Below are 144179 nucleotides of genomic sequence, written 5' to 3' on the forward strand. Positions count from 1 at the left end.
TTGAAATTCGTAATTGAGGCCTGGCTCCCCGTTTCACTGTGCTCAGAGCTGCGTGGCCATTGCGTAGCCAATCCAGTTACTTCCAGCAGGGCTCTGGCATTTGTGCCTCAGGATACCACTGTGCCTCATTCTTCCCCTCAGTTCATGTTGCCAAAGTCCCCGAATCCTGCACATATCAGCCTGTTAGGCTACACAGATCTCTCTGCAAATGGATTTTAATGCAAACTTTGGCTTGAAATTGCCTTTCTCTGTGGCTAGACCATGTGGATGCCTTCTTAAGATACAGTGCCGTGTTTCCTTAAGGAACTTGATTCACTTGAGGTTCCCTGCTGTACCACACCCTTTCGGAATCAGGCATGCACTGTTTTCTCACGTGCAAAATGCAAATAGTAAATACTGGTGAGAGGTTAAGTGTTGCTAAGAGATAACACATGAGAAAATACTTCCAACTAACTAACTGCAATGCATCCTACACCCACATGACCAATATTTTTACAGCTGCTTGCTACGGGATACCCTTGTGGGATGAAAGAAAAATTATGACCATCGAGATTGGCTTGCTCGCGTCCAAGAGAGTAAAATTTGTTCTTCCTTGATTGTCGATCTTCCCTTCTCTGAAATGAAGGGATTGCGTTGAATGCTTTCCAGCATTAACATGGCTTCTGCGACACTGTTGTGTTTTGCGGATGCTTGAGTATTTCAGCAAGATCAAATAATAGACAGATCTATCCATAAGTGTTTATCACACAAAGAGCAAGTACAAGGAATCATATTGAGCGCTTGGGACAGACAGTGATTTCACACGTGATCATGACCGCTGAGGGACTTTTCTACTTTGGAAGAGAAGCAGCACCTATGGAAACGTAGAAGTGTCAGCATGGAGTTCAATATTCAATAAGTGACACGAGAGACAAAGATACAGCCCCCCAGTTAGGGGACAAGTGAGTCACGGGAATAAAGAGCAGATACTTGGAATACAGTCAATGATATCGTAATAGCCGGGCAATGGGACAGATGGTAACTACACTTGGGGTAAGCATACCATGAAGTATAAACTTGCCAAATCACCAAGCTGTGCACCTGAGGCTAAGGTAACCTTGTCTCAAGTCTACATAACTCAACTTAGAAAAAAATATATTAAATCAGCGATACCAAAAGTATCTGGAAGTCAAGCGTGGGAACAAACTTTTACCGAGAGGCGATGCCCCTTATATTCTTTAATCCTCATGGTAAATGCAGGATGTATTTTGGTATCCCTGTTTTGCAAATGAACGATACGGCGCTGAAATAACTCCCGTAACTGAACCAAACGAAAACAGCTGGCAACAAACCACACGCAAGTTAATTTTATAACAGAATGTAGGTTTTGGCACGAAGCCAGACATTTGAGGCGTGCCCAGACTACAAGCTTCTTACCGCGTCATCCGCTACCCAGACGGAGAAGATGTGAGACCACAAAGCGGCACTGTTGATAACTACCATGGAACAACAAGACAGCAAAGAGAAATGACCTGGGAAAACCAGGATGTGCGGGCATGCTACTTAACCATGTTTTATTTAAAATGTGACAAAAAAAGAAAAGGGTGTGGGAATAAGTTGGAGAAGGATGGCAGGCAAGTGTCCCTATCACCAGCTTGGTGGAAGGGCCATCTCTCTGCTCTCCCACCACCTGCAGCTCTGTTCTCAGACCTCCAGTGCCCAAGTCTAATATTCTTTAGCCCCATAGTCTTGATAGCCCCCAATGATTCTTCTTGCGTAGACCCGACAGTCCTTTGCATGAAACTTGCAGTTAGTTAATATTGTGATCGTGAACTTGGGATCACAGGATGGGTCCCCCAAGGAACCTGTGAGCTTGAATAGTCACCACCATAACTTGTTTCTAGATAGCTGCCTAATACTTGGTACGTCGAACAGAGGGGTGGTGTTTCGGAGTCACCAACAGGCCTAGGTTTGAAGCTCCCTTCTCTTCTTAAGTGCGCGATATTTGGCAAATTACTTAACTTGTCTTCGCCTGACTTTTCTCATTAGTTAAAAGGGATGGGGCGCCTGGGTGGCTCAGTTGGTTAAGCTTCCGACTTCCGCTCAGGTCACGATCTTGCCGTTCGTGAGCTCGAGCCCAATGTCGGGCTCTGGGTTGACAGCTCAGAGCCTGGAGCCTGCTTCAGATTCCACGTGTCTCTCTCTCTCTCTCTCTCTCTCTGTCCCTCCCCCACTCATGCTCTATCTTTCTTTCTCTCAAGAATTGACAAATGTAAAAAAGGAAGGATGATGATGGTGTCTCTGAGATATAGAAAATTCTTTCCAAAAATATTTTTATCTACTTTTGGCATTAGTATCAGATAATTAGAATTTTATTTCTTTCTACCAAGTACAAGATGCAATAAACAGCTCAATAAGCATGATTTCTGGACACTTGACGAAGAGAGTCACTGGTAGCAGAGTTGGATTCGAGGTTACAAGCCTTGGGTGAAGGTCCTAGCTTTCCCATGGGCAAGTTGCATCACCTCTCTGAGTCTCAGTTCCTCCTCTGCATAAGTCAGAGCAATGCTGACCTTCACACAGTAATGTCTACCTCACAGGGTCACTGTAAACATCAGAGTAAAGTATTCTCTATTCCAAAAAACACTACCTAAAAGTAAATGATTATAACTTGTCATCCTAGCATGTTTTATTACAAAGAATTTAATAATTACTCCTAAGAAAATGTGTATGGCACTTGGCACCGGTCAAATATTTTTCGGTAGAAATGTATTCCTCACAGCTCTTGTATCACCTGTAACCGAAAGGTGAATTATTCGCAGGATTGAATTAAGATCTTTAAAAGAACCCAATTACCATCAGTTTTGGGGGACATAAACTCTTGTCCAGAATTTGCTTAAGGGACAAAAGAGTTGCCAGGGAAGCAGTCGGATACAATCTGCTCATCATATCCAGGCGTTTGAAGAACAGACGCCACCCTCTTAATGTACTCCATATGCAAAAATTGAAATAGATCATACCTTAAAAAATACGAGAATGAGAACATTACCGGGATTAGGGCTAGCTCTGATTGGAAGAGATTCGTGGTGCATTGCAGAGAAATAGGAGTAGCAATGATGAATCCAGTTATAGAAGTCAGCTTCAGTTCCCATTTGCAACCTTGGTCAAGCAGCCAAAGAAACCAAGAGGAGGAGAGTTCAGCAACTGGCCAGAGAGAACCCCCTGGGGCAAATTTTTCAGAGAAAGGTGATAAATCAGGTGACGGAGAAAAGCCTCCACACTGCTTTAAGTTACTCTAAAAATCAGATTCGATGCAGAAGTTCCCAAGCGAAAAACCTGTTAAAGCAAGCAATCAAAAGTAATTTTGTGTAAAATTTGTATTTTAAAAGGACATCCTGAGATTAATATCCACTGCCCTTGGAAAACATGTGAGCATCTCAATCATGATTCCCAGGGCATGTTTGATGCCATTAAGGCCATTATCCTGATCATTATTCCCAGCGGGCAGGACCATTTTCCTGTTGGAGAAATGGATTGGGTTAGCTGCCCCAAGCTCACGCCTGGCCATTTTCAGGCTTGTTCTTTCTCGCTGGTAAACCCCGCCATCATTCAAGTATGTCAAGCAGAGAAATTTTATAAAACGCTTTTAAAACTTAAGTGGTTGAAAGAGCTCATGGTTGCCTAGCAACAGAGCTTCCCGAGGTAAGCAATGTGACATACTGAGGAGGTCTCTGGAGAAGAGAGGAAACCTTGCTTCTAGCTGTAGCTTTCTCACCATAGTACGTGGGAAAAGCATTTCAGCACTGAGGCTAACTCGCCAATAAAATGACATGCTTGAGCTAATCATCAGCAGAACTGCATTCGCTATTTTATTGGATGAACCATCAAGTTATAGTCTTAGCCTCTGAGGCACGACACTTGGGTTTAGATCCTGATTTTGTCATTGATTACAGCATCTTTGGTTATTCTCAAATTCCTTAGTCACTTGTCTCTATGTAAGACAAATACACGCTGTCAACATATGGATCTTTCGCATGATTTGCTTAAGGAACAAATTATTTTCAAGCAAGCGCAGTGTGCAAGGCACTGACCTTGTACGAAGGGAGTAAACGTGAGTAAAACACAAGCTCCATCTTTCAGAAGCTTGTGGTTCTGCAGAGGGAAAGCATGCACAAATCTTTTGAAAACTTGGAGACAGTCATGCAATTTGCTGTGACGTTAGAGTTCACCTAACCGACTTTTATTTGGCTCCCAAAGTTCCCTAGAGACCTGGACGCCATTTATTTTATGATGAGGTTTATATTGCCAGGTGTCCTAGGAAGTCTGATGCCTCTCCCACATTTTGACACAAGGGAAAACTGAGGCTCAAGGGAAGTGACTTGCCTCACTATCACTCAGCTGATAGGTGGCGAAGGTCGGATTCAAACTCATAGTTTCTGATTACACGTTTCACATTCTCACGTAAGGTGGGCCCCTGATGTAAGGTGCAAATTGATAGACGCACACAACAGCTATAAAAGTAAATGATGGTCTTTTAAAGGAGGGAAGAATTGCATCAGGAAGGAAATGGGAAAAAAAAATCATGGAAGAAATGGCATTTGACTTGGAGATCGTAGGCCGCGTGGACTTACGTCTCTGGAAATATTAGGAAAGATATTCTTGGCAGAGGGGATATTATGAGCAAAGGAAGCAAAATGCGCATAGCAGGACCACGCAGTTCAGGGGCCTCGATTTCATTCAGCAGGCAATGGAGAGATGATAACCTTTTTAAGCAAAGGAATGGCATCGTTGTACGTATGACCTTGAAGGAATTATATTACGGTGGGTATAAAGTGCCTTTGTAAAGACCAATCAGGTGGCTGCTGCAGTTGCCCAGGAAAAAGCATGAGAGTGTCAAGCAGAATGACAATGGTCAGGGCAGGGATGACAGAATGGACCCACGTGATTGTAGAGGCTCAGAGAATGATATTGTGGGCTGCTGAGGTGGGGGAGTGCTCAAGTGACCACATTGTATCGAGTCTGGTTGACAAGAGGGCAGCCATGTTGGTGCTACAACTATAGATTCTAGCATCATCTGCCCATAGGAAAATACTGCCAGGATGAAGGTGGATAAATGGGTAAGGGAAACATCATGTAGTATTGATATGTCTGTAGTCACCACACTAAGTAGAAGGGACTTTGAGTGCAGGGACTATATTTTTATGTTTTAATGATACCTAATTACGATGTGACATACATTCAGCAAAGTGCACAGATATAAAATGTGGAAATGTCTTTTCACAGAGCAATGGTAAGAAAACATTATCTGCATCCCAAAAGGCACCCGCATGTCCCCTTGGTTTTCCTCTTCTCCCCAGAGATAAACACTAATTCCTTCTTAGTTTTCCCTGGTTCTGTCCTTTATAGAAAGACAACCATCTAATATAAGTTCTCTTGTGTGTGGCTTCTTTTACTGAAAATTATGCCTGAAAACTCATCTCATCTATGATATTGCACGTAGCAGCAAACCATCTTTTTTTCATTCCTGTGTAGCATCCTATTGTATAAATACACCACGATTTACTTACACAATCTGCTATTCAGTGACTTGAAATGAAAAAGACACTCTCACGCGTGTTATTCTTGCACATTTTTGACATTCTTGTGCATCAGCTGTGTGTACGCATGGGCAAAAACCTGGGAGTGTTATTTCTGGGTCTTAAAATGCACACACACATACACACACTTGCGCACGCACTGATACATCTTTAGCATACCACCAAAGAGCTTTGCAAAGTGATTGTACCAATTAACAATCTCACCAGGAATATATATGAGAACTCTGCTCTAGCTCTTTGCCAACACTGTATCAGCCTTTTAATGTTAGCCATTCTGGAGAGTTCGGTGGTATTTCCTTGTGCTTTCAGTTTGTATTTCCCTGATGAAGAAGAAATTAAGTTGAACACATTTGTGTACATTTGTTGTCCTTCGGTAATTTGGTTATTCTCGCTTGTGAATGCCTGTTTAGCATTCTTGCCTAATATTCGATTGAGTTGTCTATTTTATACTTATTGATAAATGGGAGTCCTTTGTATATTTATGTTGCAAACACTCATAAGCTTTATATTTTGCCCATATCTCCTACACTATGGCTTGTGCTTTGACGTACTTGATGGCGTGTTTTGACGACCAGAAATTGCTAATTTTATTCCTCTCATCTGTCTTTTCCTTTACCATTAATGGTTTTTTTTTTTTTTTAATTTTTTTTTTTCAACGTTTTTTATTTTTATTTTTGGGACAGAGAGAGACAGAGCATGAACGGGGGAGGGGCAGAGAGAGAGGGAGACACAGAATCGGAAACAGGCTCCAGGCTCTGAGCCATCAGCCCAGAGCCCGACGCGGGGCTCGAACTCCCGGACCGCGAGATCGTGACCTGGCTGAAGTCGGACGCTTAACCGACTGCGCCACCCAGGCGCCCCTGTCTTTTCCTTTACCATTAATGGTTTTGTGTGTTTGGGCGTGTGCGTGTGTTGAAGACATCTTTCTCTACCTCAATACTGTAAAGAGATTTCTGTACATTTTTTTTATTACTTCAAAGTTAGATCTACAAATCACCTGTAGTTGACTTTTGTACATAGAGTGGGATAGGGGTCAATATTCACCTTTTCTCAAATAGATATCAAAGGGCCCAGCAGTGTTTAATGAAAGACTACTGTTTTCCCTCCTCCCTAGCACCTGTGGCTCTGCTTGTGAACCCTCTGTTCGTCTGTATCACTCTCTTTTTCCATCCTTCCATATTTACAGACTTTCTTTTTTTTTAATGTTTCATTATTTATTTTTGAGAGACAGAGGCAGAGCATGAGTCGGGGAGGGGCAGAGAGAGAGGGAGACACAGAATGTGAAGCAGCTCCAGGCTCTGAGCTGTCAGCACAGAGCCTGACGCGGGGCTCGAACTCACGAACTACGAGATCATGACCTGAGCTGAAGTTGGATGCTTAACTGACTGAGCCACCCAGGCGCCCCTTTACAGACTGGCTTAATTACTTTAGCTTCATAAAAGAATCCTGATGTCAGCTAACACTGTCTTAATTCCTACAGATTAGCAACGTTCGTAATATTGGGAAGCGTTCCGGTCTTCTTAAAGTTTATCTGGGCCATTTTCAGCTCTTCACATTTCCAGGTGCAAAATAGTTTTTAAAATCATATTCCTGGGGCCCCTGGGTGGCCTAGTCAGTTAAGCATCTGACTCTTGGTTTTGGCTCAGGTCGTGATCTCCCAGTTGGAGAGCAGGCTCTGAGCTGATGGCACAGAGATTCTCTCTCTCTCTCTCCTTCTCTTTCTGCCTCTGCCCTTTTTCTGCTCTTGCTCTCTCTCTCTCTCTCAAAAATAAATAAACTTAAAAAAATTTTATCTTCCTATTTTACACACGCACAGACACATACACACACACACACACACACACACACACACAAGCCTTTTACGTTGTATCAAATCAGTTTAGGAAGAACACACATCTTTAAAATATTGAGTCTTCAAAGCCATAAACATGATGTATTTTTTCATTTATCAGACTTTCTATTATTTCCCTCCAAAATGTTTTATAGTTTCCGGTGTAGAGGTTTGTATACGTTTTTGTTAGATTCAGTCTTAATCACACAATTTTGAGTCGTCTCGATAGTTTTTGTTAGTGTCACGAGACGCAATTTCTATCTGTATGTTTATACAGCATCTTGTAGCTTTATTAAATTCACTTAAAGTTGTAACAATCTGGGGGCGCCTGGGTGGCTTAGTTGGTTGGGCAACCGACGTCCGCTCAGGTCATGACCTCATGGTTCGTGGGTTCGAGCCCTGCATCGGGCTCTGTGCTGACGGCTCGGAGCCTGGAGCCTGCTTCGGATTCTGTGTCTCCCCCTCTCTCTGCCCCTCCCCTGCTCAAGCTTTGTGTCTCTCTGTCTCTCAATAATAAATAAATGTTAAAAAAATTTTTAAAAATTGTAACGATCTGTAGCCTTTGTCGTTTATTCAACAAAGCAAAGTCACATTATCAAAGCAAATTACTGCCTCCTCTGGGTCTTTGTATTTCTTTTGCTTTTACTTGCCTTAATATACCAGCTAGGACTGCCGATACAATGTTGCATAGGAGTAGCAGTAGGATTGGTCCTTGCCTCATTTCTCATGTCAGAGCCAAAGCTACATATTTTTAACTATTAAATATGAATTTTGCTTTAGATGGTTGTAGCTGCTTTAATCAGATTAAATAAACATCCTTTTATTACTATTCGACTAAGAATTTTTGTCATAAATGGATGTTCCATATTATCCAATGACATTCCGTCTATATCAAGATGCCTGCATAATTTTTCTTCCTTAGTCTCTTAGTATGGTGCTTTATATTGATTAAATGTTAATGTTAAATGAACCTTTCTTTCTAGAATAAAGCCAACTTGATTGTGATATATTATCCTCTTTATACCTGAATTAATTGTATTTGAACCTATTTTGCTTTTGACATTTGCAACCATATTCTTTTTTTTTTTTTTAACGTTTATTTATTTCCGAGACAGAGAGAGAGAGAGCATGAACAGGGGAGGGGCAGAGAGAGAGGGAGACACAGAATCTGAAACAGGCTCCAGGCTCTGAGATGTCAGCACAGAGCCCGACGCGGGGCGCGAACTCATGAACTGTGAGATCATGACCTGAGCTGAAGTCGGACGCTCAACCGACCAAGCCACTCAGGCGCCCCTGCAACCATATTCTTGATTGGCCTGCAATTTTCCACTTGGAAATATCCTTTTCTGTGTTTGGCATCATGTTTATTCTCATGTCATAAAATAAAATGGGGGAGAGTTTGCATCTTGCTACTTATGGGAAGAGTTAGTGTAGAATTGAAACAGTTAATCGCTTAAACACTTGGTAGAATTCACTGGTTTAGCATCTGGACTTAGGGCTTACTTCGTGGGAAGTTTTACATTTTTGTAAACTCTAGCTTTAATATTTTAAAATTTAGATATTAATATTTTATTTTTATTTTTTTTAAATTTTTTTTTCAACATTTATTTATTTTTGGGACAGAGAGAGACAGAGCATGAACGGGGGAGGGGCAGAGAGAGAGGGAGACACAGAATCGGAAACAGGCTCCAGGCTCTGAGCCATCAGCCCAGAGCCCGATGCGGGGCTCGAACTCACGGACCGCGAGATCGTGACCTGGCTGAAGTCGGACGCTTAACCGACTGCGCCACCCAGGCGCCCCTAGATATTAATATTTTAAAATATTAAAACTATTTTAATATTCAGAATTTCCATTTCTTCTTGTATTGGGCCATGTCTCCTTAATCTTTTATTCTTTCCCTGTTTTCCAATGCCTGGCATGTTGTAATTGCTCTAATACTATTTAATTTGTATTTAATGAGTAAATGAACAAATGATTTAGAAGTGGATTGATCATATGAATACATGAGAAAATACCTCCTAGTAACCCAGATTGTATATTTGTGTACATGCATCTACCCTTATACACACATATAAATGTGTGCATGTGTAATTCTAATTTTTTTAATGTTTATTTATTTTTGAAAGAGAGAGGGAGGGAGACAGAGTATGAGCAGGGAAGGGGCAGAGAGAGAGGGAGGCACAGAATCTGAGGCAGGCTGTCAGCACACAGCCTGATGCAGGGCTCAAACCCATGAACCATGAAATCATGACCTGAGCCCAAGTCAGACTCTCAACTGACTGAGCCACCCAGGTGCCCTTGTAATTCTAATTTTTAAAGTTTATTTATTTTGAGAGAGAGAGAGAGAGAGCAAGAGAGAGAGCACACATGAGCAGGGGAGAGGCAGAGGCAGAGGGAGATAGAGTATCCCAAGCAGGCTCTGAACTGTCAACGCAAAGCCCCATGTGGGGCTCAAACTTACGAACTGTGAGATCATGTCTTAAACTGAAACCAAAAGTCAGATACCTAACCAACTGAGCCACCCAGGCACCCCTGTAGTTCTAACTTTTTTAAATGTTTATTTATTTTTGAGGAAGAGAGAGAGAGTAGGGGAGGGGCAGAGAGAGAGGGAGACAGAGGATCCGAAATGGGCTCTCCACTGACAGCAGAGAGCCCGAAGTGGGGTTCGAACTCACGAACCATGAGATCGTGGCCTGAACGAAATCAGACGCTTGACTGACTGAGCCACCCAGGAGATCCTGTCATTCTACTTTTTAATGAAACATGGCTATAAGAGAGCCTGTTATGGGGCATGTTAAACCATCTTAGCTTCTCACTGAGAGTAAGAGTAAGCAGACATAGGCTGGATCACAACTGACAAACCCGAATCTAGTCCTAATCTCTGAGAACATAAATAAACCTTACTGAGATTATCCACAAGCAACGTTACTTACTTAATTAATTGTTATTGATTTATTTTTTTAACTTCATTTATTCACTTAGAGAGTTCGAGTACAAGTGGGGAGGAGCAGAGACAAGGAGAGACAGAATCCCAAGCAGGCTCCGTGCCATCAGCGACAGCCTGATGCGGGGACTGAACTCACGAAACATGAGTTCACGACCTGAGCCGAGACCGAGAGTTAGATGCTTAACTGACTGTGCCACCCAGGCGCGCCCACATTAATTGTGTCTTCATCCGAGGTGGCATCTATACAGGGAGTCGGATCCCGAATGCTGCAGATAAAGAGAACTTCTAGATCGTGGACAGACACCTCGTCAAACAAAATGAGCAAAATGTTTGCAGGTGGTCTATTCAGTGTAAACAAAACAGAAACCAACAAACGAAGCAGAGAACACAGTTCCAGCCGCCAGCGTAAATACCAATGAAGCGTAAGTCATAGGGCAGAATCCTATCCAGTTCAGTTGGGATTCAGCTCCGATTTCCAATGCCACTGGGGACAGCAGTACCAATCAGGAAATAGAGAGGGAAGCCCAGGCCAAGGTCTGGGGACTGATGGTGGAGGTTAGTGCAGCTGCTCAGCGGACAACTGAATGCGAAAAACGACAGACAGAACGGCCCCTGGGCTTGGTGATGTAAGACTGATCCTTGACCCTCCCTAAGGGAAGCAGCCAGTTTCCTTAGAGGCTTTTTTGGTTTTGTCTAATTTCGTTCAGAGCTGAGTCTTTGCCTGCTAGGCCAAGGGCTACGGCAAAGCCTGACGGGCTAAGGCAGCAGTGGGCTCATCGTCACCATATTGCAAAGTTTTCGAACCCTATGTGTTCAAAGGAGGTCCAATTCTAAGTAGAGTACCTGTTTCAAAGACAAAATTAGGAGTTTTATTGCCTTACTCCTTTGGAAACCATTTTCTCTTCTCAGTGGCATGTGAAATCGAGACAGGTACAATCTCTGAGTTATACATAAGACATGGAATCAGAAATAGTGCTTCCCCAGTGGGACTCTAACTAGCGTACAGGAGGAGGACGTGCCAGTAAATTAATTGCAGTGGGTATACACAGGCAGGAAGTGCCAGAAAATTAATGGCCTCAAAAGCAAAGCTTATAATAACTGTCGTATGATCAGGGCATTCGTTTTTACTCTAGGATGGGAGAGTGACCTGGGGAATCTGGGGATGTGTCAAATATTTATTCCTATATATTTTTTTTAATTCTGAGAGAGAGAGAGAGAGAGAGAGGAAGAGAGAGAGAGAACCAGCAGGGGAGGGGCAGAGAGAAAGAGGGAGACAGAGGATCCGAAGTGGGCTCTGTGCTAACAGCAGTGAGCCAGATGCGGGGCTCGAACTCGCGAACCGTAAGATCATGACCTGAGCCAAAGTCGGACGCTCGACTGACTGAGCCCCCCAGGCACCCCTATTCCTGCTCTTTAATGATTAACTTTTGCTTTCAGGTTTCCCTGTTTTCCACTGGGCCTTTCAGTGTTCATAAATATATTTAATAGAATATTGTGGAAGAGAATAAAAATGGGGAATCATACAGTTCATGAAGCTATTTTTAACATGGTAGTATTTGCTGATATGTACGAATGTTTCCCATATACAGACTCTGTCCTAATGGCCTTACATATATTAACTCACTTAATTATTACAATAACCTTATTGGGTGGGTACATTATTACATTTACATTTGAGGAAAATAAGGCACAGAGAGACATGAGCACTGGACCAGGTTAACATGTGTAAATAGTATAGTTAAAGTTCAAACACAGGCTTTCTGGGTCCAATCTATACACTTAACCACTATATACACCCTGCCTCTTAATGATGCCTGAGTGCTACAGGCAATAAGTAGACCAAATTCAAATTTATTCAAAAGACCTGACTTCACTATCTTCTATGACACTGAGCTGTGCTCTAGGTGTGATAAATATATGTCAGACAAGTTGTTAGTAAGGTATAGAGATATATACCCCAAATTACAGACATGGAAAGGTACCCAAGTCCAGCTTTTGATTCTAAGATTACTCAAAAAAAGTTAGCGCTCAACTAGGAGCAAGTTCGGGTTTTTCTAGCCCCTGGCTTAGACTTTAGTTGTAACCCAGTCGATTTTAGCCACAACGTTTTACAGAAGAATTGGTTTCCGCAAATTTCTCATACCGGCTGGCGGCAGTCTTTTGGCACTGTTCCATGACTTGTTTTGTATTTTGCCCATGATCGAACTAGACTTTTACAGTCCACCTATTTCTATAGCTGGAGGTAGCTGAGGAGACAGACTCCCACATCTTAGTTCAACCTTGCAGCCCCTCAGTACCCTTTAAAGAGACCATTTGCAAGTACTCAGTTCTGCGAACGATGAGACCAGAGTCTCTGGAGAACTGGTGTTGCTAACCAGAGGCACCTGCAGTATAAACCAGACTGACGTCTACGCTGTGTGTGAGTACATTCACACAGCGTAATCAATAGGGCCAAAGGAAAAGGGTGTGAGTGCAGTCAGCGTGTCGGCTACTGCATAGAAATGTTGTAACACTGGGACATCGTCTCCTGTTCTTCCACCCAGTAGGGGTTTATTACATTATGCATTGTTAGGTGGCTTGGGGCTGATGGCTGTTAGGTTGCATAGAATCATTCAGGTTTCCATGGTGGTAATGAGACTTCCACAAATCACAAACATTAGATCCTGTGACTCCCGGATCTCTATCTGTAGCATTTTTCATTCTCTGCTTTAACAGAGAGACCTGGTATTTTAGAGATTAGTTCTCAATGGCCTTGGCAATGCTATACCAATTTTATACTTAAAACTGATGGGCTTATCAACCTAGGATAGTGACAAAACCCCGGGGAACTTTACTTTAAGCACTGTAATGCTTTCCTTGCCTCTGAAGCCATACAATGCCAGAACCATCGCTGCTTAGGGCCCCTCCCTGTGTCTTGCCTTCTCTTTTCTTTTCTTTTCTTTTCTTTTCTTTTCTTTTCTTTTCTTTTGTCTTCTCTTCTCTTCTCTTCTCTTCTCTTCTCTTCTCTTCTCCTTTCCTTTCCTTCCCTTCCCTTCTCTCTTCTCTTCTCTTTCTTTTCTTTTCTTTTCTTTTTAAATCACTATGACTTCCAAAAATTGCTTGTAAAGATTTTCCTCTTCAACCAAGCAATGAAAAAGGAGGCAAAAAAAGGAGGCATTTGGGAAATGCAAAATGCTACATAAATTTAAGCACGCTTCTGTTCATTCTAAAGCCAGAACTATAAACATATGATTACCTTGCATGGAAGCAAGTACTTGTTTTTGCCTAATTTAGGGGAAGAGTTGACGCATTCGAGGAGTAAACTGGTGAAGACCAGAATTTATTTTCAGCGCTGCCACTTACTGGATATAAGACCCGGACAGATTACCTTTCAGAGCCCGTTTTCTAATCTACATAATAAAGGTAATCACACACACACACACACACACACACACTCATACCCCCAGAGACTTGTGACAGCTGAATGAGATAACGCAGGCAAAATGTTTAGCATTAGTTTTCCTAATGTTTGAAATTCTGAATTATTAGAGTGGGCGGTGCTCAGTTTAAGACACAGGCCAACAAGTGGTTCATCCCAGCAAAGTTGTTACAAAAGAAGAGGAAACCCTGTTGGTGTCCTTCTTTCTCTCCCTAGCTGTTCTCCTTGGAATAAGAATCTATGTGGCCCCAGAATAGTGGTGAATGAATACGGGGAACTCGTCTTGACTCTTTTGGATACTGCTCCGTAATGGGTCCTTGGAAGTTCATTCATAACGAGAAAATTCCATTGGATAAGACATCAAAGACACATGGTGCCGTGGAAGTGATACTGGAAAAGCGCCAGGTGCCCGGGGATCTGGTTGCATCTGTTTGCTAGCACATCCTCCAGCCTCTGGGGGTGTCGCTTTCCTCTCCTGAACAACAACAAAAAAAAAAAAACGAGAAAAAACGGCCCAGCGACCTTGATAGCCCTGAACCATTCTTCAAATTTGTGCGATGAAACTCCTTCATGAAAGAGAGATTTTCTGCAGCTCAGAAAAAAGGCCAGTTGCTAAAGAATTGCTATGAGCTTTCAGAGCAGGCGAGACACTGATTTCTGTTATTTCCCGAATGTGAATTCAGCTTAAGCAGGTCTCTGGAGCACTGGCTGTTGGCCAAGCAGGGGCTCCATCACTGAAGAGTAAAGCAAACATGACCTTCCTCCAGATGAAATTGTTGACTGTAGACGCAGCCGCCATGTTTGGCCGTTTCATTAATAGAGTTGTTCTAGACCTTGAGGATTTTACAACAAAGTCATCTGTAGCTAACAGGCATTTCATGTGGAATATTTTTAAGAAACAACCCACGCATTTTGAAAAGCCTATTGTGTATTAAGATCCCGCGATGCGTTTTTGTTCTTTCCCAACACCCTGTGAATCCAAACGCGTTAGACGCCTCCATTGGCATTTCAGCCTCCTCCACATTAATGCACCTTTTCTAGGGCAGGGACCTTGGGTTGCTTTCCTCATTATGCATGGAACGTAGCACGGGTACTCGGTTGTTTATTCAGTCGATATGATAATGAATCAGTGGTCACAAAGATCTTGCGAAACACTGATCTGTGAGTGAAATAAGTGGGCATTCAGTGCAATGACAGTCTACCAAGAGATTTAAATTCAGAAAGAAGTCTAACTCGGACACTATCAGATGCAGGTAAGTAATTTTCACCTCTCTGAATTTGAACATCCTCCTTGACAAATGACAGAGTGGAACAAGGTGTCTAGCAGGATGTCTTATCTTAGTTTCCTATGTTCTAATTCTAAATTCTATGCTTTCATTCTACATATATATTGGAATTTTTGATAATCCCACAATTGTATTTGGAAAGTACACAGATTTAAGGGGTACCAAAAACTATAAAATGACTTCCCAGCATCCCGATAAATTTCAAGTACCTTACACCTGGCCTTCAAATCTTTCACAACATACTATTTATCGCATCAACATGATATATTTTCTAGGTTACTTTCAACATACAATATTCAACGAACATACAATATTAGAGGTCACAATGGTCCATTCCCTATCTTTGTAAAAACTCCTTGAGGGAAGGATTTCTGTTTCAATTTTCTTTGAGTCCTCACTAACACCTTGCACATAAGAGCAAAAATATGTAAAAATAGAAGTGAATAAATGACATTAAATTTTATTTTCTTTTGAACACACACAAATGAAGGAACAAAGGCAAACAAAGAAATAAGCAAACCCCATGAAGGTGTCAGGAAAGGAAAACAGAATGGATCTCCTTCAACCAGAGGTTTGATTTAGATCAGAGAGATAGAGGACTGGTTGCAGGCAGGCAGGAACTTAGCTCTGTAGCACACCCATTGAAAATTCTTGGAAGAAAACGCCGATCTATGGGGTTGCACCTAGACACATCCAGAGAGACTGTTTCTGCACAATTATACCAGTGAGTAGCCTATGAAAGGCATTGATTGTTGATGATGGGGCGTCCTGCTTTAACGCCTTTTGCTGTGTGATCCTGATGCAACCACCTCATACCCCTGTGCGTAATAAAACTGTTATTAAATGAGCACAGCGCTTGGTTTTGCTTAAATGTTCAAAAGTGTATTATTTTTTTCCCTCCCACTAGTTGTGTATTTCTACGAGATAAAAAGAAAAAGTCGTACGCAGATCATTTAGATGACCCCAAAGCTTGGGCCACTTTGTGACCTGTAATCTTTTTTTTTAAATATAATTTATTTTCAAATTGGTTTCCATACAACACCCAGTACTCATATCCCAGCAGGTGCCCTCCTCAATGCCCATCACCCACTTTCCCCCCTCTCCCACCCCCCATCAACCCTCAGTTTGTTCTCACTATTTAAGGGTCTCTTACGGTTTGCCTCCCTCCCTCTCTGTAACTTTTTTTTCCCCCTTCCCCTCCTCCATGGTCTTCTATTAAGTTTCTCATGATCCACATATGAGTGAAAACATAGGGTATCTGTCTTCAGACAGACTGACTTATTTCCTCTGACTGACTTATTTCACTTAGCATAATACCCTCCAGTTCCATCCACATTGCTGCAAATGGCCAGATTTCATTCTTTCTCATTGCCAGGTAGTATTCCTTTGTATATATAAACCACATTTTCTGTATCCATTTGTCAGTTGATGGACATTTAGGCTCTTTCCATATTTGGCTATTGTTGAAAGTGCTCCTATAAACATTGGGGTACAAGTGCCCCTGTGCATCAGCACTCCTGTATCCCTTGGGTAAATTCCAAGCAGTACTATTGCTGGGTCACAGGGTATTTCTATTTTTAATTTTTTTTGAGGAACCTCCACACTGTTTTCCAGAGCGGCTGCACCAGTTTGCATTCCCACCAACAGTGCAAGAGGGTTCCCGTTTCTCCACATCCTCCCAGCATCTGTTGTTTGCTGAGTTGCTAATTTTAGTCACTCCGACCGGCGTGAGGTGGTATCTCAGTGTGGCTTTGATTTTTATTTCCCTGATGATGAGTGATGTTGAGCATCTTTTCATGTGTCTGTTAGCCTTCTGGATGTCTTCTTTGGAAAAGTGTCTATTTATGTCTCCTGCCTATTTCTTCACTGGCTTATTTGTTTTTTTGGGAGGTGTGGAGTTTGGTGAGTTCTTTATAGATTTGGATACTAGCCCTTTATCCCATATATCATTTGCAAATATCTGTTCCATTCCATATGACCTGTAATCTCATCAGAGTCCATGCCAAATGGACATGTTTGTAGCCAATTCTGGTCCTTTTCATCTCTCTGCCCTTTTCTCCATTAGTGGTTCTTCTAGACTGCAAATCAAGCAGTGTGTCCTTAGAGATGAAGCATGGGCCTAAAGAATTATCATTGACCCATTTTTCAAGAAACGGAAATTAAAAAATTGTTCTTCTGTGACAACTGCTTCTGCATCAGTTTCTGAACACTTGGACAGCTTCTCAGTTTCCAAGTGCAGAATTATGTTAAAGACCTATTTATCTGTCATCTCTCTTCTGCTGAACAAAGATTTAGAGAAGCACCATAACTATCTGTAAGATCCCTTAACTAAAGATTTCAGTATTTCCACATGAGCCGTACTGGGAGAATTAGCCTGGCTTCTACTGGTTTCCACACTTTCCTGGAGGTCTGTTGTAGTCATTCTGAGGTGAGCACCAACACAGATCCAAAATCCAGTTAAAGTAGTTGAAATTGCTAACACAGAATTTCTCCTGTGGTCTGGCTACATTTAGCGTATAACTTCAATGTTTTCCTATTGCCATCTATATCAAATTTAAATATTTCCACCTAGATGTTAAGCTCTTCTGTCTAGTGGCTTCGTCCACCCATTCAACCCCAACTTTCGTTGCTCCTCAGTACATGGTGCCCACCGTCTATTAATGTTCTACTTTGTTACCCTTCTGTAAATGTTACATTTCTCTGACGCTAAGGTAGCCTCATTTTCTTTCTCTTATCAAGATAAAATTGGTCTCAGGGTGCCTGGAGGGCTCAGTCGGTTAAGTGTCCAGCTCTTGATTTCGGTTCGGGTCATAATCTCAGGGTCCTGAGATCAAGTTCTGGGTGGGCTTCATGTTGAGTGTGGAGCCTGCTTAGGATTCTCTCTATCTCCCTCTCTCTCCGCCCCTCCTCCACTAGAGTGCGTGCGTTGTCTCTCTCTCTCTCTCTCTCAAAATATATAAATAAACTTTAAGAAATTATTTTTTTAACAGATCAAATTGGTCTCATCTTGTTCATAAAAACTTATTTATTTATTTATTTATTTATTTATTTATTTTTTCAACGTTTATTTATTTTTGGGACAGAGAAAGACAGAGCATGAACGGGGGAGGGGCAGAGATAGAGGGAGACACAGAATCTGAAGCAGCTCCAGGCTCTGAGCTGTCAGCACAGAGCCCGACGTGGGGCTCGAACTCACAAACCGTGAGATCATGACCTGAGCCAAAGTCGGACGCTTAACCGGCTGAGCCACCCAGGTGCCCCCATAAAAACTTTTCTGATCAGTCCAACCTTTGTAATTCTGAGTTTCTTACCCAACCCCTATCCCCCCACCTCCTGCAAACACACCCATTTTTAAAAACATTTTTTTTAGTTTATTTATTTATTTTGAGAGAGAGACAGAGAGAGACCGCACAAGTGCAAGTGGAGGAGGAGCAGAGAGAGAGGGAGCAAGAAAGAATCCCAAATAGGCTCGCGTTGTCAGCGAGAGCCTGACACAGGGCTCATTCCTACCCCCAGGAGATCACGGCCTGAGCCAAAACCAAGAGTCAGATACTCAATGGACTGAGCCATTCAGGCACCCCAAACACACCTACTTTTATGATTGGAACTGAGAATGTTTTGCTCGGATAAGTTAGCGCTCTGTAAGCCGGGCCCCTTCCCTTCTTATGCGCAGTCCAGCCATGCATACAACTTTGCATCCAGGTTTTATGCCCGGAAGGGGAGTTGTGAATGGGAGCAGGGCCTAAAGAGAAGGACAGAGGGGATGCTTTTATTTCTTTATTTATTTTTGCCTGTTTTCCAAGACTGTAGGGAACTGAGTTTCATGGGATGTGTTGTAACTGACTTAACTGGGTATAAGCTGATCTGCTCTAGGGCTCATGTAATTGCACTGGAAAAAGGGGGCCGGGGGGCGGAGGATGAATATTCCCCCTGCGTCTGCATGAAACTAAGCAGAATTAGGACACTGTAGCCATCAGGGTCTGGGCCGATCACAGAAGCCATGCATGGGGTCATTGGTGAGTGTTACTGAAAGGGGACCCGGGGCGAGAAATTGCTGTTTCATAAAGAGGTGTGATTAGGGTTTCAGGAGACTCAAAAAGGATGGTAAAGCATCCCGAGAATGTCAAGAGGAGCTAGGCCTTACCATCTTTAGTCTGAAGGGGCAAAGGAGGCCACTGTTCCTGCGAGGGAGGGAGGGCAGGGGAGGGGAGCCGGGAGAGAGACTGCTGTGGGAGAGGGCTGCATTGCATAGCACCCGCTGCCCTGTACTCCAGTGTGGAAGGATCGGAGACATAAAAGGATTGCTGTGCTGCCCTCTCCCTAAATTCCTGTCTGCTGTCTCCACTTAGACAAATCCAAAGGCAAGGCGAGGGTAGAAAGTGAATCTCAGGGGCCCGCGGAGAGTACCAGGGGCCAGCCGCCTGATGATTGGAAGTCTTGCGAGACCTGCTGGAGAGGAATGGACAGCACAGGTGACAGAGGTGAGACACAATCGAGCATGCCCCCGAGGAAGTGAGTGGGTGTGACTGAAGGCACCCTGGGATTTGTTGACCGCTGGTGAGAAACCCCGGGGGGGCTTCCCAGAAATAACTGGAGGGCATCTCGAGGTCGGATAATGTCTTCAAGGGAAGAGCACAGAGAGGTCCAGTAAGACCCAAAAATATACCACTACCTTGTGTCAGAGCCCAGAGGTCCAACGGGGCAGGGGGCGGGGGGGTGTTGCTGCAGAGCCTGCAGTGTGGGGACTTTACTTTTCTGTCTCTATTTTGTACAGTACAGAGAGACTTGAGACATGTGGGTTGTAGAACACTTCCTATTCTGTGCCCTACAGACCAGGTTTGAATGGCCTACACTTTTGTATTATTTATTGGTAGATATTACTTTCACTATCTAAATCGAAGGGTGAGAACTATTTTTCCCACATTTGTCATATATATGTAATATCTTTAAGGACTGAGCACATGGCAATTATATATTTGCTGATGGCTTAACAGCCTTTGAAAGTAAGATTTTGATAAAATCAGTTGATGATAGATGGAAAGATAGATAGATAGATAGATAGATAGATAGATAGATAGAGACAGATAGATAAAAGCAACTGGCTGCTTCTGGCTATCTTATCCACATAAACTTTCTAGTGAATGACACATAAAGATGCAAATGAGTATCTATAAATGAGTTGCTAGAAGCTGCTTTCTGGGTATCTCTATTCCCAGTTGTTCATGCACTTAACAGGGGAAGAAAGCTATTACATTTCCTTTTTTTTTTTTTTTAACATTTATTTATTTTTGAGACAGAGAGAGACAGAGCATGAACGGGGGAGGGGCAGAGAGAGAGGGAGACACAGAATCCGAAACAGGCTCCAGGCTCTGAGCCATTAACACAGAGCCCGATGTGGGGCTCGAAATCACGGACCGCGAGATCGTGACCTGAGCCGAAGTCGGCCGCTTAACCGACTGAGCCACCCAGGCGCCCCAACATTTTCTATATCTGGTGTGCATTGTCGCTGGTGAGAACAAAGGATGTTAGGATATCAGGAACAGGAATTAGTGAGAATTATTTTGGTACTTTCTATGGAAAATTAAAGAGAAATATCATCCAAAGCTAGAGTCAATGCTTTGCTGTATGAATACATCAGATCAACTGCTGTGTTCTACAAATGACTGTCAGTATGCAGTTCATTGTTATAGCAGGGAGGTGGCTATTCTCACTTAAAATTAAACAATGAAAAACCGAGAGAACAAGACAGGCCAAACATTTCACACCAACTGGATGCAAAACCCTTCCTATTTAGTATACTTAGAGTCCTTCCAAGGTCTTGTGTGTGAGTGTATTTGTTTTACAGTTTATTTTGATTTGTTTTGAGAGAGAGATAGAGAGCAAGAGGGGAGGGGCACAGAGAGAGGGAGACAGAATCCCAAGCAAGCCACTCGCTTCAGCGCAGAGCCTGATGCAGGGCTCGAACTCACAAACCCTGAGATCATGACCTGAACCAAAGCCAAGAGTCGGACGCTTAACCAGCTGAGCCACCCAGGCGCCCACGTTTGCTTGTTTGTTTTTTAACTTTTTTTTTTTTTTTAAGTTTATTTATTTTGAGAGAGACAGAGACAGTGCACGTTGGGGAGGGGCAGAGAGAGAGGGAGACAAAGAATCCCAAGCAGACTCTGAACTGTCAGCGCCGAGCCCTATGCGGGGCTTGAACCCACGCAACCATGAGATCAGGACCGGAGCCGAAACCGAGAGTCGGAGGCTTACCCAACTGAGCCACCCAGGCGTCCCCTGTATGTTTTTTTTTCATTTCTATTTTATTTTATTTTATTTTATTTTATTTTATTTTATTTTATATTATTTCTCTTAAGATGAAATTTATTGTCAAACTGGTTTCAATATAACACCCAGTGCTCATCCCAACAGGTGCCCTCCTCAATGCCCATCACCCACTTTCCCCTCCTTCCCACCCCCCATCAACCCTCAGTTTATTCTCAGTTTTCAAGAGTCTCTTATGGTTTGCCTCCCTCCCTCTCTAACTTTTCTTTCCCTTCCCCTCCCCCATGGTCTTCTGCTAAGTTTCTCAGGATCCACCTAAGAGTGAAAACATATGGTATCTGTCTTTGTCTGTACGGCTTATTTCACTTAGCGTAACACTCTCCAGTTCCATCCCCGTTGCTACAAAGGGCCAGATTTCATTCTTTCTCATTGCCACTTAGTATTCCATTGTATGTTTGTTTTTTAACTAGGATTTCTTTCTCACGTTATTCATTGCGGAAGCCGCATGGAAGGAAACAGGGGCCCAATATCCTCATCCTTAGTGCTTGTTCTCCAAGAACGTGGAGGGCAGGACCCTGAGTGGCTTTCTGCCCAGGAGACAGGGTGGCAGTGGGGCTGAAAATGAGCTTAACGATCTCCCTTCGGCGCTGGCAGAGAACGAGGACGTGATGCCTTTGTTACGGAACAAGGTCATTTGTTCTGGTTCTCACTGTTCTAGGGCCTCAGACAGCCGTTTGCTATGGTGACAATTGGAGGCGAAATTCAGACATCACTCATTTTCCATCTAAAAAACACATTATTTCTTTTTAAATTACAAAAAGTAATCTCCATTTGGCCTTAACTAGTAAATGATGCAAAAGAATACAGAGGAATTTAGTGATCGCCTTGTCTCTTTTATTTTCTCTGGCCCATAATAATTATAAACTTTCGAGCCTGAGAGATAGTCTTTCTCAAGGTCCTTTAGGTTCAGACCCCCATATGCTCACGCATGATGTAGTCTACTCTGTGCTCCTAATCTGTTTAAAGTTAGTGCTTGCCACTTTACACGGGGTTTTTTTCTTTACACGTTAATCTTAAATCCCAAGCTGGTATAAGGGCCTTGAGAACAAGGATGATTTTAAAGGTTTTCTGTGCTTCCTGTCAAATACATTGCCACATCCCAAACCCACCCTAGCCCACACGGCACCAAAATGAGTTGCCGACCCCATCTTGGCCTTTCCAACCATATTCTGGTTACCATTAGAAACACTGAAATTTCTGGGGCGCATGGGTGGCTCAGTCGGTTGAGCATCCAACTTCGGCTCAGGTCATGATCTCGCTGTCTGTGAGTTCGAGCCCCGCGTTGGGCTCTGTGCTGACAGCTCGGAGCCTGGAGCCTGCTTTGGATTCTGTCTCCCTCTCTCTCTGCCCCTCCCCCACTCATGCTGTGTTTCTCTCTTTCTGTCAAAAATAAACAAACATTAAAAAAAAAGAAATACTGAAATTTCCTTGGTTATCGTTGGCTTTATAAAAAATAAACTAACGGGGTACCTGGGTGGCTCAGTCAGTTAAGCGTCTGACTTCAGCTCAGGTCATGATCTCGCAGTTCATGAGTTCAAGCCCCGCATCGGGCTGTGTGCTGACAGCTCAGAGCCTGGAGCCTGCTTCAGACTCTGTGTCTCCCTCTCTCTCTGCTGCTCCCCCACTCACACTCTGTCTCTCTCTCTCTCCCTCAAAAATATATAAACATTAAAAAAATTTTTAAAAATAAGTAAAAAAAATAAAACCTAACTAGCTAAAATAAACGAAACTTGTAATTTCTTATATTTCTAATATCTTGTTAAAATGTACCTGTCCTGAAGGACAACTTTGTACCTCTTGTAACTAAGGGAAGATATCATATACTGAACATATGCATAATAGAAAAATGTGAGTGTAAAAAAGAGAAGGGTTTTAACCACACGATTGCAAATATTAACATCATTAGCTGATTGAATTTGAAATTCTTCCATGTGATACGGCTATTCCTTTTCAGAAAACCATCACGACTGGTCTTACACGTGTGTGCGTTCTCTGAATCCACGAACGCAAATTATTCCTAGTGATAGAAGGAAAATTGCACTGTCATCTTCGAAATATTGTGGAGTAATGCAAAACAGTTCAACCATGAACGCATCCAATTAAAAGAGTAAATCACTTTTAAAAACCCTCACGTTATTATCGAAGATTTGAGCGTAACAGTTCTATATTAGCTGTGCTCCTTAAAGCAAAGAGTTGTGAAACAAGCACATGACCCACAAACACATGACAGCCTCACTGTTTTTGACGAAGAAGCCCAGCCCCATGAACGATGCTGTTTCAGCCCTGCAGCAAAGCAGGGTTCTCGTCTTGATCACTCGACCTGCAGACGGATGATCTCATCTACCTCATTTATTTCGGTGGCTCCCAGAGGCTGTGCATTGCATTTCACGATAAGAGGACAATTTACCCTCGTGTGTGTGTGTGTGTGTATGTGCGTGTGTGTGTGCATGTGCACTTGTTTAATTTTTGAATCCTCCCTTCGTGGTGTTCTTTTACATCCCAGCCCCTTTAATGGGTGAACTCTCAAGTGCCCACGTACGGAGAATGCATCTAGGAGTGGGCGCCCCTCTTTGGAATTATTCTAGACCACCTCCTGTTTCGCTCATTTCAGCCACTTCTCCACGAAGTACTGCAGTCTTCCATTCCAGTTGATTTCAATAGATAGGCATCCTTTGTCACTGAGTGAAGGACCTGCTTTGCACACGTCTCTTTGGATCAGCCTCAGTTTTGTCCCTCAGTTGCGTTTTTACATTGTCCTTGTAGCACCATGTAGGGATGACGATGGGACCATCTTGCTGCTTGCTGAATCAGCCCCTGAACACACTGCCTTCAGCCTGCCTGCCTGGGCTCTCCACTAAGGGAAACCAACTTGAAATAATGAGGAAAGATTACAGTGAAGGTCAGAAAAAAATTGCATTTCTTGGCATATCAATCAGAAAATCAGGATGTTAAAGTTTGATCAAGTCACTTATTTATTTATGTGAACCAGAACTCTAATTTCTTTAAAAAATTGTTTCATGTTTATTTATTTTTTAGAGAGAGACAGAGCACGAGCACAGGACAGGCAGAGAGAGAGAGGGGGAAAGACAGACTCCAAAGCAGGCTCCAGGCTCTGAGCTGTCAGCACAGAGCCTGATGTGGGGCTCAAACTCACAAACTGCAAGGTCATGGCCTGAGCCGAAGTCGGACACCTAACTTACTGAGTCACTCAGCCGCCCCCAGAACTCTAATCTCGTAATTAGATTCCTGAATCTCATGATTGCCATATCTGCTTTAACATTGTTTTTTCATTAGTTTCAAATATCAAATGATAGTATTAAATATAATTTCAAAAATCAAATGATATGTAAAGATTTACAATGAAAGACAGGAGCCTCTGTGTCCTACTTTCTCATTCTTGGTCTCCATTCACTGTATCCTAAACATTCCATACTCTAAGTTATTTCCACGACCAGCACCTCCATATTTTCTAAATACCTTACTTTGGCTTCTGTTCGTACACATATCACTTTTAAGAATTATCTACTGTCTTCTAACTAAGAGAGATAAAGATTACCTTCTTTTTCTCACCATTTCTGTTTCCTAATCTTTCCAAAACAGTTATAGCACAACTGCTTTAAATATTGCTCGTAGTTGAACAACATAGTACATGGGATTATATGTCTTTCCTTGTCCATTTTTTTTTTTTTTCATTTAAAATTTTTGTCTGAAACTCAGGGTTTTTTGACCTTGGAACTACTGACATTTTGGTCCTAGAATTCTTTGATGGGATGCTAATGGGCAGGAGGCTGTCCTGTGCACTGTAGGATGTTCAGGCGCATCCCTGGTCTTGTCCTACCCAATACCAGCGGCACCCCCATCTTGTTGCAACAACCACAAATGTCTCCAGACGTTGTCAAATGTCTCCCGAGGAAAAAAAGAATCACCCTCATTGAGAACTACTGCTCCAGAAGAACTAGAAACCACATCTCAGAATCATAAAGACACCTTGTTCTCAATCAGGTCTACTTTTGTTGATTTCCTCTTGGGGACGGCTCTTCTGGAGCTGTCTGTGGTCTTGCTGCGATGAGAGGTGCTCCCTAGGGCTCCCTAGCTGTCCGTGGTCTTGCTGCCATCTGAGAGGTGCTCCCTAGGGCTCCCTAGCACGGCAGTCATCCCGAAACTTCCGTTCACCCATCTCTGGGAAACGCCTTTGCTTTCCCCTCTGCTGAATCATCTGTTTACCAAATCTTTTGTCTCCTTTATGTTTTTAATCCTCTAAAATGTTGAAGCACAACCTCTGCTACCTTCCTGTAAGTGAACAACAGGTAAAATTCGGATGAATTGTATGGTGAAAATGTCTATTTTCTGTTCATCTGGATTATTAAGCCCGGCTGAGTTTAGACTTCTAGGTTTGAAAAACATTTCCCCTCAACATTTGAACATACGGATCATCTTACTTCTATAACCTTCTGCCCTGCATTGAAAAATATAATGGCCTCCCTGATTCTCCAGTCTTTCTTTATAACCTGTATTTTCCCTCTGAAGGTTTTGAGTTCTTCCCTTTAAACCTGATGATTTGTGGGGCGCCTGGGTGGCGCAGTCGGTTAAGCGTCCGACTTCAGCCAGGTCACGATCTTGCGGTCTGTGAGTTCGAGCCCCGCGTCAGGCTCTGGGCTGATGGCTCAGAGCCTGGAGCCTGTTTCCGATTCTGTGTCTCCCTCTCTCTCTGCCCCTCGCCCGTTCATGCTCTGTCTCTCTCTGTCCCAAAAATAAATAAACGTTGAAAAAAAAAATTTTTTTTTTAAAAAATTAAAAAAAAAATAAACCTGATGATTTGAAATTTCTGTATAACTTTTAAGACAGGTACTTCACATCTGGGAAGTCACAGGCTCGAGTGCTGATTTTTTTTTTCTTTTTCCCTTGCCATTTCCTTCTTTCTCTCCCTACTGGAAAATATTTAGCTGTAGTTTTATGAATAATGTCTACTTTGGGACTACAGCTAGATACAGGTTAATCTTTTCACCTTCTGCTACATCTTTAAACTATTCTTTCATTTCTTTCCTCCAACCCTATCTCATTAGGCTGCCTTCTGGGTATGCTGCTGAACACAACCATATTTTTTTAATCTTAATTATTTTATGGATATATTTCAATCTACAGGCTAGTTTGGTTTCTTATTTCTGTTGTTCTCTGGTCTTTTAGCTCTTTAAATATATGTGCCTTTTTTCTATTCTGAATCTGTTCATTCCAACACCAATTAGCTTTGGAAACTTTCATCTGCTGGTTATTTTTTTCTACTGATTCTTCTTCCTGACGACTTAATTCTGCTTCTGCTTTGCAATTTTATAACATGTCATATCCTGTCCATCGGACCCTGACCGTGAGATAAAAATTGAGTTTGTCATGAAAGTGGCTTTTATCTAGCTCTCGATTCACATTGGTCAGTGTTTCTGGACTCTGAAATTTTCCTTGGCTTTCTTATCAATACAACAGTGAATCAGGAAAAACAAAGGTATTCCAAACCTTTTCGTATTCTGTACCAGGTATATTTCTTTAGCGTTCTAGTTCACCATATTGCCAGAAAAGGAAGCTGCATTATCATTTCCTTCATTTCATCCCATCTCTGCAGTGTTTCTAAAGGTATAACCCAATGCCTATCCCCGGCTTCTGCTGAGATGGCTGACTGGATCCATAAATCACACATCAGTCATCTTTTAACAAATTATTATGTAGTCATACTCGTGATGTTCTCTCCAAAATATGCTTTCTTAGTTTTGCAATATAGATAGGCTCAGAATTTTCCAAATCTTCAAGTTCTGGTTCCCCTATGCTTAACAATGGTTTCTTCAATTCCTCTCTCTCTCTCTCTCTCTCTCTCTCTCTCTCTCTCTCTTTCTCTCTCTCTGACTCCTTGCATTTTGTTACAAGCAGCAAGGAGAAACCAGGTGCCCCCTCAACACTTTGAATAGGAATATCCTCAGCTAAATAGCCAAGTTCATCACTTGCAAATGTTACCTTCCATAAAACAGTAGGACGCAATTTAACCAAGTTCTACAACTGTAGAACAAGAAAGGCCTTTCATCTGGTCCAATAACATGTTCAGCATTTCCCTCTGAGACCTCACCAGAAGCACCTTTAACATCCATACTTCTTTTTTTTTTTTCAACGTTTATTTATTTTTGGGATAGAGAGAGACAGAGCATGAACGGGGGAGGGGCAGAGAGAGAGGGAGACACAGAATTGGAAACAGGCTCCAGGCTCTGAGCCATCAGCCCAGAGCCTGACGCGGGGCTCGAACTCACGGACCGCGAGATCATGACCTGGCTGAAGTCGGACGCTTAACCGACTGCGCCACCCAGGCGCCCCAGACATCCATACTTCTAACAACATTCTATTTGTGATGACATATGTATCTCTCAGAGAAACTTTCTCAACAGCTCTCTTCTTTTTCAGCCTCCACCAGAGTTATCTTCAACAGTCATGTTTGTGCCAAATGCCTCTTGAAGGCAATCTATGCCTCTTCTAACATGCATCTCAAAACTTCCAGCCTCTTCCCATGGTCCAGTTCCAAAGCGACTTCCACATTTTTAGGTTTTTGTAACAGAAGCACCCCCCCCACCCCCGTCCCAGCACCAGATTTTATCACTCACCTTGAACCCTGATAACACATATCATTTAAACAACAGAAATTTATTCCTTTGCAATTCTGGAGTGCAAGATCTTTGCGGGGACGTGATTCAGCCCATAACACAAGTCTAAGGAAAAATTACCTGCTAGCTCCATCAGATACCTCGTAATTCATGGGCATCTGAGTACTTGGTATTTCTCTGCAGTGAGGAATCAGTTGCCCTAGACTAAACACTGCTCTGGGCCTGTGTAACGGTCTTAAATGCAAGACCTAAAAGGATCAAATTGCTTCCAAATAACCAACTGCTTTTCAGAACAAAGTTCAAGAATATTTATGGGAATACCAAAAAAAAAAAAAAAAAAAAAAAAAAATCCAGGGCCAGTAAGGGTGGCATTCACAGTGGATGGGCATCTAATCAACAAAGGCCATGCATTAAAGAGGCAGAAAGATATGACCCTTATGAGTAGGAAGCTCAACCAAAACCAAACTAGAAATGACACAGAGTTTTGAATGACTGGACAAGGATATTGCAACAGTTATTATTATTGTATTTCATATGTCTAAAGATTTAATTGGAGACATAGAATATACAAAAGGTATTAGGTGTTTGCATTGTTTCAAGTCAGAGAGAGGAGGACGATTTTGTTGGATGGAATTGGCTTCAAGTGTCCTTCAAAGTTGGGGCTCCTGGGTGACTCAGTCAGTTAAGTGTCTGACTCTTGGCTTCGGCTCAGGTCATGATCTCATGGTTCGTGAGTTCGAGACCCGTGCTGGGCTCTGAACTGGCAGTGCAGAACCTGCTTGGGATTCTCTCTCCCTCTCTCTCTGCGCCTTCCCCACTTGTGCCCTCTCTCAAAATAAATAAATAAACATTAAAAATGAAAAGTGTCCTTCAACGAGTAATGCTTCTTCTCCCTTGCCTTTCTCCCTTGAAGGACTCTGATTGGGGCTCAGGGGAAGTAAGTTGTGTCCTCAGCTTAGCAGGGAGAATCCCAGAATCTGTGGAGTTTGGAGGAGAGCTCCTCTGATCCAGCAAAGCATCTGAGGATGGGCAGGGGCCGGGTGCTGCATGAGCAGCTAAGGGAATCAAGAGTCCGACTCTCAGAATTACCTTGATCCGTGTTATTTCCTACTAGTTGATCTATCGTCACTGTGCTTTCTTTCCATTGCCTAAAAAACATAACACATTTCATTTAAATCTAAGCCAGTATTTGATGAGCCCATTTTATATTTTACCCTGTGCTACTGGTCCTGGGTGCGGTTCTAGGCAGTAGTTTCTAGCACAACGGTTGAGTAAATCACGATCTTTATTTTACTTTTTTTTTAATCACTTTTTAAAAAATTTTTTTTTCAACGTTTTTTATTTATTTTTGGGACAGAGAGAGACAGAGCATGAACGGGGGAGGGGCAGAGAGAGAGGGAGACACAGAATCGGAAACAGGCTCCAGGCTCCAAGCCATCAGCCCAGAGCCTGACGCGGGGCTCGAACTCACAGACCGCGAGATTGTGACCTGGCTGAAGTCGGACGCTTAACCGACTGCGCCACCCAGGTGCCCCTTAATCACCTTTTTTTTTAAAGGAAAACTTTTCTGAGTAGTTTTTCCCACTTTTGCTCTTCATATCATATGAATTCACTATACGTATTTACATTAAGAGGAAGTTAAAATGGCTCACATTTAACCCATTTTCATCTCCAGGGTAACCTGGTTCTATTCCTTGTATTCTTTTCTGGTGAAGGAACAGGTGGAGCTTCATCTACGTGAAACAGAAATGGACAAGCCAGTATCAACACTTCCATCTACCCCATCCCTGTAAGTCCCTTATCAGTAAGAACGAAGCAATGTGAAGTCCTCTGTTTTCTCTGTTTTCTACCAACTCTGGTCTCTGCAGAGTTTGGTGTCTTCTAATCTGGACAGTCCGCTAGCTTCTCGCCAAGCCACCTTTCATAATTGTGACTGTCTTTTTCCCCCTCAAGTACAAATTTGATCATGTCACTGCCACTTAAGTCCCCTAAATAATTCCTGCTACCTTTAAGATAAACACAGCAGAGTATATCCTATACAGGCTACCTTTAACCTGCCCTCATATCACACGTTTCTGCATGTGTTATAGTTGAGCTATCCTAACTCCTCACCACGAACGGACCTGACAGACTCTGGTGTGCATAGACTGGCTGATTGTCCCTGGAATGCTAGCTCTCTGTTTGGCCAAAGTTTGTCCATTTGTTAAGCTCTTGATAAAAAGCTTGCCTTTCTGAAAGATTCTCCACTGTACCAAATAGTATACACCTCCTCTCTCTTCTCCTGTCAGTCACATCTGCCGCCTTCTTCGTCTGTGCAGTTCATCACGTGACCTCGAGGCCATCCATTTAGAAGCCTGGGTGCTTTCCTGTGAGGCTTGAGGCCCCTTGGGCAGAGTGTTCTACATCATCTATCTTCAGGTACCTAGAACGATACCTCGGATACAGCAAATGTGCAGTGAGCACCTGTTGATCGGTGGAGTAAATGAATAATTAAAGGAACAGAGCCTAAATTGTATCAATCCATATTCGTTATTTATTTTATTACTTTTATGCCATGTTTCCCCCTTTGAAATCTAAGAGTACTGTTGGTCTCTGCTTGTCGTTTGGGTTTGTTGGCTTTCCGAAGGGTCACTGAAGAGTCCTCAGGAGGAAGATTATAGCTTTGGCTGGAAATGGGGTTGTGAGATCCGCCATTTTATCCTGCTGCTTTCTGAGTGTCCCCTCGCTAGAAAACGCAGGGGGACTCAGACTCAGGGAGCAGTATGACGCTGGGTTGGGCTTGGGTCTGATTCTTCATTTCTAAAGGTGGGATATTGAGTAGCACAGTGTCCAGCTGGTGCTATTTTCAGCATGGAAACCTGTTACGCAACCAAGCAGCATGAACAAGATGGAGCAAATCGATTTATTTCTCTTCTGAATTGGTTGGCGGTGCGTCAATATTGAGGTATCCAGTTTGCGCAATGTGCTACCTGGGAGGCTATTTCTTCCTTTCCTCCGCCAGCCTAAAGACGGCAGTAGATAATGATATTTCAAGCTATGTCCTTCTGCAAAGAGAGCATCAGACACATTTCTAAGAACGTCAAATTAGTATCCAGCGACTTTTCCCTGGTAGACCTGAAGAGGCACACGTCCCAGAGCCCGATCTCTAGTTTTCTGGGCGTTTTTGTTTTTGTTTTTAAAATGTTACCATCTCTGGGTAATGAACGTCAACTTTTACGTCCAGAGGCTGATGTGGATAACGGGAGAGAAAAGGACTCGTTTAAATACAGGACAAGAAGGACTTTAAGTGCCATAGGATTTATCTAAAAGCCTTTGCGTTTTTCGATCCAGTGAATCCACTTTTTTTTTTAATTTTTTTTTTAATTTTTTTTTCAACGTTTTTATTTATTTTTGGGACAGAGAGAGACAGAGCATGAACGGGGGAGGGACAGAGAGAGAGGGAGACACAGAATCGGAAATAGGCTCCAGGCTCCGAGCCATCAGCCCAGAGCCTGACGCGGGGCTCAAACTCACGGACCGTGAGATCGTGACCTGGCTGAAGCCGGACGCTTAACCGACTGCGCCACCCAGGTGCCCCTAGTGAATCCACTTTTGAACCCTGTTGGAACGACAGTAGACCTGTGAACATTTTCTTCCCTCTAATCATCGCTTTGAAAACCTGGAGAAGACTGGGAAATGAAACAGACGCCTTGTTCTTTACGACAAAAAACCTAGGCCCACCCACTGCCTTGTGTTGGCCCGCCCCTTTCTAGATCAAAGTTGCCTCTCCCAGAAATCAGCTCCAGCAGCCACCTGTGATGTCACTGTCACCCTGGGGGTATAATAGGTCAGTTTAGAAACTGGAGTGGGTTCGGATCGTGGCTTTGGTCTGAGGCTTATGTGCGGATTTCTGTTTCACCCTTGACCGCTGTGTGGCTGGGCACCTCTTATCCCTACCTTCCTTGTCTGTAAGAGAATACTTTCACAGGGCTTTGCAGTGGGCATCGAATGAGAAATACGGAGAGGTCTAGCAGGTGTGTGGAGTCTGAAAGGTGCGGCACGGATACTCTCTCCTTCCCCACATGTTAAATGTGACCACTTGTCTGGTGCATTCTTCATTTTATTAGAACCAGGAAGCCTTCCTCAGAGCGGGTCGGCTCCTTCATTGACTCTTGCCATCCCCCGATCCACAAGTTGCTGCCAAATGTCAATAATTCTTTTGGTTTTCCTTCCCTGCACGCTGACAATGAAGGAAGCAACAGACATCTTTCCCAGGCATGCTAAAGCGAACTAAAACATTGCCCAGGCAGAGCCCTGTTCTACTGAGTAAGACCTCCCAGAACCCGAAGTAGTACAACACAGAAAAGGTTCCGGGATCACAAGCACCCCCCTTGGGACGGGCCAGGAGAAGGGTTAAAGGTGCTAAAGTCTCAGGTGCAGCCCCAAATACGGTTCTACCACGACAACAGCATGGCAGCCAGGGTCGGGCTAAATTGGGAGGTGGCCCCTGCCCGGCTTACCTTGCTGTGTAAATCCGTGCATCCTTGTGGCTGTGGCTGTGGCTGCAAAGATTGGGAAGTTGGTGGGCGGGAAATGGGAATGGGAGCAAGATATATTAGCTGCCCTTGCACCACTGTGAATGTTGGAAGGACCTGTGCTTCCTCCCTCTCAAAATTATATTCACACCAAACAGCGTGGTAGTGATGAGAAACATACTCTCTGGAGGTTGAATCCCTGGGTTGACATTCTGGCTAAGCTCTTCCGTCCACTGTCTCTCTTTTGGCAAATTATTTTACCTTGAGCTTGATTTTCTCAAAGCGTAAAATGACGATAATAACAGTAGTTAACTCCTAGGGTTATTTTAAGTCAAATAAAATACTACATGTGAAGTGCTTAGAAAAATGCCTGACAAATAGTATGTGCTCAGTAAATGCTATATTTGTTCTCCTTGCAGCAAATCACTGATATCCTTGAGCAAGCAGCTGTTGGCTTTTGAATTGACTTACCTAAGCTCTAAAGCCACTCCGGTTCAGTTTCTTTCCGGCTAGCACTTCTATGATCCTATGAAGACCCCTTTTTACGTACCTTTTGCTCCCGGAGACCCCTGAGGTCTAAAGTTATGTGTATCTTCTTTTCTTAGCGATCAATATCCATTACATATAGTTCCCAATTACAGCTTTTCCTGGAGAAATATACTAATGGATTCTGTCAAGGCCGGGAGACAGCCATTTCCCTTGCATAATGGCTCTCGACTTTCCTAAAAGCCTGAGCTTCCGTCAGAAAGTGATCAGGAAGCGTCCAATAAGCTCAGGAGTCGAATCGATACTTCTCACTCTTTGGTGGTGATTAGTAGGGGGACGTCGATTGTCATGAATGTCCCACCACAAAGTCATAGAAGTCACACAGGCTATGGCTCCTCCTGGTATTTACTAGCCGTTACATATCCCTGGGGAAAGGGGGAGCTCTTCGGGCGTCCGCAGCAGCAGTGGCTAATTTGCTGGCCTTCAAAAACTAAAATAAATAAACAGATCATATAAAAGCAAAAAGCAAAAACAAAATGATCCCTCCGGCCCTCCCCCAGTAGTTTTCAGGAGATGGGGTCATTTGGAGCTACTGACATGTCAGCTTCAACACCACTAGACTTCAAGACTTAAAGCAAACAGGATTTATCTTCAGAATCTAAAACCCTCATTCAAAGTTTGCAGGCTCGGGTTGCCTGGGTGGCCCGGTCAGGTAAGGTCTGACTCCGGCTCAGGTCCTGATCTCCTGGTTCCCTGAGCCCCAGCCCTGAGTTGTGCTGACAGCTCAGAGCCTGGAGCCTGCTTTGGATCCTGTGTCTCCCTCTGTCTCTGCCACCTCCGCCCCCTGGCACTCTCTCTCTCTCTCTGTCTCGCAAAAATAAGTAATACACATTAAATTTTTTTTCTTTTCATTCAAAGTTTTCAGGCTGTCCACCCAACTCCCCTTTGCTCAGGGGCTCCGTTTCTGTTTTCCTAACCCAACCCACAACCCTGGCAGAGAAGAAAGGGGTCTGGCAAAATTCTCCCAGAGCTACGTCTTCCGTAACTAGCAACGGACTTGAACAAACTTCTTGGTAAGTTTATTTCAAGTCAGGATTTTGCAGGCCTGGTGTTGTGTGAAATCCCTGGGCGAGTTTCCAGCTCATAGATTTAGATTGTTAGGTGGCCACCTAGTGGTCGTTGTAGAAACTTCATCGATGCGTTGCGCCGTGAGGACTGCCAGGGCCCATGCATGTATTTGTGCCCCAGATCAGGAAGCGATCACTGGTCTTTTAGGATGTGACTTCCCAATTCTAGCACGCGCCAAGAGTGCCTTTAAATTCCACAACCATTTGGAAGCACCGATGCTTTCTGAGAATGGCAACGTGGTCGTGTGTAGCTGGCCGGTATTTAGAATAGTGGATGCTGTCCTGGGAATGCTGATTTTTGGTTTGGTTTGTGTGGGATCTCGGGGGATTCCTTCGCACAGTAGTATTTAAATACTATTGCAACAAGTATGAATTCTGATTTACTTCTGAGTGTTTTTTAAAGGCACTTGTCCGAACTTAAACTGCAGAATCTATCGCCCACCCTCTGCCCCCTGGGATGTACAGCTGCTGATATGTCTGCTCGGGTTTCGCTTCTTATTTTTGTCTTTTATTTTTTTTTTAATTTTTTAATGTTCATTTATTTATTTATTTACTTTTGAGAGAGACAGACAGAGCACGAGTGGGGCGAGTGGGGGAGGGGCAGAGAGAGAGGGAGACACAGAATCGGAAGCAGGCTCCAGGCTGTCAGCACAGAGCCCGATGTGGGGATTGAACTCGTGAACCGCAATATCGTGACCCGAGCTGAAGTCGGACGCTTAACCGACTGAGCCACCCAGGCGTCCCTTAGTTTTGTATTCTGTATTGTTTTTCTATGGGTCGCGCTGGGTCTGCATCGCTCAGGGTTCGGTGATTTGCGCACAGGTTTTGCTCAAACTCAGCACGCTGGTAAAGCCCTGGCCCTCGGCCATTATCTGTGGGTGGATTGGGGAGCACAAAGTTCCCTCCCCTCTTGGATTTTCCTCTCTGTGGTGCTGTCTGGGAACTCACCTCCACCCAAGCCTTTCGCCAGTCGGCCATGGGTTTGCTGAGGGTTCCTCACACCTGCCATGCTGCTCTCATTCCCAGATCCCCCCCATCCCATTTCTGGCTAGTCGTCTCCTTGCCCTTCCTGGAACCACCGATTTCTGCCTAACGCAAGGCATCTTTGTCCTGTCTGCTTCTTAGGTGTAGGCCCTATTGCCGACACATCATTTGAACTCATTTGAGTTCTCACTTCCCAACCGAAACCAGCCCACTGTCATTAAAAAATGTAAATGTCAAATTAGATAAAAGGGCTGGGAAGGAGCAACGCACGCAATAGACCCTGAAGCTCAAGCTTTATTAGCTTCTGGATAAATCCACCTCTGTCCAGGGCAGAGGGTACAGGGACCCAGCTACCAAGAGTAACTCAGTACCCCAAAACACAACATCCCAGAGCTGTGACGAGCTCCGTCTTAATTTAGGCAAGTTCCAGCATCAGGAAGCTTCTCTATCTGTGTATGGGGTGGGAAAGGAAGCAGTTCACAGGCTGAGGAGGAAGACAGAGTTCCTTAGCCCGTAAGTCCTGCAGGTCTGTTCTTTCACAACAGGAGTTCTGTCTGCAACTGTTGGTTCAAAGGAAAAGACTCAAACTGTCCAAGGTGATAAGAGCCATACATATTAGGGCTATGAAATCATACCTGGCTCCATAACCGGGGACAGGGACAGCACTCCTGCTGGTTCCCTCCAAGGGAACCATGAAATTGCTTCCTAATCTGCAGACAGCATTGGAAGAAGATCCCTAAGAAACACGGCACAGGGTGGCAGCATCTGAAAGACGTGTAGGTCAAGTCTCTAGGGCCTCGGATAAGTAATAAAGACAAGCACGGAAAATACTCTCTAAAGTAAAAAGGAAGCTTACCCGGCAGAGGGCCACTGGGGTTATTTGAAGAATGGGGGAGCAGACTAGAAGTCCGGAGTGATTATCTAGGCATGAAGCAGCCAAGCAGGAGGACTCAGGTGGTGCCAGGCATATTTATAATTTGAGAGAGAGAAGAAAAATTTGCAAAAAAAAAAAAAAAGAAAAAGAGAAAGAAAGAAAGAAAGAAAGAAAGAAAGAAAGAAAGAAAGATCACTGGAAACTAGTAGTTGGCTGAATGTGGAACCCAAGGCAGAGACGATGGTGAGTCTTTTGGAAGCAATACGAGAACAAAAAGAAACACAGTGAATCAAGAAGGCGAGATATACATATTGTTCAAGCAAGTGCAAGTATGTGACTGTCCCTTCGTTTTGGACATCAGAAGACTATTGTTTGCTTTAAGGAGTATATATGACACACAATTTCTTTTTTTCACAAGTTTGCCTAAAACATTTGTCTTTTAAAAATTTTTTTCAGGTTCCTATTTAAATTCTAGTCTGTTAATATGTAGTGTAATATTGGTTTCAGGAATAGCATTCAGTGAATTATCACTAATGTACAACACCCAGCGTTCCTCACAAGTGCCCTCCTAAATGCCCATCATCCATCTAGCCCACCCACCTCCCATCCAGCAGCCCTCAGTTTGTTCTAGATCCTCAAGAGTCATAAAACAGTTAAATTAGCATCTTTTGCTTTCAGTGGGCAATCGTCAACACTCTTTCTTAAATGAGTGGTTTTAATCAGAAAAACAAACGCTTATGGAATTCTTGCGTAGGTGTGAAATGCTGAGTCCCTGCTGTCCTTTGCTGATCTCACTGTGTCCTCACATCAGCCAGTCAAGTAAAGCAAGAAGAATCTCACCAAGAACAACCAGCTCTCTTCCTTGCTTTATTTATTTATTTATTGAATCATAAAATTCTCATTCAGCACTTGAAAACTTCACTTTAGTATACAAAGAAACAATTGATATAGCTTTAACCGTTAACAAAAAGAAAATAATACAAGAGAAAGTGCTGAGAAACAGGGGCATAAGAAATATCTGACATCATTCCTTGGACAGCCCCACACACCAGAATCAGGGAAGGCTAGAGACGGAAGAGAAATTGCACAGTAATTGCACAAATCTGTGCAATACAAAGATCTCACAAGCACTTAAGGGGAGCCGTGAGTATTTCTTCTCTGCTGGAGTTAATTTTCTGAAATTCTTATAACCCCTCTGATTTCTCTGTCAGGTTTAGAAGGAATTCTAAAAATTTAGGAATTTAAGATGAGATTCTAGCAATTTAACCAGAAGCATCTCATGTCCTCCTTTGCTGCCACAATTTTAAGATTGATTCTGTAGCGAAGAGGACTATTCTCCTGCCTCCTTCACTGACAAGACACGAGCCAGACAGCCCTCTACCTTTTAATTATTTAGTGGAATCAGATGACTTCCTGCACTGAATCCCTTGGCATTTCTGCAGGAGAGAACTTCATTTAAACCAGAATTAGTGGCAATCGTGTCATATTCCAATTAAGGTTCAGTAGTTTTAGGATTCCAAAGAAATAAACTTTTATAAGAAGTGTTTTGCTTCTTAGACTAAGGGGTGTAATTTAATATCCTCAAGGTTAAGAGTCTTTTTTAAAGTAACCAGATTGACATTCTTTAGGAAATACGAGAGCAAGGAGACTATTTTGTATTAGTCTATTGTATTAGTCTTGTTATTGTATTATATTGTATTAGTCATTGGAAAAACGCCAAGAATCTTTTTGTAGCATATGTCTACACTACAGGCTGTAAACTCTACAGGTGAAGATTACAGAAAGAAGTTGCTTCTCATCAACATTTGCTGTCTTGATAAGAACTTTCGAAAAACTACCAGAAATTTGTGTAGCAAGTATCGAGGGAGGGTTGTGAAGATCTTTCATCCAGAATCCTCAGCCTAGCCTTGCACAGCCATTTTGGATATCCAGTTTCAAGCTCTAAATAGAAACAGACGGGTAAAAAGAAGTTATTTTCTCTAAAGTCTACGGCACATTATATTTCAGTTACTCATTGTTATCTGCTAATTACAGTAACTTTGCGGGATTCTGTTGTACTATGCTTGTTCACATTTTTTCCAGATCTCCTTAGCCATGGCTAATTAAGCAGTCATTATGAAATGAACAAGCCTATCACAAAAGAGAGAAAATCATTTTGTTTTTCATTACAGGACGCCAAACAGTTTTCTTGCATTAAGGAGCATCTCTCTCCATTCATCAGTATGAGACATGTCCATCATTAAGGAGTGGAAGGACCATTAGAAATGTCCTTCCTTCCCCTTTCCAACACAGAAAGTGTGTTGGGCAAGATTTCTTGTGAAGAATGTTTTTACGGGGGAGGCACCTGGGTGGCTCAGTCAGTTGAGTGCTGACTCTGGATTTGGCTCAGGTCTTGATCCCAGGATTGGGATTGAGCCCCATGTAGGGCTCTGCACTGAGTGTGAAGCCAGTTTAAGGTTCTCCCTCCCTCCCCGCTCCCCTCTCTATGTCTCTCTGAAATGAAAAAAAAAAAGATGAAAAAAGAATTTTTTGTGGGGGAAACTTCTGATTAACCCAGTACATTGTAGAAACTCAATAGAAATCGATGAATGGATGAATGAAGGAATGAAAACAGAAACTCTGAAATGTAGCCACAGTGCTCATTTTGTCTCCTTTTGACAAAAATCACAACTTTTTGATAAATTTTCTAATATAGCCATTGCACTTAAAAAGTGAAATCATCCCTCAGATAGAGTCAGTTATTGATTTAGTAGGTGAAACTTTGATAGAGCAAACATGAAATAACTGTTCCATTAGGAATGATACTTTCTCCGTAATTACCAGTGCTATTTGGTCCTTAAAATTCTTCATGAGAGGGGCGTTTGGGTGACTCAGTCGGTTGAGCATCCCCACTTTGGTTCGGGTCACGATCTCACGGTTTGTGAGTTCGAGCCCCACGTCGGGTTCTGTGCTGACGGCTCAGAGCCTGGAGCCTGCTTCGGATTCTGTGTCTTCCCCTCTCTCTTTCTCTCTCTGCCCCTCCCATGTTCACACTCCGTCTCTCTCAAAAATAAATAAACATTTGAAAAAAATTCTTCATGAGAAACCATAAGTGTGTATACTCTGGGCAAGAAAAGTCTAAGAAAGAAGTTTTGTTTCTGTTATGTCTAAAATGCCCAAGACTCTGAGACTGTTAAATCCTAGCTTGCTCCCATAGTCAGGTTTGAAACTCTCAGACTGAAACATACTCTGTTCAATTGTCTCTTAGAAATTTTAGCACATGGGAGAAAACAATTCCAACCATCTTATTCTTCTGGTAAGGACAGAGGGTGTCCCCTCTCCATCAATAGTGGGTGGGGGTACCATCTGTCACAGGAACCTACCTCTTTGGCACTTTGACTGGGATCTGCGATTCCTCTTAGGTCTTTATTTGCAGATTTCTGGAATACACAAATTGTGCTGTGTCAGGAACTGTACCAGATGTCACACGTAGACACACATACACACAAGCACATCACATGCAGACGGTCTCTTCTTGATCCGTGAACAATCTAAGAAAGTTTGTACATTGCTATGGGAGACGATGGGGAGATAGTCCTGATGAGTGAAGCCTTATCCGAAGCCATTTTTTTTTTCCTTGTAAACTTTGTGGTGGATCTCTCCAACCCTGTATTTGGTAAGAGATTTCCAAACATTTTTCAAGCGCTGGAGTTTCCATTGCGAAAACATCCCTGTTGAAACCCCAGTAAAAACAATTTGTCAAAATGGACGGTACTGGTTGGGTGGGGTATGGGGAGAAATGATCATTCAGCCCCATCCCAACTGGGTGGCACGCTCCGAGATCCTTTTGTGGGAGAGGGGGATTCTGGGGAACCATAGACTGAAAGCTATCTTAATCACACCCTTTTAGCTATTAATTTAGACAGCATAATGAGAATTGTTCATTTGAAAAATAGACAGTTGAAAATCTTGGTGCTTTCAGAGCTTTGTTATATTATTTGACTTTTTCAAGGAACCAGCAAATAGTTAAGTGACACCGAAATTATTACTGAAATGGCCACAGACTAGCACAACCCAACAGAAAGGGGGTAAGGGACCATACCAGTGTGATGTAGTGCGGACTTGAAAAACTGGTTGGAAGTCTCTCCAAGGACTCTGCAGTTCTTTGCTAGGAAAAGGAGATACTATTATCCTTGCAATTAAGTGTTCTGGCAAGTATGACCGTTTTCTAAGCCTGCACAAGAAATTTTCTAGCTATCTCTAGAAAACACCTAGTAAATGTACAAATATCAAAACACATGGGGAAATATTCTTCCCTAAGTTATTCTCTTATACTGAAGAAGTCTAAGAACTCACAAAACAAACTTACATTGGAGAACAGTGGGAGTTTCTTTATGTATTATAGTAAGAATTGACCAAGGCAGATCTTTTAGCATCCGAATGTAAAGTCAATTTCTGAATGTTTGAAATTCCATAACCAGCTATATTCTTGTTTGTATATGAAAACACAATAGGTTCTTGTGCACAGATTCATATCTTAAAATCTTAAAGAGGTTAGAGTGGGAGAGAGCCAAAGCATAAGAGACTCTTAAAAACTGAGAACAAACTGAGGGTTGGTGGGGGGTGGGAGAGAGGGGAGGGGGGGTGACGGGTATTGAGGAGGGCACCTTTTGGGATGAGCACTGGGTGTTGTATGGAAACCAATTTGACAATAAATTTCATATATTGAAAAAAAAATCTTACTAAATTCACTTTTTTTACTATAGGATTTATTTATTTATTTGTTTTGAGAGAGAGAGAGAGAGAGAGAGCGCGAGCGAGCACACTAGTGGGGGAGGGGCAAAGACAGATGGAGAGAGAGAATCCCAAGCAGGCTCCATGCTGCCAGCACAGAGCACAATATGGGGCTCTATCTCACAAACTGTGAGATCATGACCTAAGCTGAAATCAAGAGTCAGGTGCTTAACCAACTGAGCCACCCAGGCACCCCTAGTATAGGATTTTTAATAGATGATAGTGTCTTCAGCAAATCAAAAGGGTTTACTCTTTTTCTTTCTAATTTTTTTTTTTTTTTTTTTTTTTTTTTTTTTTTGCCTTATTGTAATGGCTATAGTCTCAAGTAAAATTTTCAATAGAAGTGGTGGGACTGGACATCATTGCTTTATTCCTGTTGTTATAGAAAAGGTATTCAGTTTTTTTTAACCATAAATATATCAGCTATAGGTTTTTTGGTAGACACTTTCACCAGGTTCAGAAAGTTCCCTTATGTTCCTAATTTACTGAGTTTTATCAGAAACATAGATTACATCTTTTCCAAATGCTTTTCCCACATCTATTGAGATGGTCATATAATTTTACTTTTTGCCAAATGATACCGTGGATTAACTTGATTGGTTTGTTAATGTTAAATTTTCCTTATGTTCCTAGGATAACCCTCATTTGGTCACAATACCATATGCTTTTTATGCATTGTGAAATTCAATTTGCTAAAATTTAGTACTTATGCACTTATATTTATTAGAAATATTGGCAAACAGTTTTCTGTGTTATAATGCTTTTCTCTAGAAGGATAACAGAAAAATACTGTCCTTGTTACAAGAGTTGGGAAGTATCCATTCTCTCCCATTTTTTGGAAGAGTTTATGTAGAATTGGTAATATTTCATCATTATATGTTTGGTAGAATTCACCCATTATTATTATTATTATTATTTGTAGAAAGTTTTTTACTACAAATTCAATTTCTCGGTAAATACGGAGATATTTCGGTAATCTATTTCTTCATGAGTAAGCTTTGGTGATTTGAAACTTTCGGGGCGCCTGGGTGGCGCAGTCGGTTGAGCGTCCGACTTCAGCCAGGTCACGATCTCGCGGTCCGGGAGTTCGAGCCCCGCGTCAGGCTCTGGGCTGACGGCTCAGAGCCTGGAGCCTGTTTCCGATTCTGTGTCTCCCTCTCTCCCTGCCCCTCCCCCGTTCATGCTCTGTCTCTCTCTGTCCCAAAAAATAAATAAACGTTGGAAAAAAAAAAATTTAAAGAAACTTTCAAAAAGTTTACTATTGAATTACACTGTCAAATATATATATGTTAAAATAATAGTTTCTCAAATTAACCTCCATGTTCAAAATATTGTCAATTTAATAAGGGACATTACTCTCCTGGGAGGTCACCTTTATGATTCCGGATAATCATTTTGACTCTTGTACTTTTTTCTCTTCGTGTGACTGGAAGTTTATAAGATTCGTTAATTTCTGGAAAGCAGCTTTTGCTTATTGTCTTCCTACAGGCTTTTGTTTTGTTTTGTTTTTAGTTTCATTGGTGACCAATATTTATTGTTTCCCTGTCCTCTATTTGCATGGAGTTTTATTTGCTTTTCTTTTTTTAGTTTCCTCAAATGAAAGCTGATGTCATTGATCTGATACCTTTCTCCTTTTCTCGCGTAAGTATTTAGTGCTATGAACTCTCCTTTACTGGTTTCACTACTTCCCACAAATTTGGGTAGGTATTGTTTCATTTTCCTTTAGTTTAGAGTATTTTCCATTTTCCCTATTGATTTTTTATTTGACCCAGGTGTTCTCTAGAATTTATTATCTAATATTCATTTGGAGATTTTTTCCGATAGTTTTCTGTTACTGATTTTTAAAAAAAATTTTTTTTAATGTTTTATTTATTTTTGAGACAGGGAGAGACAGAGCATGAACAGGGGAGGGGCAGAGAGAGGGAGACACGGAATCTGAAACAGGCTCCAGGCTCTGAGCTGTCAACACAGAGCCCGACGCAGGGCTCGAACTCACAGACTGTGAGATCATGACCTGAGCCGAAGTCGGCCACCTAACCCACTGAGCCACCCAGGCGCCCCTGTTACTGATTTTTAATAAAGTTTTGTTTTGGTAACATTGTGTATGACTCCCATTCTTTTAAACTTACTGACTTGTTTTATGCTCCAAAATATAGTTTACGTTTGTAAATTTTTCTGATAGTGCACAAATCAATATTTTATTTAACTCATAGATTCTGCTGTGAAATAGTGTCTTGCTTTGCTTATGTCCTGCCATTTTTTCCTTCCCCACATGTAGACCAAAGGCTTCATTGGTGTGGAATCACGTTAAACTGTTCTTTAGCACCTCCCATATCACTCAGCTTAGGGCTAGTTCTACTTCGAATACACATGCAACTACTTTTTAAATCAGTCAGCTGTTGCAAGTGACATTGGCTTACGTGGAGTGGATGAATGTCGGGAAAGATGGGCTCAGTCCTTGTCTGCTGCTCATCACCAAAGTATCCTTTATTCTCCACTCCCAGTGTCTCTCTTGGTGGGCTGTCAAGAGGAAATTGAATATTGACATAAGCTACGGGGTATGCCTGTGGTTAATATTTAATCATCTAGGAGATTTCTAAACGATTGATACTCAGGTTGCACCCCATAACAATTTAATCGGAGGGAGAAACTAAAATTAGTATTCTTGTAAAAAATCTCTATGATTCCAATGTGTAGCAAATTTTGGGAACCATCGGGATAAGCGTTTGGAGATGAGAACATAAGTATGTAAAAGCTTGATTTACTGTTACTCTTACTTCGTCTTCAGTAAGAGGCTTAGACTTCTCCCCCAGGGAATATTGTCTACAGTGACAGAGCTTACATATCGTTAGTAGTGGTCCCATTTCACTAGACAGAAAATACATACCTCTGGATTTGCTTCAGCTTAATACATTTTTGGTAACGAATTAATAATGCCACAACCCCTACACCAATAATCACCAGGACAAGCACAACAACCAGGATGGATATATCTGCAACATTAAAAAACATAAGCTTTAGCCAGGACATCAACCTTAGGACAATGGAGTATTAACTGAGCTATTACAATCCAGCTTCTCCCTTACTTAAAGGACTTTAATGTCCCCTTCCTCCATTTTTTAAAAAATTTTTCTTCAATGTTTATTTATTTTTGAGAGAGAGAGAGAGACAGAGCATGAGCAAGGGAGGGAGAGCAGAGAGAGACAGAGAGACACAGAATAGCTCCAGGCTCTGCCCCTGTCAGCACAGATCCTGATGCGGGGCTCGAACTCACAAACCATGAGATCATGACCCGAGCGAAAGTCGGATGCTTAACTGACTGAGCCACCCAGGCGCCCCATTGTTTTAAAATATAAAGTAAAAGACCAAAACATTATACAAATTATCATGTGTATTAACAACTGACACTCAACCTGAGAGTCCGTTATGTTTAAGAACAACAATCAGGGGCGCCTGGGTGGCGCAGTCGGTTAAGCGTCCGACTTCAGCCAGGTCACGATCTCGCGGTCCGTGAGTTCGAGCCCCGCATCGGGCTCTGGGCTGATGGCTCAGAGCCTGGAGCCTGTTTCCGATTCTGTGTCTCCCTCTCTCTCTCTGCCCCTCCCCTGTTCATGCTCTGTCTCTCTCTGTCCCAAAAATAAATAAACGTTGAAAAAAAAATTAAAAAAAAAAAAAAAAAAAGAACAACAATCGGCAGGAAATGTGTTGACTGTTAGTTGTTAATTGATTATAAAAAGGTCTTGTTGTGTTACAGTTTCTTAGAAGATCCTATCCAAATATAACTAGAAGAAGATATATTAATTGAAACAGCAATTGTAGTATATTCAAATTTAGGTGTTTAAATATGCAAAACAGTAAAAAGACCATACAAATCCACACGGAAACACAACATATACGTATTAGACTTGGGAAATAAGGAAAACAAGCTTTCTCATAGTCTAGGCTTTTGATATTATATTCTAGAATGCTCACTGGTAGCATTTAAGTTTTCTCCCCAGTCCACATGTTCCTGTTCTTCCTCACACCGGCACTGACGTTCAGGGCCATCCACCTGGAAGAATAGTTAATCATATAATTTTATCAGGTTATATGTGTGTTTTGTACGTCGCTTAGCTTGGTGCTGTTTCTACATCACACACACACGCACACACACTTTTACTGATTAATTAACTAAACTGCATATCAAAATCAACATTGGAAACAAATAAATAAATGAAATTGCAAGAAGCAGCAACTTTTGAAGGTGGCCTTTGGACGAGAGAATGATTCTAACAAATTTAAAACCAGATGAATTAGATGGCTTTACTTATCTTTCTAGAAGACATGAATGTTATTAAAAGAACAGCCCTGTTAGAGTTAGACATATCATAGCCACACAGCTGGCTCTAACTAGCCTTAGTAATAACGAGATAACGTTAATATGAGAAAAAAGAGTGGTGCAATGTTTTCTTCATCAAAGACCATTGTGTAATGATTAAGGATATGCACTCTTTCTGCACTTATATTTCAGCTTTTCCTTCAACATAACATCATGTGACTTATTCTCCACCTGTAATATTGGGCATAAGAATAGTACTCGCTTTTGAGGCTGTTATGAAGTGTTTAGAATGTAATATATGTAAAGTACTTGGAAGGGTACCTGATACATATACAACTTATATATAAGTGTTACTGATTAATTGCACTAAGGAAAAATGTTACCCACAAATGCAAACTGCTAAGTACTGGTGGTATCAGGTAGTGTTGAGTAATTATATATATTTATATATATATGTGTGTATATATACATTTACATATACATATATGTATATATATACATATACATTTACATATACATATATGTATATATACATATACATATATATACATATACATATATATACGTATACATATATACAATTTTTGTTATTTGGTCAAAAGCTTTCGATTAATGTTGACATTGTTATAATTTTACTATAAGTGACATTATGATAGATCCTTTAGGTTTCAACTTCATACGTACATAAGTTACTAGGTTTCTAGATTACCAGTCCAATGATAAACTATATACTTATAATATTGACAATATCTATAAGTAATACCTGGTTTGGATCTTTAGATCAACTTTATGGATGATACATGAAAACATGGATCCCAAATGTGTATTTTATTTAAAAATCAACACTCATACACACACACACACACACACACACACACACGCACACACACACACACGCTCAGGAATGAAGTTCTATGTAAGCAAATGACTGGCAAGACATTAATTTAAAAAGGAGCCAAATCTTACAGCATTTTCACTGCACAGAGACAAGCAATTGGTTGAATTGTAGACCTTTTCGAGTTTCACACATTCACCATTGTTGCACACCTGGAAATAAAGTTACCAGTATGAATTAATGACTTGCTCTTAGAATTTACATGATTTTTTTCTATTATAAAAAAAAAAAAACACATGTAGAATCTTCTGTAGAAGAAATCCTCCATAAATGTTTGATGAGATATTTGAAATTAATGCAGCGTACAATCAAACACTGTTATATACAAACTCATCATTAAAATACCTGTATCCTTACTAATTCGTCAAATGTTAACCTATCAAAGATTCTACAGTTGTAAGTGCAACAATTTATGTTGTTATTTCTATCAAGTTTTCTTTTTCTGTTTTTTTTTTAATTTTTTTTTTTTTATTTTTGGGACAGAGAGAGACAGAGCATGAACGGGGGAGGAGCAGAGAGAGAGGGAGACACAGAATCGGAAACAGGCTCCAGGCTCCAAGCCATCAGCCCAGAGCCTGACGCGGGGCTCGAACTCACGGACCGCGAGATCGTGACCTGGCTGAAGTCGGACGCTTAACTGACTGCGCCACCCAGGCGCCCCTCTTTTTCTGTTTTTTTAAAGTGTATTTGTTCTTTTTATTTGTTTTGAGAGAGAGAGGCAAAGAGAGAGGGAGAGAGAAAGAATCCCAAGCAGGCCGCATGCTCGGCACACACCTGGACCTGGGGCTTGATTCCACCTCGGCAAGATCATGACCTGAGCCAAAATCAAGAGTCAGATGATGAACCGACTGAGCCACCCAGGCATCCTGCAAGTTTTCTTTTGATTCAGTAAGATCCATGCTTGCTATACCACCGTTGTCAACTGTGCATTTGGTTATTTTTAATATCAATTAATCTTCTTATTTATGCTTATTAACTTTGTTTTCCATTTTGCTTGTTATTTTTTTGTACATGTTATAACGAAATTATTGTTGTTTTTGTTGCTTATAATTATTGCCTGGCTTATCTTAGCCCATTTTTTAAATTTTTTCTTTTTGAAAAATTTTGTTACATTTATTTATTTTTGAGAGACAGAGAGAGGCAGAGCACAAGTGGGGGAGGGGCAGAGAGAGAGGGAGACCCAGAATCCGAAGCAGGCTCCAGGCTCTGAGCCGTCAGCACAGAGCCGGAGGTGAAGCTTGAACTCACGAACTGTGAGATCATGACCTGAGCCGAAGTCGGATGCTTAGCCGACCAAGCCACCCAGGCGCCCTGCCCAATTTTTAAGTTTTTAACTGTTATTTTTATATTTACCTATTTGTTTTATCTTTATGTTTTTAATGCTTATTTATTTATTTTGAGAGACAGAGAGAGTATGTGAGCAGGGGGGGAGGGGTGGGGGGCAGGCAGAGAGAGAGAGAGAGAGAGAGAGAGAGAGAATCCCAAGTAGGCTCCACACCATCAGTGCAGAGTGGATTCGGGGCTCAATCCCACAAACCATGAGATCATGACCTGAGCCAAAATCAAGAGTCAGATGCTTAACTGACTGAGCCACCCAGTCCCTCCGATTTTTGCCTATTTCTTTTAAAAAACGTGTATCAGGAAATGTGTTTCCAACTCTACTGAGGTATAACTGGCAAATAAAAATTGTATATATTTCAAGTGCATATTTTAATGATTTTATATACAATATATAAATTGTATACAATGTATATACATTATATACATTATATTATATATTATATATTATATATATTATATACATTATATACAATGTATACAATGTATTATACAATACATATTATATGTATTATACATATAATACAATGTATTATATACATTATATACAATGTATACAATGTATACTTTGTGAAATGATTACGAAAAACAATGAACACATCCATCCCCTCAAATAGTTACTTTTTTGTGTGTGTTGAGAACACTTAAAATTTTACCCCCTTAGAAAATTTTAAGTATACATTACAGTATCATTAACTATAGCCACCTTCTACATTAAACCTTCAGAATTTACTGATAACAGAAAATTCGTATGTTTTGACCAACATCTCCCCATTCTCCCCACCTGGCAACCATCATTCTACTCTCTGCTTTTGTGACTTTGACTTCTTTAGCTTCCACATATAAGTGAAATCATACAGAATTTGTGTCTCTGTGTCAGGCTTTATCTTGCTTAGCATACATGAAAAGTCTTCCAAGTTTATCCAGGTGGCTGAAACTGACAGAATTTCCCTCTTTTTCAAAGCTAAATAAGATTCCATTATATATATTTCATATTTATGTAGTATATATTATTGTGATATTTTATATGCATATCACATTTTCACGATCCATTTTCCTGTTGAAGGACATTTAAATTGTTTCCATATCTTGGCTACTGTAAATAATGGTGCAATGAAACTAGGAGTACAGATAAGCTCTTCAAGATCCTGATTTCAGTTTCTTCGGTTATGTGCCCAAAGTGAGGGTGCTGGATCATAGCGTAGTTCTATTTTTAATTTTTGGAAGAACCACTGTTGTTTCTATAATGTCTGTACCAGTCTACATTCCCGCCAATAGTGCACAAGGGTTTCCTTTTTTACACAGCCTCACCAACATTTTTTATTTGTTGTCTTTTTGATAACAGTCATCCAAACAGGTGTGGGGTGACATCTCTTAGTGGCTTTGATTCACTTTTCCTTGAAGATTAATGATGTTGAACTCTTTTTCATTTCCTTGTCGGTCATTTGCATATCTTCTTTGGAAAAAAATGTCCATTTAGGTCCTTTGCCTTTTTTTTTTTTTAAATTGGACTGTTGGGGTTTTTTGCTCTTCAGCTGTATGAATTAGTTAAAACTTTTGTATATTAACTCTTTATCAGATATATGGTTTGGAGATCTTTTCTTCCATTCCATTGGTTGCCTTTTCATTTTCTTGATTGTGTCCTTTGCTGAAGAAATGTTTTACTTTGATATAGCCCCCCTTATTTATTTTTGCTTTTTTGTCTGTGTCACATACAAAACAAAACAAAACAAAACAAAAATCGCAAAGACCAATGACAAGGAGATTTTCTCCTATGTTTTCTTCTAGGTTCTTTACTGTTTCATACCTTAAATGATCTTGAGTTCATTTTGGTTCATGGTGTAAGTTAAGAATCCGGTTTCATTCTTTTGCATGTGTAGTATTCCCAGAACCATTTATTCAAAAGACTATCCTTTCCCCATTGTGTATTGTTGGTGCTTTGTCAATGATTAGTTGACCATATATGCATAAATTTATTTCTGGTATCTCTATTCAATTCCATTGGTCTATATGTGCATGTTTTAAATGTCTGTTCCATGCTGTTCCATGCTGTATAACTTTGTAATATTGTTTACAATATTGTGATGCCTCCAGCTTTGTTCTTTTTTGCTCAAGATTGCTTTGGTGATTCAAGATCTTTTGTCGTTCCTACATATTTTTGGATCATCTTTAATAATTTTCAGTCTATGGACTTTTCACCTCTTGGTTAAATTTACTCCTAAGCATTTTTATTGTTTTTGATGCTATTATAAATGGGGTTGTTGTTGTTTTTAATTTCTTTTACAGATAGGTTTTTTTTTTCTTTAGTGTATAGAAATGCGACTAATTTTTCTATGTTGTTCTTTATCATGCAACTTTACTGAATTCACTTATAAGTTCTAATAGTTGCTTGATGGAGCCTTCAGGGTTTTCTCTCTTTTTTAAGTTTATTTATTTATTTTGAGAGAGACAGAGACAGTGCAAGTGGGGGAAGGGCAGAGAGTTTAGAGAGAGAGGATCCCAAGCAGGCTCTGGACTGCCAGCACAGAGCCCAATGCGGGGCTTGAACTCATGAAGCTGAGATTGTGACCTGAGCCGAAACCAAGAGTTGGACACTTCACCGACCGAGCCACCCAGGTATCCCTGGGGTTTTCTATATATAAGATCATATCACCTGAAAACAGAAAATTTAACTTCTTCCTTTCTGAATTGAATGCTTGTTGTTTTTTTCTTGCCTAATTTCTTTGGCTGGTAATTCCAGTACTATGCTCACTACAAGTGGGTAGAGTGGGTACACTTTTCTTGTTCCTGATCTTAAAGGAAAATCTTTCAACTTTTCACCATTGAGTATGATATTAGTTGTGGGTTTACTGCATATGGCCTTTATAATATTGAGGTGCATTCCTTCCATACAGAATTTGTTGAGACTTTTTATCATGAACAGATTCTAAATTTTGCCAAATACTTTTTCTGAATCTATTCAGGTGGTCATATGATTTTTGTATTTCATTCTCTTAATGAGGTGTATCATTGATTACTTTGTGTAAGTAGACTCATCTTTGCATCTCATGAATAAATCCCACTTGATTATGGTGTACAATCCTTTTAATGTGCTACTGAATTCAGTTTACTAATATTTTTGCTAGGATTTTTGCATCTATGTTCATCAACCATATTAGCCCATAATTTTCTTTTCTTATAGTTTCCTCTTCTGGCTTTGATAGAGCATAATGCTGGCCACATAGAGTGAGTTTGGAAGTGTCTCCTCCTGTTTGATTTTTTGAGATGATGAGCAGGAATGGCATTAATTCTTTAAATATTTGATAGAATTCACATGTGAAACCATCTGATCCAGGACTTTTCTTTGTTAGGAGATTATTAATTATTGATTTGATCTCTCTTGGTTTATTCAGATGTTCTCTTTCTTCATCATTTAATTTTGGTACGTTGTATGTTTTTCAGAATTTATCCATTTCTTTTAAATATTCAACTTGTAGAATTATCCATAGTATTTTTTATGATACTTTCTATTTCTGTGATATCAGCTGTGAGGTCTCCTCTGTCATTTATAATTTCATTATTTGAATCCTCTTCCCTTTGTTTCTTGGTCAGCCTATTTAAAGGTTTGTCAATTTTGTTTATCTCTTAAAAAACAAAACAATTTTGGGGATGCCTGAGTGGCTCAGTCAGTTGAGCGACTGACTTCGGCTCGGGTCATGATGTCACGGTTTGTGAGTTCAAGCCCTGCGTCGGGCTCTGTGCTGACAGCTCAGAGCCTGGAGCCTGCTTCTGATTCTGTGTCTCCCTCTCTTTCTGCCCCTCCCCCACTCATGCTGTCTCTCTCTGTCTCAGAAATAAATAAACATTAAAAGAAACCAATTTTGTTGGTATTTTTGGATGATTTTTCTTATCTGGAGTGAATAAGAAATTATTTGATATTTTCTTTAACGGGGTGCCTCATATACTCTACCGTTGAACGTCCTTGAACTTTCTAGCATGTGGTTGGTACACATACCTAAAATTTCACAAATGCACATTCCTCACCATTTTGATATTTAGTTATTATAATGGGAAACTGTAGTCGTTAAGAATATGGATTTGCAATATAGGGCTCCATTAAATTATTAAAAGTCTAGTTCCCTTTTGTACGTTATGAATTTTGGTTTTCAATTCATTTCTCTATCACATGATATGAATGGCACTGTAATGTTTGGGGGTGGTGGTATGGGAGGAAAGGGGGTGTATTACAGAAAGAAGCCATACTATTTCAAAATAACTGATTTTTTTTTTTAATTTTTTTTTCAACGTTTATTTTTGGGACAGAGAGAGACAGAGCATGAACGGGGGAGGGGCAGAGAGAGAGGGAGACACAGAATCGGAAACAGGCTCCAGGCTCCGAGCCATCAGCCCAGAGCCTGACGCGGGGCTCGAACTCGCGGACCGCGAGATCGTGACCTGGCTGAAGTCGGACGCTTAACCGACTGCACCACCCAGGCGCCCCCAAAATAACTGATTTTTTGAAAGTATTATGTTCTCCATATATTCCTGTGTTTATAAACCTTGATGAGTTGGCTGTTATTTTTAGTGTCCATTCTCAACTTTTCATCTTGGAATAATACACCCTTTCTAATCTGGCCTTATTCTAGCTGCTCAATTTCATTTTCTGGTATTTCACCCAAAGCTCCTGTCACACCAAAATTTCCCAGTTATCTGACTATGCCATCCATACACACTGTATCTTTGCATATTATGTTAGTATTTCTTTCTAAAAAGTCTCTTCTCGGGGCACCTGGGTGGCTCAGTTGGTTAAGCATCTGACTTGGGCTCAGGTCATGATCTCAACGTTCATGAGTTCCAGCCCTGCGTCAGATTCTGGAGTTCTGAGCCTGGAGCCTGCTTTGGATTCTGTGTCTCCCTCTCTTTCTGCTCTTCCCCCGCTTTCTCTCTCTCTCTCTGTCTCAAAAATAAATAAACATTAAAACAATTTTTTAAAGTCTTTTCTCATTTTTGTCTGCATTGAAAAATATTCATTACCTCAAAGCTGAAACGTCACTCATTTAATGGCATCATAAGATGCCTTTTGTGTTTTACGAGTAAAGTCCATCACTTCTTCCTTTGGGCTTGAATGTATATTGGTCACAACACTATGAAAGCACTTGTGTTTGATTTTAATATTTAATGCAGTCTATGAAGTTCTCAAATACACTCATCTTTACATCATTTGTGTACAGCATGGTCACTGGCACCACAGTATGGTGGTAATAATGGGATAAATGTGGCTGAATGAATAACATAATTGAAGAACCTATAGCTACTTCATAGTCAAACTAATTTTAAAAATTATGCCTATAACTTCACTAGATGTCTACTGTAAGATACTAATTAAGCACACTTATAACATTTACACATCATTTTGTCTAACGGAGATTAGGTGAAATGAATATTTATTATCGTGTTATTACTACTTTGCTCCATAAAAAATAAAAACGTTGCCCATTTGTTTCTGCTTTCTCATATATAGGCCCTCAGGAACCAATTACAAAAAGTAATGTTTTCAAGTGACTGAGCCAAGAAGTTTTAATAGGACAAAAGGCTTTCGTCTCACCATTTTATCTCCACATTTTGTTCCAGAAGCAACCAGGCCCAAATCTTTAGAATTGCGGTATGAACTAAAAGTTTTGCACTCAGTAGTGACATTCTTCTTTGAAACCTTCTTAAGGTGATTGATCTTTTCTTCTCCAGGTAGAGACGAGTGCTTCCCTCTGCTGCAGTGTATCTTCCCACATTTGACATCTCTGAAGGAAAGGGAGAATATTCTCAGACTTGGGACCAGGAAATAAGGATTTCACAGAGACGAGACCAGCAGTGAAGCAGTTTGGTAACTTTTTTCTAGGCCCAGGGTTATCAGTGGGCTGCCGAAGCATCAAGAGAGGCAGGATGAAAGGTTGGACAGTCACAGTCCTGACTCTGGGAACTGTGATGTAGAACGATCGTATTTCTTTAGATCTCTGTGATTGTCACCAATCAACATTAGCTCACGTTTCCAGAAGAATATTTCCTATTAGTCATTTGAGTTAGCATAATGTTAATCAAGACATTCGAATTTCTTTCTGGCACAGAGCACCCAGTTAATTCTCACAACAAACCTATGACTTTGCCATTATTATAACACCCATTTGACAGATTGGGCAACAATTGGAAGGAAGAGGAGGTTAAGGGATCGCCCAGTTTCACCTAGTATATTTAGGAGCAAAGTCAAACTCGACCTAAGTCTTTTATCGTTTGTTTTCAGTCCATATCCCTTTGTGGCACATAAAAAAAAAAAAAAAAAAAAAAAAAAGCCTTTCTGAGCGTAACAAGTCTGGAAGAATGACACAGCTCATGGTTTTTAAAATCAGATCGTTCACTTCTCCCCTTCCTTCCCGTTTCAAGTTCTACGTTTCTTTCTGAATATGGCTTCACTCGCATCCTTCTTTCTGCTTCTTTCCACCCCTTCCCACTTTACTTTCCTCCTCCTCCTCCTGTTTGCTCTTTCCTATTTTTTGCAGCTTCTCTTCTTCCCTTTCTTTCCTAGGAATTTTAACTCTTGCCCATCTTTCTTCCTTATATTCCACGACCTTCAGCTCATAACTACAGTACATAAATGCCAGTGACACTCTCAGGGTTGTGTCCTTGCTGCCTCACTCCCTCTCTTCCTAATCTCAATCAAAAGAGGTTAGCAGCTGTCAGAACAAGAGCCGTTCGGGTTCTGATTTCACGAAAACGCTCTTAGAAAGCACTTGCTTTTTTTTTTTTTTTTTTCAACGTTTTATTTTTGGGACAGAGAGAGACAGAGCATGAACGGGGGAGGGGCAGAGAGAGAGGGAGACACAGAATCGGAAAAAGGCTCCAGGCTCCGAGCCATCAGCCCAGAGCCCGACGCGGGGCTCGAACTCCCGGACCGGGAGATCGTGACCTGAGCTGAAGTCGGACGCTTAACCGACTGCGCCACCCAGGCGCCCCGCACTTGCTTTTCTTTACGTGGTACTTACTTCTCTTCGCAGGGAATTAATCCGTTTTCCTTATTTTTGCAGTATCCAAATCTATTTCCCTTTTTATTCATCTCATAGCAGAGAGCAGAACTGTCTTTCACCTCTAGGATCCAAAGTAGTATGATTAAAGTAACGCAATAAAAACATGAATGTTATACATCACAAAATACCTTATTTTTCTAATCTAATTGAAATGTCAGTATCACGGGGTGGTGAGGCAGAATGGGATAAATAAATCACTTTAAAACTATCCTACTGCATCAGGAAGATATTTTACGGCAGAGTGGGGATATAAAAAAAAGTAACAAACATACCTTAACCCACATACCGAGGCAGTTAATTAACATTAATGGTAATATCAACTAATTTTTTTTTTAATTTTTTTTTTAACGTTTATTTATTTTTGAGACAGAGAGAGACAGAGCATGAACAGGGGAGGGGCAGAGAGAGGGAGACACAGAATCTGAAACAGGCTTCAGGCTCTGAGCCGTCAGCACAGAGCCCGACGCGGGGCTCGAACTCACGGACTGCGAGATCGTGACCTGGCTGAAGTCGGACGCTTAACCGACTGCGCCACCCAGGCGCCCCTCAACTAATATTAAAGGTAATATCCAGAGATATTCTAGGTGATATCTGGGAAGAATGCCACAAACGGCGTTATCTTCAATCTTGCCCATAAATTTTTACAGGATAATAATAGAAATAATGGCTATTATCGTTATCAGCCATTTGCGGTAATCGTCTCTCACCATTATCAAAGAGTTCAGAGCACTGATCATCCCGGGTGGGGCATTTCCCCATGAAGCAGTAACCTTTTGCATTCTTGCAAGGAACGCCATTTACTTGGAATTTGTCCATAGGGCATGCAGAAGAGTGGCCCGTGCACACTTCAGGAAAATCACATTCATCTTTTGCTGGCCTGCACATGGACCCTGATTTTTTCATCTGTTGAAGAAAAACAAAAAAGACTAAATCTTGGGCACATTCAGGTAGCTTAAGGTTAAGTCAGTAGGGGAGGGTTGACCCATTTAATTTATCGTAAAAAAAAAAAAGTTTGAAGGTTGGATCGTGACTTTCTTCTCCATTCCACTGAGAATTGTTATCATTTGTAAATGCCTTGGTGCTTATGTAATTTCAGGAGTGATAGGATGGTTAGAACAGCAGTGGGCAGCACCAGAAAGGACATAAAATGGAGAGGTGAGCAAGTGCTCTGCTCATCCTGCTCTAGTACATTCCGTCCCCAGCACACACACAACCAGGACCCCCTCCTGCCTGTATCTATAATGAGGCATCTCCACTCCCAAGAGATCAGATCTCTCCGTATGAACCAGAAAAGTGCCCTGACTCATTGCTGGAGGAAAGTGCATGAAAATATTCTCTTATTCAGCCATTCAATAGGCACTGAATTGCGATGAGTTCTAGAAAGATTTGAAGATGAAGAAGACATGTTTCCTTTCCTTTGTGAGTTCCGAACATAGTGGGTGAAAGAAATGTCATTAAACCTTTGGACAGAGTCATTTGGACTTCTGATTGCCCTTTCTGGGAATAGATCTCCATGTACTAGTTATTCCCCACTTTTAAATCCCAGTATAATCCTTTTCCCTTCTATTTCACTGTTGTTAGAATGACACCCAAGCTGAGGTTAAATAGGTTGGTAATGATTTCGTAAAGGTTGGCCAAGAACAAGAGTAATGTTGAGCATATAATTCTATTCCTAACAGACCATTTGATACCTGCTTCTTCACTCCCCAGACCATAGATCACTGCCAGGGCTTAGACGCCAGAACATCTCAGAAGAAGCTGCCAGAACATCTCAGAAGAAGCTTTATTGGGGCCAAGCAAGCATAACCCTAATCTGGGATTAGTAATGTAACTAGTAATGGACAGACAATTCTGTGGTCCTCTGTATCCTTAATAAACTGAAAATGGAGAACCCAGTCTTAGCAAAGGTCCTTACCTGACAAGATTCACAACATTCTCCTTCGGCACAAGTAAATCCTGGCTTCAACACACATTTGTTTGCATCACAGCAAGGATTGCTGCACTCCTGGCAACAAGCAAAAGTTAAAGATCGGAAACGGGTTGGTAGTTAGGCTCCTGTTTAATAAGCTGTGCGTGTATATAATTTATCGTTACTTGTCTTTCGGTTTGAAATGCAAATGCATTATCCTTGGTTATGACATGTATGTGAAGACGATTCCTTGTAACTGGTCTTTGGGACTTTTACTTTGTTTCCTTCTTGTTTGGCCATTCAGTACTCCACACTCAGTGAATTTTCCCTGGCAGGGTACAAAGCCCAAAGCTTCTGACTTTCCATTTTCCTTTCCACTCTTTGGAAGAAAGGGTCCTGCTACTGCTTTATACTAAAGGTTTAATATGAAATAATAGAACTTCTGAAGACATAATTTAACATTTTTCTCAAGATGCTAAGTATTTCAGGCTGGATTTTGTTGCTGTTGTTAACGCTTCATTAAAAACTCATGGACACTTAGGCCCTGTCTCCTCAAATGAAATTAAAATTTCAAAAGAAGGGGCGCCTGGGTGGCTCAGTCGGTTAAGTGGCCGACTTCGGCTCAGGTCACGATCTCGCGGTCCGTGAGTTCGAGCCCCGCATCGGGCTCTGTGTTGACAGCTCAGAGCCTGGAGCCTGTTTCCGATTCTGTGTCTCCCTCTCTCTCTGCCCCTCCCCTGTTCATGCTCTGTCTCTCTCTGTCTCAAAAATAAATAAACGTTAAAAAAAAGTTTTAAAAAATTGCAAAAGAAATTGTCTGCATCCTGTCATGGACAGCACTTCATATGTTAGAAGGAAACTGTAGAACTATTTTAAAGAACAGGCACGGGCAGATGCATCAATTTCCAAAGTTAAGAGCCTCTTCACATTTAAGGTGAGACATTTGAAAACTCTGGACATGTCACTGTCCCCACTCCGATCGTGCAGTCTCTGGTTCGCCACACAATTAGATTTATTTTGAACTGTAGTATTTGTGTGTATACCACAAATACGGTCTTCAGTCCAGTAGTATCAACGTGACCTTGGTGGTTGTTAGGAAAAAAGGATCTCCGCCTCACTTCAGGCCTCCTGAATTAGAATCCACAATCTAACAACATCCCCAGGTGATATACATACACATAACTTGAGAAGTAGCTGTTTAGGACTCATAACTACATGATAATCTCTCAACCAAAATAGCCTCTATGTTGGAGAAAAGCAGATTAAGAATTACTCTAGGGGCACCTGGGTGGCTCAGTTGGTTAAGCCTCCAACTCTCGCTTTCGGCTCAGGTCACGATCTCAAGGTTCGTAAGTTTGAGCCCCACATCCGGCTGTGAGCTGATGGCATGGAGCCTGCTTGGGATTCTTTGTCTCCGTCTCTCTCTGCCCTTTCCCCACTCGTGCTCTCTCTCGCTCTCTCTCAACATAGATATTTTTTTAAATTAAAAAAAAAAAAAAAAAGAATGACTCAAACATTTGTCTTAAATCTTCTAAGTGTTCCAGAGACCAAGGCTGTCATAAATATGGGAAGATTAGAAGGTTTCTGCTCAATTAAGACAGAGTTTTCTAATCACATGAACTGTCCAACTGGGATATAGACAAGCTTCCTAAGGTCTGGAGTAAAACTCAATTGACTGACTGTGGAGAACACATTCTTACTGTGCATGAGATCAGACTTAATGACATCTAGGGGGTTTTCTCACAAGAAGAGCCAATTAATATATAAACGAGGCAAATGTGATACTGTGGGTCTCCAGCAAGATCATTATGCATAATTCATGACTTGGTAAGATGCCTTGCAATGAGGCTACGCCAATAACTTGTTTCAAAATGAGACAAAAAAACACATTATTTAACACTTTACAAGAAATATGGTTGATTAAAGGCTACTTACCTGCCTAGGTTCTAGCTGAGCACAAACTTTGTAATTTAAATACAACATCATTTGCAAATACCTGAACAGGGCCACAGTCGCACTCTTCTCCTTCGTCCAACTTCTTGTCTCCACAATACGGGTAATCACTTAGCTTATCAGAAAATGGGACATTGAACAGGCACGTTGGATTGTAATCCTTCACGTGTTGCAGGTACCGAATTCTGTTGCATTTACTGAATTTTAGTGCCGGAATGCTAGAGTTTAGATGAGCGAAAAATAAAGATTAATTTTATCCATGCATACTGGTGGAACAGCTATGAAAGTTTTATGAGGGATTTAGAAAGAATAAATATAAACGATCAACTCTAAAAGTCCATTTACTTCTCCTACTCTTGCCTTAGTGGTATACGAGAGTAGCGACTGGGCTTTTATAATAAGCAATGTCTATTGAAACAGGCAACGCGTGCCATTCTGGTGAAAATACTCTGACTATATTTCCTCCAGAAAGTCCTCCCTGAAGCCCACAGTTTAGACTGAATGGCTTGCTGCCCCATATCACTTTTTGCTTGTGCGTCTTGCCATCATCTATATAATTGTTTCTCATTCATGCAAGATTACAAGCTTCTCAAAACAAGAAATAGATCTTCTTCTTCTTTTCCAATAAGCGCTAGTTTAACGCCGTGTCTGGTACAGAGTAGGTCTCTGTAAACATTTGTTGAAACAAAGGATTCATTTGGTAACATCTCACACACCCTAGGAATGCACCATACTTCTGAAAAGTTGAAAGATTCACAAAACTGATATTCACCTCCCTTCTGTCTTCCTCTTGTTTTGACTCCCTTGCCATTATTGACACAATGATTGGGTACAGATGTACTTTTTGAGCCTTAAGTGTGTTACTGTGGGATGGTGGGGTTCTGAAAAACACTACTAATTATGTAGATAATGATATAAAATCAGCTGTCAGTTACTTAGTTCTTATTCTGTGCCAGTCACCGTAATTTGGGGCTTTCACTATTTTACTTCATTTAATCAATATATAGAAGCACTGACCATCATCAGCACTTTTCTTATATGCAATGCACTGTGTCCCCTCTGTGAAGGAATTCCAGGACATGTAAGGTTTAGGACCTGGATGCACGTAATTCACAGCATGATGAAGGGATATATATATATATACACACAGGATATACAGTCCTATATTCTGTAACTATTTATAGAGTGTATCTGGGACTTTTCTAGATAGTGTGATGAAATAGTGAACGAAGCAGACAAAACCCTCTGCCTTCATGAAGTTTATAATTTATTGGAAAAATAAAATAATAAGCAAGCTAAATAGCTAAAGCATAGACTATATTAAATAGTGATTAATACTAAGAATGGGGGGGAAATGCAAAGAAGAGGGGATAGATAATTCCCGACAGGGTATTATGAGGAGACAGGATTGAACAATTGGATCAAGTGGCTGGGGGAAGCTTGGCTGAGAATAACATGTGAGTAAAGATTTGAAGGAGGAAATTAGAGTTTTTAACAAAGATAAAACGAGGCACATTGAGTGTATCCCTCCCCTATGCACCTTAGTGCAATTTACTAATTAATCATTGCATACTTTTGTAGTGTGCTCAGATGGAGTTTTAAATTTTCTCTCACTGTATCACTAGGACAGACACTACCAACTGATAAGATTTAGACCCCAAAGGGAAGCCTATCACGGCTGGTTTTGTAAGAGAATTTACGGAATATATTAGGAAAATTTTCACATAATAACAGTATATCCCTACGATATGGAGATCTAATCAAGAGCCAGTCGCAAAATATCTAAATGTCTTCTCTGCATGGTTTGAGCCTCACCTTCCACCGTGATCCATCACGCATCTCTCAAAAGTACAAGTACACGGGTAATCATTATGCTTCATCCCAAGGCTATGCCCCAGCTGATGTGCAATTCTGCTTGCGACTACATTTAGGTCAGGTAAAAAATCCTAAGGCCAAGAAAAGATGTGCATCAGAAATTTCTATAAGATAATGCACTCTAGGACATAGTGTTTTGAACTATTGGTTGAGACCCAGTTTCTAGCTTCTGGTTAAGTAGTACTTATCGGAGAGGCCACGGACTTAGTTATCTCCCTGTCTTGCCCTCGGGTCCATTAATTATATAATGATGTTGGACAAACGACCTTCTGAGTGTCACTAACACTAACATTTTGAAATCATTTTTTTGTGGCACAGTAATAGTCATTGTTGGATTTCTATAAACTCATTCTTACAAATAGCTAAAAACGATAAGCGAATGTCCTACACAATACAATAAGCATTATTGATTTGCCTTTTATATACTAGATATTCAAAGAGGGTAAAAATAAATATGCGAGCTTCATGTTTTCAAAGTACAGTCTTACACTGCACAACAATGTTGTGTGATCCTTGCGGAGGAAGTTTCTGCTACGAAAAAAACCAGAAATTCAGTGATTTGAAATCCCAGGCAGGGTTGATTGTTACCTGTGTTTTAGCTCTATTTCATGTTTTTACCTCTATGTTAATGACTAAAAAATTAATTTCCAGAAAGGAGTGGGATATTAGGCTACTGTAAAGGTAAAATTCCTCTAATTTGGCTCTCTCATTGCACTTGTTGGAAATTTAAAATGTGTTCTGGACGAGTTGCAATGTCATAATTGGAGTGGCGACAGCCTGTGTTAGATTAGACGGACTCCACTATGCAGAATTTGTGTTATTAAAATACCGGAGTCAAGGCATAATCATAAAAATATCCATTTAAGAAAGAGATCATGTACTAGGTTTTAATTTCAAGGTCTTAATAAGACTGAAATAAGATTACTTGGCCACCATTTACTAGAAGCTTAGTGACTTGGGAAAAATAGCAGATAAAATAGGTGAGTCAGCAGTTTGAAGGCCTTATTCTTCCTGAAAATGAATTGCAAGGTTGTCTTGCTATGCTATTTTAAATGGTTTATGCACTTCCTTTTCAGCACGAGAACAATTATCACTTGCTAACTCAGCCATCAAGTTTTGTGCACTTTATGTGTCCTTGTAAATAAAGACACATTATATTTAATATGCCAAAAAGCTTTCTTAGTTTTTGTATGTTCATTTGTGTGTGGTGTTCTTTTAAGCTCTGAAGAACACTCGTTTACTTTCATTGTTCATCTATAGTTTTTATAAAAGATTATTTTCTGATTTGATCAAAGAAACATAAGAGTTTCATCATGACATATCTTGGTGGGAATATATGACAGAATGCATGCGTGTTCTCTTCAGCAGGACGCAGAAAATTTACAAAAGTTTAATTCAAACTTTTTGATTAAGTAACATAACTTCAATAAAACACAGCCTACCTTAACGACACTGGAGGAATAATAAGGCAGGCATATACCCCCTGGATAAGAAATTCCTTGTGCATTTGTGTAGAGCCACTTCCCACTGGAAACAAGGTGCAAATACACTCTTCAGTCTGAGGTCATAGTTTAACACAAAGATTGAATTGCTACAAACCCTCACGATGCTAGTACCTTTGCACATAAAAGTGCCTTTTGTTCTAGAGTTCTAGAATTGAGGATGACCTTAGTTGTTATTAAGCTCATTTAAAACCTGTGGTATATTAGAGGCATTGAAACAGTACAGTCTAAAGTTGAAGTCATAAAAAATGTACTTTCTAAAAACATAATATGGTGAGAGTCCAATTTTACATGGCTTACTCTATACTCAGCTTTGGTTAAAACCACTTAAAAGACCAAACAATTAAGCTAAAAAAATGTTTGGAGGGAAAAATACAACACAGTGAGTAGACTCAACACCATGACTAATTAATTAGCTATAGTTGAAAATTTTTAGAAAATTTCAATCGACCATAGAAATTCATAGAGGACTTGATAGCTATAATCAAATATTTTAAACAGTTGTCACGTGAACTATTCTTGGATTACCTAAAAAGACAGATGTAGTTGTGTATGTTAAGGGAATCCAGACCTGATATGCTTTCAAGAACATTTAGAGTTGAACCACTTTAAAGACAGTGGTCATGAGCTGGAGGACCACACTTGGAATTTAATTAAGAAGGTTCAAATACAAGGAAGGTGGTCAGGCTAGATGACCACCTTTAATCTTTAACTTTTTTGACCAAGAAGATCAAAAAAGAAATATGCTCTATTTCTTTCTTTGCTTTCGAAATGTTGCACATTTTGGTCTCAGTGTTTGGCTACACATCTTGGAAGAACTTAGAATTCTGCTCCTGCTAGATCTGGAGATCTTGGAAGAACACCACCTATGGAAATAAAGCATCAGAGCGAGCACAGTCTGATTTTGCTCAAGGTCACTTAAGAACAAAAGTCACACCATGATAATGCCATATATATTGTCTCATCCCTTCTGGTTCTCTGTGAACATAGGCAAAAAGACGTCCAAGAAGCTCAACACATAAGAAGTCTCAAATATGATGTCCGGTTAAACATTCAGTAGCACTTTTCTCATCTCCGTATTTGCAGACGTACTATTGGTGTAAGAAGCTACTGCTCAGGATAAGAGACATTGAGGAAAGCAAAGTTTTCCGTTTACAGCCATGTAAATATTTCTACACTAATTTATTATTTTAAAACACAGGCCCAAGCAATAGGCAAAGAGATTAATCTTGCCCACAACAAAGGTTATGGTGATATTTTACTTTAACCTCTGTAATTTTAGGGCAAACTCATGCATTAATATCTGAGTCCAAGTCAGGTACAATTATACCCCCCTGCAGATGTGTGCTGGGGGCCATTCCAGATATAAAAATCAGAAATGATATTATTTTGGAGGTGCATTACACTCTCATCAATCTGTCAAAGAGCTGGACTCCAACTATAGGCTTTGGAAGGTTCACTGTTCTGAGTTCAAACTGAAAGTTAACACTTATGTGATGGCGGGAAGCACATTTGTTGGCCATCCACAGACCTTAGGAGAAGCACTGCTATTATAGGAAAATGAAGTGGGTCAAGTGGGTACCATGGTTATATACATAGTAGCCTTAAGGGCACCAGAAGAATTGCCGAAAGATTCTGTTGCTCCAAAGGTGTGTTTTCATAATTTAATTAGGATAACAGGACTATGGTTAACAAAGGTGAAGATCAGTTCGGCTCCACAATTATTTATCATTTTCTTATAGGCTGAGTAGTGTGATAGGAATTTTGAATTACAAAAATATGATAAAAATGCCCCCCACCCCGCTTTAAAGAATGATGTAATACTGTACGTAAATCCCAACCTTTACTTAGGAATACTAACGCTGTGATAGATTAGTAATTTGTCATCTTTAACAGCAGAAGAGATGCTCTTGAGAGGCTAGTCACTGGATAGGGACACTCTGTTGAGGGAAAATATCCAGGGAATGAGGATATTCCTTTCCACCGGAAAGGTTGGTTTTGGTGGTGCATTGGAATGGCATAACATGGAAGGAGTTAGTGTTGGATGTTGATAAGTGAATCAATTCTAAAAGTACATTGCTTACCTAATGACATTTTCAACCCTGCCCAGAATTGGAAATATATCATATGTTTACTTTCTAGTATTAACCAATACGAGAAAGAAAGAATATGAAAAAGTTCACTTAGAAATTTTACGTATGGCTAGACATAACATTTTGTCACTGTGTACTATGCAAAAGTCAATTGTTTTAAAAAATATTTGGTTGCTGTTCATTTGTTTTATTTTCTTTTTTTTATAATCCACCTAAGTTACGCAGGAAAATAGAGAACTTACATACCTGAGTAACAGAACGTGATCAAAATTATTCCTTTTTTTAAGGAATATTTCTTGCCAACTTGAAAAACGCAATAAGGTATTTTCCATATTTGAATCTATGTCTATTTTATCTCCATTTGTCCACATTTCAAGGCCAACCAATGTCACATGAATGTCCATGGTTTTATAAATCTGTTCAAAGGGGAAGTAAGTTTTCACAGAGTCAAGTTACAGAAGGATCCTTCATCGTTACTACATTCCTTTATATTAAAATAAGTACTTTTAACATGTGAGGTACAGGGGTGCCTGGGTGGCTCAGTCAGTTGAGTGTCCGACTTCGGCTCAGGTCATGATCTCGCGGTTTGTGGGTTTGAACCCTGAGTCGGGCTCTGTGCTGACAGCTCAGAGCCTGGAGCCTGCTTCGGAATCTTGGTCTCCCTCTCTCTTTGTGCCCCTCCCCCACTCATGCTCTGTTTCTGTCTTTCTCAAAAATTAATAAACATTTTATAAAACAAAACAAAACAAAACAAAACAAAATATGTGAGGTACATCAACAAAAAGCACAGGCCTTATTTTACAAATGGTTACATTGAAACAGAATGTAGAGTAAATTGGCCAGAATCCTGGGTGGATTATCATGACCGACAAAGACATTTGACTAAAAAATCATATTCCCTTGGCACCTCTGGGTGGCTCAGTCGGTTGAACGTCCGACTTCAGCTCAGGTCATGATCTCACAGCTAGCAGGTTCTAGCCCCACATCGGGCTCTGTGCTAACAGCTCAGAGCCTGGAGCCTGCTTCGGATTCTGTCTCGCTCTCTCTCTCTGCCCCTCTCCCACTTGCACACACTCTCTCTCTCGCTCTCTCTCAAAAGATAAACATTAAAAACAATAAATAAATCAGATTCCTTTTGAGCTGTCATAAACTTTACAGACACTGGGCTCAAGATGTGCCTAGAATAAATAATTTATTAAGGCTCTGAGATTATTATTTTTTTTTTTAATTTTTTTTTTCAACGTTTATTTATTTTTGGGACAGAGAGAGACAGAGCATGAACGGGGGAGGGGCAGAGAGAGAGGGAGACACAGAATCGGAAACAGGCTCCAGGCTCTGAGCCATCAGCCCAAGGCTCTGAGATTATAACTGACCTACGTGAATTCACTAACAGTGACACACTGAGGACTAAATGTAAATTATTTATCTCTCCATTTAAGTCATTAGCTGGTTCTACGGCAGATTAGAAGGTTGATATTGACTTTCAAAGACCAATAGCTTAGCTGCCATATTTTGTTTGATTTTTGGAACTACTTAGTAGTCTGAGAATCTTACCCGGAGATTGCTCAAAACAGGCACCAATAGCTGTAGCCCATAAGCCTTCTCACCCCTATTCCCATTTGCTTTTGTAAACTCTAAGCTGGCAGATAGTTTGATGTCATCACAAAAGAAGATAAATTTAAGTACACATTATGAGGATTTTGAGACAAAAACTGTATATAGCAGCCAATACAAAGTAGATTGAAAGAAAGGATGAATAAGAAACTGAATGGAGAGCTCACAGAATTAGTAGAGGATGCAATCGTTACTACGAAGCGTGATATTCATGGATAAAGAAGATATGGTATATAACGGAGTGTTACTCAGCCATCAAAAAGAATGAAGTCTTGCCATTTGCAATGATGTGGATGGAGTTAGAGTGTATTATGATAAGTGAAGTAAGTCGGTCAGAGAAAGACAAATACAATGATTTAATTCATATATAGAAGTTAAGAAACAAAACAGGTGAACACTGGGGAAAGGAAAAAAGAGAGAGAGGCAAACCATAAGAGACTCTTAGTTACGTAAGAGATTAATGTTATCGTTTTATGTTTTTTTATGATTTTAATTAGCATTCCTTTTCTTCCCCTCAAAGAAATCCCTTTAGCATTTTTTGTAAGGCAGGTCTGGTGGTAATGAGCTCTCTTCCTCAGCTTTTGTTTGTTCAAGAAAGTTTTTATCTCTCCATTACTGAAGGACAGCTTTACCAGTCATAGTATTTTTAGTTGACAGTTATTTTGATATTACATTCTCTCTTGGCCTAAAAAGTTTCTGTTGATAAATCTCATTTGTAATGGTAAGTATATAGTCATTGTTAGAATCTGCAATCTTGTAATAGTGGTATGTAATTCACGACTCTAGTTTAAAAGCTAAAAAGAATGAGCATAGCAAAAAAACCCATAAGTACAATGTGCACAATGCTATTTGTTACAAAATATTTAAAAACCATCTAAATTATCACAGCAGTAATCTAACATGTAAGGAGAAAAAGGAGAAGTGCAAAGTATATGAATTCTAAGTTGTTATCAGGTTAAATCAGGATGTGATTGGGGCGCCTGGGTGGCGCAGTCGGTTAAGCGTCCGACTTCAGCCAGGTCACGATCTCGCGGTCCGTGAGTTCGAGCCCCGCGTCGGGCTCTGGGCTGATGGCTCAGAGCCTGGAGCCTGTTTCCGATTCTGTGTCTCCCTCTCTCTCTGCCCCTCCCCCGTTCATGCTCTGTCTCGCTCTGTCCCAAAAATAAATAAACGTTGAAAAAAAAATTAAAAAAAAAAAATCAGGATGTGATAAGTTTGATATCTTACGTAAACCTCATGATAACCTCAAGGGAAATTTTTCTGGCAATTATACAAAGGAATACAATAAAGAAGTCAAAGTGTACTGATACTAAAGATATCAAAACACAAAAAAAGACAGTAGGATAAGAAATAGGGAAAAAATGGATCTACAAAACAACCAGAAAACAATAAACAAAGTGGCAATACTAGGTTCTTACCTATCAATAATTACTCTAAATGTAAACAAATTAAATTCTTCAATCTGAAAGACATAGGGTGGATGAATGGATAAAAAAGCAAAATACAACAATATACAGCATACAAGACACATTGGCCCTACAGACACACACAGACTAAGAGGGAAGGAATGGAAAAAGACATTTCAAGCAAATGGTAACTAGAAGGAGAAAGAAAGAAAGAAAGAAAGAAAGAAAGAAAGAAAGAAAGAGAGGAAGGAAGGAAAGACAAGTAGTGGTAGCTATATTTATATCCAACAAAGTAGATTTTAAATTTTTTTTTTTTCAATGTTTTTATTTATTTTTGGGACAGAGAGAGACAGAGCATGAATGGGGGAGGGGCAGAGAGAGAGGGAGACACAGAATCGGAAACAGGCTCCAGGCTCTGAGCCATCAGGCCAGAGCCTGACGCGGGGCTCGAACTCACGGACCGCGAGATCGTGACCTGGCTGAAGTCGGACGCTTAACCGACTGCGCCACCCAGGCGCCCCCAAAGTAGATTTTAAACTAAAGGCATTAATCAATAATAAAGTGGTCAATATATCAAGAAGATATAACTATATATATATATATGTATATATATATATAACTATGTATATATAACTATGTATATATAACTATAACTATATATATATATAAGCCCTATATATATATATATATATATATATATATATATATATATATAAACCCAATACTGGAAAACCTAAATATATGGAGTGCATGGGTGGCTCATTTGGTCAAGTGTCTGACTCCTGATTTTGGCTCAGGTCATGATCTCATGGTTCTTGAGATCGAGCCCTATATTGGGCTTTTTGGTGATGGCATAGAGCCTGCTTGGAATTCTCTCTCTCCCTCTGTCTCTCTGCTCCTCTTCAGCTGTGTGCACATTCTCTCTCTCTCTCTCTCTCAAAATAAACATTAAAAAAAACTTGAAAAAAAGAAAACAAATATACAAAGAAAAACCAGCAGAAATAAAAGGAGAAATAAAGAGTAAAGCAATTATAGTTGGGCCTTTAATACCCCACACTGAACAATGGATAGATCAGACAGAGAATCAATAAGTCAACAGTGAATTTGAACAATGCTTTAGCCCTAATGGACCTAACAGACATATATAGAACATTCTATCCAACAACAGAATACATATTCTTCTTATATGCACATAGAATATTTTTGTGATAGACTATATATTAGGTTTTAAAACAAGTCTTAGTGAGTTCAAGAAGACAGAAATCATACCAAGTATCTTTTTTGAATATAAAGGTATGGAACTAGAAACCAATAACAAGAGGAAAACTGGAAATTCATGAATACATGAAAATTAAGCACACTCTCCTGCACAATCAATGGATCAAAGGAGAAACTAAAGGGGAAACAAGAGTTTCTTGAGAGAAATGAAAATGGAAACACAACATGAAAAACTTACAGGATGCATCAAAAGCAGCTCTAAGAGAAAAGAAAGTTCGTAGCCATAAATGCCTACATTAAGAGGTAAGAAAGATCTCAGATAAACAACCTAACTCTACACACTGAGGAACTATACATATTTAAAAAACACCAAACCAAAACAATAACAATAAAAACTGAGCCCAAACTTAGCTGAAGAAAGGAAATGATAAACATTATAGGAGAAATAAATGAAGTAGAGAACAGAAAACATTGGAAAAGATTAACCAAACTAAGAGTCAGTTTTTTAAAAAGATGAAGAAAATGGACAAACCCTAGCTAGACTAAGCAAAACATAAAGGACTTAAACTAGCAAAATTATAAATGAAAAAGGGGGCATTACAACTGATATCACAGAAATGTAAAGGACAAGAGGCTGCTATGAACAACTATATGACAAGAAACATGACACCTAGGAGAAAAGCAAAAAATTGGAAGACCAAGTCAACAGAAATAGAAACTCTGAATAGACCAATTACTAGTATGGATATTGAAATAATAATCAAAACTATCCTAATGAACCCCAGGACCAGATAGTGTAAATATACCAAACATTTAAAGAATGAATACCAATAATTCTCAAACTCTTCCAAAAAGAAAAAGAAAAAACTCAAAGGGAAGGAAACACTCCAAACTCATTTCACAAGGCCAACATCACCTTGATACCCAAATAATATCGCTAATGAGTATAAATGTAAAAAAAAATCTCAATAAAATACCACCAAATTGAATTCAGCAGCACATTAAGAGGATCATTCACATGGTCAAGTGGAATTTACCCTGGGATGCAAGGGTCATTCAAATAAATCAATGAATGTGACATATTACATTAATAACACAAAAGAAAAGAATCATAAGAATCGTATCTCAACTTGACAAAATTCAACATTTTATTCATTATTTAAAAAACCTCTTAACAAATTAGGCATAGGTGGAACATATCTCAACATAAGCAAAGCCATACATGACAAGCGCACAGCTAACATCATGCTCAATGGTGAAAAAGCTTTTCTTCTAAGATCAAGTACAAAACCAGTACCCACTCTTAGCAACCCTATTCAACATAGTACTGGAAGTTCTAGCTACAGCAATCAGACAATAAAAAGAAACAAGGGTATCAGAATTGGTAAGGAAAGTAACATTGTCTCTATTTGCAGCCATGATTTTATCTATAGAAAAATCCCAAAGACAACCCAAAATTGTTAAGATCTACTCAATGAATTCAGTACAGTTGCAGGATACAAAATTAGCAGGCAGACATTTGGTAGCATTTCTAGACAATAACAGGGAAATTTCTGAAGAGAAATAAAAATATTCATCCCCCACATACACGAACGTCAAAAATAATAAAATACTTAGGAATAAAGTTAACTAAGGAGCTGAAAGATTTGTATGCTGAAAATTATAAGTTGATAAAATAAATCAAAGAAGACACAAATAAATGCAAAGGTATCCTCTGTCCATTGAGTGGAAGAATTAATAATGTTAAAATGCAAATACTACTGAAAGCCATCTATATAGTCAATGCAATCCCTATCAAGATTCCAATGACAGTTTTTATGAAAGTAGAAAACAAACTCCTAAAGTTTATATAGAACCACAAAACACCCAAATAGCCAAGAAAAAAAAAAATCCTGAGAGAGACAAAGCAGGAGCATCACACTTCCTGATGTTAAGTTTTATGTAAATCTAAAGTCATCAAAACAGTATGGGACTAGCATATAAAGAGACAAATAGTCCAATGGAACAGAATCAAGACCCCAGAAATGAACCGAGGCATATACAGTCACCTAATATTTGACAAGGAAGCCAAGAACACTCAGTGGACAAAACATTATCTCTTCAATGTATGACGCTGAGATGTTGGGTATTCACATGTAAATAAATGAATGAAGATGAACCAGTAGCTTATGCCATTCACAAAAATGAATTCAAAGTGGATTAAAGACTTACATGTTGAGTCTTACTATGAAGATCCTAGAAGAAAACAAAACTAAAGCTCCTTAACATGGATCTTGGTAATGATTTTTTGGATATGACGCCTAAAAGCACAAGCAATAAAATAAGAAATAAGAAATGGGACTGCATCTCAAAGCTTCTACACAGCAAAAGAGTCCATTAAAAAAGTGAAAAGATGGAATGGGAAAACATATTTACAAGCCATATATCTGATAAGGGGTTAATATCCAACACACCTAAACAACCCATCAACTCAATAGCAAAAAAAAATACAAATAACCTAATTCAAAAATGGGCAAAGTACCTAAACAGACCTGTTTTTCAAAAAAGATGCATGAAAGGCCAATAAGTACATGAAAAGATGTTCAACATCACTAGGCATTAGGATAATGCAAATTAAAATCATGATGAGGTATGATCTCATGCTTGTTAGAATGGCCATCAACAGATGCTTGTATGGATATGGAGAAAAGGGAGAAAATCAATCAATAAAAAGAAACAGGAAAAAAAACCATAGGTGACTATGAGATATAACTATTTCACACCACATTGTTCCTCCCTTTTAGAAAAATATGGGGAGGGTTTTTAATAGCCATAGAAATAGGCTTAAAGCTCAGAGAATATCTACTTCTGGCTCCGATGTACAAAACTGGAAATAATATCGCTTCTACCCTGACAGAAAGAAAAAGCCAGAGAATCTACAAAGTCATATCAGATCGGACGGTAAGTTAGCTGAGGTAACAGGGCAAGTAAGATGATGCCTGAAATCTCGGGAAAGATTGCTTCTTTAAGGCAGAAATGGTACTGGAGTATCTCCCAGCAGCAGAGCATGCTGAGCGCCATACAAGACATAAGAAGAATTTACCAGACATTTTTAAGGAATTGCTAAAGGGCAAGTATGTGATAGAATGAGTGTAGGACCCTCTGAGAGACACAGGCATAAGGAATCTCACACCTATGCTCAGAATCTTCTCCACGGGCCTCCTCTGCATGCCCATGAAACCATGGAGGGCAGAATGGGAGACTTGGAGGTCCCCTCCTCTGGTGGGATAGGCTTGAAGGATGAGAGAAACTGCTGACTTGGGAACATCTTTAAACCTACCAGACTCTTGCTCTCCAGAAAAACAAAAGCACTAAGCTGCTGTGTGACCTTCAGAAAAAAATATTTTTCCTGTTCTTATCTCATTGTCCCTTCTTTCCTCGTGCTCACTACGGGCTTAGTTTGCTCTTTTTGCAGTTCCTTAAGGCAGAATGTTAGTTGTTTATTGAAATTTTCTTTTTAATTGATATGTTTGCATTTATAGCTATAAACTTTCCTCCCAGAGCTCCTTTTGTTGCATCCCATACGTTTTGGTAGGTTTTGTTTTCATTTTTTGTACCAAGATTTTTTTCTTATGCCTTTCATTTATCCGTTGGTCCACTTGTTGTTCAGGAATGTGCTCTTAAATTTCTGCATATTTATAAATTTTCCATTAATCTGGCTGGCGTTGCTTTTTTAGTTTCATACCACTGTGGCAGGAAAAGATAGTTGATATCATTTCCATCTTCTTGAATTTGTTGAGATTTGCTTTGTGGCCTACTCTATAATATATATCATGAAATGTCTCTTCTGCTCTGGAAAAGAAATGGTGCATTCTGTTGCTCTTGGGTGAAAAATTCTGCATATACCTGTTGGTTTCATTTGGTCTATAGTGTTGTTCAAATCCAGTCTTTATTGATGATCTGTCTGGATGGCATATCGATTGCTGAGGGTGGGGCATTTTTTTTTTTATTCTCCCAGAACTCAAGTGAAAGCCTATTGTTACTGAAAGAAGGGAAAAGAAAAACCAGAAAAACAAACAAACAAAAACCTTCTGCCCCTGGAGGACAGACAGGAAGCTGTCCTAAGGCCAGAGCCTTCTAGGTCTCCTACCAGTGAAGGAAGAACATAAATGATGAGAATAATCTACCCAAAGACCCCATGGGCAGAGCTTTCCTAAAACAGGATAGATCAGGGTAACAAAACTCTCTGGGTCCCCTAACCAGGCTAGAGATCACCGAATTAACAAACAAAAACAGATTACTACTGAAGGAGAGATAAGAATTGTGAGTGCAGACCTTTCAGCTCTGGCTCTTAACAAAGGCCTGAAGTTGAGGGTGAAGCGGGGACAAGGTGGGTGAAGCGGGGACAAGGTCTCCAACAGCGCTAGGTTCTGGAACAGTGATTTTAAATGTATTAATGGATTTGATTTATGCATGATGAGTTTTCAAGTCTTTATATGTTGCTTTATAAATTTTGTGGTTACTAACCAATATTTGAAATTTATTTAGATGTTAAATGTCATTCACTTCAAAACCCAAAATCTCAGAGCTGTGTTTCCTTTATTGCCTTACAGTTTTCAATGGATTTTGGTTCATTAGTCTATGCAGTGAATTTCTGTGTTTTGGGCCTTCTCAATACTGAGCTTACCACAAAACCCAGGAGATATCTACCCTAAAAGGTATTTTCCATTTGTATTCTTAGATTGATTCAAACGTTATCAGATCTTACCATGTTGACAAAATTGACCATTCCCCAAATTCGATTCCTTATTTTACTGTGAGGATGATTATTCCTGCGACACTGGAAATAAAACATCAGATCAACATTCATTAATAACAGATGATATAAACTCAACAAAATACTTTACCTACTGTGAGATATTTCCAGGGTTGGGGGGAAACTTATTGGTATTCTTTCTGGTCAGCTAAAAATCGTGGCAATTTATGCAGAATTCCATTTTTGATATGAAATCACTACATACAGCAGTTTCTAAAGACATGCTTCAGCTTAGCACTACTTTTAAGATTTTCTTCATAACCTCGTTCCCTTTTCACATCACAACATATTGCATTACGTTGATTTATTAAACCAACTGATAAGTGTTCTTTAGAGTCCATATTTATCATGCTGATGAAGCAAAACTTATTAAAGTGTCACAGAAATCCTTATATTGCAAAAAAACCCAGAAACTTTATCAGCCCTTCCGTATCCATGGTAGTAACAAACTACGGAATGTAATCAAAGACCACCCTGCAGCCAGAGATGTGATGGAGAGGGGCAGGAAACTGTGACACCCCTTCTCTCCAGGGAAAGGCTGAGAAAACAAAGCGGACCTTCCTGCTCCAGCCTATTCTGTGTTTTGTTCCTTTCTGAGAAATGGACTCCCCATTTGTGGACCTTGTTGTTGGCATTATCGACTGAGACCTGATAAAATATACTTTATAATAACAAAAGTATCCTGTAGGGATAAATGCAAATGATCAAGCTTGTTTCATAATAAGAATAAAAAGAAATATGGCTTTTCTGAATCCTACAAATATCCTCTATTTACTATTCCATTGCTCTCCTGTTGTCTCACATACCTAAATACCTCAAAGATATAACGTTAGACTCTCTTCACTTATCTCTCATTCATCCCTCAACCCATACTCATTAGTTTAACTGCCTCTATTCCACAGAAACTATTCTTGACAGGCATATAAATGTCCTCCTGCTTATCCAGTCCATTGAGCACCTTTTCCTCATCTTCCTAGTCATCTCCTCTACCTTTAATATTGACCATTTTATCTTTCAAGAAATTTCTTATCACCTTTGTGTCCAATACCCTATCACTCCTAGTGTTTCATTGTACAGAGCTTCCTTTTTTCCACCATTCCCTTAAATTCTGGATGGCAAATATGGTTTCACACCAGAATTCTCGGTGACCAGTTAGAGCTTGCCTAAAATACAGTTAAGAAAGATCCTGAGACTGGGGTACCTGGGTGGCTCAGTTGGCTAAGTGTTGGACTCTTGATTTTGGCTCGGGTCGTGATCTCAAGGTTCATGAGATCAAACACTGAGTCGGACTGTGGGCAGACAGCATGGAGTCTGCTTGGGATTCTCTCTCTCCCTCTCCCTCTGCCCACCCCCAGCTGATGCTTTCACGTTCTCTCACAAAATAAATAAATACACTTAAAATTTTTTTTAAATCTTTCTATTTTTTTAAATGTTAATCATTTATTTTGAGAGAGTGACAAAGAGAGTGAACAGGGGAGGTGAGGGAGAGAGAGAGAAAGAGAGAGAGAGACACTCCCAAGGAGGCTCCGTGTTGTCAGCACAAAGCCTGATGTGGGGCTCAAACTCATGAACCATGAGATCACGACCTTAGCCCAAACCAAGAGTCAGACACTTAACTGACCGAGTCACCCAGAACCCCCAAGAAAGAAGGATTCTAAGAGTATCTTAGAGATCATTGGGATAGGGTACTTTATCAATCAGTGACTTCCACCGATGGGGGTAAGGAAGACAAATGCGTACAGAGTCTTTGCATCCTTATTGCCAAGGCTTTATTAATGGTTAGTCTTCCCCAGTATCTAGACACCTGTGTTCTGCTTATCCTTTCAACTTGCTGTGTCTGGTTGTATACATCCATATCCTTACTCACCTGCTTAAAATTCATCACATCATCTTCAAGATATGTAAACTCCTCAACATGTTTTCCAACAGCTGCCTTTGTTTTTCTATTCTGTCTTACCAGAATACAATAACTCTACATTGTTCTTGCTGTTGCCCTCTATACTCAGCTAACATATACATGTATGTATGTATGAATATATTACTCATATAATTATAAATATATACATCCAACACTCTGCATCTAGCATATTAGATGCTCATTAACTATTTGTTAAATGAAAATGAATGATTTACTATAGGAGCTTCTCTTTAAAAAAACTTAAATATTTGGGGCGCCTGGGTGGCTCAGTCGGTTAAGCGGCCGACTTTGGCTCAGGTCACGATCTCACACTCCGTGAGTTCGAGCCCCGCGTCGGGCTCTGTGCTGACCGCTCAGAGCCTGGAGCCTGTTTCAGATTCTGTGTCTCCCTCTCTCTGACCCTCCCCCATTCATGCTCTGTCTCTCTCTGTCTCAAAAATAAATAAACGTTAAAAAAAAAAATTTAAAAAAAAAAACCTTAAATATTTAAAGACAATATTAAAGCAGCCTATGTGAGAGTTATGCCCAGTTTAATGCCCCTAAATCATATCAAGCAAATATTTGCCTGGTACCTGGGGTAAAATATTAAATTTAATAAATTGTTCTTACTTTTTACTAATAACGTATTGTTAAGAGCAAAGAAATTATTTTAGCACTCTTTTAAAAGTGAGTTCACATGTTCTCATAAACATGTTAAAGTAAGCCTATCTAGTGCCCAAAACTTACCAACTTCTTTTTTTTTATAAAATTGACAATTGTAGTTTCTCCTCATTTTTAAAAATATGCAATAATGTTGTGTCTTTCTTTTAAACTAACATAGATCCCATTTATTTTGTTTTATTATGGTGACTAAAAATTTCAGTGAATATGTTAAAATAAAATTTATTGACAGTGAAAATAAATGTATCTTATTCTCACTTTTGGAGGAAAAAATCTCCAACATTACAGTTTAAGTTTAATATTTATACAGGATAGAACGATTTCGGTAAATGTTCTTTATTTTCTTCCATCTTTTACTTGCTAAGAGTTTTACCAGAAATATTTGAGATGATTTCATTCCTGGGAAAAACCATTGCCATGTAAACTTTCTTTGGATCTGTGCAAGGACTGGGTTTGCAACTATTTTTTTAGGATTTTGCAGTTGTTTTGGTAAGTGAAATCGTCTTACAATTTTACTTTCCTGTCTGGATTTGTTATCAAAGTCATCATAGATCGTTCCAGTAATGATCCTTAAGAAATCCCTCTTCCAGATATCCACACCCTTGTGTATTTCCCTCCAACATCGATTCTAGGCTTGACTCTATGGCTTAGTTTGGCTAAGGAGACATTAATTAATAATTGCAGTACAAGCAGGAGCTTAAAAAGTCTTACATACCGAAGCCTGGAATCTTTCTTGATATTTTGATGCCCAGCTATCATATGAGAAGCACAGGCGAGCCTACTGCTTACGTGGCCAACTGATATTTGTACTACATATCAGTCAAGTGTCTGAAGCCATTTTTACACCAGCCAGCTAGCTCAGTGGAACTGCTATACAAGCGAACCACACTAAGCTTGGGGTTGTTTGTTACACAGCAGTGGATATCTAATGCGAAAGGTTTAATAACTGTATAACATGTGCGAAGAATTTTTCCTTTTGCTTATTCTTCAAATTTGTTTGTAAGAGATATTATCTGTTAAAGCAAATTTCGGCAAAATTTGTGTTTAAATGGATGTGAGCCTAGTGTCTTCATTTGTTGAGAGACTGTGGACTGCTTATTTAATTTTTAAAATTCATTACAATCTTTTTCGGGTTTACTATTTCTTTCCAAGTCAGCTTGGTAACATTTTACTGCATGCTTCTGCTCATAACTGTATTGGCACAGGTTGTGGGTATATTTTTTATTGACGTGTAACCTGTCCTATATTTACAGTTATGCTTCCTTTTACTTCTGATTTTATTTGTACTTTTATTTTTTTTCTTAATAATTGTTGTCAGAGATTTCTCTATTTTACCAATCTATTCGAGGAATGAGCATTTGGCTTTGTTGACCTACCAATTGCTTCTTTTTGACTCATGTCTTTTTTTTTTTTTTTTTTAATTTTTTTTTTTCAATGTTTATTTTATTTTTTTTGGGACAGAGAGAGACAGAGCATGAACGGGGGAGGGGCAGAGAGAGAGGGAGACACAGAGTCGGAAACAGGCTCCAGGCTCTGAGCCATCAGCCCAGAGCCCGACGCGGGGCTCGAACTCACGGACCGCGAGATCGTGACCTGGCTGAAGTCGGACGCTTAACCGACTGCGCCACCCAGGCGCCCCATTGACTCATGTCTTTTATTAATTTCATGCATTATTAAGATTTTTTCTCCTTTCTATCCTTTTTTGATTTATTCTGCTTCATTTTATAACTTTTCCAGTTAGACTCTTAGTTCATTAAATTTTTCTTTCTCTTTCATAGAAATGTCTAAGACTACAAATATCCTTCCAAATACTGCTACGCCTCTTGCATCTAAAGTTTTCTCTATACCAGTCTTTTCTTTTTGCTGTTATACATGTTTCATAATTTCAGATTTGACTTCTTCAGTCAGTTAATATTTGGAAATGTGTTTTGCTTTAGTTTCCAAACCAATGATCATTTAGTGGCTTAATGTATCAATTTTTGTTATAACTTCCAATTTGGTTGTGGTTTAAAAACAAAAGGGTGCTCTTTATTATATATCTATTTTTTCTTTTTCTTTTTTTTTTAAATTTTTTTTTAACATTTATTTACTTTTGAGACAGAGAGAGACAGAGCATGAACGGGGGAGGGTCAAAGAGAGAGAGGGAGACACAGAATCTGAAACAGGCTCCAGGCTCTGAGCTGTCAGCACAGAGCCCGACGCGGGGCTCGAACTCACGAACTGTGAGATCATGACCTGAGCCGAAGTCGGACGCTTAACCGACTGAGCCACCCAGGCGCCCCTATATCTATTTTTTTTTCTATTTCTTTTTACTTTCTTTGTGGTCAAATACCAGTTTAATTTTTGGAAGTATTTTGTTTGCATTTGAAAAGATTATAGATTGTTTATTTTGTGTGTTTTGGAGATTCTACCAATTGATTATATCAAAACGATATTTATGTGACTCAGATCTTTTCTACTTGTGTTGAATCTTTTCCTACTTTACCTAAAATTTCCTGATAGAGGGGAACTGAAAAAAAACTTACTCTGCCTGTAACTCTGTTATTTTTTGTTGCACATCTTTTTTGACTCTATTGTTAGGTATATAATCTGAAATATCAGTGGCTGGTTTACAGTTCTTGGAGAGCCTATTCTCCTTCCCATTGTGTTAGTTGACTCTTCCTCATGTGATTAGTTTCATCTTAGATTATGAAAATGTCTTCATAGAACATTTTTGACTTGAGCTGTAACAGTTTATCAAGTTTCTAATCAAGTTTTACATTAAAAGCTTTGCTTGGCATTTCTGTATCTAAAGAAAAATATATCACGCTCCATATCATTATATGACACGTGTTTAACATTTTTGCTTTCCTGTGCATAATATATCCCCTTCCTATTGCTACAAACAAACAGAACATTCCTTTTCTCTTTGCAGTTTCAGTAGGGAGACATTCTCCGGTTCCCTTTTCAGAGATGGGGCAGCTCATCATGGCTCTGGGCATTATTCAATACATTCTATATACTACATGTCACCAAGCCTGTGAATTTTACTTACTGCTCTGACAAGAGATTCTCTTCTCATTTTTAGGACTTGGAGATTTTCTGTGTTTTCTTCTGAGCTCAACTATAGATTGTGCACATTTTTTCAATTTTGTGTATGTTGTTCACCATTTCCATATGCTCAGTAAAAGGAGGAGAATTCTATTTCGGCTTAGTCTTCTATACTGCCAAAGGACCTTATCATCTCTTATATAAATCTGTTTGGGGAAGCTAAAAACAACATTGAGCCCAAAATGGAATTCCGATTAAAATATTTTTTTCTCTTTTTTAGGATCACTATAGTTTTATAAGTATGAATGAGGAGCAAATATTCATTTGAAAACTTACCACGTTATCATCAGCAACAATGAACAGTTCCACATACTTTTCTTTATGGGTGTTCTGGAAATTTATGAAAAATTTAATAGAGTATGGTCAATGTTTCTCATTTTACGTTAAAATTTTCATGGTAAGAAATGTTAGTATTATTGATACAGGAAGGTGAGGAAGAGGAGTATAACTAATAATTCCAGGAATTTATCTAAAGAAAGCCCCATATATTATTAAAACATGTGGCCCTTTACATCAGATCATCTTTCAGGTAAAATTAGTTGTATTTATTGCAGCATTATTTACAATGGCCAAGATATGGAAGCATCCTAAGTGGCTATTGGTAGATGAAAGGGTAAAGAAGATGTGACACACACACACGAACACACACACGCACACACTGATATTATGCAACCATAAGAAAGGATACGATCTTGCCATTTGCAAGGGTATGAATCAATCCAGAAGGTATTATGCTAAGTGAAATAAGTCAGACTGAGGAAGACAAATAACATTTCACTTAGGTGTGGAATCTAAAATTCAAAATAAATGAATAAACGAACAAGTTAAACCAGAATCAGACCTATAAATACAGAGAACAAACTGATGGTTGTCATAGGGAAGGAGGGTATAGGAGGCAAAATAGGTGAAGGGGCGTGGAAGACACAGGCTTCCAGTTATGGAATGAATAAGTCATGGAATAAAAGGCACAGCATAGGGAATATAGTCAATGGCATTGCGGTATCGTTGCATGGTGACAGAGGGTAGCAACACCTGTGGTGAGTGTAGCATGATGTATGGAGATGTTCAATCACTAGGTTGTACACCTGGGACTGATGTAACATTGTCAGCTATACTCTAAATAAATAAATAGAAGAATTATAAATAAAGAATCATGAATGCAGTTTTTAACTTTTTTTTTCATTTATAAAGCAAATGCTTACTAAATAGCTCATATAAAAAGGACTCAACTCATCAAGAGAGGAGAGCAAATCGTGGGACTGGCTAATAGGACTGACTGTATTCCTTCTACTCCTCTCCTGTCTCTCAATCCCCTACTTTGTGGTAGTCTCAATTCCAAAGAAATGTATAAAGGTTGCTAATAACAGACCCTTATTTTTTATAAATCAATAATACCAGAAAATTCTGTCTTCAGCTTTCAATGTCATCTATTGAGGTACATGCATATTCTCCGAGTAATAAACCAGAGGCGTATTGTTCAAAGATCTAACTAAGTCATTTTGGGGGGGACTTTTTTTTTTAAGTGATCATCTATTAATTGAGTCCATCAAAAACATCAGTTAGGCACCTAGTAAGTTTCAGACACAATCTGGACCATGGATATGCGAAGCAGATGGGCACTCATGGATCTTTAAAGGCTAACGCCTCATGAGGATTTGAGGTGATATGAACTAGTCATACAAGAAAGCCTAAAACACATAGGACTCTCATAGCGCAATCATCTGCCAGAAATTGAACTTGAGATTACTCTTAATTGTCCTTAATAATTAATAATTAGAATATTTGGCCTGATGATGATGTCTAATTAATAATTAGAATAAGTCAAGGGGCAGACCTTGACTTATCATCAGCAAATCCCCCTCTCCCAACAAATTGATGGCAGTGACGACAAGGGGAAACAATAGCTCATAGAGGTTTTACGACATTGCAAATTTCATTCTTTCCAACCACTTGTAGCCCTGATGGTATAAATCACATGTAGGGTTGCAAAAATTCCCGTTCCTTAAAATTGATGGGACAAACTGAGATTTGCTGTAGGTAACGAACATTTTCTATGTTGATAAAAAGTTTGACATTTTAGATTTCAAACAACGAAGAGTCAGACTCAGGTGGCATGTATATTTCACTAGTTGTGCTTGTTTCTCTCCTTTGAGATCAGAAAGGAAATAAAAGGGGCTTATCCTGACATTAAGATGATTTTTTCAAAAAGGCACTTACTTCTGTTTTGAGGTCTTCCACGATTTTAATAGCATCCTTCGGATCAGTTGTCCTGGTAAAATTGAGTTCCGTACAAGAATAATTGGCAGCGAACTGTGCCTTTGGATTATATCTGAACACAAAATGTTGTCCCTCATCTGAATATTTCACTGGTTCGATGAGGTACCTTTGGTTATATACCCTGAAGAATCCCCTACAGAAAATGGAAATACGATGTATGTTCAAGATCTATACCATTTTACTACTTTATTTCTCACCATATTTCTCTGTTCCATTTTATTGACTTTGCCTAGCTAAGAAAGGAAACTATAAGACCAAGGCCTCATGAGCATGTGGCTGCACACGTATTCTGAGTGATAAAAAGGTGAGGTGATATGTGGCCTTTGAATCAGTAACATGCGTAAGAATCCGCTCCTCTAGATTTTCAGCCCAATCTCTACTTTGAAATCTCAGAGTTCTCACAAATATTTTGTGAATTTTTATGTCCATCATGCTTTAATTGTAGAGTAACTATATGGAGGCACAAATACTATTACATGGCAATTTTGTCATTAAAAGAGTCTTTATTCTTGAATATATTGGGATCTACTTAAGTAAAGTACTCATAAATGAAGGCGGAAATGTCTTGTTCTCCTGCCCTGCTACCTCACATTTCCTCTTTAATCCTTGAGCCCAAGATCTATAAGGAACTGATACAGACTATACTTCTGGCTTTTTTGATTTCTAAAGACTCTAAACTCCTGGAGAGCAAAAAGCCGTGAAGTGTGTTGTGGTGGGAATTCACAGGCCTAAAAGTCAGGAGACCTGGTTTTTCCATAGAGATCTATCACCAGCAAATTGAATGTTCAGAGGCTAGTCTCTGATTTCAGTGTCTCTGACATGAGAGGACAGGCTAGATTATTCCCAGCAGTCTCTGAATCCCTTGACAAAAAATTTGTCTTGCTTAGGGCTGTGCATTAGACATCTTTTTGTCAGAAATGGACATCAGTGGTGGGCTAGAAGGGCTACTCATGCTGAAAATATGCAGTAGCTTTTTCCCATGATTTTTTTCTATTTATAAGGTTGTTTGAAAGATGAAAAGCAAATGTCTCTGAAAATGCCTTAAGCAAACTTATAAACAAAATAGAATACCTCAGACCATTACATGTGCTGATACTGGCAGAAGAATCAAATTCATGTATGATGGATCCTTGGTAAAAACAGTGATCCTAAAATAGATGAAGAGACTATTGTTATAAATACATATGCTCATATTGTATAAATATCACTCTACACATATTTTACGTTCACAATATATCAGCATTGCCTTCTCACAAATTACACCTATGCTCCTTCATGTATTCGCTCATTGCACTCTGTCATTTGGAAAAATTTGAACTCCTTCAGAATCCTTTTATTGTAATTGCATCGTTACTTTGTATGAAGCAGGATGTGGATTCTTTCCTCACAAATTTAGGAGTGTATTAGTTGATGAATCCAGTCTCAGAAATGTGACCCTTTTCCATTTAAGTATTTCTCCTTTCATCCACACTAAAATGTCTACCAAACTACCCTTCTCATGTTGTTATTATAATTTTTCCCCATCAACTGATTTTAAAATCAATCCAATTTAAAAAAAAATTTTTTTTAAGTTCATTTATTTATTTTGAGAGAGACAGAGACGGTGCGAGTGGGGGAGGGGTAGAGAAAGAGGGAGAATCTCAAGCAGGCTCTGCACCATCAGCACAGAACCCATGCAGGGCTCAAACTCACAAAATTGTGAGATTATGACCTGAGTCAAAATCAAGAGTTGGACACCTAACGGACCGAGTCACCCAAGCGCCCCATGCCAATGTTGTTGATGATTGCTAAAATTAGGTTTCGCTCTCCAGCCAGGTCCCCTCAAGCCCTTTCCTCCTGCGGCCTTGCTTCAGTCAAGTTGGTATCCCTGTCACTCCCTACGTGGTGCTCTGCCTGTAATGGTTCCATCAGGTAATCACCTTTTCCATTTTGTCCATGAGTGACACTCCCCATGTGATCTCAGACCCTCTTAGGCCAACAGCCACCCCCTGCATAAAAGCATGTTGCCCAGTTTTCTTCCATTTCTATTTTACAAAGATTGCCTGAAGGTTTACATTCCATGATTGACACATGCCTTAACCAGGAAATAAGTTTTTAGAAAGTATACTTTTGGTGAAAAGGAATAATGTCATCTTTGGTTAGAAGGCTACAGAGGGCATGGAAAGGGAAGGAAGGCCGTAAAAGTAGAACCTGTATCCACTGGAATATTATTGATGATAAATGAACAAAAATTCATTTGGAGAATGAAGGAGAGACCACAATGTTGGTGCAGCAGAAGGCCTAGGCCGGGGAATACGACTCACATAAGGGTCAATTAGATGGAGGTTTTAAAATAGTTTCACGTCGTTAGTTTTTATCCCTTTAGCCCGATGACAATCTCATCAGGGTGCCTTCTACTTCTTTGGTTCCTGCTTTACCCTTTCTCCAGACTTAACACCATTTGGGGTACACAGAAGTCAGTTTAGTTAAGAAAAAATACATTAACAGTCATCAATCTGCTTGTGAGACAGTAGTCGGCCTCCTTTAGAGTTTGAAGGGTCATGTTTTCTATTCTAGAATGATTCGTGACAGTATTCAATGTAAGATTCGCCTCTGACATAACATTTTCAGAAGCTGCCTGTACAGCTGGACTGTGTTTCAAAATCCCATGAGAAAATTTCAGAAGACAAGGGAAGGTTCCATAAGATACCGTGGTGGAAGGGTAGCTGGTGACGGCCTCTCCTTTTATAGAGTAGTAGGTTTCACTGTAATTTGAGGCTAGGAACTCCCTGGAAAAGAGGGCAGAGAGGTAGTGAGATTTAGTCAGTTTACAAAGATAGCAGATAAAACCAATTATGGGGAAGAGAAGCCTTGAGGCTGTTTCCAAATCTCAGCACGTTCCTCTCATGCTAAAAACACATAAGCAAAATCAACCCCACTCACACGAAAAGGCTTTCTGCCCAGATTTCATGATTTGGTAAACACTAGAAGAGACTGAAAGAGATTCTGGGAGCAAGTTGAGAAAAAACTAGAGAAAATACTATCTAAGTAAAGTCATATATATATTTGATACAAAATATATTTGATGTGTATATCAAATATACATAAAATGCATATATCTTAACATACATTAACCCAACAACTATATATTCAGATAAAAGCAGTATGTATTAATCATAATATAAATTTAGAAAACACAGAAAAGTATCAATGAAACTCGCTACAGAGAGACAACCTCTGCTAATATCTTCATGTAACTCTTCTTGTTTTAGGTTAATTTGTTTATTTTGAGACAAAGGGGGGGGAGGGGCAGAGAGAGAGGGAGAAAGAGAATCCCAAGCAGGCTCCCTGCTGTCAGGCCAGAGCCCGATGTGGGGCCCGAACCCACGAACCCTGAGATCATGACCTGAGCCAATTTAAGAGTCAGATGTTCAACCAACTAAGCCACTCAGGTTCCCCTTCATGTAATTCTTTATAGTTTTGTTTTTTTTTTCTCTGCACACGTTAAGGGATGGCATTCTGAGTAATCAGTAGAATGACTCTACTTACCCACATGCCCTGTAACAAATCCCATGGGTATCCTCAGACCAAGAACTAAGGTCATATATCTCAACTCTCTCAGTACATGGATGCTACAGAAGTACAGAGGGAATCATTGGAATCTTCTTACACCGTTCTGTAATTTACTTAGTTCTATCTAAATTACCTTATGTGGATAATAGCCATTCTATTTTAAGATTTACGAGGCCCCAAGAAGAAAAGTGGAATATTGGCTCTCTTAGAGAGGAAACGGTGATGGGGTAGAGAAAGCCCTAGTATCAGAACCATCACTTGGGTTTGACTGAATAGAACGAGCTCAAAATCACTTTGGAGAGGTAATATGTACACTATCTTATATGACCGTGAAAAACAAACATTTGTGTAGTTTGTAGAGACATAAACACGTTCATTATTAAAGTTGACATCATCCTCTCGACATAGTTGTTTACCCAACAATCTTACTTTGTTATCTCATGAATTTGAAAACAGATAGTTACAAAACGCAATAAAGAAAATATATAACTTAAATTAAGCATATCCACCTGTGCATTGTTACTCACCCTTCCTCAAAGAGCTGGCAGAACAGTCACAATTTGCCCTACTCGAGCAGAGTCAGTAGATTTCCCTTTATGTCCATGCTTCGTGAACACAACCTGCCTCATTCTCAGTAACTCCCAAAAGGTAGGATTATATGTTCAGCGTGCAACCAGAATGTACATTTTAATGGGCTGAATCATCGTGGGCATCGCTTTTCTTTCCCCAAAACTATGTTCAAAAATTGTATTTTCTTAGAAAGCAGAGGATCCCACATTTTTCCGATGTATGAATACAAAGTACTAGTATCTCATTTTTTTAATTTTATTTTGAAATAATTATAGACTCATAGGTAGTTACAGAGATAGCATAGCAGAATCTGATGTCTATGCACACCTCCCTCAATTTCCCCAGTAGTTACATCTCACATAATTATAGTACAATAACAAAACCAGAAATACACATTAGTCTATTGCATGTTTGTGTTCATGTGGCATTTTATCATAGGTGTAATTTGCACCACTGCAATCAAGATACAGAACTATTCCACCAGAAAATGACCTCTCATCTCTCTCACTGATCCCAGGAGTACAATTGCTTCCCCTGAGGGAGGTTGCATGTTTGCTCTTTTTTTAAATTGCCAAATTGTTTTCCAGAGTGTTGTATTATTTAATATTCCCGTCAGCAATGTATTAATGATCCGGTATTCCTTATATCCTTTGCCAGCTTTCTGGCGACGTAATTATTGTTTTCGGTTTAGCCATTCTAATTGAATGAAATGATATTTCATTATAGTTTCATTTGCATTTCTTGAATGACTGATGATGCCACACATCTCTCAAGTGCTTGTTTGTCACCCGTATATTGTCTTTGGTGAGATGTCTCTTCCTACCTTTCGCCTATTTTCTGATTGAATTGCTTGCGTTATTATTGTTGAGTTCTCAGAACTCTTTATTTTTCCAGACGCTAGTCCTCTGTCGGTTTGCCAATGTCTCCTCCCAATTTGCAGCTTGTCTTTTCATCCTCATAATGAGACTTTGGTAGAGTTAAGCATTTTCAATTTCAATGAAGTCCAATTTATCAACTTTGTCTTTTATTTTATTAGTCATGTCAAATGAACTGATGTCAAGTGGGAGAATTCTTTGCCTTAGCCCAAGATCCTAAGATATTTGCTGTTTTATCTAAATGTATTATAGTTTTGCATGCTACACTGACACCCATGATCTATTTTGAGTTAATTTTGACATGAATTTGGTAAAAGCATTGAGATTTAGGTTGAGTTTCTTTTGTTTTTGTATTTTTTTGCTGGATAGTTTCAGGACCTTTTGCTGAAGAGATTCTACTTCCTCCATTGATTTGCTTTACAAACTTTGTCAAAAAAGAGTTGGCTTTACTAGGGTGGAACTATTTCTGAGATTTCTATTTGATGCCATTGATCTCTGTGTCTATTGTCCTGACAGTCTGACTCTCTATATAATAGCTCTCAAAGTGATTACTCCTGTTTTGTTTTGTTTTTTCTTTTTTCAGATTTCTTTTAGCTACTCTAGTTCCTTTGTCTTCCCCTATAAGTTTTGGAATAATCTTGTCTGTATTTATAAAAAGCCTTACAGTAATTTCAATGGGAATTGTGATAACCCTATATATCCACTGGAGAAATCAACATCTTTCCCATGTGGTCTTCCAATATAGTAATACAAAGTAAGACCCCACCTATTTACATCTTTTTGATGATTTTCATCAGAATCTTGTAGTTTTCAGTGAACAAGCTTTGTATTTAGTTCTCCGATTTGTAACAGTTTTATTTCTTTTTGAACAGCTGCAAATGGTGTTACAGTTTAAACTTCAGTTTCCTCATGTTCATTGCGAGTGTTTAAATACAATTGATATTTTTATGATGCAATATTCTGTGACTTTGCTGAATGCACTTATTACGCCCAGAAGATATTTTTTGTTTGATGTTTGGTTAGCCTGTTTGTTAGATTTTGTAGAATTTTCTATGCCAACCACTGTATGTTACCTGCAAGTAAGGACTTTTTTTTTCCCTTCTACCTTTCCAATCTATATGCCTTTTATTTCCTTTTGTTTCTGAGTTGAGCTGACTAGATGTCCTGGGAATATGTTGACTAGCAGTAGTGAGAGTGTACGTACTTGCCTGGTTCCAGATTTTAGGAGGAAAACATTCAGTCTTTCACCAATAATAATCCTATTGCTGTAGGGTTTTGTAAATACTCGCTATCAAGTCAAGGACATCCTGTTATATTGCTAATTTTCTGAAATGTTTAATCATAAATGATTGTTGTATTTTAGCAAAAGCTTTCTTTGTGTCAATTAATAATATCATGTGATTTTTTCTTCTTTCCATTGTTAATATGGTAAATTATGTTGATTAATTTTGGAATATTGGGCCAGTATTGTATTCCTGGAAAAGATCCCATTGGTTATGGTGTATTACTCTTGTTGTGCATTGTTGAATTCTATTTAATTTTGTTTATACTGTCTTTGTCTGGTTTAGGTATCAAAGTAATGTTGGCTTCATAAAATGAGAAGGGAAGTATTCTCTGTGTTTTCTGGAAGACATTGTATAAACACCGTAAAGTTTAGTGATATTTTTCATCCACTCTGCCATTTTCAGTATTTATACAATTTGAAGTAATTATCAATATATTAAGACTTAAGTCTGCTATTTTATCTTTTGTTCCTGTTTCTTCTTTTCTCATGTTTTAGTTTCCTTTTCCTGCCTTCTTATGGATTGCTTAAATATACTTTCAAATTCCATTTTGATTTATCTATAGCGTTTTTCAGCGTACCTCCCTGTATAGGTTTTTTAGTGGTTACTCTAGATAATACATTTCATACATGTGTATGTGTGTATATATAAAACGAACCAAGGTATGTCTTGGAATTGTTTGAGATTTATATATTGGAGATTGTCTGAGTTTATCTTGTTTTGAATTTGTTCAGCTTCTTGAACCTGTAGGTTTTTAGTGTCTCCTTTGCCAAATGTGGGTGTTTTCAGTATCAAGATATTCATTTGATATTTTTTCAGCTCCATACTCTTTCTCCTCTCCTTTGGGGTCTCTGATGACCTCAGTTTTTCATCTTTTATTTTATTACCGCATATTCCTGAGAGTGGCTTTTTTTTTTTTTTTTCAGAAAATTTTCTTTGTTATTTAGATTGTGTAATTTCTATTATTCCATATTCACTGATTATTTTCTCCTGCCGTCTCTGTTCTTTTTTGTTTTTAATGTTAATTTTGAAAAAGAGAGAGAGCATGTGCACAAGTAGGGGGAGGGCAGACAGAGAGGGAGAGAGAGAATCCCAAACAGCCTCCATGCTGAGCACAGAGCCCAATGCAGGGCTCAATCTCACAATCGTGTTCGTGGCCTGGGCTGAAATCAAGAGTCAGATGCTTAACAACTGAGCCACCTAAGCATCCCTGCCCTCTCCATTCTGATATTGAGCCCATGCATTAAAAGTTATTTTTTCCATGTATTTTACTTTTCAGTTCTAAAATTTCCTTTAGATTCTTATTTATATCTTCTATTTTTTTCTGAGGTTTTCTAATCATGCCCTGAGACACTCTATTTTGTTTCATTTGTTTCAAGCATGTTTATAATTGTTCACTGAAGCATTATTTTTTAATGTCTATTTCTTTTTTTATATTAAATATAGTTTATTGTCAAATTGGTTTCCATACAACACCCAGTGCTCATCCCAACAGGTGCCCTCCTCCATGCCCATTACCCACTTTCCCCTCTCTTCCACCCCCCATCAACCCTTAGTTTGTCTCAGTCCTTAAGAGTCTCTTATGGTTTGCATCCCTCCCTCACTGTAATTTTTGTCCCTCCTTCCCCTCCCCCATGGTCTTCTGTTAAGTTTCTCAGGATCCACATACGAGTGAAAACATACAGTATCTGTCTTTCTCTGCCTGATTTATTTCACTTAGCATAATACCCTCAAGTTCCATCCATGTTGCTACAAATGGCCAGATTTCATTCTTTCTCACTGCCAAGGAGGATTCCATTGTATATATAAACCACAGCTTCTTCATCCATTCATCAGTTGATGGACATTTAGGCTCTTTCCATAGTCTGGCTATTGTTGAGAGTGCTGCCTTAAACAGCAGGGTACGAGTGCCCCTATGCATCGGCACTCCCGTAGTTTATTTATTTTTAAGAGAGAGAGAAAGAGCAAGCAGGGGAGGGGCAGAGCGAGAGGGAGAGAGAGAGAATCCCAAGCAACCTCCACGGTGTCACAGCAATGCCAGACATGGAGCTCAGTCTTGCAAACTGTGAGATCATGACCCGAGCTAAAATCAAGAGTTGGATGCCTAACTGACTGAGCCACCCAGGTGTCCCTGTTCACTGAAGTATTTTTATGATGGATGCTTTAAATTTTGTCTGATAATGCAAAGGTAAAATTCTGCCAGCAGACCCTGTACTACAAAAATCAGTAAAAGAAGTCCTTCAGGCTCAAGGGATTGGCAGAAGATGGAAAATTGAATTTCTAAGAATAGAAAGATAGGAAATGATAAATAATTCAGGAAATAAAGTTGTTTTTTCATTGAATTTCTTTCAGGTACACATGACCACTTTAAGCCAAAATTATAGCCATGCATCATGGAGTTCATAATGTTTACAGATGTATACATATCCAAATTAACATAAAAAATTGTGGTATAAATAGACTTATATGATTGTGAAGCTTTTACATTTTATATTAAATGATACAATATTAATTTTAAATAGATATTGTAATATCTGAAATAAAAGTTTAAACCTAAAGCAGAGAGATATTTCTAAAAACCCAAGGGGCGCCTGGGTGGTGCAGTCGGTTAAGCGTCTGACTTCAGCCAGGTCACGATCTCGCGGTCCGTGAGTTCGAGCCCCGCGTCAGGCTCTGGGCCGATGGCTCAGAGCCTGGGGCCTGTTTCCGATTCTGTGTCTCCCTCTCTCTCTGCCCCTCCCCCGTTCATGCTCTGTCTCTCTCTGTCCCCAAAAAAATAAATAAACGCTGAAAAAAAAAATTTAAAAACCCAATAGATAAATAAAAAGCCAGTAAGGAAGGTAATAAAAAAATCAAATAATCCAAAGATCCAAAAAAGAAGACCAGAGAAACAAACAAACAACAACAATAAAAAACTCAGACAGAAATCAAATATTAAATACAACATATCATTCAAAACATTAAATGTTAATGGATCAAACATTATAATTAGAAATCAGACTGTCAGAATTTGCTAAAAAACAGGACCCAACTACTTGCCAAATTACAAGAGACACATTTTAAATAGAAAGACAGATATGTTGAAGTAAATGGATGAAAAATAATACATTACACAAAGAGTAAATATATGAAGGCTAGGATATTATGTTGATATCAGGTAAAATACACTTCCTGACAAGACCGATCTTGTATAATGACATAATGATAAAAGAATCAATTCGCCAACATAGCTGGAGGTGTCATAAATCCAGACTTTAAGTTATACTATAAAGCTGTAGTAATCAAAACAGTATGATACTGGCATAAAAAAAAAATACACATAGATCATGGAACAGACTAAAGCCCAGAAATAAACCCACAATTATATGGTGAATTAATCAACAAAGGAGGCAACAATGTGCAATGGGGAAAAGTCTTTTCAATAAATGGTGCTATAGGGGTGCCTGGGTGACCCAGAGAGTTAAGCATCTAACTTCGGCTCAGGTTATGATCTCACAGTTTGTGAGTTCAAGCCCCCCTTCGGGCTCTGTGCTGACAGCTCAGAGTTTGGAGCCTGCTTTGGATTCTGCGTCTCCCTGTTTCTGCCCCACTCGTATTTGCACTCTGTCACTCTCTGTCTCTCAAAAATGAATAAAATGTTAAAAACAATTTTAATGGTGCTGCAAAACTGGACAGCTACAAACAAAAGAATGAAACTGGACCACTTTCTTACACCATCCCAAAAAAATAAGCTCAAAATGGATTAAAGATATAAGTGTGAGTCTTGAAACCATAGAAATCTTAGAACACAGGCAGTAACTTCTCTGAAATTGGGCATAACAACATTTTTCTAGGTAAGTCTCCAGGGGCAAGAGAAACAAAAGCAAAAAATAAACTATTGGGACTACATCAAAATAAAAAGCTTCTGTACAGCAAAGGAAACAATCAACAAACCTAAAAGACAGCTTACTGAATGGAAGAAGATATTTGCAAATGACATAGCTAATATAGGATTAGTATCCAAAATGTATAAAGAACTTAAATAACTCAACATCAACAAAATGAATAATCCAATTTAAAAAATGGGCAGAAGACACGAATAGACATTTCTCCAAAGAAGACATCCAGATGTCCAACAGGCACATGAAAAGATGCTCAACATCACTCATCATCAGGGAAATACAAATCAAAACATAATGAGATATCACATCACGCCTATCAGAATGGCTAAAAGCACAAGGATGTGGAGAAATAGGAACCCTTTTGCACTGGTGGTGGGAATGCAAACTGGTGCAGCCACTGTGGAAACCAGTATGGAGGGTGTTCAAAAAATTAAAAACAGAATGACCCTATGATCCAGTAATGGTGCTACTAGGTATTTACTTAAAGAATACAAAAACATTAATTTTAAAGGATATATGCATCTCTATGTTTACTGCAGCATTATTTACAATAGTCAAATTATGGAAGCAGCCCAAGTGTCCATTGATAGATGAACAGATAAAGAAGTGATATCTATACATGCAATGGAATACTATTCAGTCATGAAAACAAATGAAATCTTGCCATTTTCGAAGAACGGGGCTGGATCTAGAGAGTATAAGGCTAACTGAAATAAACAGAGAAAGACAAATATATGATCTCACTCATATGCGGAACTTAAGAAATAAAACAAATAAATAACATAAAAGAGACAAACAAAGAAACAGACTCTTAACCATAGAGAACAGATTATTATCAGAGGGAAGTGGGAGGGGGGAAATGGATGAAATAAGTGAAGGGGATTAAGATACACTTATTTTGATAAGCACTGAGTAATATATGGATTGATGAGTGACTATGCCTACACCTGAAAGTAATATAGCACTGTATATTAACTACACTGAAATTCAAATTAAAAAAAAACAAAACAAAACAGTTACTGGGAACTGGAGGAAAAATAGAATCAATTCACCATAAAAAAATTATAAATATGTCTGAACCTAATAGTTAAGCTTCATAATACATGAAACAAATATTAAAGGAATGGAAAAGAGAGAAAAATGGAAAGAAGAAAAACAATTTCAAAAATCATAGTTAAATATTTTGACACAACTCTCTCAGCAATGGACAGAGAAAATAGACACATAAATTAAATAAAAACAATTCTAAATAATCCACCACTTTTTCTAATTGCTGTTTATAGAATGCTTCACCCAACACTGTAAAATACATATTCTTTTCAAGTGCACATGTATGTTTAATAAGTTAGAAACATGCTTGGCTATAAAAAATTGTAATACATTTTTTAAAAATATGTTATACAAACTATATTCTTCATCAAAAATAGAATTAAAATAGAAAAATTTGACACAACAATATATTTTTTAAAAAACACCAAATATTGGGGGGCGTCTGGATGGCTCAGTAGTTAAGTGTATGACTTTGGCTCAGGTCATGATCTCATGGTCTGTGTGTTCGAGCCCCATATCAGGCTCTGTGCCGACAGCTCGGAGACTGGAGCCTGCTTCAGATTCCATGTCTCCTCTCTCTGCCCCTCCCCAGCTCATGCTCTGTTTCTCTTTCTCTCAAAAATAAATAAACATTAAAAAAATTTTTTTAAACACCAAATGCTGGAGTTAAATAGCCACTCTTAAGTAATACATGAGCCAAAGAAGAAATCTCAAAAGAAATTAGAAAATATTTTGGAATAAATGATAATAAAAATACAACATATCAAGATTTTTGAGATGCATCTAAATTTATGTTTAGAAGAAATGTCATAGCTTTAAATACTTTAAATACTTATGACAGAACACATGAAATGTTTCTATAAAAAGAGAAAAGTAACCATTAAATAAGTGGGACAAATAAAATAATAAAGATAATAAAATAAATCAGTGAAATAAACAGTAACATTAGTAAAATAAAATTTTAGTTATTTGAAAACATCAAATTGATAAACTCTTTTATATTAGTCAAGGAAAAAAGAGAACTCAAATAACCAATATTAGATATTATAAAGAGATGATCTCTAAAGATATTACAGACATTAAAAGAATAGAATAGAACAAGTAGAACAAAAGAATAGAATGAGGGAAAAAAAGAATAGTAAGAATATTATGAAACACCTTATGCCAGAAATTTGACAACTTAGATGAAATATACATTTTCCTTGTAAATTACAATTTAAAACTGACTCAATATGAAGGAAAATCTGAATAAGCCTTTATTAATAAGATTGAATTTGTAATCATAAAATCTCATTCCCACACATACACAAAAAAATCCTCAAGGCACAGAAAGTTTCATTTAGGAATTCTAACAAACATTCCAAAAATGTCCTTTATAAATATAGGAAAAGAGAATAATTTCTAATTCATGTTATGAGATCACCATAATCCTAATATAAATATCTGACTATGACATTACAAAAAATGAAAAATACAGAATAATATTAATCATTAACATGGTTTTAAAACCCTTAACAAAATAATAGTAAAGTGAATACAGCAAAGAGTTTTTTCCCAAGAGTGCAAAGATGGTTTAGTATTCACAAATCAATTACTGAAATTGACATATGGACATTTCAATAGTTGAAGACAGAACACTTGCAGCAAATTTCTCAGGCAACTATCTTAATCTAGTAAGGTAAACCAATGACAATTCTCCTAGCAATATCATATTAATCCTTGAATATTGAATACTTTCCCCTTAAAATAAAAAATAATGAATGGTTGCCAACTCTCATTACTTCTACTCAAATTGTACTGGAGTTCTTAATCATTGGAATAAGATATAGAAATAGAAGGAATAATGACTAGGAAGAAAGTAGTAAAACGGTGGATATTTGCTGTTGAAAATCCTTAAGCAACCTACAGAACAATCAATAGATTCATAGATGAAACCCTAATAGAAAAATAAAATAATGAGAAGCAGTTCTGCTTACAAGAACGCCACAAACATTACACATGTAGAAATAAATTTAACAAAAGACACGTGAGAGCTCTACACCATAAACTACAAAACACCGTTGATAGCAATTAAAGACCTAAGTAAATATAGAGATATGACATGAAGAGTTTTAATGTTATTGATATCAATTCTCTCCAAGTTGATATGCACATTCAATAAAACTCCAAACAAAATTCCAGGGCTTTTAAAATATAAAATTAACAAATGGGGCGCCTGGGTGGCTCAGTCGGTTAAGCGTCCGACTTTGGCTCCGGTCATGAACTTATGGTTTGCTTCGGATTCTGTGTCTCCCTCTCTCTCTGCCCCTCCCCTGCTCATGCTCTGTCTCTCTTGGTCTCAAAAATAAGGAAAGATTAAAAAAATTAAAAATAAATAAAATAAAATTACCAAGTGGATTCTAAATTTTAGAAAAATGGAAAGGATCTAGAGTTTTTAATTTCTGAAAGAGTAGAACAAAGTTGGAGAGGTTACCCAAACTGGCTTTTGATTTACTATAAAGCTGCAGTAAACAAGACAACGTGGTCGCGGATTCAGGATTGAAAAGTAAATGAACAGGATAGACTAGAGAGATCCCAGAAATAATCATTGGATTTTGTTTAAGGTATGAAAGCAATCCAATGCAAAGAAAGGCAATGTAACAAAATGGGCTGGAATAACTAGCTAAGCATATGGAAAGATAGAACCTTGATCTTCCCACAAATTGCCCACACACGCACACATTCACGACAATAGCAGATCAAATCTAAAAACCAAAACAATGAAGACATTAGAAGATAGTTCACATAAAGCAATTACCATAAATGAAACATGTGATAAATTAAAATTGTTTTCAAGCGATAAATTTTTACTTTTTAGGAGACACAATTTTCAACAGGGGCTGCAAGTTTATTGAACATGAAATATTACCACAAACTCACTAGTGTAACTAAAATTATAAAGGGGAGCCCCTGGGTGGCTCAGTCAGATAAGCCTCCAACTTTTGATTTCTGCTCAGGTCATGATCTCACATTTCGTGAGATTGAGCCCTGCATCTGGCTCTGTGCTCTCAGTGCAGGGCCTGCTTGGGATTCTCTGCCACTCTTACTCTCTCTGTCCCTCGTCCTTCTCTCTCTCTCTCAACACAAATAAATAAAAAAAAAAAATTATAATGATGAAGACGACAGGGAGCAACTAGAATTCTCATACGTTGTAATATACAAAATTGTACAACCACTTTGGAAACTGATTGGAAGCCTTTATTTATTTATTTATTCACTTATTTATTTTTATTCTTTTTTAAAAATTGTTATGTTTCTTTTTGATAAAGAGAGAGAGAGAGAAGACAGAGAGAGACAGAGTGCAAGCAGGGGAGGGGCAGAAAGAGAGGGAGACACAGAATCCGAGGCAGGCTCCAGACTCTGTGCCGACAGCAGAGAGACTGATGCGGGGCTTGAACTCACAAACCTGAAGATCATAACCTGAACCGACGTTGTACGCTTAACTGACTGAGCCACCCAGGCAGCCCCATTTTTTTTTTTTTTTAAGTAACACTCTATGACCCAGAAATTTCACTCCTTGGCTTTGACCAAGGAGAAATGAAAGCATGTATCATATAAAGGCTATACAAGAATGCCCATTTAAGCTTTACTTGTGATGGCCAAATTCTGGAAACAGCTTAGGCTGTCCAACCATGGGAGACTAAATAAACAAACTGTAGTATATTTATACAATGGAATAGTACTCAAAAAGTAAAAGACTCAAACTTCTGATACGTGGAACTACATGAACGAGTCTCATTAATGCAATGCCGAATTAAAGAAGCCGTATGCAAAAGAGTACATGCGGTGTAAACCTATTTATAAGAACTTCCAGAATGGACAAAAATAATTTGCAGTTGATGAACCTCTATGAGCAGGTTTTGAGGGGAATCGATTAGGAAAACACAGAAGTAAATTTCCTGAGTGACACTTCTTCTATAGTTCATTTTTGTAAAAATTTGGGTAACACAGGTATGCGCATTTGCCAAAATTCAATGAATATACACTTAAGATATGTGCATTTCTTTGTATAAAAATTTTAAATGAGAAGAAAAAAACTGTAAACAAATATTAAATTCTAATGATCTGCTGCTTGTTGAAGTATGTAGTGGGAAGTTATGTTAACGTCTAAAATGTATAAAAATAAGATGATGGATGGATGGATGGATGGATAGGTGGATGAATAGATGGATGGATGGATTGAGGAATGGATAGACAGGAAAATAGGATATAAAACATGCATATTAAAATGTTAATAGGTATATGTTATATGTATATCTTCTTGGGATTATGGGTATATGTGTATTCGTGGGTATATAAATGTTCACTCTAAAATTATTTCAACTAAAAATAAAATAAAATTAAAATAAAATAACTTCAACTTTGCTCTCTGTGTGAAATTTTTTTATAACAAACTGTTGGTTAAAAATGAACGACATACAACAGGTAAATAAAATACAATCATATTTGTGATTATTTTCAAAACACATAGGTATAACTTTTGGTAAAGTGCTTGATTACATAACATACTCTAAATTAATGTTTCTTTTGCCTCATATATACATACACATGTAACTTTTCACCTATTATTGGATTTACTGTAGTGAAAACTAAGTTGACCCAATCAGTGTTTCCACTGGATGAATAAAAATCTGATCAGACATGGTTGGTCTATGAAGATTTACCTCTATTTCTCAATATCAGCTTATAAAATAAGTATTCGGTGTGGTTAAAACCAAGTCAGATGAAACTCACAGGGGAAATATGGGAAAAAGTGGCTACAAAAAACCAAACCCAAGACAAAAATCTAAATTAATAAGATCAAGTTTCTGTTTGTCACCATAAGATATGAAAACATCTGAATAAGTAGTGTTCACAGATTTGAAAGGCTCCATGGTATGTACTAAATTCACTTCCTTCTTGGAGGGGACTAAAGTAATGTTGTCGATCAGAAGTATCAATATTAGGGGCGCCTGGGTGGCGCAGTCGGTTAAGCGTCCGACTTCAGCCAGGTCACGATCTCGCGGTTCGTGAGTTCCAGCCCCGCGTCGGGCTCTGGGCTGATGGCTTGGAGCCTGGAGCCTGTTTCCGATTCTGTGTCTCCCTCTCTCTCTGCCCCTCCCCCGTTCATGCTCTGTCTCTCTCTGTCCCAAAAATAAATAAAAAACGTTGAAAAAAAAATTAAAAAAAAAAAAAAAGAAGAAGTATCAATATTAGATCAAACTACTTTATACCTCCACAAGTCTATAATATGCCACTCCAGGCGGATTAACAGAATTACACAATAGCTAATATATAATAAGATTTGGCTACTTGAGGCATAGGCAGCATGGAGTAATTTCGAAAACAGGTAGATCTGAGTTGGAGAATCAGCACCATCATCTGCACTGTGACCCTGACAGGTTTTTGCTTCAGTGAACCTATGGTTCTTCCTCAGTAAAATAAAAGTAAAATCATATATTTGCTTGTAGGGATATTGTGGGAATTAAGAGAGCACTTTGAGAGAAGGCATATAGAAATTGCTCCATAAATGCTAGCCTTCTTCCATCCTGAGAATGTATGCAGAGTCTGAATAAATTATCAATAGAATTATGTTCTTAGATTAATTCTATTTCTGTGCATCTGTCCAGTGGGCAACTCTGGAGTAGAAGAAAGGTTTTTTGTTTGTTTCTTTGTTTTATATATATATTTTTTTAATTTTTTTTCCAACGTTTATTTATTTTTTTGGGGACAGAGAGAGACAGAGCATGAACGGGGGAAGGGCAGAGAGAGAGGGAGACACAGAATCGGAAACAGGCTCCAGGCTCCAAGCCATCAGCCCAGAGCCCGACGCGGGGCTCGAACTCACGGACCGCGAGATCGTGACCTGGCTGAAGTCGGACGCTTAACCGACTGCGCCACCCAGGCGCCCCTGTTTTATATTTTTTGTTGCTGTTCTTTTTAGCTAATAGGCTAGAGTCTCAATTCTTTTTTTTTTTTTTTTTTTTTTTGAGAGAGAGAGAGAGAGCGCGCGTGCGCACATGCAATTGGGAGAGTGGCAGAGGGAGAGAAAAACAGAATCTCTTTGTTGTTGTTGTTGTTTTTATTTTTTAAAAATTTGAATATAATTCATTGTCAGATTGGTTTCCATAAAACACCCAGTGCTCATCCCAACAAGTGCCCTCCTCCATGCCCATCACCCACTTGCCCGTCTCCCCCAGCCCCCATCAACCCTTAGTTTGTTCTCAGTCCTTGAGAGTCTCTTATGGTTTGCCTCCCTCCCTCTCTGTAACTTTTTTTTCCCCTCCTCTCCCCCATGGTCTTCTGTTAAGTTTCTCAAGATCCACAAATGAGAAAGACAGAATCTCTAGCAGGCTCCACACTCAGCAGAGAGCCAGACATGAGACTTGATCCCACAATCCTGGGATCATGACCTGAGCCAAAATCTAGAGTCTGATGCTCAATCACCTGAGCCACCCAGGTGCCCTCCAAACCTTCAGTAGAGTTACCCTTCCACTTAGCATTTAATACTTCTTCATGATTTTAATGTTTGGGTCTGGGAGGCAGAGCTATTGTGTATAGGAATGGCCCAAAGAAACACGATGGAAATTTAACCATAACAACACAGAAGTTGTAAAGAAAGCTAAGGAAGAAATGAAGGCCATTAGAATTATTTAGCTAACACAAGATAACCTGTTGAAGTAAATTCTTCCCAGTTCTGGTTTATTCTCCCACAGAACTTGGTTTGATATCTATTTTAAAGAACTTAGCAGTCCACTCTAAAAAGCCATGTTTTTCAAATTTCCTTTGTTCCACTGATTCACAAAGGACTCCAAATTTCCAAATAAAGAGTAACTCAGGAACTGAAGGGCAGTGTCTGTAATTGTTGTTAAGATGTCGAAATGCAAGGGGCTTATATTAGAAGACTAGGAATTCAGAATATATACAGGTAATAGTGACTTGACGAATTCACTTCACTGGCAGTTTTTACAAAAGCTGACATACTACAGACTAATACATCTATAAGGTGGTGAATTATAATAGAACTTACCTTGATTTTAAAAGGTGAAGTATTAAGGTTTTTCTAGTTAGCTTTAGTTCATACAACAATTCTTCTTCATAAGTTTCCTGCAAAACAATATCCATCGCATGGCTTAAACGTGTGCTCATTTCGTGTGTGTTGGGGTGGGGAGTGGGGTGGATCCTGGGATAAATTAGACTTTATCAATCTATCTGGCAACCCAGCAGTAAGGGCCAGACAAAATGATCAATACGGATTAGGCTGAGTGAACGAGAACCAATATATGGAGGATTTTGCTTGTAAGTTATGTTTTCGTTAAATTTTTTGATGGGCATTTTTTCTAGTTATAAAATAAAATGAAATGAAAGGAAAATATTTATAGTCTCTGCTCATAGAGCTTTTGTTTATGTATTTTTAACAATTTTGGGTATAGTGTTTTATAGTCTACTGTCTCACATAAAAATAAATTATGACCATCACCATTTTCCTATCCCAATAAGTGTTTTTCATAGCACGTATTTTATGGCTGAAAAGCACAATGTGAACTTATTTAATCTATATCCATATCAGAAATTTGATTTGAGGTATTCACTGTAGTTAGACATAATTTCTTTATCGGCAAGGTGGAAAAAATGCAAAGCTTTTAGAGAAATACTGCAAAATAACCTGAAGAAAGGAAGCACAAAATTAGAATTTCACCAGAAATTTACAGTGGTTCTTGGTTTTTTGCCTTAGATGTTAACAGTAATGAATTGATAACTTATTGTGACAAATTGTTTTCTTCGATGACCATTGGGAGTGATATTTTTCTTCTGTTCATTTACTTTATGTTGTTATCTGTATACTCGTATATGATTTCCTAATTTATATCCTTTAACTATTTTCTTTTGTGGTATTTTCTTTCTTTATAATTCATAAGAACTATTTATAATTTCAGGATTTACAGTTACCGGTCATATGTCTAGCACATTTCTTTAGTTTATTGTTCACCCATGTATTCAATAGCTGTCATTTCAGGCATACTGATCATACGGAAGATACAATGGTTCACAAGATAGAGGTCACTGCCCTTATGGAAGCTATAGCTTGGCAAAGAAGAAAATCAATCAAATGTAACTGAGTATTATTAAGCATCATAATAGGAGAAATGAAGTGACTGTGTGAGGGATGTAGAAAGAGGAGTCAGGGGCAGAGAACAGCACATGCAAAAGCTCTGAGGTAAGAAAGAGCTTGACATGTTTGAGAAATCCAGAAGAGTTCAACATGGCAGGAAAAGCAAATGTAAATTGAATAAATACGAAAAACGCCAAGGTAGGAAGGCGCCAAATCAGGTAACAACTAGTCACTTAAGAAGATTTGGACCTTATCCTAAGAGCCAAGAGAAGAAAAAAAGCAGAAGTAGGTATGGTATTTTAGGTGGTTTACTTATTATGGGTAATGGATCAGCAAAAATCACAACCGTAGGCAGGAAAGGCATTTAAAGACTGTTGCCGGATTAGAGGTCACTTGGGCAGGGGAGTGGCAGCAATGATAAGGCAGGGAGCTTCGATAATTTCAAAGGATATTTATTTACATTCTGGAATCAGCTCAGTGATTCTTTGATGGGGGAGGCACAAGTGAGGAGTGAAGAATTCCCTCAGGCTTCTAGTTTGTTTAAACTATGCTATTGAAATGAGGGTCTTCTGAAAAGGGGCAGCTTTGAGGAAAGGAGAGGGGAGTTTTGTGTTTGTTGAATGTGAGGTGTGCATTAGGGCATTTTTGACTGCAAGTTTAACGTAAAATTAGGACTTTATCATAAACACATAATTCACAGTGGGCCAGCAAGAACCTGGGTGTTTATTCAAATAAGAAGGGTGGAATTGCATTTACAAACACGAGGAACCGTATACATTGTGTATTAGCTAATATTCAGACACTATTGTTAATATTGTTAAATGTGACATTATCGTTATTCTTGTCCTTACTCTTGTTTCTACATAAACAGAATTTTGTGATTTTATATTTAATTTAGAATTTTATTAATCTTACTTAATTTAATTATTTTTTTATTTTTTTTTCTTCTTAACGTTTACTTATTATTGGGAGACAGAGAGAGACAGAGCATGAACATGGGAGGGGCAGAGAGAGGAGGAAACACAGAATCCAAAGCAGGCGCCAGGCTCTGAGCTGGAAGCACAGAGCCCGACGCGGGGCTCGAACTCACAGACCGTGAGATCATGACCTGAGCCGAGGTCGGACGCTTAGCTGACTGAGCCACCCAGGCGCCCCAAATTTGTTTTCATTTTAGAATCATTTTAGACTTAGAGAAAAGTTGGAAAGATAATACAGGGAATCCCCATGGACCCCACAACTCAGATTTCCATATTGCTAATATCTTACATGGCTATTATGGACCTATCACAACTTATGAACCAAGACTACCATTATCAATTAATGTATACATTTATACAGATTTCCTTAATTTTGTTTAAAGTCCTGTCTTAGGATCCCACCCAGGGCAGCACATTACATTCAGTCATGCTTCTTTAGGATCCTCTATGACAGTTTCTCAGACATTCTTTATTTTTCTGAAAACGGTGACAGTTTTGAAGAGTAACAATCAAGTATTTTATAGGTTGTCCCTCAATTTAGGTTTTTCTGAAATTTTTCTTATTACTGGATTGGGACTGTGGAGATTTGAGGGAAAAAGGTGCCATTTTCATTGCATCATACTAAAAGTACCTACTATCAACATGAGTTATTACTGATGATGTTAACCTTGATCGGCTCACTGAGGTGACATTTGTCAGCCCTTCTCCACTTCAAGGTAACAGTGTTTGTCCCCTTCCATGTTCTTCTCTATGGAGAAGTCACTATGCACAGTCCATGCTTAAAGGGTGGGGAGTTATGTCCATCTCCTGGAAAGGGTAGTGCCTATGTCAATTTTTTCACTCTTATGAATAGATTCGTCTATCCCCCCTCAATTTATGGGGGGGGATATGGGTTCATGGGCATTAATTTATCTTTCTTTATGGTCCAAAACTATGTTATTAATTGTGTTGCTCAAATTGTCCCTTCTTTCGCTACTGGGAGCTCCTTCCTTTGGCTCCTACGTTCTTTTGACATACTCCCCTCGATGCAAGTTTGGGTTGTTTGAGAATTTCCTCACTTTCTGGTAGTATAAGATGCTTCAAACTCATCTTGTATAATTCCTGCCCCAGGCCAGGCTCATCTTGCCTACTCATAATGGGACTTTTAAAGCTTTTATTTTGAAAGAGAGAGAGAGACAGAGAGAGAGACAGAGAGAGAGAGAGACAAGAGGGGGAGGGACAGAGAGAGAGGGAGAGAAAGAGAATCCCAAGCAGACTCTGTGCTGACAACACAGATCTAGGGCTTGATCTTACGAACAGTGAGATAATGACCTAAACAGCAATCAAGAGTTGGACACCTAACTGACTGAGCCACTCAAGTGCCCCCATATGGGACTTTTAACATAAGTCCTGATTTGCACAATGGTGGTAAAAGATTGGCTTTGCCCTCTTGGGTGAGTACCAAACTTCAACCAATAAAAGTTTTGCTTTTTTTTTTATTGTTGACCTGCAATGTTATATTAATAAAACGTTTAAGAAGGTGATAAAGGAATTGGAGATCAAGAGAATACACAATTTGTAAGGAGATAACTAGAGAAAAAATGGCTAGACGTTATCTCCCGATGGCCGCAGGTGGAGAGTTGCATTTTCATGATCTCAAGCCATGGGAAAGACATTTAGGTGGGATCTTTTGGAATGCTGAAATGTGTCATGCTTATGACTGAGAAACCTAACAAATGAGAGCATGGAGGGCTGGCTCTTCTAGTCTTGGAGGGAAGAAAAGCAGCTGCCCTGGGAAAAGTCTACCCACTCAAAAAGTGTTGGAGCAAAGTGACAGTATTCTCCATGGACCAAGTAAGAAACCTAAGGCTCACAATGCAACTGCCTGGTAATAAATATCTAAGGACAGTCATTGAATGCCTTTCATAGTAGCGGGAGTTGAAAAATTACCTAACTTTGAAGCTTGTTTCCTATTATATGTATTACATATTGTCTGCATAAACATTTGGGTTTTTTTTTTAAATAAAATCTTAAATGCTTATGTTTTAACACCTGAATAAACACTATTCTAAGCAACAGGCCAAATGTGTTCCCGTGAAAGTTGTCCAACTTTGCTGCAGAAAGCTGCTGTAAAGCAAACAAACCTGCATGTTATACCTCTGAGAAAGCAAAATGCTCAGAGATTACATTCCACGGGCACCAGCTCAGAACAAACGAAGTTGCCTTAAATCAGTCCGGAAAGCTGTTAGTGGAAATCCTCTGTTAGTGGAAGATTTTAAATGGCACCCCCTAAAATCCAAATTTTACTCCATCTTATGCCCTAATCCATCAAAAGCTTGCTGCCTCCACAACCCTCACCCCCACCAAGCACATGCTGTACCCTGGGCGGGGGGGGGGGGGGGAGTCCGCAGAAACATTGAGACTCCTCTCTTGTTCCATTCGGATTGGAGCACGAGCTGGCTTTCTACATATCCTGTGAATGCAATAAATCCAATTTATTCAATCCAAGCGTGTACCTGTATGTCATAATCGTGGATGTGCCAAACATCTCTCTTCTGCATCAGAGGAAGCCTTTTCGGATACACCAGTTCTTGGCCCTCCACTCCAAGGATTAACTTTTCTAAAAGGAAACGTAAGGGGGGAAATACATCCGGCATTAACATTCACCCACAGCGACTCGAGAACGAATAGTCTCACAGAGTTCACTTGCCCCCAGTTAGCAGTCATGTACAGCATCACTAGGAAGTCGATCCCCATTCACAGGTGAGGAAATTGAGACTGTCATTTCCAAATTGGGAAAATACAAGCAAAATTGGAAAGTAGACCAAAAAACCATGAGGTCCTTTGGCTTTTTCCATCTCTCCACCTTGTTCTGTGGTTGCCTATCTCCTCACGCCTGTCTCTGGATTCTGCCCCCTGTCCCAGCCTGCCCTGGGATGGATTGTAGATGGTAAATTACCGATTTTAGGGTAAATTACCGATTTTAGTGTAAATTACCGATTTTTGTCTCCCAGGAACATTTGCATTTGAAACCTTGACCCTCTTAGATACATACAGGTCTTTCTCTTGCTAAAAAAGGTTTGAGGTACTCTTGAATCAGTGCTGGACATAATAGTCTACACAACCAGTGGCCATCTGTGAGATGAGCCCTGGTAACCTCCCTGAAGAGCAATAGGGAGGAAAGACCATAGGATTTTAGAATCTGCTATTATCGGAATCAAATAAGTTTTACCAGTTTATTAGCAGTGTGACCATAAATACTATATCCATTCTCTCTGATCTGTATATATTATTCTCAATTCCTTTATCTAGAAAGTGGAGACAGTAACTCAGAATTTTACGTGTGCTAATGTACAAAGTGGCCAATGGCCAGCTCGACGTGTGCAATGTTGCAGATATTCAGAAATGTCCATTCCTTCCTCCTTCTCGGTGTAAATCAGAATATATAAGACCGAGAAGGTGTCTCATAGAATCTCAGTATTTGTCATAACTGGCCCAAGTCCTATGCTATGTTAGCGAAATCATCCATGGGAATTCCTGTTTTTACCATTTACAGTTTCAATTTTGTGACTAAAGAGACATTACCTCATAGCCTAGTAAGAAAACCCTAATAAAAAGATTAAGACATACCTTTAATCTGAGAGATGAGTATGATCATGAAAAGCAGAGTCCCGGGGAACATTCTGAAGGATGCTGGTGGAAGGGGGCACAGGTGCTTGAGAAAAGATGCACACAGCTCCCTGCCCTTGCTTCCTCAGCGGGGTCAAAGCGCCCAACAGATGGACAGGCAGTTTTGATGCAGCACAAGGAAGTGTTCCTTGCTCGTGTTGCATCATTTGTGAGGTGCCTGAGGCTAAAACCCAGAGGGTTGACATCATGTACTAATTAAAAGGACTACTGAGGTGCTGTCATGGGGGTGGACTGGGCAGAGATCCCTGCTTCGTGCCTGATATAAATACAATTCTAGAGGGACTAAAAATCCTAAAGTGAAAAAAAATCATGTGGGTCTTAGAAAAAAAAAAATTAAAGAACGTTTATATAAACTTGGGTTGAAGAAGGTGCATAGGAAGAATGCCACGTGTAGGAACTGTAAAGGAAGATTTGTTAAAACCAGTTAGAAATACTGAAACCTTTTTTCCCCTAGCTATTAAAGAAAAGCCTATGCCACGTGAGGCAGGGGCATAATGGCCTTTCTAATGGTGCCCCAAACATAAGATATTAATTCATATTCCACCCCCAGCCTCCACTCCTACCCTTATAAAAGAACCCAGAGTCCTGAGGCAAGAAGAGAAAATGAGGGGAGATAACTTGATCTCCCCCCCCCACCAGTTTTATCAAGATATAACTAACAGACAGCACCGTGTAAGTTTAAGGTACATGGTGCAATGACTTGACTTACTCTTATTGTAAGTTATAGCACAGTAAGTGTAATTGACATCCATCATCCCCCTACAGATGCAGACACAAAAGAAAAAAAAATGGCTTTTTCTTTGTGATGAGAGCTCTTAGCATCTACTCTCTAAATCACATATGAATTTAAATTAAAAGACAAAAACTCCAGGAATGTATGCAAGGTAAGGGTAAGGGTAAGGGTAAATATACATATAATATGGAACTCCTTCAAATCAATACAAAAAATAAGACATTAATAGACACATGCGCGAAGAACCTGTATAAGCCTATCTCTATGCCTACGATCTCTTCTTATGTTAGAAGAGATATCCCTTTGCCAATATCATCCTTTGGTGTTTGGGATTCTATCTCCTCCCCCATCTCATATTATTGATTATCCCTCTAATATTCCCATAAATTGAACCAATCTATGATAACTAGAAGCATTCTTTTAATATTTAAATAAGTTTAAGTCTCTTCCTTTCAAAAAATCCTCCCCTCAAGCCTATATTCCACAGACCCCTACCATCACCTGGTTTTTCATTCCCTTTTCTTTCAACGTTTTTTATTTATTTTTGGGACAGAGAGAAACAGAGCATGAACAGGGGAGGGGCAGAGAGAGAGGGAGACACAGCATCGGAAACAGGCTCCAGGCTCCGAGCCATCAGCCCAGAGCCTGATGCGGGGCTCGAACTCACGGACCGCGAGATCGTGACCTGGCTGAAGTCGGACGCTTAACCGACTGCGCCACCCAGGCGCCCCTTTCATTCCCTTTTCAACTAAACTTTTCACAAAGTTTATCTCTACTTCCGGCAATTTTCTCCCTTCCAGCTCATCCTCACACATTGTACTCTGCCTTCATTATTCTGCTGATATAGCTGATCAATCTTGCCTACCATTTCACAATTTCTATATCCAATGGCTATTTTGGTTCCTTATATTACTTGCCCTCTTAACAACATTTGGCACTCTTGACCATATCTTCGCCATTGAAATACTCTATTTAACTCCCTTGACACAGACTTTTTTAATGTTTTCCTAGCCCTCTGGCAACCTGTGCGTGCATTTCCTTTTTTACCCAACCTTTAAATTTTGGAGCTCCTCAAGGTATTATCCTATACCCTCTTTTCCTCTAACTGTATGCCCGTTCCAAAGCCATCTTATCATCAGTTACGGCTTAATTATCATGTCTCTGCGATGCCTCACATTTACACAGCTAGCCACCTGAATGGTAGACCTTTACATCCAACTCTCTACTCAACATCTTCGCTGGGAGGGCTCAAAGCCCCTGCAAACTCAGAAGGTACAAAACTTGTTCTCTGTCTTTCTTAATGATGTCAATATGCATTCCACATTGCAAGTCTGAAATCTGGTAGCCATCATTGATATCTCTCATAATCGACCAAATTTCATTCTGAAACAAGATTCTCTTTTTTTCTGAAAACTTAGTTTATCACACACTTACTCATCTAAGTATTTGATTATCTACCTCCTCCAGTGGACTATAATCTCCAGAAAGCAAATATTCTGTTTGTTTTTGCTTACTCTGGTACCACAAACCTAACAGCGTGTTGCAGATAGACACGACATTTAATATAAAATTGTTGAATGCAAGAACATAATTTGCAGCATCATTATTGCCTGGTTACACCCTCATGTGTTTCCAGAAATTTCGAACATCATTGAAACAGCTTTAATGCAAATGATCATCTCTACCAGTAGAGTCTATGACACTCTTTCAGGTCAGTGCAAAAGAGAGGTGAAGACTGATGAGTGTCCTCAGGGTATTCGACCCATTATCAAACCAAACAAATACTCATCCACACATCAAATGGAACTTACCAGCTTATTCATCATGACAGTCAAAAAGATCATTTTAAATTGGGTGACAGAAACTATATTGAACTTGCCTTTGTTACAGTCAAAGTTGTGGGAGATAGAAGAAACAATTTTTAAAATATAAATTGTGAGGGGCGCCTGGGTGGCTCTGTCGGTTAAGTGTTGGACTTCGACTCAGGTCACCATCTCACGGTCCGTGAGTTCGAGCCCTGCGTTGGGCTCCGGGCTGATGGCTCAGAGCCTGGAGCCTGCTTTGGATTCTGTGTTTCCCTCTCTCTCTGCCCGTCCCCCGTTCATGCTCTGTCTCTCTCTGTCTCAAAATAAAAAATAAATAAACGTTAAAAAAAATTAAAAAAAAATACAAATTGTGGAATCTCAATTATTTATAGTGTCACGGTAAATGATAAGGCTTTGAGGCCTTAGTCTGGTGTCTTTGTTCGAGTTACAACTAGACTAACTCTCTGCCATATCTAAAGTATTACAGATACAGTATTATCTATGGTTAACCCAGGTGAAACAAACAAACACTTTCAAAGAAGAAACATTTTTGTAACTTACTCAAGCCACGTGCTCAACAAATGGAAGGCAGAGATTAAAAGAAAATGTCTGTCTGACTCGGTGTTCTTTCTATTATATCCTGGTGTCCCTTTTTATTTTATTTTATTTTTTTAAATTTTTTTTTAACGTTTATTTATTTTTTTGGGACAGAGAGAGACAGAGCATGAACGGGGGAGGGGCAGAGAGAGAGGGAGACACAGAATCGGAAACAGGCTCCAGGCTCTGAGCCATCAGCCCAGAGCCCCACGCGGGGCTCGAACTCACGGACCGCGAGATCGTGACCTGGCTGAAGTCAGCCGCTTAACCGACTGCGCCACCCAGGCGCCCCCTGGTGTCCCTTTTTAGAAAGGGAAACAAGCTTTACTCTTTCTCAAAATCACACTCGAACCAATCTCTCAAACTTGGAGACTGTTGCACTCAATTCCAAACTCTACCAAGTTGCTAGCACGGAACAGTGCAACATAATACAACTAGTTCATTCATTGTTCTCACTCTTGCTCACAGTTTTCTGTTTAAATTAGCATGATCACTAAAGTATATGAAACTTTTTTTTTTTTTCCAAAAAGCAATGAACCCTGGAACAGATTTCAATATCAAAGGGAGTCCAAATGTCAGACAACAGCCGATTTGAAAGAAAGATTAGACACGCATGAGAATGTTCTGTTCTCTTCCTATTTCTCTGTTACAAATTAGCGAAGCAGCCTCTCTTGGAGGTTCTCTAACCTACTCTTATCTTGCTTTCCACGAGAGGTTTGGAGGCTATAGATTCTTGTGTTCATTCCTTATTGCCACTAGGATCAGCTCTTTGCGAAATAGTCTTGGAGGCCCCCAGCTTTGTGCAGACACACTTTCTCCTTTTGACCTCCCTCACAATCCAGATACTCCTCGGGCTTGCCCTCTGGGGCTCCCTTCTGCTGTTCTTTTCCTCAATGTTGTCCCCACTCTCCTCGCTAGTGACTTAAAGAGCAACCCCCAGACCCTCGTAAAAACTTAAAGGAGTGTGTTCACAATGGAGGCCCCAGGAAGGATGATAGATGGTGCAGAACGTATTCTAAATCAGACATGAGCAGCAGACCCCAAATGCTTACTCTTGTGACTACCTTTGTGAAGAGAATCATGAAGGAAAGGGGCACTAAATACAAGCGAATGAAGAGAAGAAGGTGAATAAAGAAAAACATTTAAATTGTAACAAGGAAAAAGCTCCACAGAGAAATACTGGAATAAAAGTGAGCATTTTTCTGTCTGGCTTTGAAAGAAATAGCAGTATAAAGTACTCCAAAACCACAGTAATCAAAGGAAACTTGTAATTCTCTTTGTAGACGCTGATTTCAGCCTATTAATTGTGTTTTAAGTGCATCGAAAAGAACACTAGATTCAAAATCAGGAGCTCTGTGTTCTCCTGTGCCTAATTCTACTACCTTTGGCAAATCACTGATTTTCTTGGCTCCGCTGCCTAATTTATAAATTGGGATTGTCAGACTGTTTGAAGTCTAAGATTATGTTTTTAACATCAAAATGCTATTTCCACGCTTTCACTTGTTGGGGTTTTTCCCCCCTTTTCTAACACCTTCACTGTAAGTGGGAATTTTGATTTGGGAGACTAATGATACATTTGGGACTTTTTTATCACTATCATATTTTTTTTATTTCTAACTACAGGTTTATCAATAATATGCATAGGAAACATCATGTAACAAATACAACAAGAGTCATAACAAATTGACTCACTCTGTCACCCAGAGGGACAAAGTTATTCCTGGGGAATGGCAGTCCCAGAGTGAACAGAAGGTGTAATAATTTCACCTCTTTATTCTGATAATCACATTGCTTAGCTAGTGACATTGAAAAAATCACTTGATATTCCTAGAGTCTGGGTTTCCTCATGATAAACTAAGGATGAGAGTGTTTTTTTTGTTTTTTTTGTTTTTTGTTTTTTTTACATAGGATTGTTGTGTAGATTAAGTGAGATAATGAATGAATTGTGTTACCAAAGGGTTGACATTATTTCTTACTCTCAACCTGTTTCATACCAGCTTTAAGAAATGCACTAAATTCAGCAAGGCCAAAATGGTTTAAAGAACATAGACGTAAAACTAACTGGTGGTAGGTTAGAAAATGAAATGCAGTCTAATTAGATTTTTTCCTGTTGGATAACCAGGCACAAGATGATGGCTCTCATGTTTCCATTCATCAGTCCCATTTTCTTACACAACTATGCCACACCTTCTCCTCACCCCTCAACAAGCTGTAATTTTCTTCATCTTTAAACAAATTAGAGTAAGTTTCTTGTTCTTACTTGCCCGCCCAGCAGTTCCAATACTTTGTTTTGAATCCCTTTACAACAATATGCTCTCAATTCAGTCACTGCCCCTGATTCTTCATTCTTTCTTTAAGCCACTCCTATCAGGGACAAGAGACAATCTCTTTTGTCCCCACTACTCTTCTGAAATGACTCATTGATGTCACCAATTACTTCCACATTTTATTTTATTTTTTTTTTATTTTTATTTTTTCAACGTTTATTTATTTTTGGGACAGAGAGAGACAGAGCATGAACGGGGGAGGGGCAGAGAGAGAGGGAGACACAGAGTCGGAAACAGGCTCCAGGCTCCGAGCCATCCGCCCAGAGCCCGACGCGGGGCTCGAACTCACGGACCGCGAGATCGTGACCTGGCTGAAGTCGGACGCTCAACCGACTGCGCCACCCAGGCGCCCCTACTTCCACATTTTAAATTCAATGGTCAAGTGTCGGTCTTAATTTCACTTCTTTGCCACGTTTGGTTTCTTATTTGAGCCTTTCTTTGTCTTTGTCTTTTTTTTTTTTTTTTTGACACACTTTTATTACTGGACTTCTAGCCCTGCATTTTCTCCCTCATTAGCCATTTCTTCTTGCTTTACTGCACCCCTTTCCCTCACACCCTAGACCTTTAATCATTGGAAAGTCCTAGGAGGGCTCACTGTCTGAACATATTCTCTTTTCTGTCTAGACTAATTCCCTTGGAGATCTCAACAAATCACAAGTCTGGGGCGCCTGGGTGGCTCAGTCGGTTGAGCATCTGACTTCAGCTCAGGTCATGATCTCACGGTCTGTGAGTTCGAGCCCCGCGTCGGGCTCTGTACTGACAGCTCAGAGCCTGGAGCCTGCTTCAGATTCTGTGTCTCCCTCTCTCTCTGCCCTTCCCCTGCTCATGCTCTGTCTCTCTCTCTGTCAAAAATAAATAAACATTAAAATTTTTTTTTTAAAAAAGCACGTCTTAAAATCTTTGGCTATGCTATTGACTGCCAAATTAATATGTCCCAGAGATATTTCCTTAGCTTCAGTTGTCTATTTGGCATCTCCATTTTGATGTGTACTGGGCACCACAAATTTAATTTATACCAAAACCAAACTCCTCGTCTGCATCCCCAAAAGTGTTCCTCTAAATGTCTTGCTCATCTCAGAAAATAACAATGCTGTAGATCAATATAACCTCTCAAGCCAAAGACCGTGGGGCTGTCCTTGGGCCCTCTCTTTCTCTCACACTCCATACATAACCTGTCAGGACATCTTGCTGGCTTTTTCTTCAGAACGTACTCAGAATCTAACTTCTTCTCATCGCCTCTACTGATACCACACTGAACAAATCCACGATCATCTCCCTCCTGCCGGAGGACTACCACAAACCCCTGATCAGTGTTTTCATTGTCTATCCTTGCCTCTCCCTAATAGTCTATTTCCCAGAAGCAGTTGGAAATCTTTTTTTTTAAATTTTTTTTAACGTTTATTTATTTTTGAGACAGAGAGAGACAGAGCATGAACAGGGGAGGGGCAGAGAGAGAGGGAGACACAGAATCGGAAGCAGGCTCCAGGCTCTGAGCTGTCAGCACAGAGCCCGACGCGGGGCTCAAACCCACGGACCGTGAGATCATGACCTGAGCCGAAGTCGGATGCTTAACCGACCAAGCCACCCAGGCGCCCCTGGAAATCTTTTTAAAATGGAAGAAGTAACATGTCATTCCTCTGTTTAAAATCCTGCAGTGGTTTACCACCTAACCAAATAGAAGCTATATTCTTTGTAACACTCTTCAAGTCCCTATATGATCTGGTGCCCTGTTACTCTCAAACCTCATCATTTACTCTTCTCCTTGGCTCTTTTCAGCTACTCTGTCCTTTTTGCTCTACCCAGAACGAATATGCCAACATGTTGTCAGTTCAGGGCTCCATCCCTTACCTCTGTTAGTTCTTTCCTCCAATACGCTTCTTCAGAGGAGGAGCCAAGATGGCCGAACAACATGGAAGTTTTTTTGTGTCTCGCGTCCATGAAATACAGCCAGACCAACACTAAACCATCCTACACACCTAAAAAACCGACTGGAAGATTAACACAACAATCTGCACAACCTGAACCACAGAATGCAGCAGGTACGCGGCACGGAGAAGTGAACGTGGGGAGTGAGAAGGTGCAGGAAGGGAGGTCCTTTGTGAGTAGAGAGAGGACGGAAACTGGGGGTGGGGTGGGAGAATACAGGAAAAGCACCGCTCCCCAAAAGCAGCTGGAGAGAAAGTGGAAACCTGGAACCAGCTGCAGGGACTAAACTAAAAAGGGAGAAAGGAGAAAGGAGAGAGTTTAAATTCCATGAAGACTGTAAACAAGGGGAACGCAAAGTTTGCAACTCTGCAGCTTCATACCTGGCGGTGCCCTGGTGGGAAGGGCGAATCCCCAGGAGCAGAGTGGGGTCTGGGAGGTTCTCAGGCCACACGGGGAAAAGCGGTTCTACTGCTGGAAGGACTGTTGAAGCCACCTGGTCCCAGCAGACCCCAGAAAATAGCCACATTCGCTGGTGCTGGAACAAGGTCGTTAAGGGTGAAGCCTTGGGCCAAATGTGTGCTGTGATTTTCCATAATCCCTGAAACGCTGTTGCTACACTATCTCACTAACTTTTTCTGGGGCGGGCTGGCACCTGGCCGCAGTCTCGGGGCACTGGCAGCAGCAGGGTCCAGCAAGCATTCCTGGGTGCAGCCGACATTCAACCATTGCTCATTTGGCCATTGCTCGGTGAGACCCTCCTGCAGAGGGGTGGGACAGGTCAAAGCCACAGTCCGTCGGAAGTAAGGGGCCGGGGAAAACAGCCGCATCTGAGAAAAAACTCAGGAGAGAGGTACTGCCCTGGGGCCTGGTCATGGAGAATGAAAAAGTGGGGAGTGGATGAAAGCTGAAGACAGAGGACGGGTGCGCGGTTGCTGATCCGGGAGAACAGACTGGGTAGCTGGGTGGCGCCATTTTCACCACTCCTGCGCATGCGCATACACACCTACGAGCTCCACAACAATCCACCCCAGTGGGCTAGCAGCGCCATCTAGTGGAGAATGGAGCTATTACACTGAGCCCCGCCCACCTGGGCCAATTTCGCTCTCAAGAACACAGGTCTCAACACCGGCTTGGTTTATGAACTATAAAGTGCTACATAGACTGACTTCTAGGGGAAAACGAAATAATTTCACTCCTACTTCAATCTGTTAGCAGGTCCATCTATTCAATTTTCTTTCTTTCTCCTTTCTTTCTTTCTTTCTTTCTTTTTCTCTTTTACAATTCTTTTCTTTTTCTTGAATACAGAAAGAGAAAAAACTCATTTTTACTTTCAATTATTATTAAAAATATTTTTCTTTAATTTTTATTACTATACTTTTTACTTTTGGGCAATTTCTTTTCAAATTCTTTTACTTCCATCATTTTATTTTAGTCTACTTCAGTGTATTCACATTTTCAAATTTTCAAATGATTTCCCTTTTTCCTTTCTTTTTCTTTTTTTCTGTTTTTCGTTTCTTTTCTTTTCCTGAATGCAGAAAGAGAAAAACTTCATTTTTAATTTCAATTTCTATTAAAAATATTTTTCTTTAATTTTTTTACTATACTTTTTGCTTTTATATATATATATTTTCAAATCCTGTTTACTTCCATCATTCTATTATAGTCTACTACAGTGTACTCATTTTTTTTAATTTTCAAACAATTTCTTTTTTCTTTTTTTCCTTTTTTATCTTTTTTCTCTTTTTCATTTCTTTTTTATTAAATGCAAAAAATGAAAAATCCATATTTATTTTTAATTTTCATTAAAAATATTTTTCTTTATTTTTTTCTACTATATTCTTTACTTTTGTGTATATTTTTTCAAATTCTATTTGCCCTCATTATCTCAGTTTAGTCTACTTCAGTGTGTTCATTTTTTCAAATTCTCAAATGATTTCCTTCTTTTTCTTGTTTTCTCCTCCCCCCCCCTTTTTTTTCTCTAATCTGTCAAACCACTTTCAACACCCAGACCAAAACACACCTAAGATCTAGCATCATCTATTCGATGTGTGTGTGTGTGTGTGTGTCTCTGTGTGTTTAATTTTTAATTTTAATTTTTTTAATTATAATTTTTTTAATTTCAATTTTTCTACCTTGTTAATTTCTTTTCTCCCTTCAAAATGACAAAATGAAGGAATTCACCCCAAAAGAAAGAGCATGAAGAAATGACAGCCAGGGATTTAACCAACACAGATACAAGCAAGATGTCTGAATAAGAATTTAGAATCACGATAATAAGAATACTAGCTGGAGTCGAAAATAGATTAGAATCCCTTTTTGCAGAGACAAAAGAAGTAAAAAATAGCCAGAATGAAATTTAAATTGCTATAATTGAGCTGCAATCATGGATGGATGCAGCGGTGGCAAGGATGGACGAGGCAGAACAGAGAATCAGCAATATAGAGGACAAATTTATAGAGAATAACGAAGCAGAAAAAGAGGGAGATTAAAGCAAAAGAGCACGATTTAAGAATTAGAGAAATCAGTGACTCATTAAAAAGGAACAACATCAGAATCATAGGGGTCCCAGAAGAGGAAGAGAGAGAAATAGGGGTAGAAGGGTTATGTGAGCAAATCATAGTGGAAACTTTCCTATCCTGGGGAAAGACACAGACATCAAAATCCAGGAAGCAAGAGGACCCCCATTAGATTCAACAAAAATCAACCATCAACAAGGCATATGATAATCAAATTCACAAAATACTCAGGCAAAGAGAGAATGATGAAAGCAGCAAGGGAAAAAAAGTCCCTAACCTACAAGGGAAGACACATCAGGTTTGCAGCAGACCTGTCCACAGAAACTTGGCAGGCCAGAAAAGAGTGGTGGGATATACTCAGTGTGCTGAATCAGAAAAATATGCAGCCAAGAACTCTTTATCCAGCAAGGCTGTCATTCAAAATAGAAGGAGAGATTATAATTTTCCCAGACAATCAAAAATTAAAGGAGTTTATGACCACTAAACCAGCCCTGCAAGAAATTTTAAGGGGGACTCTCTGAAGGGAGAAAAGATGAAAATATGTGTGTGTGTGTGTGTGTGTGTGTATATATATATATATATATATATATATATATATATATATATACCAAAAGCAACAATGATTGGAAAGGACCAGAGAACACCACCAGAAACTCCAACTCTACACAAATCATTAAGGCAATAAATTCATATCTTTCAGTACTCACTCTAAACGTCAATGGACTCAATGCTTCAATCAAAAGACACAGGGTAATAGAATGGGTAAGAAAAAAAGATCCATCTATATTCTGTTTACAAGAGACCCACTTTAGACCTATAAAGACACCTTCAGAATGAAAATAAGGGGATGGAGAACCATCTATCATGCTAATGGTTGCCAAAAGAAAGCTGGAGTAGCCATACTTATATCAGACAATCTAGACTTTAAAATAAAGACTGTATCAAGAGATGCAGAAGGGCGTTATATCATAATCAAGGGCTCTATCCACCAAGAAGACCTAATAATTGTAAACATTTATGCACCCAAATATATAAATGTGGAGCTCCCAAATATATAAATCAATTAATCACAAACATAAAGAACCTCATCAATAGTAATACAATAATAGTGGGAGACTTCAACACCCCACTCACAGCAATGGACAGATCACCTAATCAAAAAATCAACAAGAAAACAATGGCTTTGAATGACACACTGGAACAGACGGACTTAACAGATATATTCAGAACATTTCATCCTAAAGCAGCAGAATATACATTCTTCTCCAGTGCACATGGAACATTCTCCAGAGTAGACCATATACTGGGACACAAATCAGCCCTAAGTAAGTACAAAAAGATCGAGATCATACCGTGCATATTTTCAGACCACAATGCTATGAAACTCGAAATCAACCATAAAAAAAAAAAAATTTGGAAAGGTAACAAATACTTGGAGACTGAAGGACGTCCTACTAAAGATGAATGGGCTAACCAAGCAGTTAAAGGGGAAATTAAAAGTATATAGAAGGCAATGAAAATGATAACACCACAACCCAAAACCTCTGGGACACAGCAAAGGTGATCATAAGTGGAAAGTATATAGCAATCCAGGCCTTCCTAAAGAAGGAAGAAAGATCTCAGATACACAACCTAACATTATGCCTTAAAGGGCTGGAAAAAGAAGAGCAAATAAAACCCCAAACCAGCAGAAGACAGAAAATAATAAAGATTAGAGCAGAAATTAATGCTACCAAAACCAAAAAAAAAAAAAAAAAAAAACCAGAACAGATCAATGAAACCAGAAGCTGATTCTTTGAAAGAATTAACAAAATTGATAAACCACTAGCCAGTTTGATCAAGAAGAAAAAGGAAAGGACCCAAATAAATAAAATCAAGAATGAAAGAGGAGAGGTTACAACCAACACAACAGAAATAGAAACAATAATAAGAGAATATTATGAGCAATTATATGCCAATAAAATGGACAATCTGGAAGAAATGGACAAATTCCTAGAAACATACACTACCAAAACTGAAACAGGAAGAAATAGAAAATTTGAACAGACCCATAACCAGTAAGGAAATTGAAGTAGTAATCAAAAATCTTCCAAAAAAATGAGTCCAAGGCCAGATGGCTTTCCAGGGGAATTCTACCAAACATTTAAGTAAGAGTTAACACCTATTCTCTTGAAACTGTTCCAAAAAATAGAAATGAAGGAAAACTTCCAAACTCTTTCTATGAAGCCAGCATTACCTTGATCCCAAAACCAGACAGAGACCCCACTAAAAAGCAGAACTATAGACCAATTATAGAACCATGATGAACACAGATGCAAAAATCCTCAACAAGATATTAGCCAACCAGATCCAACAATACATTAAAAAAATTATTCACCACAACCAAGTGGGATTTATACCTGAGATGCAGGGCTGGTTCAATATCTACAAAACAGTTAACATGATTTATCACATCAATAAAAGAAAGGACAAGAACAATATGATCCTCTCAATAGATGCAGAGAAAGCATCTGACAAAATACAGCATCGTTTCTTGATAAAAACCCTCAAGAAAGTAGGGATAGAAGGAGCATACCTCGAGATCACAAAAGCCATATATGAATGACCCAACGCTAATATCATCCTCAATGAGGAAAAGCTGAGAGCTTTCCCCCTAAGGTCAGGAATGAGACAGGGATGTGCACGCTCACCACTGTTACTCAACATAGTATTGGAAGTCTTAGCCTCTGTAGTCAGACAACACAAAGAAATAAAAGGCATCAAAATAGGCCAAGAGGAGGTCAAATTTTCACTCTTCGCAGATGACATGATACTCTATATGGAAAGCTCAAAAGATTCCACCAAAAAACTGCTAGAACTGATTCATGAATTCAGGAAAATTGCGGGATGTGAAATCAATGCACAGAAATCGTTTGCAATCCTATACACCAACAATGAAGTGACAGAAAGAGAAATCAAGGAATCGAACCCATTTCAGTTGCACCAAAAACCATAAAATACCTAGGAATAAATCTAACCAAAGAGGTGAAAACTCTACACTGAAAACTATAGAAAGCTTATGAAAGAAATTGAAGAAGACACAAAAAGATGGAAAAAGATGTCATGCTCCTGGATAGGAAGCACAAATATTGTTGAAATGTCAATACTACCCAAAGCAATCTACATATTCAATGCAATCCCTATCAAAATAACACTAGCATTCTTCACAGAGCTAGAACAAATAATTCTAAAATTTGTATGGAACCAGAAAAGACCCCAAATAGCCAAAGCGATCTTGAAAAAGAAAACCAAAGCAGGAGGCATCACAATCCCAGACTTCAAGCTCTACTACAAAGCTGTTATCATCAAGACAGTATGGTACTGGCACAAGAAAAGACACTCAGATCAATGGAACAGAATAGAGAACCCAGAAATGGACCCACAAACGTATGGCCAACTAATCTTTGACAAAGCAGGAAACAATATCCAATGGAATAAAGACAGTCTCTTCAGCAAGTGGTGCTGGGAAAACTGGATGGTGACATGCAGAAGAATGAACCTGGGCCACTTTCTTACACCATACACAAAAATAAACTCAAAATGGATGAAAGACCTCAATGTAAGACAGGAAGCCATCAAAATCCTCGAGGAAAAACCAGGCAAGAACCTCTTTGATCTTGGCTACAGCAACTTCTTACTCAACACGTCTCCAGAGGCAGGGGAAACAAAAGCAAAAATGAACTACTGGGACCTCATCAAAATAAAAAACTGCACAGCGAAGGAAACAATCAGCAAAACTAAAAGGCAACCGACAGAATGGAAGAAGATATTTGCAAATGACATATCACATAAAGGGTTAGTATCCAAAATCTACAAAGAACTTATCAAACTCAACACCCAAAAAACAAATAATCCAGTGAAGAAATAGGCAAAAGACATGAATAGATACTTCTCCAAGGAATACATCCAGATGGCAACCAACATATGAAAAAATGCTCCACATCACTCATCATCAGGGAAATACACATCAAAACCACCATGAGATATCATCTTACACCTGTCAGAATTGGTAACATTAACAACTCAGGCAACAACAGATGTTGGTGAGGATGCAGAGAAAGAGGATCTCTTTTGTGTTGTTGGTGGGAATGCAAGCTGGTGCAGCCACTCTGGAAAACAGTATGGAGGTTCCTCAAAAAACTAAAAATAGAACTACCCTATGACCCAGCATTTGCACTACTAGGCATTTATCCAAGGGATATAAGGGTGCTGTTTCAAAGGGACACATGCAGCCCCATGTTTATAGCAGTACTATCAACAATAGCCAAATTATGCAAAGATCCCAAATGTCCATCGATGGATGAATGGATAAAGAAGATATATATATATATATACACACACACACACATGCACATAAACATACATGTATGTTATGTGTATATATATATATATATACACACAATATATATATATATTGTATATATATATGTATATATATGTATATATACACACATGTATATATACATCTATATATATATGTGTATATATATATATATATGTGTGTATATATATATAGACACACACACACACACACACACACACAATGGAGTATTACTCGGCAATCAAAAATAATGAAATTTTGCCATTTGCAACTACGTGGGTGGAGCTGGAGGGTATCATGCTAAGTGAAATTAGTCAGAGAAAGACAAAAATCATATGACTTCACTCATATGAGGACTTTAAGAGACAAAACAGATTAACATAGGGAAGCGAAACAAAAAGAATATAAAAACAGGGAGGGGGACAAAACAGAAGAGACTCATAAATATGGAGAACAAACTGAGGGTTTCTGGAGGGGTTGTGGGAGGGGGGATGGGCTAAATGGGTAAGGGGCACTAAGGAATCTACTCCTGAAATCATTGTTGCACTATATGCTAACTAATATGGTTGTAAATTTAAAAAAATAAAATTTTAAAAAATATGCTTTTTCAGCAAGTCCTTCTTTGCCTGCTCAATTTTAGATGCACACTCTTCATAAAAGCATCTAAGATCTCTTTATCTGCTTTCCCACTTGGTCATTGAAGAGTAAGCACATGATCAGCACAAAGACTTTTAACTATGCACTTGTTTTTTTTTTGTTTGTTTGTTTCTTTATCTACCTGCACTAGGATGTAATACAATCTTTTGTGTCTGTTCAGTGCTATATCCCCAACATCTAGAGTTGTATCTCACACAAGGGAGACTCTCAATAAATATTTTTAGGGTAAGTTCATTTGAAGATCTTGTCCTTATAGTTTATGTTTGTTTGTTTATTTGTTTTCCAAGAAACTGAACATTACCAATGAATGACTGAGACTCTGTCCTCTTCTGCCTTTTTGAAGAGGGTTTCCCAGTAGCCTGAGTGGCTAAATGTAAGGAAACCTAAGTTGTCGTAACCAGACACTGTATGTGTAATATTTTAAGACTACAAACTAGAAAAGACTAGAGACTGCTTTTAGCCAACAGATCATCTGATTGGTTGGCCTGCTCAGGTCTTGCTCCCCCTGCTTTTTGTTTTGTTTTGTTTTTTTAAAATTTTTTTAACATTTATTTATTTTTGAGAGACAGAGAGAGACAGAGCATGAGCAGGGAAGGGGCAGAAAGAGGAGGAGACAGGGAATCTGAAGCAGGCTCCAGGCTCCGAGCTGTCAGCACAGAGCCCCACGCGGGGCTCGAACTCACAAACCGCCAGTTCACGACCTGAGAGGAAGTCGGACGTTTAACCGACTGAGCCACCGAGGCGCCCCTTCCCCTGCTTTTTTTTTTTTTTTTTTTTTATCAGCACACCTGCTGAGCTCTCCTTTCATCTTCCTCCAGGTTCAAGTGAACCATCTGTTTCAGGGTTGGTTGAACACAACTCGGTATACCTATCAGTCCTTGTGGCTTAATCATATTCTTTATTCCAGGCCCCTCTCCTCCTCCAATTTGACAAATATGATAAGTCACTTTGGGGTGAGGGCCTGCCCACCCTTCCTGAATCCACACATGTAGTACTACATTCTTCAGGATACTTCTGTTACCCCACATAGCCCATGCTGCCCCTTCCTTTCGCTGAATCCTAAGAATGCTTACTTCTGCCCTACAGTCTGTATGTAAGGGGTGTGAGTACCTTTGAGGGAGTTTTGTTGTTTTTGTCTGCTCGTTTCTGTAGGCTAAATATAGTGAAGGCTAAGGTGTTTGTGTGCCAAGCCAAAGGTATCTTCGAAGTATCTAGACCCTAATTAAGTGATATATCTGAACTTGCTTGCCTTCTGCCTCTTAACATTTGCAAAGTCAGGAATTATTCGTGAAATTTGTACTGTATCTTCTGAAATATGTACACACCTGTTGAAACCAGAGGTCTGGGCTAAGACGCACGTGTCCCTGCGGGGTCCAACATCTCTAGACCTTGCACGTTGTGGGGATTCAATAAACAGTAGTTTAAGGAGGTGATTACTTTAGCATAACTTTGCTGCTGCGCTCAGTTTGCAGAAAGGTGGTAAACATTATAGATTTCCTGTGACCGAAAACAAATTTCCACAACTCTTATTTTCCCGAAAATCAAGTCCCTTTGGGTCTCTCTATGGCTAAGCCAAGGCTGCATAACAGCTCCAGACGCACCCGTGACCAAGGGCTATTCAAGGACTATCAAGTACTGGGAGTTGAGGTTACATTCGGATTTCTAATAGCTTGACTATCCATCATGCCTTTCTTCTGAAAGTAGGAATGAATACGATAGCATCTCTACAGTCTGTCCGTTCAAATTCGGCAGACTGCTTTCACCCACAATTGAACCTTCCAGTACAGCCTGTACCAGCAGGGCTCCATTAACCATGAGGAAGTGGCGTGGTACCGCCGTCGAACCCGTGCCAGAAACTCCCCGCATCCAGGTTGTCTCCTTACAAAGAGAAAGTTGAGGCAGGAAATGTTGGCACCCAGATGTCCCTTCACTCAGAACACACTTTCAAGCCTTGATTCAGGCTTGAAATGAGCCCTACGACCTCATGTTGCAATAAAACTTAACCCCTTGAGCACTTACTCTGTGGGGCACTTGGACATTCAGTTCTGCCAAGAGGGAAATTTGCCTGCTCGAAGGTAACCAGCGACTGGTGGAACTTTGTATAGACCCAATTATCTTAGGCTATTAATTTATGAGGTTCCCACTCTTCCGTTCTCATTTCTGAGGATCACAGAGAGAGCCTGTCTGTGCCAGTGACAGTCGCACACAGAAAAATGTTTTAAAGTCTCAGAGTAATCAGCATCTGCAGGAGGTTTGAAATCAAGGAACGCGTTCCCCTTCAACTTTAAATATCAGCCACAAGTCGTGTAACGTATTTGGAACCTTTGTCTTCCACTCTTTTGTGCTGCCTATTCGTGCCCATGGTTAGAGATAGAAATAAAAATTCAAGAGTTTTCAATTTTTTTTTCGAGGCACCTGGGTGGCTCAGTTGGCTAAGCACGACTTCGGCGCAGGTCATGATCTTGCACCTCACGAGTTCAAGCCCCACCCCAGGCTCTCTTCTGTCAGCGCAGAGCCCTCTTCAAATCCTCTGTCTCCCTCTCCCTCTGGCCCTCCCGCACTAGTGCATGTGTGCTCTCTCTTTCTCTCAGAAATAAACATTCAAAAAGCAAAATTTTCTTTCGTTAGGGTTTCTTCTTTTAAAAATAATACTCCAGGGGCGCCTGGGTGGCTCAGTCGGTTAAGCATCCGACTTCAGCTCAGGTCATGATCTCACGGTCCGTGAGTTCGAGCCCCGCGTCGGGCTCTGGGCTGATGGCTCGGAGCCTGGAGCCTGCTTCCGATTCTGTGTCTCCCTCTCTCTCTGCCCCTCCCCCGTTCATGCTCTGTCTCTCTCTGTCCCAAAAATAAATAAACGTTAAAAAAAAAAATTAAAAAAAAAAATAATACTCCCAAAAGGGGTGAGGGGGGCGCCTGGGTGATTCGCTCAGTTGAGGTGCTGACTCCTGATTTCTGCTCAGGTCATGATGCCAGGATCGTAGGACTGGGCCCTGTGTAGGACTCCATGCTGAATGTGGAGCCTGCTCGGGTTTCCTCCTTCTAACTCTCTCTGTCCCTTTCCCCTGTTCAAACTCTGTCTCTCTCTCAAAAAAAAAAAAAAAAAAAAAAAATTATACTCTTTTATCCCTAATTGTTAAGGAGGATTCACAAGAAAACCACTTCCTTTCTCTCTCCCCCTATGAAGTCAGGAAGCCTGCCTGTGTTGTGTGGTGTGGTGTGGTGTGGTGTGGCGTGGAACAGTGGCACCGTCCCTCACTTCTGTTTGTTGTTATGGTTCGAGATCCTCCCGTCTTTGTGCCTGCCATTTCCTCTGCTGAACTTTCTCGGTTGTTTCCACGGAACAACACATACTTGTAGCCATTGTAACAGTCGTTGACACAGGGCCAAAAAATATTAGTTAGATATTAGTAAGATGCTGAGATGTATTCTCTGGTCGAGTATTGCTATGAATTGAAGTGAAATTGTTTAAAAAACAGTGTACATGAAGTCAACTCACATCTGAAACTCTGACCGATTCTGGAGCTGGGTGCTCAGTGGAGATGTGTTTAATAAAGGGCCAGGTTAAATGGGATTGGGAAGGTGGGCCGTGCTATGAGATGAAGCTCTCCAGAAGGTTGGAGATGGATTGGGAAGAGGTCTGTTTGCCAGAGTACGAAGGTGCTAATTTATCCGGAAGGCAATGTTCGCAAAAGTTTTAAACACAGAAATAACGTTGTTGGTTCTTTCTCTTGAATGAGAAGGGTATTTAGGATCATGCATTGGAGGGCAGAAAGGAGAAAGTGGTTTTGATTGGGCCAGACCTTCCATCCAGGAAGAATAATGTTGGTTTCATTCACCTTGAGAAGTTTTAGTCTTATCCCTCAGATTGAGGAATTCCATTCCTGGGACTTTTCCTTGTTAGAGAAAACATATCCCAGCTGTACTTAGTATGAGCTACTAAGTGCAATGATTTGGAACACACGATTTGGAAGACTGCCCTATGATTTTCTATAAAATTAAGAAATAAAATCATATTCACTGTATTTTTTAAGCCAGTGGGTCAAAATACTATGGTCTATGGGCCACAGCCAGTTTTGTAAATAAAGTTTTATTGAAACGCAGCCACACCCATTCGTTTGTGTATTTTCTATGGCTGTTTTCATGCTGCATTGGCCAAGTAGTTGTTGCATCAGAGACCACATGGCCCATGAAGTGCTAATATGCCGTCTAGATCCTTACAGAAAATGTATACCAATTCCTGTCTTAAGCAATATTGTTTTTATATGTGCGTGTTATTTTTCTTTTTGTCTCTTCTTCTAAAGTTTGGAAGAGTTTTGAATCAGTGAAAAGATAAATATTCGACAGTAGTTACGTTGTTGAGATCCTGGGTCAGCTTTTGCAAATACATTTTAGGCCAAGGACAGATAGACATAATGCAATTGTGTTATTTGACACTGGAGCTCTCATGGAAATAATTATATTTGCTGCTCAATCTCTACTAACTTTTTATATGACGTTGAAAAAAATAGAATTAAATGTCACTATGCATATAAAATGCACAGTACAGTGCTTGTGATGTAAGAAAAGGTTAAAAATTGTTTTTACGACTTGCATTGAATTTTAAATCATACCCAATTAGTCGATGTAAAAACAAATGTGAACTTATTTAATCAGAAAATCTCTTGCTAACCTCAAATTCCAATGTGCATGACAACTGTAGTCACAAAAGGCATTCTCTTCTCCAGACTTTCAGGATAAGAGAAAAGAACAAAATATTATAATTTTTCAAGACCATGAACCACCATAGAGAGCTGGGCTACACTGGAGGGTCACGACAGTGAAATTAGGAGACAAGTTGAACTTCAGGCATCTCATCTGGGAGGCCCATTCTTACATTGTGATTTAATTCAGCCTATTCCGTCAGAGCTCTCTGGATGAGATCACTTACATACACCCCCTTTATATTTAAATCAATGACTTTTATATTAACATATTGCTAGACCGAGCCTCTAAAGCACCCCAAACACAAGGAAGCAGTTAGAACTTTTGTCTTCAAGTCTACAGGGGAAAAGCAATGACACAAATGGGGAAAATCAGCAACTAAGCTGATGATATAAACAATTCATTATAAAATGGACATGAGAAAATGTATGGTTAAAATGAGAACATGACTCTCAGACACTAAAGATACTATAGCAGCAAAAGTTGTATAACATATCTCTAATATTAAGCATGCAAAGAGTGTAAGTGTAGATTTCCAGTGGGGGCAGCAAAGCCCTGGTTGGATTGAGAAGTGTAAAACCCTGGGGGCGCCTGGGTGGCTCAGTAGGTTGGGCAGCCAACTCTTGATTTCAACTCAGGTCATGATCTCACAGTTCGTGACTTCAAGTCCCACATGGGGCTCTGCTTTGGCAGAGCGAAGCCTGCTTCGGATTCTCTCTCTCTCCTTCTCTCTGCTGCTTCCTTGCTCATGCTCTCTCTCTCTCTCTCAAAAATAAATAAGTAAACTTTAAAAAAAAAAGAAGGGGCGCCTGGGTGGCGCAGTCGGTTAAGCGTCCGACTTCAGCCAGGTCACGATCTCGCGGTCCATGAGTTCGAGCCCCGCGTCAGGCTCTGGGCTGATGGCTCGGAGCCTGGAGCCTGTTTCCGATTCTGTGTCTCCCTCTCTCTCTGCCCCTCCCCCATTCATGCTTTGTCTCTCTCTGTCCCAAAAATAAATAAAAACGTTGAAAAAAAAATTAAAAAAAAATAAATAAATAAAAAAAAAATAAAAAAAAAAGAAGTTTAAAACACCGACTTTGATGAAGAATATGACGGCAGCGTACTAATCATATAGTTGGGCAATCGGTCAAGCCAAGAAAGATGTTTCAGACAAGGCAAGAACGAGTGAGTATTAAGAGATTAAGCAAGCTGGGAGGAATTGCAATCTCTGCGGTAAAATATTCCAAAGTCCACACAACAACAGAAAGTAAGCCAATAGATTTTATGGATCAAGTTTCTTAAGGCTGCTGTTCACTGAAGTTTTCCGTGTGCCAGGAACTGCTCCAGCTTGATATATATCAGCATTAAACCCTAATATGAACCCTTGGTAGAAGGTAAAATTGTTATCTCCATTTTGGGTCATGAAGTCGAGAGGTCAATAGCGAGCAATAAACCAGTATTTGTATCCGTAACCAGCTTCAAGAGCCCTTGCCTGGAAACATGGTGCGATCCTGCATCCTGGGAGATGAGCAGTCCTTCCATTTATGGGAGGCCCACAAAGGCATTTAGTCTTTCTCTCCCTCCAACCCTTCCCAAGAAGTCATTTGCATTCAGCAACTAAATGATTTCCTTAAAATATAAGCCTCCTCAATTTATTTTATGGCTGAAAACCTTCTAAAGGCTTTCCAACACACTGAAAACAAAAGCCAAATGTCTTATCCTGATGCACAAAGCCCTGCTTATCTGACCCCTGCTTACTTCCCTGACTTTATCACCTAAAGATAATTTTGTCAGCTTGATTACTGTTCTAGCTCTAGTGCTTGGAGATTGACAATTTATAGTAGAGACTATATTTGTTGATTAAATTAAGATCAGAGATGACCAGGCGAAGCATTGCAATTAAAAGTAGGGATTAGGGGTATGTATTTTAATCCGAAAGCAGATGCTCTATGCTCTCGGGACCTTACTCTCGAGACGCAAGTGAAAGATAAATGTGTTTGGCAGTCAGGCAAGAGTGTAATCCTTCAGGTTAACTCCAGTAAGGGCAGACTTATGAAGGATTTTAAACTAAGTGTGGACCTAAGATTTATAAAAATATCTGCTCTTAGTTGTTTCTAAGAGCAATGGTCCAGTCAAAGGAGAAAAACTAACGCCAAGCAAATGAGACTCCAAGGAAATAAATATCCAGCATAAATGTATAGCTATGAAATTCTTTGCTTCAGGTTATTTCTTCTAAAATAGATTTTCTGCTAATTATGCAGGTACAACCATAACTCATTATTTTATTACATGGAAGGCATAGGGGAGAGAAGAAGGAATCATTTTTTCTAAAGATGTGTTTTGTTTCAAAGTATTTACTGTACTTAGATGGTCCCTGCATTGCCTTATACTGACCAGAGCCCTAAAAAAAATTTTTTTTAATGCTTATTCACTTTTGAGAGACAGAGAGAGAGACAGAGTATGAGTGGGGGAAGGGCAGAGAGAGAAGGAGACGCAGAATCCGAGGCAGACTCCAGGCTCTGAGCTGTCAGCACCGAGCCCCACACAGGGCTCGAACCCACGGACCACGAGATGGTGACCTGAGCTGAAGTCGGACACTTAAGTGACTGGGCCACCCAGGCGCCCCAAACCAGAGCTCTTAAGAAGAGCTGAAATGGAAATCTGAAGAAAAGGCCTCTCAAATAGCCAAAGTTACAGAGTACTGCACATATGCATACAAGCATGTGCACACACACATAGACAGAAAACAAACAAACAAACAAACCAACAAACAGAAAAGCCAAGAAAAAAAGAAGAAAAAAACACGATGAAACCAGGATGGAACTATTTGTTTTGTCCACTGGGTCAGCTAATGCTGTATCTCTTTGTAAGAAAAAAAGGAAAACTTGTGTCTCAGAATATCTAACCTTATAATAAAGTTTCCAGGCATTCTTTCCATGGACTCTGGGGTACCACTCTTTGTTGAAAGTGTACAAATGATTGTGGCATCTTGAGTCACCATCCTGTTGATGACGAAGATGGTGGTGCTATGGAAGATAAGCAATGCTTAGATATTCCATCTGAGACAGGACAAAGAGGAAAACGCTTTTATTATTGTTATATATTACCTTTCACCTGTTGAATGCTGACTGCTCACACTACTAGGCAATTTGTACATCTCTGTTAAACTTCCAAAAGACTGCAGCACGGAACCATACTTCACTTAGCGGGTGTGCATCCTGCGTCCTCATCTGTAAAAGGTGGGGCAGGGGTGGGGGGTACAATTTCACAGATGACTCAACCAATTGCACCTTCCAATTCCACGCAAGTAGTAACCAGCAGAGTAAGGATTCCAAGCCCAGTGTATCTTCTACCGAGCCAATCCTTTTCAGGATACCGCATTGTCTCTAACACAGGTAACTTAAAAACAAAACCTCTACCATCTATCTTCTGTCAAGAATTATGATTCAAAGCTTTTAGAAATCTCATCTGGGTTATAGGAAAATGGAAAAATACCTGGAAGGAGATATTTCTGAAGAAAGGCGAACTCCATCAGTACTGCAAATCAATATGTGTCCCAGACGTATCTTATTCTAAAATTAGCTCTAAATCCATTAGCGTTGTCAGATATTGAAAGTCTCTCCTAGCTCTAAAATGCTCCGTTCCTAATAAAGAAATCTGACTTCAACCACATGCCCTGGGCAAAAGCACTTATTCTGAAAGAATACAATCACCCAAAGAACATTTTAAGGCAACCTAATGAGTTTTCCCCCATTTTACAATAAAGTAGTTTGGGTCTCTAATTCTCTGAAGCCTATTTTAATTTCCCAAGTGGAAGTAAAAAAAAAAAACCCAGAAAAACCAAAAAAACAAAAAAACAAAACATGGTCATTGTTTTTGGTGTAAAAATAACGGGTTTATTCTGCTGATTTGTTTTGTGTATGTGTACATGCGCGGGATGATCTATATATGTATTTACTCTAAAAAGAGTCAATTAACTAGGAAATGAGTTGAAATGTCTGGGGTTGACTGGAACAATACGTTGAAGGGAGCAACTTCAAGGACTTTACATAAAACTGCTTTCTCCTATGTATCATGGGAATATACATTTTTTTTTTTTTAATTTTTTTTTCAACATTTATTTATTTTTGGGACAGAGAGAGACAGAGCATGAATGGGGGAGGGGCAGAGAGAGAGAGAGACACAGAATCGGAAACAGGCTCCAGGCTCTGAGCCATCAACCCAGAGCCCGACGCGGGGCTCGAACTCGCGGACCGCGAGATCGTGACCTGGCTGAAGTCGGACGCTTAACCGACTGCGCCACCCAGGCGCCCCGGGAATATACATTTTATGACCTTACCATTATGTTTCTAAGGAATGTGAGTGAATATTTTTTTGTGTGTTTCTGCAGATGTGTGGCTTTCTGAATCAATTTTGCAGAAACTTCATACTCTGACCTAAAAGCAAGTCTCGACAAGTTAATTTATACCATAGATATGAGTTTATATTTGAAGGGAAGATGAGGCTTGGGAGATATTCCTGTAGGTCATTAAAGCCTGAAAGTCTGGAGCATATCTGGCTTTTGGAGTTATTTATTTATTTATTTAGATTGTGGGTGTGTGTGTCTTCTTCTTCTTTTTTTTAAATTTAAATCCAAGTCAGTAAACATATAGTGTAATAATGATTTCAGGAGTAGAATTTAGTGATTCATCACTTACATATAACACGCAGTTCTCATCCCAACACGTGCCCTCCTTAATACCCATCACCCATTTAGCCCACCCATCCACCAACACCCCTCCAGCAACCCTCAGTTTGTTCTCTGTATTTAAGATTCTCTTATGATTTGTCTCCCTCTCTGTTTTTACCTGATTTTTGCTTCCTTGACCCTATGTTCATCTGTTTTGTTTCTTAAATTCTACATATGAGTGAAATCATATGATATTTGTCTTTCCCTGACTGGCTTATTTTGCTTAGCCTAATACATTCAAGTTCCATCCATGCTGTTGCAAATAGCAAGATTCATCCTTATGAATGAATAAAATGTTCCATTTTATGTATATGTATACATACAATATATATGTGTGTACACACACACACACACACCACATCTTTATTCATCCTTCGATGGACATTTGGGCTTTTTACATGCCTAGGCTATTGTCCATAGTGCCCTTCAAATTAGCATTTTTATATCCTTTGGATAAATGCCTAGTAGTGCAAACGCTTGGTCATAGGGTAGTTCTATTTTTAATTTTCCCACCAGCAGTTTCTCCACACCTTCACCAACATCTGTTGTTACCTGACTTGTTAATATTAGCCATTCTGACAGGTGTAAGGTAGTATTTCATATTGGTTTTGATTTGCATTTCCCTGATAATGAGTGATGCTGAGCATCTTTTCATGTGTCTGTCAGCCACCTGGATGTCTTCTTTGGAAAAGAGTCTATTCAGATCTTTTGCCCGTTTCTTCGCTGCATTATTTGTTTTTTGGGTGTTAAGTTTGACAAGTTCTTTGTAGATTTTGGATACTAACCCTTCATCTGATACGTCACTTGCAAATATCTTCTTCCATTCTGTTGGTTGTATTTTAGTTTTGCTGATTGTTTCCTTCACTGTACAGAGCTATTTATCTTGATGAGGTCCCAATAGTTCATTTTTGCTTTTGTTTCCCCTGCCTCCTGACACATGTCTAGTAAGAAGTTGTTGCAGTTGAAGTCAAAGAAGTTGTTGCTTGTTTTCTCCTCTGGCATTTTGATGGCTGCCTGTCTTACTTTTAGGTTTTTCATCCTGTTTGAGTTTATTTTTGTGCATGGTGTCAGAAAGTGGTCCAGGTTCATTCTTCTGCATGTTGCTGTCCAGTTTCCCCAACACCATTTGTTGAAGAGACTGTCTTTTTTTCCATCAGATATTCTTTCCTGTTTTGTCAAAGATTAGTCGGTCATACATTTGTTGGTCCATTCCTGGGTTCTCTATTCTGTTCCACTGATCTGAGTGTCTGTTTTTTGCGCCAGTAACATACCATCTTGATGATTACAGCTTTGTAATACATCCTGAAGTCTGAGATTGTGGTGCCTTGAGCTTTGGTTTTCTTTCTCAGGATTGTTTTGGCTATTCGGGGTCTTTTCTGTTCCACACAAATTTGGGGATTATTTGTTCTAGCTTTGTGAAGAATGTTGGGCGCTTTTTGGGTAGGGATTGCACTGAGTAAGTAAATTGCTTTGGACAATATCGACATTTTAACAATATTTGTTCTTCCAATCCATGAGTATGGAATGTTTTTCCATTTTTTTGTGTGTCTTTTTCAATTTCCTTAATAAGCTTTCTATAGTTTTCAGTGTATGGATTTTCCACCTGTTTGGTTAAGTTTATTCTTAGGTATTTTATGGGTTTTGGTAAATTGGTAATGAGATCAATTCCTTGATTTGTCTTTCTGTTGCTTCATTATTGGTGTATAGATAATGCAACCAATTTCTGTACATTGATTCTATATCCTGCAACGTTGCTGAATCTGTGTATCATTTCTAGCAGTTTTTTGGTGAAGTCTTTCCACATAGAGAATATGTCATCTCTGAAGAGTGAAATTTTGACTTCCCCCTTGCTGATTTGGATGCGTTTTGTTTCTTTTTGTAGTCTGATTGTTGAGACTAGGACTTCCATTATGTTGAGTAACAGTGGTGAGCGTGGACTTCCCTGTCTTGTTCCTGACCTTAGGGGGAAAGCTCTCAGTTTTGTCCCCATTGAGGATGATATAAGCTGTAGGTCTTTCATATATGGCCTTTATGATCTTGAGGTATATTCCTTCTATCCCTACTTTCTTGAGGGTTTTTAATCATGAAAGGATGCTGTACTTTGTCAGATGCTTTTTCTGAATACGTTGATTTGTTTTAGTTTGTTTAGTTTGACAGAGACATTTTGAGAAAGACGTTTATTTTTGAGAGACCGTGGGGACGGGGTAGGGGCAGAGAGAGGGAGAGAGAGAGAATCCCAAGCAGGCTCCCCACAGTCAATGCAAAGCCTGACATGAGGCTTGAACTCACCAAACAGTGAGTTCATGACCTGAGCTGAAACCAAGAGTCAGAAGCTTAACCGACTGGAGTGGTGTATTTATATTTCAAAAGATTAGAGTGAGAACCCAGGATCCTTTCTATTATGTCTCTAAGGAGCAAGGTATTTTCTCCCTTCTTTATGGAGTGGAGAGAAAGATGTATTTTTCTCCTATACATAAACAGAAAAAGTCCATTTTTCTCTGGCCCTTGCATAAAGGTATTTTGGCTCCCCAAATAAATTTTCCCACCTGGTTCTTTCTGTGTTGTCTCAGGACAGGAGTTGAATTGAAACAAAGGAAGCAACACAGTTATTATTCTAGAAATACTAATAAATAATCTTTCACTGATCCAGAATGCTTCTTATTCACATTTGGAATAAAATTAAAAAGAGGAATACTTAAAAACTCAAAGGTTTACTTTTTCTTCTTATCTACTTCAAATTTATATTTTTGTTTTGTACATCATGTATCATGAGTTACCTTTAAATTATTTTAACTATGTAGCTAGGAATATGTAAGTTGGTGTAGATAGAACGATACATTAGATGGCCGAGAAAGAGAAACAACAAATATTGATTGATATTCATATTTACTAGTGCACACCTATCAATAATTACTTTAAATGTAAATGGACAAAATTCTCCAATCAAAAGATAGAGTGACTTAATGGATTAAAAAACAAGACCCATCTATATGCTGCCCATAAGAGTCTCACTTCAAATATAAGGACACATAAAGACTGAAAGTGAAGGGATGAGAAAAGATAATCCTTGCAAATGAAAGCCAATAGAACCTGGGGTAGCTATCCTTATATCAGACAAAATAGACTTTAAAATAAAGTTTGTAATAAGAGACAAAGAAGGACATTACATAATGATAAAAGGGCCAATCCAAAAAGAGCATATGTTTGTAAATATTTATGTATTCAACATAGGAACACCTAAATATATAAAACAAATATTAGAAGATCTAACAGAAGAAAATGGAAGCAATGCAATACCAGTAGGGAACTTTAATACTCACTTACTTCAATGGATATCCCATCCAAACAGAAAATCCCTAAAGAAACTGTTACCTTAGGGGTGCCTGGGTAGCTCAGTTGGTTAAGCATCTGACTCTTGATCTCAGCTCAGGTTTTGGTCTCAGGGTGGTGAATTCAAGCCCCATGTCAGGCTCCATGCTAGGTTGGAACCTGCTTTAAAAAATAAAATAATAAAATAAAATAAAATAAAATAAAATAAAATAAAGAACTGTGACCCTAAATGATACATTAGACCAGATGGACTTAATAGATATATACAGAACATTTCAGCCAGAAGCACAGAATACACATTCTTCTCAAGTATGTATGGGGCATTCTCTAAGATAGATCACATCATGACACAAAACAAGGCTCACTAAATGTAAGAGGATCATTCTATTGAGGTGACTCTGGGAGGACTCCTGCATGGGGAGCTGGTGGCCAGAAAGACAAAATCATGATCAGAAGCTTAGGATTTTCAGCCTCCCCCCTCCCCCCACTTCTCCAGAGAGGGGACAGGGGCTGGAAAAGGAGTTAAAAATTGATCTTGCCTACATGAGGAAACCTCCATAAAATCCAAATTGTAGGTGGCTTGCTAGGTTTCCAGCTTGGTAAACATACCCATAAACATATCCCAGGAGACCAATGCACAATGGACAATAGAATTGGTAAACATTGGTAAACATATCCCAGGAGACCAATGCACCCCAATTCCATGACAATAGAATTGGTAAATATTGGTAAACATATCCCAGGAGACCAATGCACCCCAATTCCATGACAATAGAATTGGTAAACGTTGGTAAACATATCCCAGGAGACCAATGCACCCCAATTCCATGACAATAGAATTGGTAAACATTGGTAAACATATCCCAGGAGACCAATGCACCCCAATTCCATGACAATAGAATTGGTAAACATTGGTAAACATATCCCAGGAGACCAATGCACCCCAATTCCATGACAACAGAAGCTGTTGCGCACAGGACCCTCACAAGCCTTGCTGTTTCCACTGTGCCCTGTTGAAATCCTGACCCGCAGAGTCAGGGAACAAACACACTAAAATATTTTCTGCCACTAAGTTTTGAGGTGAGTAGTTATAACATTAATAATAACTGGATTCGATGAATCTTCCAAATATGCTGAGTGAAAGACACTGAGCATAAAGAATGCATACTGTATGAGTCCCTTTACTTGAAACTAGAAAACACAAACTTGATTTATAGTAATAGAAAGCAGATCAGTGATTGCCTGGGACCTGGCTGGGGGTGGAGGGGGGGGGGGTGGTGGTGAGGGGAGGTCAGGGCTCACCAGAGAGAGGTAGAAAAGAATGCTCAATGGAAACTTTCTATATCTTGATTTTGGTAGTGGTGACATTTGTCAAAATTCATTGAACTGCATCTTAAAGCAAGTACATTTTATGTAAATCATACCCAATAAAATTGTATTAAAAAAAAACAGAAACAAACCAGGGGCCCCCGAACTTAAAAAAAAAAAAGGTGATATCTACACGCTCAAAGCATGGGTAGACGCCTGCAAATATTTGTCCGTCTGGTGGTCACTAAATCAATCACTCAGCACCAAATCTCTGGGAAAAAAATTGGGGCAGGACAGAGACAGGCCTTGGGCTGCCTACAGTGTTCCAACACAAATGCTACCTGCTTAAAACTGGAATTTCAGTGGTCCGGAACAATTAGGGTTGTTTTAATAGAGTACAAAAATGAAAATTGTGATTTGCTCATTGTCTCCTAGAAGTTTTCAGGTCCTAGGCATCTTTTATTTCTTAGCGATCAGGAAGGCCAGTTGGCAGCCGGAGAGAAGTTCTCTATTTCTGACAGCAGGTGTCACAATTGCCTAATAAAAGAGAAGCCGTGCGTTTTCTTAATGCAAAAGAGAAAGGCAATAATCACCTTAAAATACGGCTTTAAAATACATTCAGTTAGTACCATGGACATGGTAGAATTGACGTGGTAATGAGCACTTTTCCTGCATTGACAAGCAACAGACTGGTAAGCTACAGCATTGATTTCACGATAGTTCTAGAGGGCAAAAAAGGGAATGCTACCTCATCAGATGTGTGCGTCTGTGTGCGCATGCATGTGTGTGTAAAACCGTATATCGTATCCATATATACGATAAGCAGTATCTAATTTAATAAATCTTAAAAATGTGAGAGAATGTCACCTTTAGCACCAGGGAAATGTAGTAACGAACCACGTGCTATTTGCTTCCCAGTTTCCCAGACGTCTGTCCCGTTCCATTTTCCTTGCAGAGATTCCAATTCTGGAGAGCGTCAACTGAGTGCGAATACCTCCGCTGGCCCCTGCTTCGTGAAAACAATAGAGAACCTTGAGGCCGGCAGGGCTGGGGATTGTGAAGGAAGTTAGCGGTCACCGGGTATTTGCTGAGGGACGCAGGAGCTAGTACTGTCCTTTCCATTTGCGGTTTTGGCATGGGTAGGAGAGGAATATGGAACTCTCTCTGCTGTCTATAACAGGAACCTGTAGCAAGTGCCTGCTGTTGTGCTTCTTGGCCTATACTAAGAGCTCAATGAATGCTGGGAAAATAAACCAGCTTATAATCTTTGGACAACATCCATCCCGACTATGGCAAGAGACCAGGAGAAACTTCATCTTTCAGTTCAGCAGAGGCTCTATCTTCCTTTGCTCCCATTCTTAGAGAAGGTTTTGCTATTGTTTTTTTTTTTTTTAAGTAAATTCGCCCTCAATTTTTCATATAATGCATCTCTGCACTCAATCCTGGGTCCCTCAGTTTAGCTAAGACTATCATCCTTCTTGGTGGATGTTCTTTTGTAACAAGAGATCTATGGGTACTGTGTCAAAAAAAGATGTCCTCCAATAGCCAAGCTATGAAAAATACCCTGGCGTATTCCAGGCACGGATACATCTTCCTCAAATGTATTTCTTCTCTACTTCTATTTATTCCACAAGGACAAGAACTATTACCCTAAGTAATCAAACACGTCAACAATAATAATATAAGGCAAAAAAGTGTAACTCCTTTAAATTACTAAATTACCAATGAATATGGGATATTTCCTCCCATAGAGATAGCCCTCTCCAGGGTACAAGCTGAAAGATCCAGCCTCTAAACTGAATTACTGGGCTAAAGCTGTTGCCTAAGCGAAACATGGATGATACCAGTGGCCTGGAGGATGGGGAAGAGAGAGTGATGATCATAGCAGCCTGGTTCTGGGTGGGAGGATACTGGGTTTGGAACAGCAGAGCCCTCCCATAGCAGGATTAGCGAAGTGAGGTGTCAGGACAAGGAACAGGACACACACGCCAAACCCAGACTAAATAAGGACTGGCAGTCACTGAACCGGCTGCACAAACCAATTTAGGAATGGCCGTTGGTGTCTAGATGATGTGACAAGTCAGTGAAGAGCATTGGCATTCGCAGTCCTACAGACGATGTACAACAAGGAAAAGTGTATAAAATTAGGAGACACAAGCGACTGGAACTAACAAGTTAATTTAGCAAGATCATACATCAGAGGCGAAGATCAATGGAACAGAACCCAGTCCAGAAATTGACTTGTACGTGCATACTCATTGACAGTTGCCTTTGAATGGCGTCCAGGTAACTCACTGGGGAAAAGACATGGTCTTCAACAAATTGCGTCAGAACAACTGGCTACATATATGGTGAAAATGAACATTGGAGCTCACCTAACGCCACATGTGAAAATTAACTCGAAATGCATCATAGACCTACCCGTTAAAGTTACAACAATAAATGCTCTGGAAGAAAACCTAAGATAAAAAATTAACAATCAAGGGGACTAAAGACGTACTACAGAGCACATAACCATCATAAAGGAACAAAATGACAAACTAGACTTCATTAAAATTAAAAGCTTCTAACCATGGAAAGAGCATTCAGAAAACAAACAACGCAAGTTTCGCCCAGGAGAAAACATCTGCGTGCTCCGCGCAGGCCCTGGGGCACAGTTGTGTGGAATCTGCAAACACGGTGGTGACCACAGATGATTCAGTGCCACTCAGCCTGGCGTGCGACTGTGTGCGTCTGTGAGGAACATTAGCGGCACCCTTCCATCCTCGGTCCTCCTTCAAGAACTAGGCTCAGGGAGAAAGCGATTCTAATCTGAAATGAATAAGGAAGAGCTTTATTGGAAACTCGAAGTCCCCCATGTGGTTTCAAATCAAGTGTAGAACCAAGCGCATTTGGGTGAAGACAGAGGTCAACGACTTACTCATCTCGATAGTTCACAAGAGAGCCGCTGATGCTGTCGGACTGAATGGATAAGCCTTGGCCAGCTCTGCAGCTTTCAGCCTGAAAGGATCAACTTTGCTAAAGGGTCTTGAGGGAGATGCAGACCTCGCTGTGGTAGAGGCTGCAGGTCGGACTTGCTTTAGAAACAGGTCCTACGGAATCTCTCCGTGGAGCTGGGTTTCTTCCACCTGCCATGGTTGCACACCGCCCAACCAACCCACCCCGAGGCCTCCAGTAAGGGCATTCTCCCCGTGGTAGCCGTGGGGACATACCAGGGGAACAGAGAATTTGCCAAAGGCTCCGCACCTGTCCACATCACACCCACAGGAGGGCGCCCAAAGCCCAAGATTTTGTCTACAAGGGCTCGCGTCAGCTGACGGTCCACAAAACAACCAAAGGCCCGGCTGAGCTCCTCTCTAAGGGTCAAAGCTTCAGACTGAAGCCCGCTTGCTCTGACCCTGGAATCATCTGCTTTGCTCAGCAACAGCTCACTGCTCACAGCCCCTCAAATGCATGAGAGAAGTCGAGCAGAATGAGATGCCAAGACAGGAAGTCAAGAAGTCCTTCCTCCAGAAGAAGGGCCTGAGATCGGCCCCCCAAATCCCTGGGCCCGCTGGGCTAAGGGAATCTGCTTCAGGCTTTCTGTCACCGGCTAAATGGGCTCCTAGTCAAAAGTATTTCCTGTAGGGAAGTAAGTGGCTTTCCTGCCAATTTATGGGGAGGGGCCTAGTAGACGGTTCACAAGTGGGATTTTTTAGGGATGAGCAAGGATCAGAGATTGAGGAAGAAAAGTTAATAAGTCATAAAATGGAATCTTCTCCATGGAAATAAAGAAGAGGGGTGAGGGAACCGGACAAGGTGGGCACAGACGTACCAGTCCTTTGGGCTCGAGCTTGTTGAAAGAGCAGATCTACACTTGAGGAAGATGGCTATGTTTATATTTGTGTTTCTGTGTTTGCATCGCATAAATCCTATATGATGGATTTATACTGCTATCTATTTCTTGCTATTATGAAGTATACAATAAAGTTAGTTTTGGGGGAAAGCACTTTTTTTTTTTAGCTCTGCTTAGAGAAACCCAAGGAAGAAGCCTTTAGTTTTCATTATTTAAGACGTATTTGTCACAGGAGTAACTATATCAGGGACTGGCCTGGTGGGTCAGCAGACATAAAATAAGCGAGTCCAGTCCGGGAGGACAGGAGGACTCAGGAGGATACCCGGGGGTCCTCACGAGAATAGTTGAGGAGTTATGGATTTTTTCTAAATGATGGATTCTGTTACTTATTTTTGAAAAAATTTTTTCATACGGTTTTTTTAATGTTGATTTTATTTATTTTTGAGAGACAGAGAGAGAGATAGAGTGAGAAAGAGAGAGACAGAGCATGAGCAAGGGAGGGGCAAAGAGAGAGGGAGACACAGAATCCAAAGCAGGCTCCAGGCTCTGAGCTGTCAGCACAGAGCCCGACGCGGGGCTCGAACCCACGGACTGGGAGATCGTGACATGAGCTAAAGGCAGTTGCTTAACCAACTGAGCTACTCCGGTGCCCCCGGACTCAGTTACTTATAAGTAATCACTATAAAGCTGATCTAACTGCGGAGTTCTAATCTGGTTCAACAGGACTGATCTTTCAGACTGGATTCTCCCTCTCAGCTTCTTCCTATCTGCTTTACTCCCTTACTTTACCTGATTTCTCAGCCCTTTCTTATACCCCATGGACCATGTTCTTTCTGAGGAAATAGTACTTCTTTTCTTCTTTTACTCCGGAGATGGGTGTGTGTGTGTGGGGGGAGGAATCTCTTCTTCTTATGGGTTTATCTGTTCTTGATTATTGTCATTTGTCTATGAAGATACCAAAGTTCAGGTTAATGTGACTTCAGAAATGAAAAAGTCTGTCAGTTTTAGGTTGTCGCTAGGTGGTGGTGGTTTTGGAGATGGGTGAAGCTGAAAAGCTGTAACTCCCTAATATTATATTTTGATATTTAATGGTCTAAATGAAGAATGACTTTATAGTCTCCTGCCACAGAGGGGTATCTGCCCAGAAAGGAGCTTTTCTGGTCTTGCAATTGTGGAGAATGGATTTCTTTTCATTCTTCACCTTCTCTTACCTCCTTTCTCTTGGTGAGCTTTTTTCTGCCTCCATTTCTTAGAATTTACTAAGTGTGCGATCACAGGGAGAGGGAAAGGCAATGATTCCAATGTTTTAAGGTGTCCTGAAGCATTTATTTGAAAAGCAAGTTCTGTGGGGGGGAAAGCAGTAAAATCCAGTCCTAGGTGTTGCATTTGAGACAGCTGGGTGGAGATGCCTAGTAGGGCTAAAGAATCCTGGTGGCCTGCAGCTCAGAGAGCGGGTCCCCACAAACCCATGCTGATTTCAACAGAACTCAAGTGGGTCAAGTTGATGGCCGATGCCTTCTTAACTTGGAAGAGCTGCAGACAAGAATAAAGGGCTGAGAAGGAAGGGATGTGATTACAGCGTCGTGAGATACAAGGGAGAAGAGTTTCAAAAAGGAAATTCAGAGTCCTCAGCTGCAAAAAAAGGAAGAGAGCAGAGAAAGCCAAATGCTTCTGGCACCGAGGAGGCTGTCGGGGGTTTTGGAAAGAGGAGAGATTCAGCAGTGCGGTGGGGTCAAAAACATGATTTCAGAGAGCTAAGGAAGGACAGGGTGGTAGGAAAAATGAAGCAGTGATTGTAGACTATCCTTTGCAGAAGTTAAATGAAACGGAGAAGGGGCATTCAGAGTGGAGAGCAAATTTGTCTGGGCTCAGGGAGACCCTGACATGCTGTGCGTAAATGGTTGTTGCAAGAAGGAGACAAAATGACAATAGTGATGGCTTATATGCAAATGTGCCAATATTAATATAAATATTTTATTTTAAAAACATTAAGAACTTATGAATATAATCGGTGCAAATAAACATTTACTATAGTTCAAACACACTCACAGACGTTTGCATTACAAAATGTTCTTTTAAAGGCCACTACTGGCTCTCTGCTTCCTTCACCTTCAGGGAGCCCTCCAAGTTGCCCCCTCCCAGGAAGATGGCCAAGGAAGACTCCAGGTCCTTCCTGCCACATTTCACTCCACTCCAGGTAATTTTCAGGACCACCATCTCGGGTAACTTAGAGTTAATAGCAGTCTAATTTCGTTCTTTGATATCAGTCAGACCTGAAAGGAAGGCTCTACTCTCTACCTAATTCTTCCTCTTCTTGATGAAAAGCAGTTAGTTGCCTGCTCAGAGCGTTCCCCCATTGGTTCTCTGTTAAGCCTTTTTGTAGCGGGAGAAGAGTGGAGGGAGGGAGAAGCAAGGGGCCACTGGAAACACAAGAGCAGGTGGGGGAGTCTTATGGTGAAGGTGTTGGGAATGGGTGGAGGGACGGGAACAGAATGAGGTGGGGGGGGAGGAGTAACTGAAGAGGGTGTCAGGAATAGCGAAGAAGGATGCTGATCGCTAAAGCCATTCGAGCAGATGGAATCAACATCCAAGTCAACATGGAAACAATCAAGAAGGAAGTGGACAGAAAAACAGGAGAACACAGACAGGAGAGTCGAAAATGAAGAGAAGTCATCCTCCCCGAGGCAGCAAATAGAAGAGTGAGCGTCACAGACGCCAGGGAGATTTGGTCCTGGCAGAAAGAATGTGGACCCAGAGCTGGCCCGAAACATGGGTGGAGGAAGATTTGGGGACTGGAATTCACTTCCAATGCTTCAGTTCAGCATCATGGGAAGAGCGGTCCTTAAACCGAAAAGGAGGGAGGATGAGTTAACACAGCCAACATGAGGGAAAGTTTCAGGAGTTGAATGTGAGATCGATAAAAGGAATGTCGAACAGTAACAAGAGCCCTGCTCAATTTGGTGCGATTTTGTGGTAGCATGGTTGACCAGCACCTTGCGGTCAATCTGAGAACTGGATGGTAAGAATACCAAAGTCAGGTGTGGGTAACATGACATAAGCCTAACTGGAAAGGACAGGCTAAAATAAGGGAGACAGCACTGACATGGCGAATTATGGGATTCCTGCTGGGTCAGAAATTCAAGAGAGGGAAAAGGTGTAAATAATTACAAGAAGATCAGTACATGGAGGCAAATCCCATCATAAATTAGGCAGGCATGAGAGTGCGTGAGAAAATAAGGCAGAAACAGTCATAGAAGGCAAGTTCCAGTTCCAAATCCTTAGAAAGAAGTCATTTCTAAATGTCTTATTTATTTTTGAGAGTGCAAAAGTGGGGGAAGGGTGGAGAGAGGGGGACAGAGGATTCAAAGCAGGCTCCCCATGGACAGCAGTGAGCCCGACGTGAGGCTCAAACTCATGAACCATGAGATCGTGACCTGAGCGGAAGTCGTAGGCTTAATCGACTGAGCCACCTAGGTGCCCCAAGAAGTCATTTCTAACTGATGGTATGCAAGGCATTGGAGACATGCTGAAGGCTTGCTCCGAGGGTTTGCTCCAAGAAGTGAAGTTGCATGCCCCTGGTCTTTAAGGAAGTCTGAAGTATATTCAGTTAAAAATGTCTGAGCAATTATTTGTGTTGCTTTTGCGAAGCATTGGCATGGAAAATGCTAAGGAAGGGGAACATGAGGCAATCTCTGACTCTATGACCCAGATGGAAGGGTGTTGGAGACCACCGAGAGGTATACTAAGTGATGCTGTAAACAACACAGAAGAGGGGACGGATCTAGAAATAATGAAGAAGGGCTGAGGGAAAGCCACTCTCCTCCCTCCATTAGGTAGAACATGACAGGCAAAGTGAGATCTCCGTATCTATATGTGTGTATATATACTTACTGTGATGTGTGAGGGAGAAGATTTCAATGCTGAGGCTTTAATGGACCCCAAATATGATATTCTGCAGAAAAACCTCCAGAGAAGAGAAGGCCTTACCTCCTGCCATATACTTGTGTCCACAGTTGGTGGTGACAAGCCAATCTAGGTTCCCTCAAGGTTTCTCGGGGTTCTGTCCCCCTACTGCTCACTATCTGTCTGTCTCTCTCTGCCTCCTTTACTTCTAGCTCTCTGTCACTTCTAAGGAACGATTGAACCTTCTACACTAGTATGACCAAATATATCATGTGAGGTCATCGAGTCTGGCACTTGTCTTGGCTAAGTCCCTGGCTAAGCGCTTGCTTCCCACCGCAGCCCTTGTACAGATTGGGATGCACACCTCAGAAGTCCATTTTCACGGACCATTTCATTTCTCTACAAATTGTCAAAATTATCAATGTTAAATTTGTTCATGTGAACATGGTTTTATTCTACTTTGTTCTTACTCTTGAAGGTGGCCTCTACCAACAACAGATAACGGATCCCCCTTCACTCTGGAACACAAGACTTGGGCCATAGGGAGTTGCATTTCATAATTTGTTCTCCGGTTTTTACTTTATTTCTTTGAGAATTCTACCCCACTCTCAGGAGAGGTCAAAATCATGTTTCTTTCTTTCTTTTTTTTTTTTTTTTTCCTATACATTGGAAATGTATTTTCCTCAGACATTGTGTACAACTCTCTTTTCCCATTCTTTCATGATTTTTTTCTTGTTCCTTCCCCCTTTCCTTCCTTCTCCCTTCCTTTCTTCCTTTCCTTTCCTTTCCCTTTTCTCTCCTCTCCTCTCCTCTCTTCTCCTTTCCTCCCCTCCCCTCCTTTCCCCTCCACTCCCCTCCCCTTCCTTTTCTCTCTTTCTTTCTTTCTTTCTTTCTTTCTTTCTTTCTTTCTTTCTCTCCTTCTTTCTCCTCCCCTCCCTCCCTCCCTCCCTTCCTTCCTTTCTTCCTTCCTTCCTCTTTATGCCTGGTTGGTACCAAGCTACGTGTTCGGTATTAAGGTAAGTGCTAAGTGTTAAGGCGCTAGGCCTATAGACACCATGCTACGCTTTCCTCAAACCTTCATTCTAAAGAAAGCTTTCGTAAGAAAGTCCAATCCAGGGCTGTCTTCTAGTATAAAATTCCAGAATGCTCACCTAGGAATATGTCCCTTAAAACACAGTGCTCACTTCACCCGCACACACACAACTGACAGGTCCCTTGGCTCTATGATGTCTATGGCTTGGTTAGGTCAGTCTCCTTTCATGTAGTCTGGTGATTAAGGTCCTTTTTTCGGTTTCTTTCTAGATCAAGAAAGTAATCACGTATAAAAAACTATGATATGAATGAAGAGCCATTTTCCATGATCTATTCCAGTATGTCAACAGCAGGCAAAGTCCTCTCTGCTGTGCTTACTCAAATTGTCTCTCATTTGGTTTTGACCGTCTTAAAACCGACCTTACAAGACCATCTTCTAAACCATATTTCTTCTTTTCAAACATGGACTCCTTAAGAATTCAAAATATTCCGGGAACACCTAGGTGGCTCAGTGGGTTAAGCTTAGGTCACGATTTCAAGGTTTGTGGATTTGGACCCCACGTAGGGCTCTGCACTGATGGCGTGGAGTCTGCTTGCTTGGGATTCTCTCTCTCCCTCTTTCTCTGCCCCTCCCCCACTTGTTCTGTCTCTCTCAAACAAATAAAATAAACTTAAAATATTTAAAAAGTAATTCAAAATCAGGGTGCCTGGGTGGCTCGGCCGGTTAAGCGTCCGACTTCGGCTCACGGTTGGTGAGTTCGAGCCCCACGTCAGGTTCTGTGATGACCGCTCGGAGCTGCAAACCTGCTTCGGATTCTGTGTCTCCTCTCTCTGTTCCTCCCCTGCTGACACTCTGTGTGTGTCTCTCTCAAAAATAAATAAAGATTAAAAAAATTTTTTTAAATAATTAAAATATTTCAGTCTCCCCCTTTATTTTTAAAAAAATTTTTTTTTTCAACGTTTATTTATTTTTGGGACAGAGAGAGACAGAGCATGAACGGGCGAGGGGCAGAGAGAGAGGGAGACACAGAATCGGAAACAGGCTCCAGGCTCTGAGCCATCAGCCCAGAGCCCGACGCGGGGCTCGAACTCAGGGACCGCGAGATCGTGACCTGGCTGAAGTCGGACGCTTAACCGACTGTGCCACCCAGGCGCCCCTCAGTCTCCCCCTTTAAATGGTCACGGTCTTATTTGTCACTTCCTTTTCAAAAAAAAAAAAAAACTATCTATCTCTATCTATCTATCTATCTATCATACAACTTCCTTTGCCAAAAGGTCTTTGCCTTGTCTCTGACTTTGTTTCCTTATCTGCTATGCAGTGTCATTTTGAGTCAGGAAGCTCTCTTTAACCTCTCCCTGTCTTTGTACGTTGGACTCTCTTCATCTGTCACCATCCACAGGAAATCATTTTGATCAGTAAAATCTTTACAGCAATGCCACTTCCCTTCCCTGGCCCCACGTGGCCCTTGCGTTCTTCTCATGGGTGACTGTACTCTGCTTTGATCATTTCTGTGGTCTTCACTCACCGTAATGTCCTGGGACAGCTTGTCCCTCAGTTCTCCGTTGTCTGGCTGTGTCCTGATCTTTCCATGTTTGAATGGAATGCTCTGAGAACACGCACACGTCCATATGCATGCATGCGCCTGTGTGCATGCACGCACACACACAACTGATAAGTCCCTTGGCTCTAGGGATGTCTATGGGTTGCTTAGGTCGGTCTCTTTTCATCCAGTCTAGTTAAGTTAGTAAGGTCATTTTGCTGGT

General features: G+C 39.8%; 1 protein-coding gene across 1 annotated transcript; it reads right to left on the reverse strand.

Moving 5' to 3' along the window:
• Positions 1–37899: 37899 nt before the first annotated feature.
• ADAM7 (ADAM metallopeptidase domain 7) lies at positions 37900–104693 on the reverse strand. The gene is made up of 23 exons (XM_025933038.2): positions 104618–104693; positions 103504–103607; positions 98949–99025; positions 83379–83457; positions 81761–81837; positions 80630–80822; positions 78689–78742; positions 72697–72768; positions 63958–64127; positions 61559–61643; positions 60057–60187; positions 58285–58459; positions 56295–56384; positions 55087–55282; positions 54338–54440; positions 52912–53101; positions 46061–46141; positions 44749–44827; positions 43664–43769; positions 43197–43296; positions 40085–40150; positions 39366–39422; positions 37900–37944 (listed from the first exon to the last, which is right to left on the reverse strand). Exons 1-23 carry the CDS (start codon positions 104667–104669, stop codon positions 37900–37902), a joined length of 2382 nt encoding a protein of 793 aa, XP_025788823.2. The 5' UTR covers positions 104670–104693.
• Positions 104694–144179: the final 39486 nt, after the last annotated feature.

Source organism: Puma concolor, chromosome B1, assembly GCF_028749965.1.
Source record: "Puma concolor isolate L17-30 chromosome B1, mPumCon1.1.hap2, whole genome shotgun sequence".
Classification (NCBI taxonomy): Eukaryota; Metazoa; Chordata; class Mammalia; order Carnivora; family Felidae; genus Puma; species Puma concolor.

What these genes read in the sequence shown, in the direction of transcription:
- ADAM7 (XM_025933038.2), bottom strand. Translation starts at nt 104,669, where the DNA reads ATGTTCCCCGGGACTCTGCTTTTCATGATCATACTCATCTCTCAGATT. An exon ending in GTCCGCACTACATCACACTG is followed by an intron (nt 39,423 to 40,084) that starts GTATGGTCCCTT and finishes TGTGTATTCCAG; the next exon opens with AAATCTGCAAATAAAGACCT. An exon ending in CCAGTCAAAGTGCCAAAGAG is followed by an intron (nt 37,945 to 39,365) that starts GTAGGTTCCTGT and finishes GTTTCTATTTAG; the next exon opens with AGCTTGAAACTGGATATCCA.